The sequence below is a fragment of the Vulpes vulpes genome, chromosome 13, assembly GCF_048418805.1.
Source record: "Vulpes vulpes isolate BD-2025 chromosome 13, VulVul3, whole genome shotgun sequence".
Lineage (NCBI taxonomy): Eukaryota > Metazoa > Chordata > Mammalia > Carnivora > Canidae > Vulpes > Vulpes vulpes.
In genome coordinates this window covers 154,110,592-154,252,166 of record NC_132792.1, presented here as the reverse complement: position 1 = coordinate 154,252,166, position 141,575 = coordinate 154,110,592, and the positions used below count along the sequence as shown (strand labels likewise).

General features: G+C 44.4%; 5 protein-coding genes and 2 long non-coding RNA genes across 32 annotated transcripts; 5 read left to right on the top strand and 2 right to left on the bottom strand.

The window, feature by feature from the left end:
* Positions 1-23,866: 23,866 nt before the first annotated feature.
* Positions 23,867-35,870, bottom strand: C13H1orf116 (chromosome 13 C1orf116 homolog). Of its 3 annotated transcripts, none has more exons than XM_072733405.1 (4): positions 35,732-35,870; positions 30,674-30,856; positions 28,096-28,273; positions 23,867-26,524 (listed from the first exon to the last, which is right to left on the bottom strand). In XM_072733405.1, exons 2-4 carry the CDS (start codon positions 30,776-30,778, stop codon positions 25,107-25,109), a joined length of 1,701 nt encoding a protein of 566 aa, XP_072589506.1. In that variant the 5' UTR covers positions 30,779-30,856; positions 35,732-35,870; the 3' UTR covers positions 23,867-25,106. The 3 variants fall into 3 exon arrangements, with proteins under 3 accessions (XP_072589506.1, XP_072589505.1, XP_072589507.1); XM_072733404.1 differs by lacking the exon at positions 35,732-35,870 and adding an exon at positions 28,389-28,553 and having other exon boundaries at positions 30,674-30,812; XM_072733406.1 differs by lacking the exons at positions 30,674-30,856; positions 35,732-35,870 and adding an exon at positions 30,548-30,665.
* Positions 31,636-35,099, top strand: LOC140595018 (uncharacterized). The gene is made up of 2 exons (XR_011996413.1): positions 31,636-33,906; positions 34,438-35,099. It is a non-coding gene; the product is annotated as an uncharacterized lncRNA (long non-coding RNA).
* A 12,927-nt stretch (positions 35,871-48,797) lies between the features above and the next one.
* On the bottom strand, positions 48,798-57,985 carry YOD1 (YOD1 deubiquitinase). The gene is made up of 2 exons (XM_025987294.2): positions 57,022-57,985; positions 48,798-54,621 (listed from the first exon to the last, which is right to left on the bottom strand). The coding sequence occupies exons 1-2, from the start codon at positions 57,617-57,619 to the stop codon at positions 53,918-53,920; spliced, it is 1,302 nt and encodes a 433-aa protein (XP_025843079.2). The 5' UTR covers positions 57,620-57,985; the 3' UTR covers positions 48,798-53,917.
* On the top strand, positions 57,817-58,221 carry LOC112910978 (uncharacterized). Its single transcript, XR_011996412.1, has 2 exons — positions 57,817-57,946; positions 58,052-58,221. It is a non-coding gene; the product is annotated as an uncharacterized lncRNA (long non-coding RNA).
* A 948-nt stretch (positions 58,222-59,169) lies between these two features.
* Positions 59,170-84,585, top strand: PFKFB2 (6-phosphofructo-2-kinase/fructose-2,6-biphosphatase 2). Of its 23 annotated transcripts, none has more exons than XM_025987306.2 (17): positions 59,170-59,952; positions 60,536-60,671; positions 61,268-61,378; positions 66,818-66,943; positions 67,448-67,544; positions 67,977-68,043; positions 68,173-68,247; positions 68,609-68,665; positions 69,559-69,683; positions 71,675-71,882; positions 72,321-72,467; positions 73,103-73,207; positions 73,916-74,045; positions 74,801-74,863; positions 75,330-75,394; positions 76,055-76,234; positions 82,544-84,585. In XM_025987306.2, exons 3-17 carry the CDS (start codon positions 61,288-61,290, stop codon positions 82,574-82,576), a joined length of 1,569 nt encoding a protein of 522 aa, XP_025843091.1. In that variant the 5' UTR covers positions 59,170-59,952; positions 60,536-60,671; positions 61,268-61,287; the 3' UTR covers positions 82,577-84,585. The 23 variants fall into 23 exon arrangements, with proteins under 23 accessions (XP_025843091.1, XP_025843097.1, XP_025843095.1 ...); XM_025987310.2 differs by having other exon boundaries at positions 59,794-59,952; positions 61,268-61,375; XM_072733396.1 differs by having other exon boundaries at positions 59,817-59,952; positions 67,379-67,544.
* Positions 84,586-89,308: 4,723 nt separating this feature from the next.
* C4BPB (complement component 4 binding protein beta) lies at positions 89,309-101,101 on the top strand. Its single transcript, XM_025987304.2, has 6 exons — positions 89,309-89,731; positions 90,279-90,449; positions 91,968-92,144; positions 99,262-99,355; positions 100,342-100,468; positions 100,894-101,101. The coding sequence occupies exons 1-6, from the start codon at positions 89,674-89,676 to the stop codon at positions 101,032-101,034; spliced, it is 768 nt and encodes a 255-aa protein (XP_025843089.2). The 5' UTR covers positions 89,309-89,673; the 3' UTR covers positions 101,035-101,101.
* A 2,104-nt stretch (positions 101,102-103,205) lies between these two features.
* C4BPA (complement component 4 binding protein alpha) lies at positions 103,206-133,259 on the top strand. Of its 2 annotated transcripts, none has more exons than XM_072733385.1 (12): positions 103,206-103,315; positions 114,290-114,453; positions 115,442-115,627; positions 116,464-116,563; positions 119,979-120,064; positions 120,448-120,642; positions 122,332-122,514; positions 123,187-123,387; positions 128,187-128,372; positions 131,818-131,991; positions 132,181-132,356; positions 132,852-133,259. In XM_072733385.1, the coding sequence occupies exons 2-12, from the start codon at positions 114,294-114,296 to the stop codon at positions 133,023-133,025; spliced, it is 1,821 nt and encodes a 606-aa protein (XP_072589486.1). In that variant the 5' UTR covers positions 103,206-103,315; positions 114,290-114,293; the 3' UTR covers positions 133,026-133,259. The 2 variants fall into 2 exon arrangements, with proteins under 2 accessions (XP_072589486.1, XP_025843087.1); XM_025987302.2 differs by lacking the exon at positions 103,206-103,315 and adding an exon at positions 105,209-105,409.
* Positions 133,260-141,575: the final 8,316 nt, after the last annotated feature.

Genomic DNA, 141,575 nt, shown 5'->3' with positions numbered 1-141,575 from the left:
AGGCCTGAGGAAGCTTCGCTACTTGGGGCAGCATAACTGAGAGGGCCTGAGCCTCTGTCCCAGCCTGGACTGCGTTAGGGTTAGGGCCAGGGCCGGGAGGGAAACGGGGGTGGGAAACGTCACTGCTTCTGGAGATCTAGTGGAGGGGTCCTTGGGGCTTTGATGGCCGTCGATGAGTCCCTGGGCACGAAAGGTCATCGTTCTGATTGTCGTTACTGACGTCATTGATACTTTTTAAGCTGGTGTTATTTTTTGTTTTTGTTTTTGTTTTTGTTTTTTTGCTGGTGCTGTATTTTTGATCGGAGTTGGATTGGATTGCTCTGAGTCCCTTACATCGGTCTTCTTTCTCAGCCCAAGTGATGGGCCCCTCATTTCACGGTTGAAGAAACCCAAGCCCAGAGAAGTCGTGGCTACTTGCCCGGGTTGGAGACAGAGAGCGGAGGTCTAAAATCGCAGTTCCCCTGACCCTGCCAAAGGTCACTCCGATTTCTCCCCGCAGAGCAGAAGAACATTGGACACGGGGCCTTGGGAGAACCACCTGTGCCTGAGGCCTGGGAGCCGGGACTAAGCCCAAAGCACAGACCGTGGGTGCTTAGTGGGCAGAACCACGGGGACCAGAACCTTGTTCCTATTTCTACCTTCCCAACCGGGAACCTCCCTGTTAACCCGCCTCCAGAGCCGCCCAGCCCCCAGGAGAGATGGGGCCCTGCCCTGGGCTCAGGTTAGGTAAGCGGAGGCTGAGTCCTTGGCAGCCATCGGGAAAGGAAGGGGGGGAGCAGGGCCCTGGCCCTGCCCTGGCCTCCGCAGGGTGAGTGTGGGCGCAGGAATGCTTCGGGCCCTGAGCCAGGCCACGCTGGTCTTGGCCTTGCAGCAGCTCTGAACTGACAGGTTCAAACCAGTTTGTGGCTTAGCCCACACTTCGGAACAGAATGGGGTGGTGCTGGCAGTTCTTGGTTGGGTTTTTTCCCCCTACCCTAAACCAGGCTGTCCAGGAAGAGTAGGGATGAGACAAGAGGTGATGGTCGGGACAAATGTGCTTCAGGAAGGTGAGGGTGTTCGCTCAAGACCCTGAAGGCAGGTGGTTTTGTTTTGTTTTTTTTTTTTTTTTTAAGATTTTATTTATTTATTCATAGAGACAGAGAAAGAGAGAGAGAGAGAGAGGCAGAGACACAGGCAGAGGGAGAAGCAGGCTCCATGCAGGGAGCCCGATGCGGGACTCGATCTCCGGTCTCCAGGATCAGGCCCTGGGCTGAAGGCGACACCCCGAAGGCAGGTCTTAAACCCCCAGACCCTTCGGAGGGTTTATGGGCAGTGTCTCAGGCACTGGTGGCTCTTTCACTCCGTTCTGCTCTCCTGAATCCACTCTCACCCTTTTATCCGTTCCTCATACAGCTCCCAGAGTGAGCTTTCGAAGTGCAAACCTAGCCGCGTCACCTCCCCCCCGCCGGCCTGAGACTCCGGTGGCCCCCTCTCTGGCATCAAGTCCAAGTTCCTCAGCATGGCAATGGCAGCCAGGCTCTGCTCTAGAAATGCCCGCCTTCAGCCTCGCCTGGCCCCTCTCTCCTCACTGCTCACCAAGCGAAGCTCAAGTTCCCGGAGACAGCTATGTGCTTTCCTGCCTCAGGATCTTTGCACCTGCTGTTTCCACCGCCTGGAAGGCCCACGGTCTCCACCTCTTAGCCCATTTCCCTTTCTTTCCTGAAGTTTATAAGTAATACTTCAGACCCGAGCTCCTCATCTTCTTCAGAGAAGTCTCCGCCGATACTGTACCCTTCACAGTACAGGCCGTCCTCTTACACGCTCTAGAAATACTCCTAAAGACAATTGTCGCTAGGTATTAATGTCCATCTCATCCTTTGCTGGGCTGAACTGGATGTTCCATGAGGACAGGGACCCCATCCTGCTCACTGCTGTATCTTCAGCACCATCTGTGAGTGAGTCAGTCACACTCAACGTATTTAGGACCTAGTAGTCCGACTGGCTGGGCGTCTGCTATGCATCAAACATCATGCAAATTCAATTACGATCTTCATTTACATAATCCCCATGGACTCTAGGCTAAGGTTCGGGGCTCCAGAGATGAGGCTGAAATAGTATTAGATGAGCTTGTATGTATGTGGGCACCTGGGGGCTAAGTGGTTGAGCGTCTGCCTTCGGCTCAGGTCGTGAACTTAGGGTCTGGGGATCGAGTCCCGCATCGGGCTCCCCACGGGGAGCCTGTTTCTCCCTCTGCCTGTGTCTCTGCCTCTCTCTCTGTGTCTCTCGTGAATAAATAAATAAAATGAACTTAAAAAAAGAAAAAGAGATGAGCTTGTATGTGTCAAAAAGCAGAGGCCTGGCACATAGTAGATGCTCAATAAATATTAGTCAATGGACAAACCCATTTGAAAGAAGCAACCTTTTGTTGAAGAAGCTAAGTTATACATTTTTCAGCTGCAAGAGACAAGATGCCCTAAATCACATAGCTCGTAAGTGCCAGACCTGGGATTTGGACCCAGGCCTGGAGGCGCGAGTCCAGAGCTCGTCCCGTGTTCCCACTGGGCTCTGCTGGCCGGTGGGGAGCCAGAGAGGAGCGTGGCTTTGGTCTGCCCTAGAGGGACAGACGGTAAAGCCGATAAGGAAACGATACAGACGCAAGAGACAACCTGAAGACGTACTTGCCCCCACGATTTGGAACCGAGAAAACGGATGCAAACAGTAAATGAAACAAGAAATCAGAGAAGGGGGCAGCCCGAGTGGCTCAGAGGTTTAGCGCCGCCTTCGGCCCAGGGCCTGATCCTGGAGACCCAGGATCGAGTCCCACGTCGGGCTCCCTGCATGGAGCCTGCTTCTCCCTCTGCCTGCGTCTCTGCCTCTGTCTCTGTGTCTCTCATGAATAAGTAAATAAAGCCTTTAAATTAAAAAAAAAAAAAAATCAGAGAAGGGAGAGACCCACCTGGCAGCAGGTGACACCTGCAGAGGTGGAGACGCAGGAGAGGGCATGGTGGGGGGAGAGATGGCAGGAGGAAGGGCAGCGGGACAAGCCAGGAGGCCTGGAGGGGGAGGTAGCATCTGGAGCTGAGGGTCCTGGGTGGACACAGCGGCAGCTGGCTGCTCTGGCCATGGCAAGCCATTTGACACTTGTGATGCCACGAGCAGCCAGAGGCCATCAGCGTTCCAGAAAGATCCTCTGGGAGGGTCATGCCAGAAGAAGTTCAGCAGAGGGGAAGGAAGAAGAGGCAGGGAGGAGGGACGGTCAGAGGGAGGGGGGCAGAGAGGGCGCCTTTGCGGGTGCCCAGGAGGCCCTGCACGCGGAGGCTCGGATGGGCTTGCTGTTCCCCGTGTTTGGCAGACATGAAGTGGCTGCAGTGGAAGAGGTGAAGTAACTCCCCAGGTCCTTCGAGAAGAACCAGAGCTAGTGCTCGGGGAGGCAGGCCTCCTTTCCTCTGCGTCACAGGCCGGCGGGTGGCCTCTGACAGCCCAGTTCGGAGGCCTTCCCGGCAGGGTGGCCCCGGGCCGGCGGCTTTGGGTGTAGACAGACTTTCCTGAGCTACACTGAGGACGCCTGTCTGTCTGCGGCACCCGGGTCCCCGCGTGGTGGCAGGTCGGCTGCGAGGTCAGGGGCAGCGCCAGGCCCGGCCCGGGAGAAGTGTCCAGGGCAGAGCCACGTGGCCAGATGACTCAAAGGCGAGTCCCGGGAGACGCGCTTAGAGCGGGACAGACCACCTGGCCTGGGCGTCCGGGTGACCCACGGGGGTTCTAGTCCCAGAAGCAGCGCTCGGGGACCCTGGGTCACTGGCTGACTCTTTTTCCCCAACGGATGAGCTTCCTCATCTGTAAGATGTAGTCACAAATCCCAACCCCCTCGTCTGCTTTCGGGATCCAATGATCTTGTAACTGTGGGCACGTCTTGCTTGCTCCCTGAGGGATGCGGGGCTGGTGGACCGGATGGTTGTCGTCAGAGGTCGAGGTCGGGGCCCCGCCGGCCCTCTCTCAGCCGGTGCTCTCAACTGCTTTGTCACACACCATTTCTCCCCCTGATGTATCACTTCCCATCCATCGTTGCTCATTTACTCATCACCCACCCTACGTAAGCCACGGCACTGGGCAAGTATTGTTCCCGTCCTCTCACCGCCCTTCTTTTACTTTTCCTCTTGCTATTTGGCCGAGGAGGTAATCAGCTCAACCCACTGTGCTGTTGGTGAATAGTGAGTTACCTGCGCCCAAATATCGAGACATGTTAAAATGCTTCTTTTGCATTTTCTTCAGCCTGTCTCCCTACTCTGCTAAATCCCCCGTCTCTGGCACATTTGTGTTCTAAATTACAGGTATAGGGCAGCCTGGGTGGCTCAGCGGTTTAGCACCGCCTTCGGCCCAGGCCCCAAGAGGATCCTGGAGACCCGGGATCGAGTCCCATGTCGGGCTCCCCGCATGGAGCCTGCTTCTCCCTCTGCCTGTGTCTCTGCCTCTCTCTCTCTCTCTCATGAATAAATACATAAAATCTTTAAAAAAAAATAAATTACAGGTATAGAGCTCACCAGCCTCAGTTGCAGAATGAAGAGAACGCTGGTTACCTTGAAAACATCAGGCATTTTACGCGTGTGGATGAGGGGGCCTGGGATCGGCCAACACAAGGCCTCGCAAATGTATTTTTGACGGAAAATATACTGCAGGGGGGATAGGTCTTTTCACGTATTTGTGCCAGAGCCTCCAAAGGAAAATAAAATACCATTGTGTTGCTCAAGTGTACATAATTCTTACAAAGCAAAACTGCCATAAACTATCTGGATGCCCAGGATCCGTACCGTAGCCTAAGGAAAGGGTGCGCACAGGAGTCCGGGGGTGGCGGGGGGGGGGGTGTCTCGACGGGCGTGCTTGCTGTCATCTGTCTGTGCACATCTGCTCAGCCTGAACACCCTGGAGGTGCCAGGAAGCTGCGGCAGCGGGCTCCGTGGAAGATCAGGGTCAGAGAGGCCAGCCTGGGAGGATCCTGGTTTCAGACTCAGGCCTCCAATCCGGAGAGGCGCAGAGGGAGGAGGCAGAGAGGCTGAAACAGGGAGCAGGGATGGAGAGACAAGGAGCTGCAGCACCCACAAGAAAGGCCCAAGGGAGGCTCTAGAGGGACATGCCGCGGGACCCCACGAGGAGCGTTTTTGCTTGACTGAAAAGGAAGCCTGGCGCAGGGGGGCACCCTAGGCGCTCTGGACTTTGTCTCCTCACTCTAGCTCGGTCCGCATGGTCACCTTGTTCAGGATGTGCTCTGCTCCCTGAGGGCAGGGGTTGCAGAGAGGGCTGGGCGCCCCCAGATGTTTGGGCAGGTGGCCTCCCGTTACTCCTTAGGCCCGGAATGCATTCCCTTATTCACCCAACACATGCGCCCAACCGGGAGTTGGGAGAGCAGAGAAGAATGGACCCCGGTGTCCCCCCCACTCCCCCCGGCTCCCCTAGATTCTGTGATGAAGCCGGCTTCAGGAAGGGGTCTGAGCTGTGACGGCTCGCGTATTTTCTCCTTGGAGGGTTTTGCCTTTCTTACGCCTTCCTCATGTTTATAGTTTGCTAAAGGCAAAAGGCAACCTTATCTTGACATTATCCCATCTCCAGGGTCCCGTAAGTCTTCTTGGACATATAAAAATTCCTTGGAAACTTCCTTTATCTCTACCCCAAGATACATGTTGACAAGCATCCACCAAGCGTATGACCCACTGATAGACATCTGAAGGGGCTCATGACTGACGCTTTACTAGACAGTATAAATGACCTTTCCCTAACATCAGCTGGCCCCTCAAGGTCCTGGAAACCTTGCTTCCAAATTCCTTCGAGACTCAGGCTCTCCCTAACCCCCTCCCAACTTGAAGGTATACCGCCAGCCACCCCTCCCAACCCACTGCAGTGCTCTCTGCCCACGGGTCCTGTCCTCGTGTCTTATAAAACCACCGTTTTGCACCAAAGATGTCTCAAGAATTCATTCTTGGCGGTGAGCCCCGAACCCCAACATTTCTATATCAATAGCATCAGATCCCACGGGTTAAGGGCTCTGTCCCCAAGAGTCCCCCACTTCAGATGCTAATCACTAGGCCAGGTTGTCACCTGTGCGACTGACCCATCAACTGTTAAGTCAGAGGTTCTGACAATCCCCTCTTTGGGTTCGATGAATATGTTAGCACAGCCCACAGAACTCAGAGGAGCATTTTACTTCTTAGAGTACCAGTTTACTATCAAAAGATAAAACTCCAGAGCAGCCAGGTGTAGGAGATGCGTGCGGGGAAGGGCACAGAGCTTCCTTGTCCTCTCTGAGCATGCCACAACCTCCCACGTTCACCAACCCATTAGCTCTCCAAACCCCATCCTTTCCTGGGTTTTTTATGGAGGCCTCATTACATGGGCACCGTTTATTAATTCACTGGTGACCTGAAATCTCCAGCCCCTGTCTTCTCCCCAGAGCTGGGGGTGGGACTGCACAAGGTTAGGTCCCCAGGTAAACAGCGCCTATCCTCAGGTGACCAAGGACCAGTGGGCATTCCAAAAGTCACCTCACTGACATAACAAAACCCCTTTATTATTCTCACCGTTTAGGAAATTCCAAGGGTTTTAGGAGCTCTGCGTGAAGACTAGATATATATTTCTTATATATCACAATATCACAAGCCCCTAGTTCTTTCTCTCCACATCCTTGAAAAAGACCCAAATGGTCCCAACGAGGGCTGCTAATCTGTAAGCACACCCCATTCCGACCAGCTGTTCCTGAAACCAGCTGAACTTCCGCTCCCCCCACTCCTGCTGCAGCCTATAAAACATTCCACTCCCCTTCCCAAATTAGAAGTGAATAAAGGCTCATGCTAACGCTGTGCTGGAAGAGTTCATTACACACTGTACTCCTTGTGATAAAATGGCCCCATCTGGGGGGGGAGGGTCTTCTATTTACCCCAAGCAAAGGATGAGCAACATGGAGGGGGGAGGGGACAGGGACAGGAAAGGAAGCTCATTTGGCAGCTTGAGGAGGGATTTGGAAGCACATGTCAGGAAGGGTGAATGGGAAATAGTGAGGTGGGTGCAGCCTGCACCACTCCCAGCGGCTGGGCCCGGCAGGGCCCCTTGCAGGCTTTGCCCCCCCCCCCCATTGGGTCCACTAGGCTCCCAGCTCCCTGAGCCCCACCCCATCCCACTGTGCTTGCTCAGGACCTCAAGTTCCCAGCAGAGCCGCCCATCACCCATCTGCTGAGTTTGCTTCTCCACCTTTCGCCTTGGAAGAGTGATTGGCCAGGGAACTGGCACGTTGCAGAGGAGATGACCCTCTAGAGAGGCAGGCTCAGAGACTCCAGCTCGGGGACTGGTCTTGATCCCTGCATTGAGCTGTGGGCCTCCCAGGGCGGAGGCAAGTCCTGGTTCTCTCCACATGGCTGCTGGGAGTGAGGGCAGAATTCCTTGGAAGGGATGAACAGGATGACTACCAGGCCACGGTCCCACCTGCAGGGTCCACTCCTCGGCCACGGCCTCTGAAGGGACGAGGGGTTGCTCACTGACCACAGCATCCTGCTCCTGCTCCTCCGGAACACAGTCCAAGCTTATTTGCAGAGCTGAGGAGTCTGCCAAGGCCAAGGGTCTTATCAAAGGGCCTTTTGTCTCCTGAGCTAAACATTGGCTCATTGTTACCTCTCCTCCTGCCCCCTTCCGGAGGTGGGAGGCCGCCGAGCCTCCATCTGTGTGCGGCTCTGAACGCAGTGGTGCAGGAGAAAGAGAGCAGCCCCGGTCCCAGAGAGAGAGAGAACCCCGGCACTGGGGACAGGCCAACGTGATGTCAGCGCTCAGGGCTTCCTGTGCGGGGATGACAGGGATTCAGCTGAACGGCCGACCGCATGCCATTGTCTTCCTTCAGGATAAGGGATTCCTTACGTCTTTTCCTTCCTGCCTTCTAAACTCAAGCCCTGCAGAGAATTCTTTTCTGCTTGCTTCTCCTTCATCCTTTAAAGATGGAGCTCAACAGGGGCACCCCTTGGTGGCTCAGCCAGTTAAGCATCTATCTTTGGCTCAGGTCATGATCCCGGGGTCTTGGGATGAGCACCTCATTGGGCTCCCTGCTCAGCAGGGAGCCTGCTTCTCCCTCTCCTTCTGCAGCTTCCCCTGCTTATGCCTGCCCTCTCTGTGTCAAATAAATAAATCAGGAAAAAAAAAAAAAAAAGAAAAGAAAGAAAAGAAAAGAAAAAGATGGAGCTCAACATCCTTTGCTTCCAGTTACTCCCTTTGATGTAGCAACACTCTTCCACATCCCGTGAGCGGTTATGTACCTCACCTGAATTGTGCTCATTTGCCCTCTTTCTCTGGTGCTTTTCATCTGCATGTGTGGCTCTCACATTGGCAAGCTTTCTGAGGGCACAATCTACGTCTCCCCATTAGACTGGGAACCCCATTCTTTGTTACTCAAAGCCTGAAGACAAGAAATCATGTCCTTTAGATGTTTGTTAAGTTCTGATTCTAGCCTCGGCTCTCCCTGGACAGTGTTTGGAGGGTCTGTGTGGAAAGTCTGTCTCTACCTCTGTCTCTTGCTCTCTCTAGTCTGGACATACGGTGCATGTTATTTCATGTAGATCAATCATCCGCCCGTCAACAAGTTATGGCGATGACTATGGGAAGTGATACAAAATGAGTTCAGTTAGATCCCTCCAAGCCTCGAAGGCAATTGCAGGTTTCAGGAAGGGGTTAATCACCTCCTCTCCACCAGGGCACTCCCCGGACTCTCATTCCTGAGAAGTGAAAACTTCAGAAGGAACAATTTCCTCTGGCCAGTGTTCTGCTGTTCAGACCCCAGACTCCTTGGACACTGACACACCTAGGAAGGACCTTGGCCTGCCCAAATGGACGTCATGGACGCGAGCGCTCCAGTTAACTCCTTGTTCCAGGCCCTGCATTTTCTCCTAGATGCAAAACTCTGACATAGCCTCGATATTTCACGGAGCACTCCTACTTTCTGCCTTAATTGAAACATGCCTCCCCACCTTCTATCCCTCCCTCCCCTACATCAAGGGACTGGGATGGCCCTGGAAGGCAGTGTTAGTGTTCTGCTTATCCCAGACCACTTCCAGAAAATGCCTTTTCTGCCCTCTGAAGTACAGTGCCCACTGACAGCAGCTTCAAGCACCGTCAGGACTCCAGGGGGTGTGCACAGGTTCTGGCAACAAGCAAGGGTGGCAGCAAGAGCTGTGGATTTAGTGTAATCGAGTGGAAAACTGGGGCAGTTGTCTTTGCAGAACGATTGTTTTCTGCTAGGGTGTTTTCTACCTGGTAACTGGGTAATAGTGAGGGAGTGGGCCTCAGTCAGAGCACCAGGGTTGAGGACAACTGCGCACTCCCTCCACCTGGATCGACCCTCACCACCTTCCTTTCTCTGCACGCCCACACTTTCCTTAAGGATATGTGGGTACCTATGACGTCATTGGGGGCTTCCGAGTCACCACACATTCTTCTCTCTGTCATTATTCCAAATGCACTTTATTTCTCATCCCTGCCTACAATGGTTATTTTATACCTTTTCTCTTATCAAGTGCCTTCTCCTTTCCCAACTTCTCTTGCTACCAGGAGTTGACATTATTTTTTTTAAGATTTTATTTATTTATTTATTTATTTATTTATTTATTTATTTATTTATTTATGAGAGACACACAGAGAGAGATAGAGGCAGAGACACAGGCAGAGGGAGAAGCAAGCTCCAAGCAGGGAGCCCGACGTGGGACTCCATCCTGGGTCTCCAGGATCACACCCTGGGCTGAAGGCAGCACTAAACCGTTGAGCCACCAGGGCTGCCCAGGAGTTGACATTAAAAGGGAAAATATAAAAAATAATAAATAAATAAGTAAATACATACATACACACATATAAAAGGGAAAATATAATCCAATAAGAGGGAGCTCTGTCCATTTATTTCTCAATCTTTGCCCATAAAATTGGATGGGTTTGGTTTTTTGTGTTTTGTTGTTGGTGGTGTGTGTGGGGTTGTTTTGTTTTGTTTTGTTTTGTTTTGTTGTTTTACCTCTCTCCATGCTTTCCTTCTCTTGCCCTGACCTGGAAGAGAAGGTGCTGACCCTTACGCCAAGAAGAATTCATTCTTGTCCATTAGATTCAATCCCTTCTTTCCTTCAAGAACTTTGTTCTATAGTGATCACCTTTCCTATAGATTTTTAATTTCTTCCTCTGTTGACTCTGTCCTCCTAGCAAATGATCATGCTCAATTATTCTATCTCAAAGCAAAAACAAACCAAACAACGCTCCTTGACCCTGATGGCCTATTAATTCCCCTGGCTTCCTTCCACCTTTATAGCTAAGCTTAAGTCTATGCTGTCTCACTTCCATATACTCAGCTCTCAAGTTAGCTCTCCACACTCAACTCTCCACCAGAATTGCTTTTGCTGAGATCGTTGGTGACCGCCAAATTTCCAAATCCAATTTAAATGTTTTAGTTATTGTCATATTTGCTATATCTGGGCATTTATTTGATACTTTTGACCATGTCTCCCTCTAGAAACTGTTGGGTGTTTTTTTTTTTTTTTCTTTTTTTTTTTTTTTTTTTAGCTTTCAGAATCTCTCTCTCTCTCTCTCTCTCTCTCTCTTGCCTTTCAAAGAAAACCTTCCATATGTTTATTAAACAAACATTTGTCAAATGCTTGTTATGGGCCAAGAATTCTTCTACAAGATAGGCAAAGCCCCTGCTTTCACAGAGTTTACTTTTCGTTGAGTGTGAGGGAAAGAGAAAGCAAATAAAATAAGCAAACACATCAATAAGAAAATAGGAGATAGGGCAGCCGGCGTGGCTCAGCGGTTTAGCACTACCTTCAGCCCAGGGCCTGATCCTGGGGACCCGGGATTGAGTCCCACGTCGGGCTCCCTGCATGGAGCCTGCTTCTCCCTCTGCCTGTGTCTCTGCCTCTCTCTCTCTCTCTCTCTCTCTGTGTGTGTCTCTCATGAATAAATAAATAAAATCTTAAAAAGAAAAAAGAAAATAGGAGATAGCGGTGAGTGCCAGGCAGAACACTAAAGTGTGGTTTGATGAAGGAAAAGATTGAGGGCCGTCTTTAGATGGAGCATTAGCAAAGGCCTCTCTGAAGAGCTGAAATTTAAGACATGAAGGCTAAGAAGGAACCAGCTGTGTAAGGATGAGGAGAAGAGGATTCTAGCAGAAGGAACAGCCAAGGCAGAGTCCAGAATTGGGTCAAACTCGATGTGTTTGAAGAACATGCAGACATGTTCTGTAGAGAGCCCTGGGCCCAAGAGGATGAGCGACAAAGACTTAGAAGAAGCAGATAGCACCCAGAAAACAAGAGAAGGAAATATTGCAGAAAGAACGGAGTTGTCAGCTGTGTGAACACTGCTGGGAGATAGGAGGAAATGAAGGCAAGGAGGACCATGAGATCTGCCAACACAGGCATCACTGGTGACGTTGACAAGTGCAGTTTTGGGGGCATGGAGGAGACAGACGCTTCTCTGAAGGTGGTAGAGGAGTAAGTGATGGATGAGAAAGGGGAATCCAGGACTATTTCAAGGACCATTTCCAGAGGAAAAGCAGAGAGATTATAATCACATTTTATTGTCTTTTCCTCTCGCTAGAATATGAGCTCCTTTCTAATCTGGATTAGTTTTCCCAATATTGGGTAGAGGGCTGGAGCTCAGGAAATTGTAAAATGAATGAATGAGTGTACTGAAACCAGAGATCTTGATTCTATCCCCAGTTCTATTTTTTATAACTTCATGAACTCTCCCAAACTCATTTTCTTTCTATGTAAAACAAGAGTAATAATTCTACCTTTGCATAGATCACAGGGTTGTCTGGTGTTCAGATGAAATCATTTGTTTGTGGCAGCTCTGTAATGGCAGAGACAGTACTAGCCTTGCTGACAGGCAGATGCAAGTTCAAATCCATGTGTACTAATTATTAACTTATGAACTTGGGCAAGGTGAAGAGGCTCTCTGAGCCTCAGTTTCCTAACAGGAGGTTGTGTATAAATGTGTGGAGCTGTGGTGAGAATTAAATTGAGATATTGGAAGTGAGAATTTCTGATTCATAATGGGGGTTCAAGAAATATTAGGTGAAGAGGAAGGGAGGGGAGGAGGTCTTCACCCTTGGTGGGATCCCACCAGGGATGCCCAGTGCCTGGAGAAGAGCTGTAGTCCAAATGCTACTGAGCAGTCAAAGCCACAGATCTCTGCTTCCTTTGAGTGTGTAGACAGCAGCCGCCAGGCCAGCACCTCCATGCAGAACTGCTCTGGTCCTTCATCCCAGCACAGAGGAGTAAGAAGAGTTACTAACATCTGCATAGCACTGAGAAGACCTCCTGGTGCTTCCCTGTAAGTCTCTAAACAACTCTGTGAATCAAGAAGGTAGTAGAGATGTGATGCTAAGTGATGGAAGAATCAGGTCTTACAGCTCCATATTCTAGAACCTTTCCCTGCTTCCCCTCTTCCAAGACTGAAGGAGAAGAAATCAAAGGTTTGAGCTCCTAAGGAATGAGGAAGCCTTGCACATGGCCAACCTATGCTATCAGGAGCATGAGAAGGGAGATGGAGGGTTGGGGAGAGAGCTCACTGGAGGTGCATGGAAAGGATCACCAGCATGGGTGAGCAGGAAGCCAAAACCAGCCCCAAGCCTCCTATAGTTGACAGTCATTTCTTTGAGATGAACCCTAGGAAAAGAACTGGACCCAGAGATGGGGTGGACTTTCTGCCTCCCATGCAACTCATGTGCCCACCCAGAAGGTTCTTTCTTAACCATGTGCCCAATCTTCCTGGGCCCAAATTCCTTCCACGGAGTCACTTACCAGTTAAGCTCAACAGAGGAGATGATGCTTCCAGATGCTGTTAAAAGTGCATAGTCCTATCTTGATGTGACAGGCGATCAGAGCAGAGAGGCCACAGGAGCGGACGCCTAAGAGACCTTTCCCACTGGAATATCTCCTGCAGTTGGACAGTTTTCACCTCCTTGAAAAAAAAATGAAGAAGAAAGGACAATTTTAGGAAGTTTGTATAATAGCCAGAGTTCAAGGCCTGACACCACTTGTTAGCTGTGTGACTTGGGCAAGTCTCTTAACCTTTTTATGCCTCAGTTTTCCCCTCCACTGGGGCTGTCGTAAAGACTGAACAGGATAGTGTGAATGAAGTGCCTACCTCTGTGTCTTGTTTGCATTTAACTTCAGTACAAGTTGCTTAGCATTACAACTCTCAAGATGACCTCTAGGATCTGACTCCAGAGTCTACCCTTTTTACCCTGTTCTCTGCCACCTTTCAGGAACATGAGTGTGTTCCTGCGGAGTTAGGATGAAGTTCCTCATCTCTGGTTAGGAGTTTCTCAGTAAAGTCCCAGGCTCTGGGTGGAGACAATGTCCACACATTTGCTTCTCAAAGCCTGGCAACCAGGACCACTAGAACACCTGGTTACCTACCACCTTGCAATGATGAATGGGCATATCTAAAAGAATTTAAAGGGTGCACCTGAGACATGGTAAATCAGAATTGTCCCATCTTTGGTTTAACCTGTAGGAATTATGTGCCTTTGTGGCATGCTGCACCCAATACCACCGTGCATTCCTTTATTCATTGAGTGCATACTATGTGCTGGGTATACAATCATGACCAAAAAGAGAGGTAGTCTTTGGTCTTATGGGACTTAGTTTAATGAAGGAGCAGACATTAATGAAACAGTTATGAGCAAATGATTGTTGGGGATGAGAATGACTATTTCAATGAACTACAAGAGTGACTAAAGTTCCCAGAGAGGTAGGGGAGGCTGGAGGGACAGCCTGGGGCTGGAGTCCATGTTTAAAATTTTGGACTGCATCTTTTTTTTTTTTTTTTTTGGACTCTATCCAAAGAGCAGTGGGGAAGCCAGGTCATGACTGCTTCAGGTCTTTATTTTAAAAATGTTTTTTTCTTAAAAACTTGTTAATTTTAAATAATTCCAAACTTTAAAAAAGTTCCAAAAATAGTTCAAAGAGTTCCCACATACTCTTCAGCCAGCTTCTCCAAATGTTAGCATCTTATATAAGTACTGTGTGGAGGTTCCTCAAAGAGTTAAAAATAGACCTGCCCTACAACCCAGCAATTGCACTCTTGGGGATTTACCCCAAAGATTCAGATGCAGTGAAACGTCAGGACACCTGCACCCCGATGTTTCTATCAGCAATGGCCACAATAGCCAAACTGTGGAAGGAGCCTCGGTGTCCATCGAAAGATGAATGGATAAAGAAGCTGTGGTTTATGTATACAATGGAATATTCCTCAGCCATTAGAAACGACAAATACCCACCATTTGCTTCGACGTGGATGGAACTGGAGGGTATTATGCTGAGTGAAGTAAGTCAATCGGAGAAGGACAAACATTATATGTTCTCATTCATTTGGGGAATATAAATAATAGTGAAAGGGAATATAAGGGAAGGGAGAAGAAATGTGTGGGAAATATCAGAAAGGGAGACAGCACATAAAGACTCCTAACTCTGGGAAATGAACTAGGGGTGGTGGAAGGGGAGGAGGGCGGGGGTGGGGGTGAGTGGGTGACGGGCACTGAGGGGGGCTCTTGACGGGATGAGCACTGGGTGTTATTCTGTATGTTGGCAAATTGAACACCAATAAAAAATTAATTTATTTAAAAAAAAAACAAATCAGGGTGTCCTTTTCTAATGCAAGATCCAACCCAGAATCTTAGATGGCATGTATTTGTCACTTCTCTGTCTTCTCCAATGTGTGATGATTCCTCGGTCTGTCTTTCAATATCGTGGTGCTTTTCAAGAATCCTGGCTGTTTTTGTAGAATGTATCTCAGTTGGTATTTGATGCTTTCTCATGTTTAAGTTCAGGCTGCGCATTGCTGGGGCAAGAACCTTGTGACATTGTGTCCTCCTCCGTGCAGTGTAATGGGAGGCACTTGATATCAATACGCATCACAACTGGTGGTGATGTTCACTTGGATCACTGATTCAGCTTGTGTCTGCCAAGTGTTTTCATTGCAAAGTTACTGTTTTTCCCTTTTCAATGCACATGTAGGTTGCAGGCTACGCAAAAATCCCATTTCCCATCATAGTTTTTCCCACTAATTTTAGCATATAGTAATGATTTTTGCCTGCAACAATTATGGCCATGGTGTCTGCCGAATTGTAATTTTTCTATTTCCATTGTTCTTCAACATTTATTGATTGGAAATCTACTGTAACAAAGAGTTGTTTCTTAACTCCCATTTAATTACTTAGTCAATAACTTATTTATATTTATATCAGTATGGAATCACGTATATTTACTTTATTCTGTGAGTAATAGCCTATGGTTATCATTTCTTTTGTTGCTTAACTTACTCCATATTTGGCTACAGAGAGACCCTTTATATTGGCTCTTCTGTCCTTCTGACATGCTCCCCACCTTACTCTTGGCATCATAAAATGGTTGGGGCCCCTCTTGCTCTTTCTTTGTTCTCACCCTGGAGTTTTTTAAGGACCTCTGGACCCTTTTTTGGAATTATATTAAGAAGCCAAGATCAGGGTGCTAGACATGTTCATTGTGCCTGGGGTGTCATTGCTTCTAGACCCGCTCAATGAACAGAACTAGGAAATATATGTGGGAATATACACACACATCTCTAGCTTTGTCTATACTTACCTGTCTATATACACATTTATATATATATTTAAAGATTTATTTATTTATTTATTTGAGAGAGAGAGAGAGATGAGGGGGCAGTGGGAGAAGGGAGTGGGGAGCCTGTTGTGGAGATCTATCCATGACCCCAAGAGCACGACTGGAGCCAAAATCAAGAGTTGGACACTCAACCAACTGTACCATCCAGTGCCCCATCTACATATATATTAAAAATCATGAGTTCATACTGATACCTCCAATTCTAATCCGAAATCACAGGTCTTTCTTGTTTTCTTATTTATCGTCTCTTCTCCAATAGTGAGAAACCTAGTGCTTTCATCCATGATAAAGTTACTTATTTGCCCAATTTTGTAATTCACATAAATTCAGAATGCTAACCTGCAGGGGCACCTGGGTGGCTCAGTGGTAGGGCGTCTGCCTTTGGCTCAGGGAGTGATCCTGGGGTCCTGGGATCGATCCTGCATAGGGTTCCCTGCAGGGAGCCTGCTTCTCCCTCTGCCTATGTCTCTGCCTCTCTCTGTGTGTCTCTCATGAATAAATAAATAAAATCTTTAAAAAAAGAATGCTAACCCATATATGTGAAACACACCTTCATCAACTAGAATCTGTCTTTAGCCTTTGACAATACTGTGTGAACCGGACTAACACCATCTTGGACCCATGTGCCATGATGACTGCTTTGTGACCTGCAGCCTTCTCCACTACAGCCTCTGCTTCCACATTCTTCCCTTTTTGTCTAATCTTACCCTTAAGTACATCTTTGGGGCATAATATCTTTTATCTACTCCGAAGATACATTTCCTACCTGGTGGTCTACCAGCATGTACTCCCCAGGCTCTAGAGCTATAAAAACATGTCTTAAAGAACTGAGGTTGCAGAGACTTACGTGCTTTGGGTCTTGGAAACGCCCAAGACATGCTTCTGTCCCCACGGCTCCTTAATAAATCATTTCTCATCAAGGTGGATGTGTCAGCCGGTCTTGTAGCTCCTTGGGCCCTTGGAGGTGGTTTTGCATGTACCTCCCTTTTATGGAGCAATCCCATAGTCAAAGTACATTTTTTTCAAAGTTAGACTAGTTCTTTCCTTCCTCACTCCCTTCAGTGTGGTGTGACATTCATTTTTAATATAACTACATTTCTTTGCCATTGTTTGCATGTCATTTGGGATCCCTCCACCCTCTTCCTCCCAGCCCCCCCCCCCCCCCACATCCTGCTTACTTACTTATCATTTATATTTTTATTTCCTGGAGATATGAAACATTACCACAGTTCTAAAATCTGAGCTCTATAGGAAAGGTATCCTCCGAGAAGGACCGTCCTCGCCCTCCCTCCTACCTCGTTCCCCTTCCCTCTTTTCCCAACTTTTCCGCCCACCCTCTGTACGTAATCAGTCCCATTAGTTTTTGGTTTATCATTGCCTTATCTCTTCTTGCACAGATATGAAGGCACATGTGTATTTTCCTAGAACCTTTTACTCCTCCCATGAGAAGTAGTGGACTACAGATGCAAAGATAATTCTGGCTGCTGGGTGGAGAGGGGCCTGGAGGCGGGCTTGAGAGGAAGTAAAGGAAACAGCTAGAGAGTTGCCACCCAAGTCCAAGAGAGAGATGCGGGGGTGGGGGTGGGGGTAGGGGTGGGAGCCCGGTGCAGCTGTGGTGGCTGCAGAAAAGAAAGGAGGACAGGTTTGAATGTTTGGAGGTGACACGGCCCTGATTCGGTGACGGATTACCGAGGGCCAGGGAAAGGGCAGATGAGGTTTCTGCTTCTGGCTTAACTGATTGGATGGATGATAGTGTCACTCACTAAGATTCAGAGCATTGTAAAAGCATCAGATTTGGGTGGAAGCATCCCTACTTGGGTCTGTTTGGACATGTTGAATTTTTTTTTAAGATTTTATTTATTATTTAAAAAAAAAGAAAAAAAAAGATTTTATTTATTTATTCATGAGAGACACACAGAGAGAGGCAGAGACACAGGCAGAGAGAGAGAGAAGCAGGCTCCATGCAGGAAGCCCGACGTGGGACTCGATTCTGGGACCCCAGGGGGCTGAAGGCAGGTGTCCGACCGCTAAGCCACCCAGGCATCCCTGACATGTTGAATCTGAAGTGGAAACAGTAGGCACTTGAGGCAGAAAGCCCAGAGATGGGGTCTGAAGAGAAATGCCTTCAGGCTGTACAAATTCTGCCCTAGTTTTCTGGATACTTAAGTCAGAACATAAGAGCACAGCTGCTTAGGGGGTATGATCTGCACCCAATTCCAGTAAAGGGGGGGGAGGTCCTTACACTGCCAAGCAAGTGTGTGACACCAGTGACACTGCTACCTGGAGACACCATCAGATTCCACAGGCGGAGGGCTCAGTCCCGTAAGACTGCTCCCCACTTCAGATGCCAGTGTCAAGTCCAGCTGGGCATCTGTGCCTCTGACCAGCTGGCTATACAGGAGAAGCTTCCACGCCCCTGTCCTGGGTCTGATTAATTTGCTAGAACGGCTTGCAGAACTCGGGAAGCCCTTTTACTCACGAGATTACCAGCCTATTACAAGAGATATTAAAGGGTAGGAAGCACCATCCAGGTGAAGAGATACACAGGGCAAGGTCCTGAACACAGAGGCTTTACCCTTGTGATGGATGTGCCTTGGTTCACCAGCCTTGGACGCTTTCCAAACCCTGTCCTTTGGGGTTTTAAGGTGGTTTCATTACAAAGGACGGTTGATTAAATCACTGACCAATGGCAATTGAACTTCTCCTTCAGTCCCTTCCCCTCCCCAGAGGTGGGGATAGGGTGGGGGTGGAACTGGAAATTCCAACCTCTCATCTCTGGGTTGGTTCTCCTGGAACCAGCCCCCTTGGTAGGTGATCTAGGGGCTTTCCAAAAGTCACCTCATTAATATAACAAAAGATACCTTTATCTCCCTCATCAGAGAAATCCCAAGGGTTTTAAGAGCTCAGTGCCAGAGACAGGGACAGAAACGAAGACCAATGTGTTTCTTACTGCAGATCAAAATATTGCAGGCAGATATTGCAGTCCCACGCAGAAGAGGAAAACCTAAACCAAAGCCTTGGTAGTCACCCCAACCTCTCCTTGCAGGAGGCTGGCCGCTCAGGTCAGCGCACCTGCCAGAAGACTGTGCCTTCCCAGTGGGTGAGGTCAGAGGCACAGGGGAACCCCTCGTCCTCCAGGTGGAGGTGGGATGACAGAAGGTCGGGGCTGCCTTTGTGCCTGATTTCAAGTCACCCTAAAATGCGAATGATGTTGTATTTGAACCTACTTCAGCTAGATCAGATCCCCACAGCTCAAGACCTACCAGGGGCCTTGGCTATTACAGGGCAGGGCCCCTGCCCCAGGGATTGAGGTTGGGGGAGTCTAAACCTCTCCTCATATCCAAGCAGATGGACACAGCAGGGAGCAATCGAAAGGAAGCCCTTCGAATTCCTTAGGAAGTGTTTAGTGGGGGTCAGTATTGGTGTCGGATGAAGTAAGTCATCTTATGTTGTTGCCTCCTCCCTGTTTTCAGGCCTGAAGGTAAGGAGGTAGAGAACATTCCAGAGCTCATTTCGAGGAGATAGCCCTATCCGTGGATAAGAAATTTTTTGAGAAGCCTCTTGGAGCAGATGCTCAGATCATGAGGGGCTTTGAGTGAGGGTGGGTGGTGGGGGGAACTTCCTGGTTGACCTACAGGACACCAGGAAGGAACAAGAAGACGGAAAGTGTGGCATGGGAGGTGGAGGCAAGTGTGTGCCTTCTGTTAGTTCCCTTGACATCTCTTACCTCAATCTTTAGTTAAAAACTCAGAAAACAGCAAAAACCCTTGAAGTCCCTTGATTTCCCATGCAAATCAATTAAAGGCTCGGGCTTTGAGTCTTGCCTGGCGTGGGTCTGATTAACTTGGAGGGAGTGGAGACCGTGAGGATCAAATGGGGCAGCAGCACATGGAGTGGGAGGGCAGGCTCTGTGGGGAGGCCTTGGTACCGCACCCCCAGACAGAGAGAACACAGGGCCATGGGGAGGTTGGTTGTAGGTTCTGGAAATTGGAGAAGGGCTTTTGACTGTTCCAGGCTGAAGAATTCAAGTGTAGGCTAATATTAACCCCGTCCTCAAGGGCACCCACTGGCGTCTGAATTACATATGTATATGACACTAATATTAATAGATTCCATATTTTGAATAATATGCTAAATGTTTTTCATATATATTATCTCTGTTGGATTCTGTTTTCATAACAACTGCAACAAGTATTATTACTGCTTCTACAGGGTTCATTCCTATTAAAAGTTTGGTTTTTTTTAAATACTCTGTATTCGAACTGAATAACTATAGGATAACATATAGTTTCCTAAACTTCCCAAGGAAGTTGAAGGAATCAAAAATAAACTGAAGAGGAAATCAAGGTGCAGAGTACCTGGCAGCCTGACTCCTAAGTTTCCACTCTTAGTCAGTAAATGTTCTCAATCCTTTCCCCTCCTCTCTTGCATCTATCACCCACCCATCCACCCAATCACCCATCCACCCATCCTTCCACTCATCCATCCTTCCACCCATCCACCCACTCACCTATCCACCCATCCACCCACCTATCCACCCACTCACCTATCCACCCACCCACCCATCTACCCACTCATCCATCCACACATACATCTTTCCGACTATATCTATATCCACTTATAGATGTAATTCCTTTTTGATTGGGAAGTTGGATTAGATAATTGAAAACTTTTTTTCTAGGTCTTAGGTTCTATGAGGTATATTTTACCCTAGACTCTACTGTGATGTTTGGGAGAGTGTTTACCTTCCTAATTAAGTTGCTTGGATTCATTTTAACATATGTTTCAGAGCTGGCATGGATCTAGGAGATAGTCCAGTCCAAGCTCCCCATTTTACTTAGTCTAGTGACTCACTAAAGTCCATCTTGCCCAGAGCTTTGCCAGGGTTCCACTCTGCTTCAGATTATTTTGAACCCTGGATACATGGCAAGTGCTGAATAAGGACAAAGATCCATATAGGCAATGAGCAAGAGGGAATGGCAGCCTGGAATTAGAATGTCACATGTCACCTCACTTAAATGTCAAGGGTCATTGATGACAATGATGATGGTGGTGGTGGCAATGGTGATGATGGCAAGGTCTCCTGCAACTCACCAGGCCCTTATGACAGAAGGGATGTGGGGAGTCACCCAATACACCTTCTTGCTTCCTGCCAACTAATGCCTGATTCATTCCTGAAAGATGCCTACCTTATTTAGAAAATGCCCCAGAAAGCTTGAAACCTTTCCTAGTCTATCTCTTCCTGATTTGAACCATCATTCGTTCCTGCTATGTGTATTTTTTCTTCATTTTAAAAATGAATAACTATAGAACAGCATTATAGTTCACTGAACCACACAGCAAAAGGAAGTTGAAGAAAGGAAAAAAAAAAGTAAACTACAATGGTCACGGGCCACAAGACCTTGATGATAAATCAAAAGCTGGGTTTGGAAATAGAGAAGTTGGCTTCACTGAGACATAAACACTACATTCACACTGATCCCTTTCTTTTCCAATTCCAGGAATCCTGGCGTGGGTGAAGTTGAGTCACCTGGAGGGTGTGCCAAAGCCTCGTTGGTACTTTGTACTTTTTCTTGCAATAAGGTCTCTCCCATTTCCTCTCAGAACTGAAATTGGGTGAGCTCTTGGCTTCCAACCCTGTCTCCGTTTGGTCCCTTTGAGAAGGAAGAAATAAGGTGCAGAGGACAATACTATCATTTATTGAATACCTACACCATGTCAAGCACTGAGCTTTACACGTGTCACTTGTTTACCTCAATGATATTGAAAGGATGGTATGATCATCCCCATTTTACAGATAAAAACTCCAAGGTCCAGAAAGTTAGAGTCTCAACCCCAGGGTTCCAATATTGGTAAGTGACGGAGGTCAAATTAAGTCCAGATCTTCTTTTTTTTTTTTTTATTGTTAAATTTTATTTTATTTTTTAAAATATTTTTTAAAAAATTTTTAATTGGAGTTCAATTTGCCAACATATAGCATAACACCCAGTGCTCATCCCATCAAGTGCCCCCCTCAGTGCCCGTCACCCAGTCACCCCCACCTGCCCGCTCACCTCCCCTTCCACTGCTCCTTGTTCGTTTCCCAGAGTTAGGGGTCTCTCATGTTTTGTCTCCCTTTCTGATATTTCCCACTCATTTTTTCTCCTTTCCCTTTTATTCCCTTTCACTATTTTCTGTATTCTCCAAAAGAATGAGACCATATGATATTTGTCCTTCTCCAACTGACTTATTTCACTCAGCATAATCCCCTCCAGTCCCATCCACGTCGAAGCAAATGGTGGGTATTTGTCATTTCTAATGATTAAGCCCAGATCTACATGCTCTCTAGTCACTCACATGAGGAAAAGAGCATGGGAGCATTAGAGCCCCATTCCTCCTTAGATTCTGAAATGACCATGGTTTTTCCTGCCCATCCCACTGGTCTCCAACTCCTCCAGTCTGTGACCTTCTTGTTCTGACAGTATGGCCCTCCTCTTCCTGTACATATGATCATGGATCAGGGATGGAGAGGTTCACTTGCACACTTACACAAATTGTAAAGTCTTAACTCTTCACCTCCAGCTTTCGCTCATAACATCAAGTAGGGCCTGCTCTCCACTCCTTCACCTGCCCTTTCTTCCACGGAATTAACACCTACTTTTCCACACCTGTGCAAAGCCAGGTTGCAGGGCCGCCTCTGCCAGACTATGCCTCTCACTCTGGAGGGAGGCACCTGGAGGTGTCTGGGCCCATCTCCTGACTTCTGTGTAGGAGAGCGCTTGTCCTGGTCACACCACGTTGGAGTGCAGGACTCCCAGGGTAGCACATGAGTAGTGATTCAGAGAAGCAGCTGTCAACACAGGTAAGAGCGCAGAGCCCACTGTGCCAGGCTGAGGAGAAGCCAGCTTCAGTGTTTGGCAGATACTTTGTTCCCAGCAGCAGCAAGGCTGTAGCTGAGTTACAAGGCCAAGTGGAAGTAGAGTTGTCATTTGGATTTTTAACATCAAATGACCTTTACAAACTTCCATCCAAAATCTTTCAAAAGGGATAAAACAACAGTGACTCCACTCTCACCTCCACCCAGACAGTTCAGGCTGAGTGAAGAGCAATCCTACATGGATAAAAGAGGAGAGAGAAAACTCTGCGGGTGGGTGTAGCCTCACCTTGGGGATGGCAGGTGTCCCTAGGTGGATTCCCTTGCTCTTCTTCAAAATGATGACAGCTGGGTTCAGGTTTATTATCCTATTCTTGAATCCCAAAGACCTTCTGAAGAGCAAGACGTGCCCTCTGAAGGACGAGGACATGGGGAAGCCAGAAGGGAGTCGCCAGGGTAATGGGCATGTCACCAGATGAGGATGCAGAGCGGGAAGGCAAACTGTATGTGACTCTGTTTTCTTGGGGAGATATTACCTTTACCTGGGAGTGAGGGTTTAAGAGGCTAATTGTGGAAAAAAAAAAAAAAAAAGAGAGAGAGAGAGAGAGAGGCTAATTGTGCTGATTAGCCTTGTACTGATGCTCCCAAGCCTGACAGTCTAGGGAGCACCGAGTTTCCCTCTTAATCAGGGCAATTGAAGAAAATAAAGTGACCAATCCTAGGTTCTCTTGAAATGCACACACGAAGCAGTTCAAACAAACACAGCATGTGGCAAACCAGTCCTCCAGGAGGGCGCCTTCTCTCTTTGGGGGAGTCTGTAATAAGGAATGGCTTGGCCAGTTGTGGGAGTCCCTATCAGCTCTGACAGACCAGGCCCTTACCCAGGGCCAGGAAGGCACCAGGATTTTGGGTGTGTGTGTTTGAGACTGCGAACAGAAACTGTCACACCCACACCCCACATACCATGACTGGGTGGGGCCATCTGTTGTCTGTACCTTAATCTTTTCATCATTTTCAGAATCACTCTGCTTTGACAGTGCTGGGTCCCGAAGGACACAGCCCAGAATGGCTCAGCAGACCTAAAGGGCACCTTTCCGACCGCAGTCCCCTTTTGTCCGCCCCTCACATCTGGGGCTTCTGGGCTCCAACCACAGCCAAGAAGGATATTTCTTTCCTTAGGGGAAGCAGGGGTCATGTCTAGCTGTGTCTGATTTCCGAACTTGTGCCCACAAGCCTGTACCACCTACTCGTGTTACCCTCCTTTGGCATTTTGTCAAGTTGCACAATGTGGTCGGGGAATTGGAGTTCCTGGTGAGTTATTATATCGCTGCTTTCCAAAGACGTGGTAGGAAAAAAACAACACTCGACATGGTCTTGAACGACATTTAATCTCTGACGTTCCAGGAGACACTCGAGGATCGGGAAGGGCCTGAGAGTCGAGCCGTTGACGGTGACTGCTGAGCCTGAGGGTGCGTGTGGATGCACAGAGGCACCGCAGGAGGAGGCATCGTGCGGCGTGGCCTGAGAAGCCAGAGTCCCTGTTCTGCTCCTGAATGGCAGAGTGACCACAGGGGAGTCCCTTCCCCTCCCTAACAGTATGGGACAGGGTTGTCTCTTCTCTAGGACTCCCCCCAACCCCCAGCTCTGATATTCGGGGAATAGCAGAGAATGTACCGTGTTGCCTTCCCATAGAAATGGGCACGTCTACATGCAGAAGCCACGGCTTCCCTTTCCCCACGGCCTAGGCAGAGGCGGCCCCGAGTTCTTTGGTATTTATAGGGCCTCAGGGCTTAGACTCCCATCTCAGCGTGCCCGGGCCTGGGATCCCTCACGTCACGTGCAGGCTGAGATAGGGAGCAGGAGAGTCGGGGACCGCGGCACAGTTCACTCTTGGAGATCTGTCCGGCCCACGACAAGGATCCTCCCCACTGGACGGGTGCTGGGTGGTCACCTCTCCTGCCTTCCCAGGCCAACCGGACCTTGCCTGCTTCCAATCAGCTGACAGTTCTCGTCACAGGGATGTGTCCCACCCTTGGGCCAGGCGGGGAGAAGGCAGTGGGGCAGCAGATGAGACACCCACCCCTGCTGGCACCCCCGTCCAGAAGACCAGAGCGGAGAGAGGGATCCCCCAAGGCATGAGCCGGCCTCCTGCCCTGGGGGCATTCTGGGAGACCCGCATTTCACATGACCCTGACACACCCATCGTGTCGTCGGGCTTTTTATTCCTCGGGCTTAGCCGCCCATGTCTTCTCAGCTGTGGCTGGGCTGAATCCATGCTGCATGAGCAAGTCTCCAAGACGAGCACAACTGTGAGCGACGACTCGCTGCGTCCTATAAATAGCTTCAGTGATACACGCAGCCCGGAATACACACACGCACATGCATGCACACGCATGCACACGCAGGCTGTCTCGTGGAAATCATCTTCGGGATGATTCGGGCAGGCACTCGACAGCACAGCGCGCTGGGTATGAACGTCCGCGTATGCTCCGAGTCCCGTCTCCCCCCTTCGCCCCAGCGAGGGGAGCCCCCTGGAGAGAAGCCTGCTCGCCCGAGCTCTGAGCGGGAGGCCGGGAGGCCCGGGCCTCCTGGTCCTCGTGTGGCCGCGACTACTCCTTCAACAGGCCCAGCTTCTTCAGGGCTTCCCTTCTGTGCTCGTCAGGGACGCCTTTGGGGGAGATCTTGACACTGACGCAGGGGGGGCGAGGCAGCCTGTCGCGGCCCTGCCCTTGGAAGGACGAGCGCTTGGAGGCGCTGGGCTGCTGCAGCTCGGCCAGCTCGGCCACCCGGACCCCTGCGAAGTCCTTCCCGGTGCCCAGGGACGCCGGGCGGGGCCGTGTGTTCCGCAGGACGTTGGGAGACACCTTGCCCAAGAAGGAGTCTCTGCCCAGGGACGAGCTGGTTTGGGGGCTGGGGTCCTTCTCAGCCGGGAGGCGGCTGCCCAGGCCCACGCCCGAGCGCTCCAGGGTGTTGGACTTGAAGCTCATCTGTCTCAGGCCGGGGATGCTGCTCTCCTGGAGCGTCAGCGCCGGGTCGGGCCTCCGCTGGGTCAGGGGGCCGCCGGCCGCCGGGGCCTTAGGGATGGGGATGGGCCTGGATTTGGCAGCGGGCAGCGGCGGAGAGGCCTGGGCCGGGGCCTGGGCTGGGGCCGGGGTCGGGGCCGGGGTTGGGGCCGAGGTCAGAGCCGAGGTCGGGGCCGGGGTCGGGGCTGGGGCCGAGGTCAGAGCAGAGGTCGGGACCGGGGTCGGGGCTGGGGCCGGGGCCGAGGTAGGGGCCGAGGTCAGGGTCGGGGCCCGCGTGGGGGCAGGGCCCGGAGCCGCGCCAGCAGGTGCAGAGGCCTGGGGGCCAGGCCTGGGCCACGGGCCGGGGCAGCCGGTGCGGCCACTGAAGTGGGGTCCGGGCTGGTCCTGGTCCTGGGGTAACCCCAGCTTCTCCAGCGCCTCCCGGCGCGCCCTCCTCTGCTCCTGCAGCGAGGTGGCAGCAGGGCCCGAGTCTCCGGGGCCGCCGTCGGGGTGGCGGGACAGCCAGTTCTGGGGCTCGCCGTGGAGCCCGCTCCGACTGCTCTTCAGGACGATATTGGGGGGCAGCTTCCGGGGCTTGGGGGCCGGGAGCGGGGCCAGCCGGGCACTGGGGTCCACGCCCGCGGGGCTGGCAGCATCGTGGGCTCTTGCAGCCTGGGACCCCGGGGTGGGGGGAGGCGCGGGGCCGCCCTCCTGGGGCTCCTGCCACATGGCCTTTGTCGCCGGGGGGCTGAGGGCCCGCGGCCCCGGGTGGCTGTCGCGGGAGGCCCCGCCTGCCTGAGCCTCAGCACCTGGGCCCTCCGGCAGGTGCTCAGGCTCCCCGGGGCCGCTGGTGGGCCGGCTGCTCCTCCCGAGGTCCTGGCCGCTGCCGATGCGGATATTTCTGGGGAGGCTATAGGAGCCAGACCTGGGGCCCAGGCCCTGGGGCTCAGGCAGGCGGGGTGGCCCGGCCGGAGGCCCTCTCCTGGGCTCTGGGCCGCGGGGCGCGCTCCTCTCCGCTGGGTGTCCTGCAAGGGTCGGGAGAACAGGCACAGAAGAGTGGGTGCAGTGAGAACCCCCTGCCCAGGGCAGGCACATCCTTCCTGAGCTCCCACCTCGCCTTAACCGCGGGGTGTACGCTTTGCGGAGTCTCTGCTAAGGGGCCCCCTGTTGCCTGGATATCACTTACATGGACAGATGGACACTAGCAGACTCCCTACAACCAAGGATTAATTTTTCATGGCGGTTGGGGAAGGAGCAGCTGCACAGAACTCCCGTCCTGGCCTCGGGCTCCTCCCAGCCCTCTACAGAAACACGGGGGGGCGGGGGGGGGGACACGGACTCAGCACACCCACTAGCTATCCTGGGGAGCCCAGGTCACTGAGTCTTGGGGAAACTCTGAACACGAATAGCACCAACAGCTGACATGCTCTTGCTGTGACCAGACTTGCCTTCCTCCGCCTTCACTTTCTTTTCTTTTCTTTTCTTTTTTTTTTAATATTTTATTTATTTATTTTTCATGAGAGACACAGAGAGAAAAAGGCAGAGACACAGGCAGAGGGAGAAGCAGGCTCCATGCAGGGAGCCTGATGTGGGACTCGATCCCGGATCCCAGGATGACAGCCTGAGCCAAAGGCAGATGCTTAACCACTGAGCCACCCGGGTGTCCCCCCACCTTCACTTTCTATGAGCACCTGAATGGCTCTGTGATGGCCACAGCTGTCCCCACACTGGAGAGTGACATGGGCTCTTTCTTTCCAGCAAGCGAGGCAGGTGCCTCAGGCCCCCTGGGCCAGGGAATCAGTCTCAGGGAGCAGTGGCGTCCTCGTCCCCACTTACTGGCCTATGTCCATGGAGGGCCTAACACACTGTCGGGACTCCTGGGTGGCTCAGCGGTTGGGTGCCTGCCTTCCCTGCATGGAGCCTGCTTCTCCCTCTGCCTGTGTCCCTGCCTCTCTCTCTCTCTCAGTCTGTGTCTCTCATGAATAAATAAATAAATCTTTAAAAAAAAACACACACACATTGTCAATCAATGTTTGCTAAATGAATGAATAAATGGTCGTAGTCGCTATGTCAGCAGGCTGTCCTCAGGAGTCAAGTGCCCGCTCACTCTGGGACACATGATCCCACAGTCACAGCCACACGTGTGTACCATCCTGTCCCCCTTCTACTGAGCCTCAGTACCACGGGCTCTCCACACTCCGTCACAAGAGCCACGAGGCACCACCCACTGAGGCTAAGGGAGCCCTTCCCTCCTATCTCTTGCAGCCTCCTTCTCCTGGATCATCCAGATTAGCTCTCCAGAATCACTCAGTGTCCCCAGAGCAACACCCACCCCTCCCTGCCTCCCTCCCCCGCCTCTTGGTCAAGTCTCTTCAGGATGTCTCTGGGAGAGAGTGGGAGCTGGTCAAACCCTCCCAGGCCTCCGACAATTCACAGGCAGCCCGAGAAGCCGGCCTGTGAGCAGTCCCTCGTCCTCTCCCCAGGACAAGGCCTCATTCCAGCCGGGAGGGAGCGGGAGAGGAGGCCTGTTGCTCCCTCTCAGCCCAAGGCCCTGAGAGTGGAGGCTGCCCGGGCCTCTGGGTCGGGCCTCTCTTACCCTGGGGGGCAGGCTGGGCTGCAGGCGGCACTCGGGGGGCTCGGGGAGCTGCGTCTTGCTCAGACTCGTCGGTGGACAGCCCGCTGTCAGCCTCAGTGTCCAGTGAGCCGATGGTCTCCTCCAGGAAGAGCAGACACTCTTTCTCTTCAGCGGACAGGAAGTCGTAGCTGCTGTCACCCTGGAATGAGGTGTGGAGGACCGAGAGGATGAGGGACTGTGAGAGGGAGCTCCCCTGAAACTGGTGGGGCCCAGAACCACCCTGCGCCCTGAAGGAATGCTGAAGAGCTGGAAACCTTTCCAGGAGGCTTCTCCGCAAACTGTGCAAACTGTGCAGGTGTTGCCGCCTGAAACCGCAGGCCCGGACGGGGGCAGGGATGCGGGGCCGAGGGCCCACGAGCACCCATCGTGGGGCAGCCAGGTGGCAGTTGACCTTTCTTGGCTCAGTCCTGGGTGGAAGGCTGGGGGGAACAGATCAGAAGCGGTCCCAGGTTCTAATTCCAATTCCTCTGTATGAGGAATTGCCAAGCATTTCACGTTATATGTCTCCGATTTAGCTCTAAATTACACGGACAACAGAATGATTTGACCATAAACTTGAACGGTATGTTTTTAACTTTCAAAGTACTTTTGCATACGCAACTGGTATGTCAAGGACGGTATGAGGGACAAACAAGAAACTGTGGCCAACCACCGGCCGGCAGGCCAATGGGAACTGTGGTATGAGTAGCCACAGATAAATTTACTAAATAATGTACACTTGACTTTGCAACACATTCCATGCAGGATTTTTTCCTTTGTGTATTTGCTCTCTTGATGGCATTCGGCGCTGGCTAACATTCAAATAAGTGTGCATTTCTTAAGCAAATATTAACTTGAGGAGGGGAGGGCAGAGAAACTGGACGGGTGTGGGAGGAGGAGAGGGCAACATGGTGTGAAATATCAAGTAGATTTTAAAGTAAATAATTGTCATGATGAAAAAGCACAGAGGGATGTTTGGGAAAGAGTGTTATGGCCACTTCCAATGGTTACTGCTTGTGTCCTATGAGGCCAGCAAGATCCACAGAAGAGTCCCTCTCTAAAGTTGGAAGTTGAAGGGAAAACCAAAAAAGGCAAATGGAGATGTAAGAGATTTATTTGGCCTGAGTCCCTTCTTGGCATGTATCTCCACCTTCTTCCTAATATTTGAGATACTTCAGAGTTACATATTCTCCAGACCCACTCAGATGGCCTGGGAAGATTTCGAGACGGCCCTAAATATATCCTAGGAGATGGTTGTTGGAATAACCCTACCAGCTCCCCTGGCTCCTTAAGGAGCCACCTGTCTGTTGACAAGAGTGAAGATTCCATGTTTAAGGAAGCCTCAGACATACCCTTGGGAACCCTGAAGTCGATTCCAGGGGTTCCCTGAACAAAATCTTCTTTACTGCCCTTTTCTTCCTCAAGTAGCCAAGGATAAGCCAACCCTGACTTTCTCCTTTCTGGATGATGTACTCGGGAAACCTTTAATCCCCGTCACATTCTGTGTCCAGTAGTATGTAACTGCTCATATTGTTCTCAGCCTAATAGAAACAGGAAATTGTCTCTGTGGTCCCACCATCTCAGGTCAAGAAGAAATTATACCCAGGTTGCCTGCACTTTGGATTGTGTGTGTGTGTGTGTGTGTGTGTGTGTGTGTGTGTGTCCTGCTTTCTCTGCTCGATTTTTACATATTGTTGGCATTTGGTAGAGATTCTTATAATCCTTAAATTTCCAAGCACCTCCATAGGATATAAAGCAATAAAACATAAATTGTCAAGGCTTATTATGTATGTGACGAACACCAAGAACAAAGCAACGCTTACATCCGGATATAGGGCAGACCTACTCTTTCACACCAGCCTCACAGCAACTGAGACTTAAATTCTTTCCCAGAAACATTACAATTTACTTCACGCCACTCACAAACAGTTACACACGGTGACTTTGGAAGATTCTGAATCTCTGCTGGTAGACACGGGCTATTTCTTTTCTCTACAGAGGCATGTGCTAAGTGTTTGTCATTCACTCCCCCAGAACCCCATGAATTCCGTGTTTGCATTATCCCCACCTTAAAATTGAGGAGACGGAAGCTTACAGAAATTAAGTAATTTGCCCAAGGTCATCGGGCTTGTAGGTAGAGAAATTCAGACCTGCTTGGCTCCAGAACCCAGGCTCCTAATTACTCTGTCCCCTTTGATCTCTGCGAAAGGAATGCGGCCTGCTGCAGGGGACTTCAGGACTACAGGGCTCCAGGGATCTGCGATCCACCATCCATCCTAGTGCCACCAGGCCCCCAGATCGCTGGCCCTCACCCCCACCTCAACTTTGTCCCCAATGAATGAAAACTGGGAGCAAGTCTCATGGGTCCTACTGCTCTCAGGGGCCGTCCCACCCTCGTCTCTAGAAAACCAGGGTGACTCAGAGGCAGAAATACCAAGGGGTGTGATTCACTCTCTGATGAGGAAGATGAAAGCGGAGGAGCAGTGAGGCCGGGCCGGCGGGCAGGGCAGGGCAGGGCAGGAGCAGCGAGCAGGCCAGGCTGCGGACAGAGGGTACGTACAGATCCCGAGCGGGTGGCCGTGGTGCTCATGATGCTGTCGCAGCTGCCGACGCGGGTCCCGGGTTCCGAGCCAGGCCCCGCTGGCCACAGCTGGCTCTGGGGCATCGCCCGAAGCAAGTGCAGGGGCGGTGAAAGGGGCTCCCAGGGGGGAAGCGAAGGCAGTGGACAATGTCCCAAGCCGGCCTGAAAAGAGAAGAATCAAAGCCACGTGTGAGCCGGGCTGAGGCTCTCCGGCAAGGCGGCAGGGACACCAAGCAAGCAGGGGGCTGGCGGCAAGGGGCTGGCAGCGCCAGCACCCAAGGCCCGGCCTGGGGAAGGGCACAGAAGCGGGCTCACCCACATGCGGGGGGGTGGGGTGGGGGGCAGTGTAGGCAGGAAGGAAGGAGATTCCATCACTTCCCCAGTGGCCGTTGCTCTCGGAACCGGGGGCCTCCCCTACATGTCCTCGACTGCGAGCCATCAGGACAGAGGGGCTAGGAGCTTGGGTCCTGGAGGTAGTCAGATCTGGATTCAAGTCCCACTTCTGCCATCTACAGTTATGTGACCTGAGGCAAATTACGCCTGGACTCCGTTTTTTCTCATTAAAACAGGTTAACGTAGGATTGAAGGAGAACAGTTAGCACAGCTTAGTTGGTAGTAAACACTCACTTGATGAATAAGAGAAGAGCTGCTACTGTTCTCGTAATAAGAACAAGGCAAGATCCATCTAGGATCCACGTAAATCGAGGTAAGGCAACGAGAGTTTAGAAGAGGAGGGTTGGGGTTAAATGGGAGAGAAGGAACTCGGGGCCGTCAATAATAGCAGCTGCATAGGGTCGTCATGAGCATGGACTGAAATAGTGCACACAGAACACGTCGTGCAGTAACTGCTGGCTGCCGTCAGAGCCAACACCGTCCCCCTCCCACCCCCACCACAACTGCCACCAAGCGGCAACCTGAGCTAGGGGGCAGGCACAGGACCCCAGAGGCTGCCACAAACCCGGTCTCCCTCCTGTGCACCGCCCCCTGACACTGAGCTTATTTCCAGTGAGGTTCCCCAACCCTCGCCAAGTGAACAAGAGAAATGTGCTGTGTAACTTCCTCCCGGACTCCAACCCATAGGGGAAAACGGTTTCAACTTCGCTGTATCAATAGTGATAACAAAGGAAGGCAGTGCCATCTTCCTTCTGAAGATCTCAAGCTCTGGAAAGGCCAGAGGTGACTCTCCCATGTTAAAATGAAATCCCGGAACAGTTACGTTCAAAAGACGGTTGCAAGGTCCAGTTGAGAGTTTGGGGAGAGCTAGGATCAGAATCCAGTTTGTCTGATTCTGAATCCTACTTTTTCCTGTGACACCATGCTGGATTTTTGACTACCTTTTGACTACCCGATACTAGGTAAAATGTCCTAGGAAAAACGTGTTCTACTGGAGATCTTGGGACCTGGGGTTTGGATCCCAGGGAGGTTGTCCCTTTGGCCTCTGCCAATAACTGCTTCCAGGGCCAAGTCAGGTTTGGGCTGGGTGAGTCAGCCTGCCAACCCTGCAGAGCTGATAAGCACAAGGCCTCATGGGGCTCCTCTCCTGCTTTCAGGGAGGCCTGCAAGTGGGGCAGGTAGGGAGGAGCAGGACAATGAGGGGAAAAAGAGGAAAAAAATCCCAGTGAGCCAGACACATGGAGTTCATAAGGGTCCATAGAGACAGGACCAGAGGGGACAGAGATGCCAAAGAAGCCCAGAGAGAAATCAACTTCGGGCAAGACGGCTCATAAGGTTTCTTCCTAAGGCTACTTTCCCAATCTCCAGAACCCCAAAGAAACAGGAACATGAGAAGTCATGTGGATGGGGTTCAGTCACCTTAGCTATCCACCCCATTCATGACCATCTAGATTCAGAAGGTACTAACTCATCCTTGACATTCTGCAGGGCTGAGGCCATTACAACCAAAGAAACCCATTTCTCACAAGCCTAGGCACGCAGAAGGCACTCGAAAAATGCTAGACAAATAGCCCTGTCATCTGTTCTAGTAACTATTGAGTTAAGCTGTTGGAAGATCTCTATTTATTTATTTTTTTTTGGCTTCTACTCTATTACTATAAACTCTTAAGTATTTTACTGCCCTGAGAACAGGTGGCTCGGTGGCATTGGGGCCACGCTTCAGTTAAACTAACATTTCTGAGCCCCTGAGAGGCATGGGGCAAGCAACACTTGTGAGGCAAAGACACTGTTTCCAAGCAGTCAGTGTAAATCCAAGGGTCTACTTTTTTTATCTGTAAAATTATAGATAACTAATGGCAATAATTATCATTACCGTATTAATCATTGGGGCTAATATAATATTCTCTGTGAATGGGTGACCAGATGTTGCCTCTTTCTTTTCAAAGACAATTACTACCCTTGATCTTCCAAGGATGCTTCAGACTGTCCGGCGGCTTGTAGCCTCTCCTTCCTCCCAGGGCCACCTATCACACGCACATTTTGGAACTAAGGACAGCCTAAAGTAGCCAGGAGAGAGACGCGGTGTCAATAGCACTGCTTCAAAAACACACAGCGCGGTGAAGCCCCCAAAATGCCTTCAGATATGCTAATGAGATCTTCAGAATAGCCTGATAACAGGCAAGATGCGATACTTTCTTCTTTGACAGATGAGAAATCAGAGGCTCTTTCCCCTTCTCCCTCCCAAAGGGAAACGGGATGACATATAACGGCATAGACAGGGCTGCCTGTGGATCCCGGCCCCTCCGGAGATGCAAGAGGGTCTTGAACCTAAGGAAAGATCATTGGTCCCCCTGACTAAACACTAAGAGCTCTAAGGTCACCCTTCTACTTCACGCCTTAAACCCTCTAAATTACCTGATTCCACGTAATGCTTCCAGATCAGCTTTTTGCCCCCGCAAAAGGTATTTGCAGAGTAAACAAATGACACCAAATGCCACTGAAGACCCTGTCACCCACCAGACACTACATAATCACCGCAGAAGTGAACCTGAACCTGAAACCAAGGTCAAATGAGCCCTGAGGCACTTGTCTCCATGCCACATTTTCCGATCCAAAGAGTCAGAACCCCAAGAGTCTCTTCTCTTCGTCCCACCCTTGCACCCTTGCACCCTCCCTCCCCGCTCCGGCCTGACCTGGATGTTACATTTCCTTCCACCAACTTTACAACCTTGAAACTTGGGGGCTATTTCAGGGCAGCCATTGAGACCTGAGGTATTCCGACCTGATAAGAAGCCAGAGAAACAAGCAAAACACTCAAGGTGAGAGTTTGCTATCTTTGCACCCTTGACCTCTTGGAGGGGTTGGAGGGGAGGAGGAAGTGCGTTGTAGAATACACGCGCAGCCTATGGTCTGGGCCACCCGTGCAAAAGCACGTTAAATATTAACTACTCCACCGAAACCAGCCAAGTCTTGGAGGAGAGTAAATAAAGAGCATGTGGAGTGCTGGCAGGGGGGGTGGGGGGTGGGGGCTGCGCAGGCCTCCAGCCCCATTCCTGTTTGGCTTCTGTGTGCCTTCCAACCGGGCCCAAGGTCCCCTTGTCGCCCTCCCGCCGTGAACCCACCCCCGTATCTCCAACAGCTCAGCCCCTTCCCCCACCAGTCGAGGAGATTTCCTATTTCCCTCAGACCAAGTGTCTCTCCTCCCTGACTGTCCAGGCCTCGGGCTGGGGAGCATCCCAAGGAAGATGGCAGGGGGACTAACAGTTGCATGGGGACTATATGCTTCTCCACGAGCACAGGGTCAGGTTTCTGAGTGTGTTTAGTCAACGTTATCATCTCCTATTTCGCAGGTGGGTTGGAGGCAAGGGCAGGTGGAAACGTCTTCTGCACTTGTCTATGGAAGAGCTTTGTTCCATACACAGTTCTCTCATCACCACGAGCTCGCCATCTACGGCGGCCTCTGTCCGTGAGTCTGCCGGGCCGGTTCTGTGGTGTGGGCTTAGCTGAAACCAAGAGTTGGCCAGGACTGGCAACCCAACACATTTGCTCAGGGCTTGCGGGTGCCAGGCCCTTGGAGCCGGGCACCGCGCTGTCCCCACTTTGCTCCTTCCTGCAGCAGGAGGACAAGAGGTGAAGTGAGGGGTCAGAATGTGACCCCCCTGGATGCCACCCCCAGCCCAAGGTGGCTAATGGAGAACTGACCAGCTACTCTGAACTGACTTGGACATCTGGCTTCCCCGTGCAGGGAAACCTGCCACGCATACCGTCCGCTGGGACACCTGGAGGAAAACAAAGCAAAGCCACCACAGTGGTCTGCTCCTGCTCTCTAGGGACGGCCACACGGCTTTGCCCCGAGCCCGCCGAGAACTCCAACCACTCAGGTACCACTGGGAAAGATGAAGGTGGGTGAGGTCCCGCCACAGCGTAGCGAGCGGCTGCTTGCCAGTCTCTGTGACTAGTAGTTGGAACCTTAACTGGGTCGAATCCAAATAAACTCAACTTTGCAACTGGATTATCCATGGGTTTTCCAAAGATGAACTGGTAGTCTGAGTTGGGAGTCTTCCCAGCTTCACATGCCCTTACAAACAACCTAGCACAGCTCATCCTTTACACGCTTGTCCATACACAGCTCCATTATCACGGTACCATTATTGAACACACACACAACACTGCACCCTTTATTTAAGTAAAGATACACATTGAGTTGATAAACCACGAGACAATTTCCTGTGAGAAATGCAATGGAGAAACTAAGGCCCTCTCCTCCCCTGGGTGATCCCCCATTTTGAATCCCTGTACTCCCAACTCTTCCTTTCCAAAATCACAACTTCAATTGCTCAGAGAAGGAAATTTCCAAAACAAGCCAATTTTATTTTTCTGGTTGTCTGCAAAATAACGCTGATCCAACCAAAAGAGGCAGATGGGGAAAAAAAAATGCATCCCAGCCCTGGTCTCCACAAAAACATTCCAATCTCAAGAAGCTACCAGGCTACTCTGATCCGACTGGACTCAGAAGTTGAGGAGCAGAGAGGAAAGCCCCCTGGCTGGGATGTACAGGGCTCCCCACAGCCCTGTGGCTGACTTCCCACGAAGCACCCCCTTCTTGCTGCAGAATAAGCAATAGTTGGTTAGTGATTAACTCACCTTCACTGGATGAGGGGCTGAAGAGAGGAAGGAAATATCCTTTTATTTCAACGGGCAGAGACGGAGACAGAGACTGCTTCCCCTCCCTTCCACTGTTTTCTTCTTTTGACCTCCTCCAGACTTACCTGGACAGGTAAATGCTTCATCTGCGCTGCCCCACCCTACCCTGCCACTGACTCACAGCCAATCCCAGCCTTCCCTCCCTACTTCTCATTCCAGCTGTTTCTGGCAGGGAGGGCGTGGGAAGGGAAATGGGCAGGGCCGGGCTGCTCTCACGTAGCCAATCATCTCTTGCCGCCCCCCCCCCCCCTTTTTAGAGTGAATAAAGAGCCCTTAAACGGAAAAAAAAGAAAGAAGAAAGAAAGAAAGAAAGAAAGAAAGAAAGAAAGAAAGAAAGAAAGAAAGAAAGAAAGAAAGAAAGAAAGAAAGAAAGAAAGAAAGAAAGAAAGAAAGAAAGAAAGGAAGAAAGAAAGAAGGAAGGAAGGAAGGAAGGAAGGAAGGAAGGAAGGAAGGGAGGAAGGAAGGGAAATAGGAAGGCTGGAAGGAGAAGAGACGCGTTTGGGCTCAGACTGGAAGAGGAGAGTTGGCAGGAAGGGAATAGGTAAAAGATATTATTTTAAATTTTTGATATAAAGAAACAGGCAGTATGCTTTCCTTTGTGTCTGCTTGAAACTTGGTTTTCTATCTGGAATTGCCTTCCTTTCCTCAGAGATAAGTATTGCCCTGAATTCTCCAAGTTAAAATCCGCTGTGACCAGTTTTGTCAACAGCTTTTCTAGCTGTTCAGAAGCACTTTCACCCTCAAGCCTGGTCCTAGCAGCTCTTACTACCAGCACCTGCGCTCAGGACTGTTGGAGAAGGGGTCTGAGCCTGCTGGAGCTGAGCCACCCTTGGCCAATGCTCGGCAATGACCTTCTTAGCCTCATTTATTTGTGGGGGGTGTGGAACCATTTTCTCTCCCAAGAGGTCCCTGTCCTGATGAAAAAGTGACTGGGACAGTCTTGAAGGAGGGAACATGCCTGCTGTCATCTGGGTCTCCAGTCTCTTTTCGCTGCTCCAGGAGGTAGCGATGAATACGAAGACATAAAAACAAAATAAGCTTCCAACCAGTGTAGCAACCTGTCTCCTTCCATAGGCAGACTCTTTGCACCTGTTGTTAAAACAACCCGAAGAGAATTAGGGAGAAAGGTGTAGGTGGAAGAAATCTCTGCTTTCAGCAGGGGAGAAAAAAACCTCCCTCCAGGTATGGAGGCTACTTTTATCAGGACTTCTGCCTGGAAGCCGGTTTTTCCTGAATATAGGTTATCCCTGATACCAAAAGGTCAGGAAGCAAAATGAAAATCAAAGCACGTTAATAATCGCCAACATTTATTGAGCCCTTGCTATGTATTGAGTATTATGCGGTGTTAAGCATTTTGATGCATCATTTCATTTAAGTTTTATTTCAACTTCAAAGGGCAAGTACTATTAATATCCAAATTTTACAAGGACATGAAGTAACTTGGACAAGATCATGTAGCTAGGAGGTAGCGGAGCATGGTTTCCATTCAGGCAGTATGACATCAGGCTTGCCGTGCCCCGGTAGGATACCAGTCTCCCTCTATTTTGGAGAAATTCCCAAGCACACAATGTGAAACAGAGAGTTGGTAGGTCTAATTCTAACAGTTAGATTAATCCTTTCCCATCTCATTTCTGTCTTGTAGCTCTTCATGTCTCTGTTAACAAGATGACACATGGCTTTCATCTCTCCTCTTCCTGTGATCACAGTGGGTAGGAAATGAGAAGTGCAGTGACCCTGGGGTCAAGAAAGAGAAGAAATGGGGCAGGACTAGTGAGGAGGAAGCAGGAAGGAAGATGCCTGGGACAACCACGTATCCTATCAGCAGCATATGGGTAACGAATGCACTGAGCATTTAAGGCTGATGACCTCTCTTTGCGGTGTGTCACTCAAACATGTATGATGTCATAGTAGTAATGAAACAGGAAAGGCACCTCCGTATCAGCAGGTGTTCAGTGCTTACTAGTTACACCCATGGATGGAATCACTGAAGCTGATCCAGCTTTGTAGGTGTGCGATTTGAACATCTGCTAGAAAATTGAATTTGACTTATGAGCATTAACTTCAAAGACGGTAGTGGGCACAGCCTTGTTTGTGAACAAACACAGTTTCTCAGTTTATAATGACATATAGTTTAGCGGGGGGGGGGACGCCTGGGTGGCTCCGTTGGTTAAGCGTCTGCCTTCCGCTCAGGTCATGATCTCAGAGGTCCTGGGATGGAGCCCTGTGTCAGGCTCCCTGCTCAGCTTGTGCCCCCCGGGGCTTATGCTCTCCCCTCCCCCCTGCTTGTGTTCCCTCCTGCTCTCTCTCTCTCTCTCTCAAATAAATGAAGTCTTAAAAAAAAATAAATAAAATTAGTGTAATAAGAAAGGACTCTTGTCTTTTCACAAGTAGAAGGGACATAAACAAAACGATTGTTTTGTTCCTCTCTTTCCTTTTAGACATCTCTTATTGAAAGTCATGAAGTATTGCAGATACCCTGGCATAACAATCACCACGGCGCCAACATCCAGCTCAAGAAATAGAACATTACAGTTGAAGTTACCTACAAGCTTTGCCTCTCCCTTCTCTCCTACCTACTCAAAGCACACATATGCCCCTGCTGAAATGAGCCACCATCTTGAGTTTGGGGTTCTTCATTCTCCATAGCTTTACCTGTTTTACCTGGAATCTTTTTTACTTTGCTTTCTGTTTTATTTTTGCTTGGAAGAATGCCAAGTGTCTAAAGGTTCCAAGAACATTGGAAAGGAGGCCTGGACCAGGGGAAAGAGAGGCCTTCCAAAATCAGAAATACTTGAAAGACTAAGTAGCTCCACAGTTGATGTAGGTCATCTTTTGAGGAGCAAAGTGTCACTGCTTTTTGCATATGAATTCTTGTTTGTTGACCTGACTCTGAAAACTAATTACAGTCCAGTTCACCTGACTCATCTATGTCCTCCCCTCTTCATCCTGTATGCTGTTGTGGTGCAGTTATTTGCTCAACCGACAGAGGCACGTGTGTGGTTTCCTTCCTCAGTGGAGTCTCCTGTTGACTATGCCCAAGTCATTTCTCCTACACACGCACGCGCACACACACACACACACACACACAAAGTTCAAAACCAAAATGTACCACAATCATTGGTTAATCTTTCCTCTTTGGGTCCCTTATTAAGTTGAACTCTGCACAATAGCTGTAGACCTCCCTTCTAAGCATTCACGATACTTATTCATTCACATTATAGTCACATCCTGTCAGTGTCTTTCTTTTCCTTTTCCTCTCCGAAGGAAAAATGAAGTGACTTTGGAACATGCATTATCACCACCCTTAAGAAAATACAGGGTGAAAAAAATAAAAATAATAAAAATAAAAAATAAAAATAAAAAAAAAGAAAATACAGGGTGCCCACTATGTTTGTAGTATTGAGCGTGTGCTACGTCTGTTTTTCCAACATATTAGGGGAAAGAATACTACTTATTCCTCAAGTAGTAGCAAGAGAAAACAACCAGGGAAGGGTTCAGATGAGGGTGTCTATAGTCTGGCTATGCGCCATAGAATTGACAGGCCATATTAAGACATCAAATAGATCACCATGTTCTCACCAAAATGGTATGAGTGTTAAGCCTACAATAATTAGAGGAGAAGTACAGGGTGTAATTAAGTGGGTTTGGATGAAGAAATTCTGAAATTAATCATTAAGTCTTTCTTGGGAGTAGATTTTTTTCTTTCTTTTTTGAGATTAGTGTCTCTTTGGCCCACCTACCACGGAAATTTGGAGGATTCAGCAGTTCTTTGCCTTCCAGTGCTAATGAAAGTTTGAGGTCTGAGATCATCTATTAGGATTAGAGAGTTTTGTAAGTAATGCCAAATCTTAATATTCAAAATTGAGCTCATGTTGTCCCCCCCACCCCACCCCAAACATGTCCTCTCTCCCTTTTCCCCATGCCAGCTAATTGCATCACCGTATTCTCACCCAGACTCTGTGCTCCATAGCAATCCTCTCCTATCTCCTGTGAGATCGTTCCAGCTCTTCCTCCTCTCTATTCTGCTTCAGGACTGCACTAGTTACAGGGTCATGCATCACTGAAGATGTGAAGAGACTACAGGAAGGTCGTTTCACATCTTCCGTTTTATAGATGGATTTGTAGATAATCTTGTCCATCCTCTCAATATTTTAATGCATTTTCATAGCATTCAGGATTAAATTCAAAGTGCCTGTGTAACATAGAAAGACCTTCGTGAGCAGGCCCTACTTGCTTCTCCTCTCACATATTCAACCGTATTGTTTATTATAGTCACATCTAGTATTTCTGAAACTGCCATGCTTTCATGCTTCTCACCTTTGCACAAGCTGTACCCTCTGCTTGGACCCATTCCTATGATGCCCTCCTGGTTGTCTTATCCTTCCTCCAAGTTTCAACTCAAGTACCATCTTCTTTTTGGAATATGATGTTAGGTGCTGCTTCACTATGATCTCCTGACACGCCGTATACATCTCTGAATTTAACCCACTAGGATGTACCTGTCCTCTTTTTCCCTATAAAATTGGAATTCCTGAAGACCATCAGATATTTCTGAGTAATAACTCTTATATTATAGTAGTTCTATATTAATGCCAAAACTGATGATGAGCTCTGAATCTCCCTTTTCTCTGCATCCTCACCAACATCTGTCATTTCCTGTCACTTTTAGCCATTCTGACCAGTATGAGGTGGTTTTTATTATGGTTTTGATTTTCCTGATGCCAAGGGATGTGGAGCATTTTTTCATGTGTCTGTTGGCCACTTGTGTGTTTTCTTTGGAGACATGTCTGTTCATGTCTCCTGCCCATTTTTTGATTATATTATTCATGCTTCGGGTGTTGCGTTTGAGAAGTTCTTTATAGCTCTTGGATACTAGCCCTGTATCTGATAAGATATTTGCAGATATCTTCTCCCATTCTGTCAGTTGGCTTTTGGTTTTGTTGACTCTTTCCTTTGCAAAAGCTTTTTATCTTGATGAAGCCCCAATAATTCATTTTTGCCTTTGTTTGCCTTGCCTTTGGAAATGTGGCTTGCAAGAAGTTGCTGTGGCCAAGGTTACAGAGGTTGCTGCCTGTGTTCTCCTCTCGGATTTTTTTTTTCCTCTAGGATTTTGATGGATTTGTGTCTCACATTTAGGTCTTTCATTCACTTTGAGTCTATTTTTGTGTATGGTATAAGAAAATGGTCCAGTTTCATTCCTCTGCATGTGGCTGTCCAATTTTCTCAACACCATTTGTTGAAGAGACTGTCCTTTTTCCATTGGATATTCTTTCCTGCTTTGTCAAAAATTAGTTGACCATAGAGTTGAGGGTCCATTTCTGAGTTCTCTATCCTATTCCATTGATCTATGTGTCTGTTTCGGTGCCAGTACCATATTGCCTTGCTGATCACAGCTTTGTAATACAGCTTGAAGTCTGGAATTACGATGCCACCAGCTTTAGTTTTCTTTTTCTACATTTCTTTGGCTATTTGGAGTATTTTCTGGTACCATACACATTTTAGGATTCTTTGTTCCAGCTCTGTGCAAAATATTGGTGGTATTTTGATAAGGCTGGCACTGTATGTATAGATTGTTCTAAGTAGCAGAGACCTTTTTTTTAAAAAAATATTTTATTTAATTATTCATGAGAGATACACAGAGAGAGGCAAAGACATAGGCTGAGGGAGAAGCAGGGCAGAGGGAGAAGCAGGCTCCCTCCCTGTGGGGAGCCCGATGTGGGACTCAATCCTAGGACCCAGTGATCATGACCTGAGCCAAAGGCAGACACTTAATCACTGAGCCACCCAGGTGTGCCATAGCAGAGACATTTTAACAGTATTTTTTTTCCAGTCCATGAGCATGTGACATTTTTTCCATTTCTTTGTGTCTTCTGCAATTTCTTTCATGAGTGTTCTATAGTTTTCAGAGTACAGATCCTTTGTTTCTTTGGTTAATTCCTCGGTATCTTAGGTTTCGGGTGCAATTGCAAATGGGATTGACTCTTTAATTTCTCTTTCTTCAGTCTCATTGTTAGTGTATGGAAATCCAACTGATTTCTGTGCATTGATTTTATATCCTGCCACTTTACTGAATTCCTGTATGAGTTCCAGCTCAATTTTGGGATGGAGACTTTTGGGTTTTCCACGTAGAGAGAGTATCATGGCATCTGCAAAGAGTGAGAGTTTGACTTCTTCTTTGCTGATTCAGATGCCTTTTGTTTCTTCTTGTTGCTGATTGCTGAGGCTAGGAATTCTCGTACTATGTTTAACAGTGGTGAGAGTGGATATCCATGTTGTGTTCCTGATCTTAGGGGAAAAGCTCTCAGTTTCGCCCTGTTGAGAATGATATTTGCTGTGGGCTTTTCATATCTGGCTTTTATGATATTGAGGTATGTTCCCTCTATCCCTACCCGGTGAAGAATTTTAATCAAGAAAGTATGCTATACTTGTGAAATACTTTTTCTGCACATAGTGAGAGGATCATATGGTTTTGTTAATATAGTGTATCACATTGATTGATTTGCAGATATTAAGCTGCCCTTGCAGCCCAGGAATATTTCCCACTTGTCATGGTGAATAATCCTTTAATGTACTGTTGGATCCTATTGGCTAGTGTTTTGGTGAGAATTTTTGCATCTATGTTCATCAGGGATTTTGGTCCATTATTATTTTTGGTGGGGGGATCTTTGGTCTGGTTTTGGGATCAAGGTGTAATGTTGGCCTCACAGAAAGAGTTTGGAAGTTTTCCTTCCATTTCTATTTTTTGAAACAGCTTCAGAAGAATAGGTATTAATTCTTTAAATGTTTGGTAGAATTGTCCTGGGAATCCAACCGGCTCTGGACTGTTGTTTGTTGGGAGATTTTTGATGACTGCTTCAATTTCCTTCCTGATTATGGGTCTGTTCAGGTTTTCTGTTTCAGTTTTGGTAGTTTATAGGTTTCTGAAAATGTTTTCATTTCTTCCACATTGCCTGATTTGTTGGCATATGGTTATTCATAATATGTTCTTCAAATTGTATTTCTTTGGTGTTGGTTGTGATCTCTCCTCTTTCATTCAAGATTTTATTAATTTAATAAAAGTATTAATTTGATACTTTCTCTTTTCTTTTTGATAATTCTGACAAGGGGTTTATCGATCTTATTCTTTCAAAGAACCAGCTCCTAGTTTCGTTGATCTGCCCTAATGTTCTTTTGTTTTCTATTTCATTGATCTTTGCTCTAATCTTTATTAATTCTCTTCTGCTGGGTTTAGGCTTTATTTGCTGTTTTTTCTCCAGCTCCTTTAGGTGTAAGGTTAGGTTGTGTTGTTTGAGACCTTTCTTGTTTCTTGAGAAAGGTTTGTATTGCTGTATCCTTCCCTCTTAGGACCACCTTTGCTGCATTCCAAAGGTTTCGAACAGTTGTGCTTTCATTTTCATTTGTTTCTATAAATTTTTAAAATTCTTCTTTAATTTCTTGGTTGACCCATTTTCAAATGTATGAGACTTAAGTGCAGTATCTCTGGAGCTAAAATGTCTAATTTGGTTCTCTGCTTTTTCACATAAGTAAATGCTATTGACAGACAGGTGGGCTGTGAAATATACTATGTTTCCTTTTCCTTTTCTTTTATCTTTTTTTGTCCTTCCAGTCTTGCCCACTGTGCAGATCTCCTCTCAATACTTTCAAATATAGTAGTATACCATTAGGTTCATCCTGAACATTTTCCAGAGCATTGTGATTTACTTCTATCTGGATAGGTTGTTCTCTAGCCTGTTATATGGCTATCATTTTCATATCTGTCTCCATCATCCTCCTGGGAAAAATTCTTCTACTCTTTCTTTTGCTGGATTACCTGAATCTCATATCTTCCTCTTTCCTGAGTTATTTCTCTCAGTTTGGTAAAACACATTTTTCAGTAGTTTCCAGGGAAAGCGCGTAAATTCATACATGTTTGAAGTATTGATATTCTAGCCACTGATTTGACAGCCTCCTAGATCTCAATATCTTTGTTTTGCTACTAAGAGATTCCTTAAAATTATCTACAACTCTCTATTGTGTTTTCTTTCCGCTATTGTATTTTTAATTTCCAATAATTATTGTTTGTTCTCTGAATTTTTATTACACTTTCTCCAGTTCCATGGATGTTAAAATCTACTTTTATTACTTTAGGAACATATATGTAAACAGAATGTTAGTGTTTTTCTGCCTCTGTATCTCTGTTTTTTCCAAGTTACTTTTTTCCCCCATTTGTTTTGGCTTTTGTTTCTTGTTAAAAAACATCTATTCAGATGTCTGGTAATTCTTGACTATCCACTCAAATTTAAGAATTTGTCAGCAAAAAAAGTTTCCAGCATGGCTGGGGGTGGTTAACTTGGGGACTTTGCTATAGAGTGAACTCCTAGGGCTATTTGGGCTATTTGGTTGGGAAGTCTTTGATGCCAGTATCTTTAATCTTTTTTGATGGCCTGTTTGGAGTCCTCAGAGAAGAGTTTTCCACAATCCTGCCTAAAGGGCCTAATTCTGACAGCTGGCATTCTTGGAGCCTAGTGGCAGAGGCAGGTTATTATTCGCAGCATCTAGTGTATAAACATGACTTCATTCCCTTAGTTTTAGTACAGAGACCCTATTTTACCCTGTCCTGAGAGGGGATGTAATAAGCTCTTAGTTCTCTGAGTGGGAGAGAAGATCTTTTTCCCCATCTGTTTCCAGGGGTACTAATGCCACCAATTCTTGGATTTTTGAGGGGGGATCTTCATGGAAAAAGTAGAGTTGATGGCTTAGGATCAGCTTTTTCAAATCTGCTAGGTCCATTGATACTCATCCAACTGCTGGCTAGCTTCCAAAAATTTGTGGCTATTGTTTACCCCACCATTTCTTTGTCCTTCAGAGTTTATGCCTTTCAATGAATCTCATGGTCATTGTGAAGATTACATGAGATTATACATGAAAAAATGCTCACAGCATTGTTAGCACTGAACAAATGCTATCATAATTATTACCATCACCACTTCAATAGGGGACTGCACCAGCCTCCTCCTAACCGGTCCTCCACTTCCATTCTTGTCTCCTTCAATCCATTGTCCACAGAGCAGTTAAAAGGCCTTGGTGAAACATAAATCTCATGCCCTTCTTAATATGCTATAATGTCCTCCCAATTATCTTAGGATAACTTTAATTTTTTTTTTTTTTGAGAGAGAGAGAGAGAGAGAAAGCATGAGTTGGGGTGATGAGGGGGAGAGGGAGAGGGAGAGAATCTTAAGCAGGCTCCATAGCCAGCAGGGAGCCCAACATAGGGCTTGATCTCACAACCTGAGCCAAAATCAAGAGCTGGACACTTAACTGAGTCATGTAGACAACCCAGGATAATTTTATTCTTAAGTTATACATTGAATTCATTCATTCATAAGTTCATTTAAATACATAAGAACAACTACTATGTGTCCAGCACTTTGTTAGGTGCTGAGAATACAAGGGTAATAAAGGAGAACTGATCCCTGCCATTGTGGACAAACTATTTTGAGATACACATATAAAATGAACAAGCAAATAAAATATGGCAGGTATGTATTCAGTTAACTGCTTAATATAGCTTATCGATGATGCAAATCTGGATCCTTGCTCACTTCTAAAATTTCACCTAATGTCCCTCTTTTTCTGATTATCATACTATGGCCACACTGGCCTAGAAAATGTTTCTTCCTGCAATATCAGGTTTGCAAATACTACACCCCTTACCTGGAATGCTCTTCATACTCTTCAAATGACTATCTCCTATTCATGCTTCAGGTTTCAACTTAGTCACTTTCTCAAAAAGACTCCCCCACCATTATTCTCTTCATAGCACCTTCATTGCTATTTCTTTATAGCATTGTTTGTGTCCCCCAGTCCCCCAACCTGTCCAGCACCTAGGACAGTTCCTGAAATTTAGCATTCAAAAAAAGATTTTTTTTATTCATGAGAGACACATAGAGAGAGGCAGAGACACAGAGGGAGAAGCAGGCTCCATGCAGGGAGCCTGACGTGGGACTCAATCCCGGGTCTCCAGGATCAGGCCCTGGGCTGAAGGCAGCACTAAACCCCTGAGCTACGCAGGCTGCCCCAAAATATGCTTATTGAATAAATGACTATCCTTGTCAAATCCTACGGTATATGACAGTATACTTTACAATAAACACTCAAACGTGGGTTGTTAAACTGCTTAACAATATATCACAGATAAATTGACTTTTAGCCAATTCTGACTAAATCCAAGATCATTTTCTCAGTCTTCATTGTTATAGGTTAATAGTAAAATAAGGCTGGATCTAATAAGGTCACTTTGACAGAAGATCAACGTAATTCAGAGTCTGTTCTGTGGTTTTGTTGGTTTAAAATCTTGGTTTTATCAGTTTACTCCATTAATATTCAAGCTCCAAGAGAAGTAATTCAAGGCAAAACAATTCTTTTTTTTTTTTTTTAAGATTTTATTTATTTATGACAGACACAGAGAGAGAGAGAGAGGCAGACACATACATAGACAAAGGAAGAAGCAGGTTCCATGCAGGGAGCCCGATGCAGGACTCAATCCCGGGACTCCAGGATCACGGCCTGGGCCAAAGGCAGGTGCTAAACTGCTGAGCCACCCAGGGATCCCCAAGGCAACACAATTCCTAAGAGAAAAACTTATCAATTCCAATGCAAGAGTTAAGTCACAGTTGAAGGAAGTTTGGAAGTCTACTAGGTAGAATGTCCCATAGGCAATTAGGGGATGAATAATTTCATGAAATACTCATATAAGACTCTAAAAAATTATTAGTCCATAAGGGACACAATTTCTACTGATTTCAATATAAATATCCAACAGAATTGAAATGAATTGTGCTAGAAATATTCATGGTTACTTGAGAAACATGCTTCTTCCTTCCGGACTTTTTAAAATAAACACTGACAAATTCTTACTACCCTCCCCCCATTGATGACAGAAAATTAATATTGTTAAATCATTTACTTCATACCTGGTATTTCCAAGTTATTTCTCCTCCTCCTTCTTTTTTTAAATACCAATTTTATGGTAGCTGTTTCTTGATTGTCATGTGAAAGGTGTTGCTGAGGACTTTCATATCCTGTAACATTGGACTAGGTAATTCAAATAAACCTTCTTGCTGAAGTAGTGGGGGGCTAAAACTATAATGAAGAATTTGAAGAACTGCCAGGCTTGGAAAGGATAAGGATAGGTGTGGGGCACCCAACATTTGGGCCACTTTTCTTCTGAAGACATTTCTCTATTCCAGAATGGGTGACTGAGACCCTGAGTGGTGCTTCTGACAGCTTTACATAAGCAGGGAATCAGGGATTGGAGTCTGGAATCCCACCAATGCATGGGATCTACATCCTTGCTGTAGGTTGGGAACTCAAAAGAGCTGGAGGAGTGAGCATGAACTCTTTCAACACTAGCTGGATTGGACTTACTGTTGTGGTGATGTCTACATACTCTATGAGACAATTAAGGGATTATCAGGAATAATTTTGCCCAAATTTTGTATTTAACATCAGCATCCATTGACTTTGAGCCGAGTAAGCTTCCAACTTCAAAATCATAGCTTTCAACCTACTTCAATTATTCAGTTGTAGAGTTTGAGAACATGGCCACTTAAGTCACTGTGATACCTGCTCTGATGTCTGAAGATTCACTAATGAAGTCCATCTATTTGAATACAAAGAAATGCCATCAAGTAAGATCAGAAAACTCTTCTTGTACAGAAGGAATTTTAGAGGACAGAAAGGCAGAGAAGCAGCTGAGAGAGGTTGTCATGGAAGCAGAAATAGGACTTGTTCAGAGTTTGTTCCTCACAAATTCTTGACTTTTTTTCCCCCTTTAACTCACACATAGGGAAATCTTAAGTTTAGTAAGCTTTAGGGAAGTATATTCATGATACCCTGGCACTTGATTCCATCAGATAAATACCCTCAAAATCTATAAACACAACAGAGACAAAGGCAATCCACATTAGAACACATTTTTTTAAATAGGAAAAAGTAAGATGCCTACTTTTTTCTTGAACCTCTCATTTTTAGTCTCCGAGATAAAATAAGCATAGTATATACTACTGCTCAGTATGTAAGTCCTGCTCTGCAGCCTCTGCTGGATTACTAAGAGCACAAGTCACTCCCTTTGAAACACTGATGGGACAGGAAAGAGGAAAAAACAAAACAAAGAAAAATGGGTTTTCCTCTAGTGGAGACGTTCTTTTTGTAAGTGATCTATTTATTTCATAACTAGCTCTGGAAACAAAATTTTCAAGATGTCAGGGACCTTATGACTTGTAGCTCTTTTTCTCACAATGCAGGAGGCCATTTCATAATACTTGAATTTCAATGTGAAAGCATCCTTTTCTATTTGCATTAGGTTTTTATAAAAGGTAGATTTTATTTTGCAATATTCACCCCTAATTGGCCTGAGTTCTCTCCTCTAGAGCCTTAGGGAATAAATCTACTTCATCTTTCACATGTTTCCCAGAATGTGAAGATGTTACATCGACCTGAGACCTCTTCTCTCCTCCAGTTCCTTCAGCTATCATGACAATTGTGGTCAGACAAGTTGGAGGGAAAAGAGCTATAGTCCTGGCTCTTTAGTTTGTCATTGTCTTACATGTAAAACCTTTATCCGAATCCCCAATGCAATATGACTAAAGCAGTGTACATTAACACTATTGCTTCCTTTTTTCTGGTTTAACTATTAAAATGCAACCGCTTCTGCAGCCCACGTCACATCACCCTGTTGGGATAGAATTAGAGTTAAAATATAAGTGCTATTTCTTCATCAAATCAACTACAGGAAATTTGGAGTCAAGGAAGGAAAATTTCAAATGTCCTGTGGTGTCAAAAAAGAAACATTTTCATTTCTTCGGTCAAAGTCATTTAAGATTCCACCTACAGAGTGAGATTTGGCAGTTGTTGACACCCTAGTCAAAACAGTGGCCTATTAGCTTTTGGTGATAAATATGTAACCTGAGTGTGGTGGCTGTTCACTGGCCCTCTGTCCTCACCCCAAAATATGCTCAGACAACAGTATTTTCACTTCATTTATTCCTTCAAAACAAGTCACTTCATACAGCATTTGGTATTTAAAATCACAGACCTCATAAATAAAATCAATTCATCTTAATGACAATGGCAAAATCACATAAGAGTTGTACAAAATGAAGTAAGACATCTCCCAGGTAGCAGCAGTGCATTAACTTTGAAAAAAAAAAAAATGCTGGCAAAAAGACAAAAGAACGTTTTTAAAACAAGAAAACACTGTCCATCTTAATAAAGAAAAATATGCCAAGAAACAGACCTTCCTTCTGTTCTGCCCTTCCCAACTACTTTTACAAGTCATGTCCTAAGCTCTAAATTTGACAATCTGGGGTTTCCTTCTTGCTTCAGGAATCTCCACCTCTACTACATCAGTACAGGAAATAGAGGACTATTGTCATTCTCTATTCCTTTTGACAAACTTACACATATTTATTTTGCACCTTAAGCTGAATTCAATACTTTAAAGGGAAAAATTACTCTTTGCTATGGAAATTATATTTCCTGTAAACAGCTTGAGTCATGAATGGCACCAAGGTGGACTGGAAACCTGACAAGAATTAGGTGCCCTGGTCCTTTTAAGTAATTCATGGACTACAACTTACTGCATATCCTATACCAGCTCTAAAATCAGGCTCATGTAATCTTAGTAGAAATTCTAAAACTTTCTTAGGTTAACCTGTTACCTACAACTTAGCCAAATCCTATTTTCACATCCATAAGCGCCTTGACGTGGGTATTTTTAAAAGACAAGTATAAAAAGGCATCATAGCAAAATGCTTCTATTTGTGGTTTATACATTAATGACAAGCTTCTCAGTTATGGCCCTGCTACATTCTATGCCAAGAAAAGGGTGAGGAGGGTTAGGAGGACACAAAGGCATTGCTTGAAAAATTTTTTGAAAACTGTTATTCATGACTAAGGAATGTATCCATTTGAGGATCTCTTCTGGAGAGATGTATCCATTTGAGGATCTTTCTGTTTATCCCCTTTCCTCTTTAAACTAAAAGAGTAATCTCCTTTAAATTCATATGGACCAAGACCTAAATCAGCACCCCAGAACTCAGTATCAATGTAACAATTTCCTCAAAGCCAAATATTCAAAGCACTGTAAACAAAATGTCAGCTGATTTTCGGAAAAGAAAAAAAAAAAAAAAAACCCTTTCCCAAAATCAGGCAAGTTTTGTTGTCTAAGTTGAATTAGATGTGTTGAAATATTATAACTCTTAGTAAGAGAACATTGTTAGCTAATGAACTAGCTTATTCAAAATCAAGTGTTGCACTTTAGACTTAAAAATGATACTTTTAAAGCTAAAAAATCAGCTCCCTTAAAATAAGTTTGCTTAGAAATAAATGAAGAGTTTTAAGAATTTAATCTTTTCCAAGTTGGTATAGTCATCCTTGTGCTACAAGAACAAATTTGAATACTGCACTGCACAATGAATGATAACGAATAATCACATTACAGAAACAGGTAATTTTTGAATGCGAGGGCACAGAGCATGCTCCTAAGTTACTGAAATCAAGTTCCACTGTCATCAAAACACCAGAATGTTGTACCACTGGATACACTATACACTGATGGCAATTATTGATTAAGAAGAGCTGATTGTTAGCAGGTCAAGAATTATTTTTTAATGCCTTTAACAAGATCCCTGGAGAGGGCTAACATGTAAACTTTTACTTCATACTTTTTTAAAGTGCTGCAAATAATAACAAATGTGTGTCTCAACACATGAAAGAACATAAATCTTAATATATGAAAGTTTTCGGAAGGCCACCTGATCCATAAAGAAAACAATTATTCTGCTAATTTGCATACTCCTCATTCTAACTTTTTCAAAAAAGACATAGAAAAAACTATGTTTAGCTAGGGCAACTTGCAACATATGTTTTAATGCCTACACAGGATAGGAAGAATATGCTAGATAAGCAAGTTAGGCGTGGGCACTTAGGGGCATTTATAGTGAGATAACACATTAATGCGTTCCTGACTATGACTCTGCTGGGGCTTGAACTTTATGGAATAATCAACTGGCACGATTATATTAGTTTTTGCCAATAGGGTCAAGCTGACCAGCAGCCAAACTTTCAAGGGTACCCCTTGACTATGCTAATTTTCATTAATGCAAAATAATCAAGAAATCAACTAGGAATGATTAACTAAGAATGTACCACACTGATGGCCTTATATGGCTATCACATCACAAAATTCCCAGGGGTATTAATTTTAACCTCTGAAAACATTCTACCTAGAAGTGCATCTTCACTGCCATATACCAAATCTCTAAATCCAAAGAAGAGTTAAGGGAAAGAAAAAAATAAAAGAGGAGTGGGGGACAGGAAAGTGTAATTTTCCTTCACTCAGCCACTAATGTAAACTATCCTTATTTGAATTTAAAAAAATATTCTGGTATGGCACTCAAAAACGGAATAAATAGGGAGAAAGGTTTCATTCTGCTCAAGTGCAAATTTAAGAAAAAGTTTTGGATCCTGCTGCAAGTACTAAATCCATAGGCTTCCAAAATTCTGAAGATTAGAATTTACACACATTAATAAACTAATTTCAAGAGTTTCATAAGTGCAATTAAAAAAAATCTTTAGATTCTGTGAGGTTTATAAGCTTGAGTTTTAGAAAGAGCACAAGTTTAGGTTTTTTAATCTGCAGGAACTAAATCAAATTGCCTGCAAATAATGGATTTGGATTTTCCATTGGATTTTCCATGATCAGAACATTCAAGTCCTAGTGCTGAATTTCAGCAACTAATTAATTTAGAACTCATTACTGAGAGCCATTTGACTATCAGTGTCCAGTTGGTGAATGGACATCCTAGATAACAGGTAAAACTGAGTACGATCCCTGGAATATCTGACACTTGCTATAGAAGTATAAGCTTAAATATGCAAACAAAAACACTTAAAATGAAAAAGTTTACTTTTATAAAATATCATGTTCTATTTCTATTTGTTAAACTAATCCAATGTAGATAAAATATACTCAATTTTAAAGTGACAGAAATTTGTGTTGGAAAACATATCAATACATGCCTGGTACATTATAAATTACCTAATAAATATTTGTTGCATGAATAAACTTCTCTAAATTCCAGTAAGCAAATGTCAAGTTTGGCTCCTGAAGTACCTAAGACAGAAAGGCAAGCTTTATGAATAATGATGTGTAAAGCTCAATTTGATGTATGTTACCCCGTGGTATACTCTTAACTTCTAGTTTTAAGTGTAATTATTTTCGGGGGGAGGGGGTGGGGTGGGGTAGAATAAGGGATAGAAAAATCTTTAGACCAAGAAGACAGCCAGGTACAAAGAGATTTTCAAACACACTCATTTGTACATATTATGATTGCCAAATGTTATCGCAAGTTCACAAGTGCTATTTTTAAGGCTCAGTAAAATAGAAAATTAAACACTTTTAAGTTACACCAATCGGTAACTTATATCTCAAGCAGCTATTCACAAAATAGGTACTCAAGAAATGTCACCTAATGATTTCAAGCATACTTTGGGAATTCTTCCTTAAAGGAACTTGTTCACTGAATTGTTCACATGCTCCTTAATTTTATATGGCCACCTCCACCACGTGAAAGTGCTAAAAGTAAATCTCAATTTTAAAACATTTGCCAAGAAGATATGCTGAAAGAGCCAGAAGTGCTTTAAAGTATACCATTGGTTTTGTAAGTGAGATACTTCATCAAAAAATGAGACCAAGATAACAAAACTTCACAACACTAAGCCTCGTCACATTCTGTGAGATAATACATAACAAATTATAATTTAGCATCCCTGATCTTCAGAAGAATTACGAAAAGAGGTAGAAAACTTTTATCTGGAAGATCTCATGGTGGAGCTAATTTTAGAGGATGTGTCTTGCAGGTTAGCCCACCAAGCAAATGACTACACGTCTATTATTAGGAAGAAGCAGAATTCCAAAAGAGCTGTTAAATAAGGCAAGGATTTAAAAACTGTCGTTATTTTGGAAGTGAAATAAATTCATTCAACATTATTATCCCAACTACTTTAAAACTCTCCGAAAGTCAAAGTAAAAGATTGTAGATGAGCAAAGTGCTAATTTGCAGAAACATTAAATTACTCAAAAGCGCATCAGTGGCCAGATAAGGCTGGCATGAAAAAAGAATACTGTTTAGGTAAGCCAAAGGTCTCACAAAAACCAAGTCAGAGCACAGCATTATCACTTTAGCTGAAGACTGTTTTTTAGGAGTTGGACAAAAAGCTGAGAAAAGTTAATCCCTCCAGACAACTCTTTATGTAAAAAAGCAAAAACCAAGCACTCAAATTTCAAGAAACTTCAATTAAAAAATAAATACCCTGCTTAATTTAAAATTTTTATCCAACGTGACAATCATCAATAAATGAGTTGTGTTAAAACACGAGGCCGACGGTCTTTTAAAGCTTTAGTAAGCTGCTCAGGCACCTTTTCCCTCATACATTCTGCTTTATACACTAGAAATCCTAAATTGGGCACTATCAGTTCCTTAGGTAATATTCTTAAGGAACGCACTCATCCCTGTAAAAATTGCTTGCAATGTACTTATAACTGGTTAAGTACACATTTATAAAGTCTACCAAATTGCAATATAAAATCGGTTTTGACAATTCTGAGTGTCTTCATTTGAGGAATCAATTCATAATTTAGAAACAATATTAACTCAGGCAGAGTTTTTAAAAGGATTCAATTACGGAGACACTGTGGTTTATGTCCAGTGGCCTCATGTGAGGCCTTCCGCATTACTCAAAATACGAAGTTGTTTTCTTCTAACAGGTTAATGCTGCTGGGTGCCAGTTTACGGTACTAAGATTCAACTCCTCAGGTTACTGTCGGTAGGTAGCAAGGACCACCGCTTCTGTCACCCCAGCAGAGAAAGGGCATGGATGTATCACCACTGTAGACACACACCTGTAAACTTGCACACTAATTTTAATCTTAACAAGGAATTTCAGTGTCTTAGTGGTTTTAAGTTAAAAAGATGGTTCAAGCATTGTGTCCTTTGTTGTTTAAGGGTTACAAGTAGCTTATTGGAAAACCCAGAGCCTTCTGGATCTGTGAGGTAGTAGGCGGCAATCCTCATCATGCATAGATCACACTTCTCCAAAGTTGGTATGGCCTGTCTCCTTGGCATGGTCCCTTGCTTCTGCTTGTCCAGTTAATCCCTTCTGACATACCATGCACCTCAGGGTGAAGCGGTTTACATCAGTAAACTGTCTCTTTCTTCTGGCTTCATCTGCTAATTCCAGTGCTTGTACAAGAACAATATCATCATTAGAGGAGAAAATGGTCAGAGGCGGGGTGTCTGGGTCAGGGAAGTTCCGCTGAAGCGGATCATAGTGAATGCCATCATAAATAAGCAGGACCCTTTTGGTGTATCCTGCATCTTCCCCAAAACGGTCAATTCTTACTGTCTGTGTATCCACTACACATATTTCACATTGATAAAACTTAGACAGAATTGATATCTCAATAGCTCCTCCCCAAGTGTCATCCCTTTTGATCCAGTCACAGTACTCTTGATTCGTCTTTCCCAGTATTGCCTCGCTATAGAAGTCTGGATCGCTTGCTACAATCTGTGCTATGAGGCGTCTCATCTCAGGGGCGCAAGCAGGATTCAACACTCCTCCTTCCACGACATAGTACACACTGGTAAAGAGGCAAGAGTTGTCTGCTGGGACCACAGTTCTGCTAAGCACGGGCAAAGGTTCCCTGACGTAACTGGGAGCACCATGTTTTGTGAATGTAGGCGACTTTTTGGGCCTGGTTTGGTCTTCTTCCACAATCAGCATGTCGCCTGTTAGAAAATAAAACAAATCCAGAACTGCAGAGAAATCGCAGGTGAGATGGGTTGTTCACTAGACAAGTGTGCAAATTACACGCAGGAGGAGCTGAAGTAGGAAGAGCCTGGGTGACTAGGGAGAGAGAGCACGGCTCGGCAAACAGGCTCTGCAAACAAGCAGGCCAGGGACACTCGGGGTCCGCTCCATCTCCACAAAGATGAAAACAGAACAAAGAGAGAAACACTGGGGGCTGCGTTCCAGCTGAGGGAAGGAGCCCCCAGTTTTACGCTTTCGTATCGGCTTTAAAAAGACCTCTCCGACAACACAATTTCCTTACAGCTTCCTCTGCATCCTAAGAGCACAAGTCTTCCAAAAAAATGTGTTTACCCCAGACTAGACCACTGGGGGGGGGGGGGGGGGGTCCTCGTTCTTCTCTGAAAGTTAACATCTCTACCACGTTGGGGGGGGGGTGTGTGTGAGTGTTTACAAGGATCCTCCAGACAACAGCTGAAAAGCCTTCAATGCTCCATGTTGCTGGTCAGGTTTTAGTGATGGACAGAAACAACTGCGATGGTTTAGGATTTGAAAGGGCCTCCTGTGGACGTGTCAAAAGCATACTCCCAACTGAGCGTACCTGTGCAGCTACGTATATACGAACGTGACCGCAAAAACCAACCGGGGCAGCAAAAGTGAAAAGTCTCCTGCAGCCCTGGGACCTGCTAAGCTTCCTTCAGGGACAGAGGGGGAAAGAGCTACCGGGACCGAGGAAATAGACCTCATTTTACTTTATTAACTTATTATTATTACTTTTCAGACTTTTGTGGACACAGAAGGAAAGCAAAAGGAACGACATGTTTTCGAGGTAGGCTAGAAAGCTGGGGGGGGGGGGGGGCAGGGGTGGACTATGAGGCTCTGGGTTGTCCTATGGGTTGGGCTCACCCTCTCTCCTTCAACCCTATACAGAGTGGAGGAGTTGCCAGCCCTGGCCCCTGTCAGAGTCTTCTGCTCTTCAACTGATCCTTAGCCCCGTCCTCACCCCTCATCCTTACCCCCCGCTCCTCACCCCCCATCCTTAGCCCTGCTCCTCACCCCCAAACTTAGCCCCCGGTCCTCACCCCCCATCCTTAGCCCTGCTCCTCACCCCCCATCCTTAGCCCTGCTCCTCACCCCCATCCTTAGCCCTGGTCCTCACCCCCCCTCCTTAGCCCTGCTCCTCACCCCCCCTCCTTAGCCCTGCTCCTCACCCCCCCATCCTTAGCCCCCGGTCCTCACCCCCATCCTTAGCCCTGGTCCTCACCCCCCATCCTTAGCCCTGGTCCTCACCCCCCATCCTTAGCCCTGGTCCTCACCCCCCCTCCTTAGCCCTGCTCCTCACCCCCCCCATCCTTAGCCCCCGGTCCTCACCCCCATCCTTAGCCCTGGTCCTCACCCCCCCCCTTAGCCCTGCTCCTCACCCCCCCATCCTTAGCCCCCGGTCCTCACCCCCCCTCCTTAGCCCTGCTCCTCACCCCCCCCATCCTTAGCCCCCGGTCCTCACCCCCATCCTTAGCCCTGGTCCTCACCCCCCCCCCCTTAGCCCTGCTCCTCACCCCCCCATCCTTAGCCCCTGGTCCTCACCCCCCCTCCTTAGCCCTGCTCCTCACCCCCCCATCCTTAGCCCCCGGTCCTCACCCCCATCCTTAGCCCTGCTCCTCACCCCCCCATCCTTAGCCCCTGGTCCTCACCCCCCCTCCTTAGCCCTGCTCCTCACCCCCCCCATCCTTAGCCCCCGGTCCTCACCCCCATCCTTAGCCCTGGTCCTCACCCCCCATCCTTAGCCCTGGTCCTCACCCCCCCTCCTTAGCCCTGCTCCTCACCCCCCCCATCCTTAGCCCCCGGTCCTCACCCCCATCCTTAGCCCTGGTCCTCACCCCCCCCCCTTAGCCCTGCTCCTCACCCCCCCATCCTTAGCCCCCGGTCCTCACCCCCATCCTTAGCCCTGGTCCTCACCCCCCCATCCTTAGCCTCCGGTCCTCACCCCCATCCTTAGCCCTGGTCCTCACCCCCCCATCCTTAGCCCTGGTCTCCTCACCCCCCATCCTTAGCCCCCGGTCCTCACCCCCCATCCTTAGCCCCGTCCTCACCCCCATCCTTAGCCCCGTCCTCACCCCCCCATCCTGACCCCCTTCCCTCACCCCCATCCTCACCCTCCCATCCTTAAGCCCTGGTCCTCACCCCCCATCCTCAGCCCCGTCCTCACCCTCACCCCCCTTCCCGCTCCTCACCCCTCATCCTCAGCCCCGTCCTCCCCCTCGCCCCCCGCCCCCGCCTGGCCCGCGGTCCCCCCGCCTCTGCCGACCAGGATCTCTGTCCCCCGCGCACGCCCCTCTCCGTCCTCCCAGGGCTCTCCCCGGCCCCAGGCTCGCCCCCCTTACCGGACTGGATGGGCAGATCCCCTAGAACCGTGTCCTCGTCGCTGAGATCCAGGCCCTCGGGCGGGTACCCCACGAGGATCCGCTGACAGCCCGGCGCGATCCCGGTGATGGCGGCAATTTGGCCCTGGAGCTCCCGCACTCGGGTCCGGCTGGACAAGCCCTGCAACACATGGGTGCCATCCTTGGCCTTGCAGCGGAGCCGCCACATCGTGTGGGTCCAGCTCCGGGCAGCGGCGCGGCCAGCCCGGGTCCCGGCAGCAGGTGGGCAGACGCCGCCGGGGCAACCAGCCGCCCGGGGGACTCCAAAATGGCCACCCTTGGCCGGGCCAGACATCGCGAGAAACCGCCGGGGGCTACAGTTCTCGCGAGGGTTGGCTGCGGCTCGTGCCTCAGCCCTCGAAGAAGCGCGAACTCTCTTAAAGTGACAGGTCCCTCGGTGCCGCCGACCGCGCGCGAGCCCGAGGATGAAGACTTCGCTGTGTACGGACCAGGTGGCCTTGCTCCCTGCAGAGCGAGTGAGGTGCCCTCTTGCCTTGGCCGCATATATGCTCCAGGAAAGAGGGCGGAGGGAGGGGATCCTGAATCGGCACCTCGGCATGTGACCTTGCACTTGGTGAGGTCGGAAACTATTAAAGCGTGTGGCTTGCAAACGACACCTGGAGAGATCCGAGTCATGGGGCAGGACGCAGACGAACGCCAAGAATGGTCAGTGAGTCAGGGGCAATCAGGCGCTCGTGAGCGGGCCCGCGGCTGCAGCAAACCTTGACTCACCGAGGCCGAGGGAGCCGGACGACCGGCCCCGCCACCTGCAGGGCGCCGGGACTCGCACCCGGGCCCCGGCCACCCCAGAGAGCACTTGCTCCCTGCGGCGGCGGCCCTAAGAGCGGGAGCGAGGAGGACTGACCTGTGTCCGCGGCCGCCTCGGGTACCCCGAGTCCTCCCCGCATCGGGAGGCGGCGGGGGTGGGGTGGGGGCGGGACCCTTGGCTGTCACGGCCACGCGATAATGCAGGACGCGGTCACCTTTCCAGCGCGCGCCCCCAGCACCGAGGACCGCGCCCCACGAACGGCTGCTGGGCGGATGGAGGCGGCCGCGGCGCCCCCGAACCCTGAAGCTCCAAAGAGGAGATCCTGCCTGAGCTTTCTGAAGGATGAGTTTGATCCCCAGGTGAAGGAGGAATAAAGACCTCTCTGGATTCCTTCCTTTTCCAAGAAATACATAGTCTTTATTTACTTATTCATTTTTGCCTCTCTGGATTTCTTTCTTTTCCAAGAAATTCATAGTCCTTATTAATGATTAATTTTTTTAAATTTATCTTTGCCTCTCTGAATTCCTTCCTTTTCCAAGAAATCCATAGTCGTTATTTACTTATTTTTGCCTCTCTGGATTTCTTTCTTTTCCAAGAAATCCATAGTCCTTATTTATTCACTCATTCATTCATTCATTTTTGCCTCTCTGAATTTTTCTTTTCCAAGAAATCCATAGTCCTTATTTATTTTATTTATTTTTGCCTCTGAATTTCTTTCCTTTCCAAGAAATCCATAGTCCTTATTTATTCATTCATTCATTCATTTATTTTTGCCTCTCTGAATTTCTTTTCCAAGAAATCCATAGTCCTTATGTATTTATTTTTTATTTATTTTTGCCTCTCTGAATTTCTTTCTTTTCCAAGAAATCATAGTCCTTATTTATTCAGTCATTCATTTATTTTTGCCCCCCTGAATTTCTTTCTCTTCCAAGAAATCCATAGTCCTTATTTATTCACTCATTCATTCATTCATTCATTCATTTATTTTTGCCTCCCTGAATTTCTTTTCCAAGAAATCCATAGTCCGTCTTTATTTATTTTTGCCTCTCTGAATTTCTTTTCCAAGAAATCCATAGCATTTATTTATATATTGCTATATATATATATATTTATAAAATATATATAATTTATATATATAAATATATATTTATATATTATAAATAAATATATTTATTTATATATTTATTTTTGCCTCTCTGAGTTCCTTTCTTTTCCAAGAAATCCATAGTATATTTATATATATATATTTATTTATTTTGGCCTCTCTGGACTTCTTTCCCAAGAAATCCATAGTCCTTATTCATTTATTTTTGCCTCCCTGATTTTCTTTCTTTTCCAAGAAATCCCTAGTCCTTACTTATGCACGCACGCGCGCACGCCCCCGGGACCCGAAGCAGCGCACCTGCGTGCCCTGGGGTTTGGGCTCATCAACAGAATCCAGCATCATCAGAAAAGGCCTGGGGGCAGCTGAAAAGTGCACGCGACATTGCAAACTCCCCTGTCTACCCTACGAGCCGCCCCCCCCCCCACCTCTACGTTTTATGAAAGCTTTTTGCCTTTTCGGACACCTTTCGCGACCCCGCGTCCTTCTGCTGGTGTCTGCCGAAGCAGCCTCCCCATCTGGTGCTCGGAGCCGGCCGGCGCCGGGGGACCGCGGGAGGCTCCTGCTGGGGCAACCGGAGCGGCCCGGGGTCCGGCCTACGAGCGCACGCACGCGCCCCACGGCGCCGTCGGCTCCAGCACCTTCTCGAGTTTACGCTGCAGCTCACGGGCGTCCCGAGCCCCCCGGGGTTCAGGGAGGAAAGCGTTAACCCCGCAAGGCTTCCCCGGTGCTAACACGTCCCAGCCCCTCCCGACGTCTGTGCCGGCCACTCTCGCGAGAGGAAGCCCCCCCCGCCCATCTCCCGGGGGCGGGGCGTCGCCTTGGTTGGCCCCGCCCCCAGCCCTGGGAGTTGCCTAGCAACGACGCAACGCACCTCCCCGGTGCGGGGACGCCGGGGAGCTCGCGAGCTCCGGACTGCGCGGTTTCTCCTTCCACCTTCCGCGGCCGCCGTCCGCGGTTGCGATCGGAGCCCCGCCCCGGGGAGCCTGCGGGCGCCGGATTGGCGGATGAGCCTCTCCAGGTGAGGACCGACGCCAGGGTGGCGGAGCCTGGCCGGGGCACGTGATGTGCCGGCTTCCGTCCGCGGCGTCCCGGGGCCGGTGCGGGGGCCACTGCCGGGGGGAGCTGCGGAGGGCTCCGAGGGTGAGCGGCGGCCGCGCCGCAGGGCCCGGGGCGGGGCGGGGCGAGATGCCTCGCGGGGGAGGGGGCGGCGGCCGGTGCCCTGGCTCGGAGGGTTGGTGCGGTCGGCGGGAGAACCGTGCAGGGTGCTCGGAGCTGTAGGACCTTTGGTCCCCACGCGCTGCCTGTCTGGCTGCGGGGCGTGAGCACGAGGCTCGCCCACCCCAGCTGGGAGTCACATTCGGCAGGTGACCTTGGGGAAGTCATTTACCACCTCTTGGCTCCCCAGTGTTCCTTACAGACTCCGAGCCGAGGGGCAGGTGGGGAGAGGGTGCAGAGCAAGGGCTGGAGGGTGGGAACCCGGAGGAGAGATGGCGATGACGCGCCGGGGTGGTCACCGGGTCCGGTCACAGCTTTTCCATCAGGGACCGTGTTTGAGCTTTCCCCCACTTCTCCCGGTTTTTTTTTTTTTTTTTTTTTGGCAGGACCGAATCCTGCCCTTGGACTGCAATGACTGACTTCACAAGCACGAACTGGACCGATCTCTGCAGCCCATTCGCCCACCCTTGACTTCTTGACTCGTGCCGCTGTTCTTCCCAGCTCCGAAAACGAGAATCTGAGGTCAGGAAGGAATGTGGATGAGCCACTTCATTTGACTGAATTCCGTCTTTCAACCTGTACATTTTGGGCGAAAGTAGCAATGGTAGCCACCTATGCCTTGCGGAAGTATTATTAGGAGGATTGGAGGAGCCGATTTGTGTAAATGTAACTCCCAAGTCAGCATTAAAAGGGCAAGGTTCTAGTGCAACGGAGTTTACAGACGAAGAAACAGGGCTAAGGAGGACTTATCTAGGGGCATCGGAGCTATTAACCCAGAGCAAGAGGGCTGAACTTGATTCTTGGCCCAAGGTTCTTTTTTTTTTTTTAAACAACACCTTTTTAAAAAAATGTTTTTAAAGATTGTATTTATTTAGGAGAGACTATAGAGAGAGAGGCAGAGACACAGGCAGAGGGAGGAGCAGGCTCCACGCAGGCAGCCCGACGTGGGACTCCATCCAGGTCTCCAGGATCATGCCCTGGGCTGAAGGCAGGCTCTAAACTGCTGAGCCACCCAGGGATCCCCTTGGCCCAAGATTCTTTCACTGCTCTGCACCTGTCCTCTTCACTGACTCTCTTGAGGGATGTCTCCTTCCTTACATTCCTTTTGTCCCTTTCAGACATCTCCGGAAGTGCTGCCATGTCTGGGAGTATTGAATCTTCCTCGGAACAGAACAACAACAGCTATGAAACCAAAACCTCCAGTCTTCGAATGTCAGAGAAGAAATGTTGTGAGTCTGGGGAAACAGGAGGGGGGCTGCTCCCTCCCGGGATTTTTCTCTTTGGGCTATAGTTGTAATGGTAGATTTTGATACATGGTGGGAGAGAGAATTCTTTGACATGGGAACTTAAAACCCAAGTCTACCAGGGGAATTTCTTGTCTGAAATCAGTAGGCCCAGTGAAATGTCTGTCACTGGGGCCAGACGGCTGGTATATCCCCACATTTTCTTACTGCTTTCTCTAGCTGTCTCGTAGGGGGATCTGCACACTTGATTGATGTTGAAAGTTACCCACACAGAGATTAAGGCAGAGTGGCAGGTGCGGGGATTACTTAGGGCTGATACTGTTAACAGTTTCCTTTTATTTTGGGGCCATGTTTTGTGAGGGTGCTGCGCACTGCAGAAATTGCAGGTAAAAGCCAGTAGTAGTTAATTTTGACAGGCCTCAGGAGAGTCAGGTTCTGACATCTGACCTCTCACTGTGACTTGGGCACCCTGTTTTCCCACTGGGCTAGCCTTTGCACTTTGCAAGCTGCCTTTCCTGCAGGTTCATTCCTCTGAGGACAGGTTTCACTGAGACAGTTTCCATGCCAGTTCTATAAACAGAGACAGCAGGTGGGTTTGCATAGAAGTGAAACATCGTTTCTTCTCACTCTGCATCTGAGTTCCTAATCCTCATTTATAGACTGTATGGCCAAAAGGTCTTGCGCAACTGGTCCCTACAGTTTCTGGGGACCCTCCAGGAATGCTAACCCTTGCCCTTGCTTCCAGATGTACCTTTCCTTTGGAACTCTGTCAGTCCGTTCTCACGTCAGCGGTCCTGTATACAGCAAGTGGAAATAGCCGACCAGAATAAGACCTGGAAAATCAATCCTGTCATGATCAAATCTTTCCCCAGAGTCTCAACCTTGATGTCATGTCCTTGTTAGTCTCGTGATTGATGATGATAATCTGTTTTCATCTATCACTAATGAAGCTTGCTGGGCTTTGTGCTGCGACAGAGGCAGCTTGTTTGGATGTGATACTGGGGTTGGCACATCTGCACGATTAGGGGCTCCTTCCTCTACCAGGGCAGGAAGCCAGGTACTGAGTGCAAGACCCCATGAAAGAAAACTAGGATAGCATGATGTTTGAGTGCAGCCCTTGGAGTTGGACTGCCTGGGTTTGAATCCTTGTTTTACTCCTTTCTAGCTTCATGCCCTTGAACAAGTTGCTTATCCTCTCTGTGCCTTAGTATGCTTACTCATAAAATGGAGATACTAATAGTGCCTCCCCGAAGAGCAATGTGAGAACTAAATGAGTAAATATAAGTAAGCACTTAGAAGAGTGTTTATAGAGCAAAAGCGTATTATTTTTCATTGGTGACTTTTCGTTGCATATAAATTGAATCGTACTGTAAATGCTGTGCTGGGAGCTAACGATTTAAAAGAGCCCTATGAAGGATTAGATTTTCAGTAAAGGATGTTTTCTTCTCTAGACAATACTGTAACCCAGATTTGGGAGTTCTAAAGAGAGCTGCATTTGTGTTATTGGAACACTTGATTCAAAAGGTTATAGAGTGCAGGTGGCAACCTGGGCTGCACAGTGTCCAGCGTCAGCTTTATTCTCCACAGAAACCTGCTATGTGCCATTCAAACTCTTCTGCAGTTTTTCTGCCTTGAGGGCTCTTGATAGTCAAGGAGACAGTAATCCCAGGTCTCCCCTTTTGATCCTCTAGACCCTGATTCCTGCTCCGTGCTCTGATTTCTCCTCTCCAAACTCCATCCTCTTCGCCCCCACTAGAAGCATCTGGGTTGTCCTGACTCCACCATCATTCATTTACTCTCTCTCTTCTCCCCTCATGGGTTGGACTGCGAGACTGCTGCAGCCAAAGTCAAAGGAGAAAAAGGTGTTTATTTCCTTCTCTCCATCGCTTGCCTGGGTGTTGGAGCAGGCTCCCCTGACTGTGCTCACACCTAGCAATTGCTTTATTAATAGCTCAGCCGTTATCCCCTTGCTGCCAATTACACCTTGTTGGCTAACTTCACTCAGAGAAGGACTGGAGAAGGACTTCAGGGAGCCCAAACCTCCCAAAGGAGCGTTACTGGAACATCAGCGAGTAGTTGCTGGCAGAGGTTCCTTCAAAGTGCTCAGATAGACTGGTTTCAGGCACCTCAGGAATTAGGCAGGTGGGGGCAGGGGTGAGTGTATACATGCTTTTCTTTGTTTCTTTTATTCTGTGGGATTTTGAGTAGGTCCGAAACAGCTTCCCATGTGTACCTTTCCTCATTTACAAAAGCAAGACATGTTTGTGAAAAATTCAAACAAAACAGAAAGTAAAAAGTAAAAAAGTCTCCCACAATTTCTCCTGTCCTTAAGTTCGATTTTTCTGACATCTTCTGGTGTATCCTGTTAATGAAAATAGATTCACACTGCATATATTCTGTTCTGCTGCAATTTTCCTTTTTTTTTTTTTTGTTTCTTTAAAAAAAAAACAAAAACTTACTATATCATGGGGTTTTCCTTGTGTTTGTAAATCCAGATTTACCTCTCTGCATAGTATAGCATTATATGGATAGGCCAGCTTCCTTCCTTATGGACATTTGAATTGCCCTGTTTCCAGTGTCCCACCATCACAAACAGTGCTGCAGGGGAGCATCCTTGCACAGAAAGCTGCATGTTTGCACCAGCAACTTTTCCTATAGATGTAATAGGAGGAAAGACAATTGAAATGTTGAGCAATATTGCTAATCTATTCTCCTAAAAAGTTCTATATTGTTAGCTATTCGTAATATTTCAAAGTGCATGGATGGAAATCAGCATTGTCACCTAGAGCTGCAACGTTAACTTTCTCAGTGTTTAGCCACAGAACTTGGTTATTTCTTGCCTATCAGTCAAATAGTAGGAGATAATTATGCAGTTTTATGACATCTCATGAATGGAAAAAATACAAGTGAAACACATTTTAATCAGCTTGCATATTTCAAAAATACTGGGCCTGTTTAGAACAAATAGTGGAAGAAAGCCTTGTTCACCAAAAGGCTGGGAACCACTGACCTACTAGAGCACCCTTCAGGATTAGATTAGAGAGCATAGTCATGCTCACCACATGGCTCCCTTCGCCAGGTGCTGACAAGATCTGGTGGCCGGGGCTGATGGGGCAGTCACGAAACCAGGAGTCCGCTCAGAGCCCTGACCTTGACTTTCTGCTGTGGAATTGTGGGCCAAGCTCTTCACTTGCCTGGGTTTGTTTCTGTTTGTAGGAGGGAAGTTCCCAAGCCCTCAGTTCCTCTAAGTATGTTCGAGAGGCAGAGCCAGGTTTGAGAAAGTGAATTAAATCTTGTGTAAAGAAGGTAGGAGAGCGTTTCAGGCTTTCCATTATATGCCAAGAGGTAGGTTATATTGTCTCTGAAATGAATCAGCTTGAACTATCTACTGTTCAAATTAAGGTGGCAGTGGTTTTGTTTTGTAACAGGCAGGACAGAACGTTCCTAGTTTTGTCAACGTGGCAGTTTGAGATGGGAAGTGAGTTTTAGTTTTAGTTTTGTACTCTGAAAAATGAGAAGCCCGGACGTGGGAGGTGTGGTGCCTTGGGGAGTCCTTAGGGACCCCGGTTTTCTTTTGCTCTTTAGCATTCTCTGTTCAGTTAGGTAAACATGCAGCAGCTGGTCCAATGTTCAGCTTCAGAGCAGCTCCCGAGCATCAGTTCATTTTTAGCTTTAGGGGAGAGCAAGAGGACCTTTGGGGAGAAGTGCCTAATGGGCTGGGAGTTGTGGACAAAGCAGGCCCAGAAATGCAGGTAATGAGGCAGATCATGAGGGATTGAGCAGAGTGTGGTGCTGAGCTGGAGAAAGTGAAGATTCATGAGGACTGTACTGCTGACACCCGAGGCAGCCTTCCCCGGGCAGACCTATTGGGTCAGAGATCAGGGGTTCACATGAGCTGAGGCTGCAGGCTGATGTTTTCCTGCCTTCGTGCTCCCTGTTTGGACACGGATGAAAATCACTTACGTTGCTCTTTACCTGCTCTGGAGGAGTCCCTGCCCACGCCCAGGAAGTTTCCATGTGGGCCACGGGTGAAGGACCAAAGGCCAAGTCCTCTGACCCGGAGTCCGGGCATCCACTCCTCCCTCAGCACTGGGGCCACTCGTTGGTTTCTGGGTACTTGTTGCCCCACATCCCCAGGAAACGCTCTTCCTTCTGAGGTCAACTATAGGTCCTTCTCCCTGCTTCTCCAGTGAGATCTGTTGAAAATGACTTTCCCATGCAAGTACCTCAGCTTTACTGAATTGTTTCTTAGCTTCACAGGGTCACCTTGTCCCAGAGCAGAGAAGCAGCAGCAACCTGCAGGGCACCTTCCGGAAAGCAGTGCTGGGAAGTGGAAAGCGAAGGCCATTCTTTCTCCCTCCCATCCCTGGGCAGGGCCTCCCCTCACAGGAGCCCACAGAGCCTGAGTCCTCCTTACCCAACCTCAGGTTGGGTGCTGGCCCCAGGAAAGTGGGCAGCCGCAGTGGGGGCCCCTCCCCTCCCACCCCTCTGTGGCAGGATGGGCAGGGAGGAACCAGCCCCTGTTGAGCAAGCTGCGGAGGAGGCACAAGCTCTGGATTCTAATGCCAGCGCTTCCATGACTCATCCTGTAGCCTTAGGCAAGTCACTTGACCATCTAGGTTGCCCTGCCTGTCGAGTGAGCCGTACGTGAGCGTTCCCGAAATAAGTCTCGTAAGGAAGGATGGATGAGTGGCTGTTCCTGCTTCTAAATTTCTTGTTTTCATGTGGCCAACGAGGCCGACTGGCCATGATGCCCTTATAGGCTAGCTTTACTGTGAAGCTTCCTGAGGTCTACTCATAGACCTCAGGACACAGACCTTAGAACTTGCGTCAAGTAGGGTTTGCCACAGTCTGCATCCCACTATGGTTTAGAAATTCTGGCTTAAGCTTGTCTTAAGCACAAAGGCCAGAACGGCTTGAGACCAGGCCCTTTTTACAGTGGGCAAGCTAGTTCTTGCCCATGGCTCTGAAGGGATAGATGGGATCCTCAGGATAGAAACTCTGTTGGACCTATTGTAGGAGTCAGGCTGGCTCATCACTGGAGAATCTCCAGGCACAAGGCGTGCCTCCACAGCCCTATTGTTCTTGTGTTATTAGATATTTTCATGTTAAGGAAGGTGCCGTGGTTCTTAATCTTTCCATCTTTGCCACATTGGCCTCTCTTTCCACCTTAGGTACCTCTGTGGAGACTTTGTCCATGTCGGGAAGACATGTCTTGGTTGGGTACTTGGAAATTTATATGACCTTTTAGTTTTCTTTTAGGAGTTTGGTCTGATAGCTCTTCTATTTGCCATCCCAGTCCTCCCCCTGGCTTTACTGAGGTGTATGAAGATTAAACGAGGTTATGGTCTATAAGTTCCTAGCCCAGGGCACAAACCTTCCGCAGCCCCTAAGCCATTCAGTTCTGTTCTCTTTCCATTCTAGCGTGGGCATCTTATATGACCAACTCCCCAACTCTCATCGTTATGATTGGCTTGCCAGCCCGGGGCAAAACGTATGTGTCTAAGAAACTCACACGCTACCTCAACTGGATTGGGGTGCCCACCAAAGGTAGGTGCAGGTCATTTATTCCTTGGGAAGGGAAAGGACTAGTTCTTGGGCCTCGCAGGCCTTTGGGAGACTCACTCTCCTTGGCATCAGGGTTACAGGGTGCTCCTGGAAGAAATAGTAGTTGATTCCTGATTTACTAGATTTATTCCTTGTTTATAGACCTGTTTTCTCTTGGCCTGGGTGGACTGCCCTAGTTTTGAGGGCATGCCTTGGACGGTATAGGGCTTTACGTCCCTCTATATCATCTTGTCTAATCCTAGCAGTACTACTGTGAAATAGCCAAAGTGGCTGAGGAAATTGAAACTCAGACAGTTTAAGACTTGTTCAAGGTCTCATAAGCCTGAACTTGATTCTAACTTGACTCTTAAATCTGGTATTGTTCCCAAAGTACCATGGTGCTTTTTTTTTTCATTTCCTTGGCCACTCTGACGTTAGATCAAGAAGTCCCCTTTGGTGGGGCCATTGTATTGTTTCACTGCTGAAGGCTGTTGGTGTCATCTGCAGTGTTTAATCTTGGGGTATATCGACGTGAAGCAGTCAAGTCCTATAAGTCCTACGACTTCTTCCGACACGACAATGAGGAGGCCATGAAGATCCGCAAGTGAGTCTTCTTAGGCCTGACCTCCCAGCCAGCTCTTTCTCTGCCATCATAAGTCTGGATGTGGCAGGGCTTGGGTTTTCCTTTCACTAAATATTCAGTAATATCAGTGGGAATTTGAACTGGAAATTATTTGGTGGACAGGTCACGTTGGGCTTAGGTACGTAGAAGAACAGGCTCAGGGAGATGCATGTATGTTTGCAGAGTAAACCTATAGAGGGATACCTTATATGCATGGGGCAGGGGAAGGGGAAAGATCTAGGCTGGTCCAAAAACAGTGGGGAAGTTGAAAAGTCTAGTTAGGGGAAAATTTTGACCACAGGGAAAACCAGGAGGGAAGGCACGTGACTCCCCCAGCAGCCCAGTGGTTCGTTCTCTGGCTGTGCCTGAACTTACCTGGCACTACCCTCATGATGTCCTCTGTTCTGACGGCAGACAGTGTGCTTTGGTGGCGCTGGAAGATGTGAAGGCGTATCTTACTGAGGAGAACGGGCAGATTGCTGTAAGCCTTCCCTGCTTCTTCCCCATCTCGATCTCCATCCAAGAGATGGCACAGCCTCACGTTAGGTCTGCCTTGGTGGGATTGCAGTTCTCCTAGCCTACTCATCTACTTCGTGGCCTCTCTTCCCAGGTGTTCGATGCCACCAATACCACCAGGGAGAGGAGGGACATGATTTTGAGCTTTGCCAAGGAGAATTCCTTCAAGGTAGGATCTGGCTCCATGCTGGAGGAAAGGGATGAGTGGAGGTGGGGAGTCAGGAGGGATGTGCAGATCTGACTCTGGCGGGTGAGGACAGGATTGGCTATCCGCTTTGCTTCTCTTGGGGAATACCCCCACTCCTTGAGTGTTTTCTTTTAGGTGCTTTCTCAGCCCCTTAGCCTGTATGTCTGAGGCCCGGGGGATGTGGTAAGAGCTACTTCTGAATGAAGAGGCCTTGAAGGCCACGTCCATGAAAGAAAATCCTGGGGGCTGTGGTGGCTGCAGTGGGGCAGGCATGAATATAGGCTGTTAATGAACAGCCTGGGCATTTTTGGCTCATTTATCACCGCCTTCTCTCCCTGGCCAGGTATTCTTTGTGGAATCTGTCTGCGATGATCCTGATGTCATTGCTGCCAACATCCTGGTAGGTGACACCCCTTGCATACCATCTCCTGTCCTTTCTCCCTTGGGTTATGTTATGTGTGTGTTGGTGGGTGATGGGGGGAGAGTCTGCTGGGTAATGAAAGAAAGAAAGAGACCCGGTTAACAGTGCAGGGTGATCTTTTTGATCTTCCAGAGCACCATTTTAGACTTCCACGTTCTTCCCTTAGGGGAAGAAACTGAGACTTTGAGGAATAAAGGAAGAATGGGCTGTCGTTTGAAGCCAAGACTTAGACTGTAGGAGTTTTGGTTCTGTTTTCTGGGGACTAGCTGGATGCTGAGACCTGGGGATGTCTTCAGAGTAGATTAGTCTCTTCACTGTCTGTCAGGGCCACCATGCAGGAAAGTGCTCTGCCCACTGACTGTCAGTGCTCTATGCCCTGAGTGCCTCATGCCCTGTCCAGTCATGGTATAAACCAGTGCCCATCTGACAGGTTGTACTGTGCTATGTAGACCTGGTATCATGTAGTGCTCTCCTAGCAGTGTGGGAACTCGGACACGTCTAAGAAGAGGCATCTGGTCCAAGTCAGGCATGCCACATCATGCACCCTATTCAGAGTGACCGTACAGAGAAATTGAAATCCATTCTGTGTCCCTAGCAGGACCCATAAAGGGATTGGGGCCCAGGAGCAGTTTGAGCTGTGTGACTGTCTCAGTCCTTCAGCCAAGGGCAGGCACATGACTCCCAGTTGTCTTTCCTTTCTTGGTTGCCAGGGTCACAGGACAGGGAGGGGGTGCTTAGTAAACAAGGACTGCCAACGTGCCAGCAAAAGGGCCCTTCTATGGACTTCCTTCTCTTTATTTAGCATTGGCTGTTTGCAGGAGGGGTGTTAAGGGCACACCTCTGACCAGGCCCTACTCTCCCTATGATTCCAGGAGGTAAAGGTGTCGAGCCCGGACTACCCTGAAAGGAACAGGGAGAATGTGATGGAGGACTTCCTAAAGAGAATCGAGTGCTACAAAGTCACCTACCGACCCCTTGACCCAGACAACTATGACAAGTAAGGTTTGAGGCCACGGTTTGAAGGGCCTGAGGCAGGGGTCTCGCTTGAGAAAAGAGCCTTCCTCCCTCTGTCCGCATACTTTCTGCTGACCATCCAGGCCTGTAATGTTTCCATCATTCCAGAGAAACAAGGTATGGATTTGTGGCTTCTGTGTAGGTTGCATCTTACACTCGCACAGGGAAGTGTCTTCTATCGTCAGTTCTTCCTCTCTGTCCTCTAAAACAGGATTTCTCAGTCTCTGCACTGCTGACATTTTGAGCCAGCTAATTCTTTGTTACAGCCCTAGGGGGCCCTGTGCATTGTAGGATGTCCAGCAGCCTCCCTGGCCTCTGCTCACTAGCTGTCGGTAACACTCCCAACCCGCGACGACCCAAGATGTTTTCAGGTGTTGCCATGTGTCCCTGGGGAGCAAAATCAGTAGTTCGGATCTAGGGTGTTGTAGAGATGCGTCATCAGCTTTCGATCAATTTTAAAGTTTATTGTGTGTATGTGTATGTATTTATACTCTACATATATATACTATATACTACATATATACACACACGTTATAGCGTAACATACGTTAGTGTAGAAGTAGGCATATTATGCTTGGAATAGTAACAGTAAAAATGTATGTTTATGTAAAATGTACTGTACAAATAAATATATATACACAATGTTATGTATAATTGCACATGATACAAATGTAAGTAAAAATGTAACGAACATATAAATGTTATATATAAAATGTGTGTATGTATGTACAGATACGTGTGTATGTATATACGCACACATATGTATATAAAGTATGTAAAGTCCTTTTTTTTTAAGATCTTTTTTTTTTTTTTTAATTTTTATTTACTTATGATAGTCACAGAGAGAGAGAGAGAGGCAGAGGCATAGGCGGAGGGAGAAGCAGGCTCCATGCACCGGGAGCCCGATGTGGGATTCGATCCCGGGTCTCCAGGATCGCGCCCTGGGCCAAAGGCAGGCGCTAAACCGCTGCGCCACCGAGGGAAAGTCCTTAAGAACACGCCTGGCTCATCAGAAATGTCTGATGGGGTGCCAGCCATTATTAATGTGGTAGTGTCTGTTGGCAACACAGCCCTCAGTGTGGGTTAACTTGGTGTGTGTGAGATGTAAGAGCCGTAGTAAAATGACAAATCCATGTTGAAGATGGTGAGAAAAGCGTGCATAGTCCTCTGTTCCGGTGTGTTAGTGGTCTGCTCAATGTTTTGAGTCTTTTTAAGTTCCTTCAAGTCGATTGCCCAGAATGTTAGTATTGGGAGGTGTTCCTTCCTACAGAGGTTAAAACCATTGCTCTAGAAATGGTGTAATAGTATATTCTTCTACATTGAAGCCCTATGTAGGAAAACATTCTAGAACAGTGTGTGTAGGTTTATAGATAGTATTTCTGATGGTAGCGTTTGGGTGATTTTTGTTTGCATCATTCCACCTTTTTTTGAAAGTTTTTTTTGGAATATGCATTTATTATTTTTACAGTGAGAGAAATTGTCTGATGATGCAACCACTGCGGAAGTACCTCTGAGAGAGGCTTGATTAGGTGGATGCAGGGGATGTGTAGAGATCTCTAAGATTCTGCAGAGATCTTGCCTGCCTGTGATGCTGTCCCCGGGCCGGGTCTTGACTGCCTCACATGGGGGTTGTGCTTCTCACCAAACTTTAGGGTTAGCAAAATTGTGAGGTCACCTAGCCTAGCTCTTGAGGGAAAGCCTGGATTCTTCATATCATACTTACCTACACTACATGGCATACCATAGGCACTGAAGGAATGGTAGGTTGGCCAGAAGTTTGGGACATCTTACCTCCTCGGGTCTGAGGTGTAATCCGTCTCTTACTGCTTGGTTCCTTACATGGGGGTCAACTCTGACAGGAGAGGAGAAAGAGGGGCCTTGAGCCCACAAGTCATTGTGGGAATCCTTCCCTTCCTGCTGTTCTCCTCAAATTATCAATCTCACGGGTTCTCTCTTTCTCCTGCTCTGTCCCAGGGATCTTTCTTTCATCAAGGTGATAAACGTGGGCCAGCGATTTTTAGTGAACAGAGTCCAGGACTACATCCAGAGCAAGATCGTCTACTACCTCATGAATATCCACGTGCAGCCTCGTACCATTTACCTTTGCCGGCATGGAGAGAGCGAATTCAATCTCTTGGGGAAGATTGGGGGTGACTCTGGCCTCTCGGCTCGGGGAAAACAGGTGAGATGTTCAGCAGTAGGCTGGATTTCCCAGGCTTAGAGTTGGAGGAAGGGCGTGGTGGAGGTCATCTCTCTTATCCCCCCATTGGGGCTTAGATGGTAGTTTCAGATGGTCAAGCAAATGCTGAAGACCTCTTCTCATCCACTCATTCTGGCTGTGTTGTAATATGGTAACTTGGGAACCACTTCTGCTGTTAATTCAACCGTCAGTTATTTATTGGGCACGACTTGTATGCTTAGCACAGTACAGGATGCTCCAGTGGAAGTTCATTTCCTCTTGGGTTTATCATAACTGTGTAGTACTTTTTGGATTTTGATCGTGGTCCTACATATCATCCTTTATAGGCCGAGTTAGCAATTGTGAGTGTGTGTGTGTGCACACACATGCACACGCACGCACCCGTTTCTCTCCTTTGAAAATTTCTATCTCCAACCTCAGTTTGCCCAGGCTTTAAAGAAGTTTCTGGAGGAACAGGAGATAGCAGACCTCAAAGTGTGGACGAGCCAGCTAAAGAGGACTATCCAGACCGCTGAATCCCTGGGTGTGACCTATGAGCAGTGGAAGATTCTGAACGAGATCGATGCTGTGAGTAGGAACTCTGATGGCTACAAAGCCAGTAAGAGTCTCATATTCCAGCAAGAGCCCTCAGAAGTCATGATATGGGCGGTTTGATCTAGAAGACTAGAACTACCAGGTAGCACCTGTGCCAGTGACGGCCCCAAACCATTCTGTGACCTAGGCCCCCTGGCACCTGGGGAGAATGCAGCTCCATTTGGTTCCCTTGTATTTTTTTCTCTTGGGAAGAAGAAATAGCTGACAACTCACTTTTTAAATTTCTGCTTAGAAAACTCCTTTCCAATTTTTGGCTTCCCCGTCCTTGAACACAAAAGCAGGCATTTCTTTTTCTTTTCTTCCTCTGTACTCTTAACGCCTTCTGCAAGAATTTTCTTGCCCCTTCAGTTTCTTCTCCTCCCCTGCTTCCTGATCCCTTTATCCTGCTGACTTTTCTCGGACCTTTAACTTCTCTGAAGAGTCCGAGCAAGTGGCAGCATAAGCTGGAGATGCCACGTCCTCTGTGCAGTGGCCCTCCTCCTGCTAGTCCCAACCGCCCAGGCAAGGACCTGGCACGGTGCCTGGTGCGCAGTAAGAAGCTGGATTCCTCAGTTCGGGTGGGCCGCGGGGGCTGGCCTCCCTCCTGCAGCCTGTGTGGCTCCCTGCAGGGCGTGTGCGAGGAGATGACCTATGCACAGATTGAGAAGCAGTACCCGGACGAGTTCGCTCTTCGAGATCAAGAGAAATACCTGTATCGGTACCCTGGTGGGGAGGTGAGGTTTCTCCTCATGTGGGGCGACTGCTTTAACTTGGGGGAAGGATCGGGTGGGAGGTGGGGGGTCTAGAAAGTTTAGTCAAGGCATCGTGTAGTTTCGTCCTCTGGCCTTTGGGTCACATTTAATTCAGCTTAGACAGTCCAATGTCTCTCCAGGGAAGAGAGTGCCAGGATGTCTTCTGTGTTGATTAGTTGTAGAATCAACATCTTTTTTTTTTTTTTTTTTACTTTTTTTTTCTTCATTGCACTCCCTAGGTCCCACCCCCACCCAAGCAGGCATAGGCTCGAGTAAATATATGGGGGATGAATGATTTCCCTGTCACCTTTTGTGTTTGAGGCTGTTGGCTGGCCTGAGCGACTTCATAGCTAGAGCCAATGGGAGAGGTTCTGGAAACCCCTAGGAGCCTCTCCTTGCCTCACGCGCTGCCTGTTCGTCTGGGGGAAGGAAATATAAGACACAGGCTGAATTCACATTTCCTCGTTTTGACCTGTAGTTTTCTTGACCTGACTGTTACTCTTGAGAGGTCTGAGTATTCTCAAGGGATCCCAGGGCTGGGGGAGTTAGCCGGCGACTCGAAGTCGCTGAATCTCCAGCAGGAAAGCCCGCTGGGGAAGGAGAAGTGGCCTCTTGACTCTGGAGCCAGCCACCGCCTTGGCTGCCAGCCTGAGCCTGGCCTTCTACCAGTCTGCCTCACTTCCCCCACAGTCCTACCAGGACCTGGTACAGCGGCTGGAGCCCGTCATCATGGAGCTGGAGCGCCAGGGCAACGTCCTCGTCATCTCCCACCAGGCTGTCATGCGCTGCCTGCTGGCCTACTTCTTGGACAAGGGTGCAGGTGACATTTGAGGAAAGGGCCAGGGGACACATTTATGGGGAGGGGCCTGGATTCAGGATGGCACCAGGATCCCGGGCAACCGAACCTCCCCCTCTTCTACTCAAATTGGAGTGCATTCTTCTGGCAGCAGTGTGGGGCTCCCAGCAGCCACTGCGCCAACTACTTGCTGAATTTACTCCTTTGGTACAAAAGCCCCCAGTGGAGAGTGGCTGCTCCTGGAGCTCCTTCATCCAGCTTGGCTAAAGGGCCGGCGTCAAGCTGACTCTCTTGGCAGAATCAGAAAAGTGGTTGAATATTCCCGGCTGGTTGTTTGGCTGTAAGGAGGGCCATGTCTTAGAAGCATCTTCATCCTTTGGATGCAGCACAGGATAGTTTCTGGATAGAGCTGTAAGGAAGTTGCTGACTTTTCTGCCCCTGCCCCTTCCCTTCCTCCTCTATCTGAGCTGCTGGGAAGCCCGAGGATTGGGCCTTCGGGACACCCAGGGGGCCACAGTCTGCGCTTCCACCGGGTCCTGGCTTCTGCACTTGTTCCTGTTCTGCCGCATGGAAAAATCTAAAATGGACGGATGTTAGCCTCTCAGTAGCTTGGGCAGCTTCTTGGTGGCCATCCTGATCATTGTCTGGGGTTTAGGGGTGGAGTTGTACAACCCGGGGTCAAGGTAAAGACAACCCCGCAAGCTCCTTAGATTTCCCCAGCGACTTGACCTTACGACGCGGTACTGAGAGACTTCTCTCCCCTGCCTTTCTGCTTCCAGATGAGCTACCGTACTTGAGGTGCCCTCTCCATACCATCTTCAAACTTACTCCTGTGGCCTACGGTAACCATAAGCTTGGCGGCTGCTGGGCGGGGGGTGGGGGAATTGCAGCAAGTCAGGCTGTTTGAATCTTCTCTAGAAGCCTGTCATCACCCCTGTGTACCAGAGGAATTGCTTCAGTACCTTCCATTTTTGAAAGGATGTATGGGGGGCGCCTGGGTGGCTCGGTCGGTGAGGCGTCTGACTTCGTCTCGGGTCATGATCCCGGGGGCCTGGAATCCCACTGCGTGTCGGGCTCTGCGCCTAGCCAGGACTGCTGCTCCCTCTGCCCGTCCCCCTTCTGTGTGAGAGCTCACGTGTGCGTGTGCGTGTCCTGTCTCTAATAAGTGAATAAAATCTTTTAGAAAAGGGATGTGTATGTGTGTTTGGGAATATATACATTCTTACGTGGTATGTTTCTCACACTGAAACTAAGGAATAGTTCTTGGAGCTTTTTTCCTGAAGGCCTTTCTCCTTCTTGTTTCCCCAGGATGCAAAGTGGAAACAATTAAACTCAACGTGGAGGCTGTGAACACTCACCGCGACAAGCCAGCCGTAAGTATTTTCCCACAGATGATCGTGCAGGCTCCCTGCCACCTTGAGTCTTTGAACCTTTGGCGTCACGAGACTGGGGTTTTGTTCACGTACAAAAGGAAGACACATCCAGAACTCATGTCCTATGTAGTCTGCTTACTTCCAAAAGGAAGAGATGTTGGAATTAATGGCTTTTTAAATTAGTACCTCTTTCATGAGTTTTAACTTCGAAAGTTGGCTCCTGGAAATCCAGTTAGGTATGGCAAGTGTTTGGCTGAAACACAGGGGCAGATTCCCCCCGCCCCCCCCCCCCCCCCCCCCCCCCCCGCCCGGAGTGCTCCCTTTAGAAAGTAGGATCCAGAGGAGCCTGTAAGGTGGGGTCAGGAGGTATAGGGTTTGTTCCTAGGTGTGTCCTGATAATTTGTGTGATCTTAAATAAGCCCCTTCCTTCCATGGGCCCTCCTTCCTCCTCTGGAGTAATACTCAAGGAGCTGCTCCTTCTACAACCCTTTAGTGTCCTGGGACTTAGCGATAAGGCCATGGCCCATGTCTTATGAGAGACTCTCTCTGCAGAGGAGCAGGAGTGGAGAAAACTGTTGTGGTTACAAGCATTATTTAACCTTTATGAGTGAGCTTTTGGCTTGGCTTTCATTTGTGTGGTGTCCCTCCATTTCCAATCAGAACAACTTCCCCAAGAACCAAACCCCTGTAAGGATGAGAAGGAACAGCTTTACGCCTCTGTCCAGTTCGAATACAATAAGGCGTCCAAGAAATTACAGTGTTGGGAGCCGGCCCCTCAAGCCCCTCAGCCCTCTCCGTGCCCTGGACACGCAAGAAGGGGCCGACCAGCCGAAGACCCAAGTCAGCATTCCGGTGGTGTAACCGTGTGTCCCCTCCAGGCTTGGCCTCCTGCCCTTGTCACTAAGCACCAAGGAGTCATTTAACTTCCAGCCCCTACCCCCAGTGCTCCACCACGGATCTTAACACAGAACGTGAGCTCACGTGTTTCCAGACCAATCTTAGCTGTTCTCCAGTGTGAAACATGTCCCTGCCCAGGGGCCATTTGACCAGTGGGTATTTCAGGACACGTCCTCATTTGGGGTGGTCTGGAGAAGGAGGAAAAGGGATACGCTCCCCTGGGTGCTTAGCATAGCTGGGTCTGAGGTTAAGCCTGCCCCGTAGACTTGGTTCTTGTCCCTGGTGTCTAAACCCCTAACGTCCTTGTGTTGGTAAAGTGGGGGGTGGGACGGAGGGGGACGCAGAAGCCCATTTTTCCTTCACCTTTGTCTCTTCGAGGTGTGCTCTACTCACAGCCCTTACTTGCCTGCTTTGTCCCCCCCCTCGCTCACCTCCCCTTTGGATTGTCCGGTGTGGTGCATGGCATTGTCGTCGTGGTGTCTGTGGAGCAGGGGAGGGGTGGCGAGAGAGAAGTCTAGGCTCTGTTGATGCTCTCGGCAGGGGGCCTCAATGGATCCAGACTGGGGGAGCTTTTTTTTTTTTCCCTCTCCTTTCCTCTCAAGCCAGGTCCTGAAAGGGTCAGTCTAGGCTGTAGAACATCCACAGATGCTCTGGAGCCTGCAAGTGGACATAGGGTGAGAGTACGTGCCTCCTTTGGTGAGAACCAGTCCTGAATCTACGAGGCCCTGGGGGGAGTTGGCTCTGAGTGTGTGCAAAATGTCTTGGTTGGTATTTTTCACTTCAAAAGCCAGGCATAGGTTGTTTTGGCAGCTGTAGAGTGAGGTTTAGGGGAAGAGGACATTCTCTAGCTCTTGCAGGTCTCTTGTAGGGCAGCCATGTCTTTTTTTTCCAGTGGCTTCCAGCTTTGCCATCCACAGCAACTTTCCTGCCGAGGCCAGTGACCTCTGGGGCTGTGTAGGACAGAGTTAGGTTAAAGAGTCACCAGTGATGCTGGCATTGCTCAAGGCAGACAGCAGGGAAGAGGTCACTAGAGCTTATTTTCCTGTAATTTTCAACACTCCACTTTAGATTAAAAAAATTTTGCATGAGCAATGTTGTTGTTGTTTTCTCCTAAGTCTGGGAGAGGCCTGATGATGAACTTAATCTTCTCACGGGTGTATTCTTTCTTCCATCTTAATGTCCCGGAGTCTTTGGGACCCTGAGGGGTCTAGCTCTGAGTTGTCTGGAATTGCCTATTTGCTTCTGTCATTTTATTTTCTCCGCAGGGTTAAACAGGAAATGTTTAGAGCAGGGGATTCTTAGCTCCTTGGTGGCCCTCCAATTGTGCATATAAAACATGAATATATGTGCAGTCTTCTGAGAGGGAAGTCCTGATTTCTCATGAGATTTTTATAAGTGATGGGATGAATCCACACCTTAAAGTTATCAATTTGTCATTCAGAGGAAACCGGCAAGAGCAAGTGAGCTTTAGGCCAAGGGTGTTTTTGTTTGCTAATAGAAGACCTTTTGTCATGGTTCTCATCTAGGAGCATTCATTCGAATCCTCTTTAGAATTTTTTTTTTAAAGATTTATTTATTTATGATAGACATAGAGAGAGAGGCAGAGACACAGGCAGAGGGATTTGCAGGCTCCATGCAGGGAACCTGATGCGCGGGGCTCGATCCTGGGACTCCAGGATCGCGCTCTGGGCCAAAGGCAGGTGCTAAACCGCTGCGCCATCCAGGGATTCCCCCCCCCCCCCTTTAGAATTTTTGAAACATGTACGTGCTCTGGTCCACTTTAGACTTCACACAAATTCAGAATCTCTGGGGTTGGGGTCTGGCTATGTATGCGTTGAAATAACTTCGCTGAAGATTCCGATTCATACTCGAGTTCCACTTTAGCTGTGGGGAGAATAGTTCCTTGGCCAGAGCATCAACCTAGAATTCTGAATTCTCCTTGGCTCTCAAAGGGCAATTCCCTGGAGTTAGACGTGAGAGCAGATCACAGTGTTACATGAAGTGACCCCCTTGAGGGCAGGCTGCTGTGTTTGAGAGGGTTGCTCTAGGTTCTAGTCCCATCTTTAACCCTTTGCGCTGCAGGGTGATGTGATTCACACAACCACTGTGTGAATAAATGCCCTTGGGTCATAGCTGGGAATTTTCAGTGCTCTGGATAAAGGCACAGAGATAAAACCTGTAGGATGGTAAAGGTTATCATCACAAGCAGCCGACTTGTGACCTAGAGTCCTTTATTCTTACATCCCGAGTAGGACATCACAGTTTTTCCAAAAAGGTTGCACGCCTAGCTTCTGCCCCCCGTTGCATCTAAGCTGCCGTACAGCTTTGCCGTTACATTCCGTGTACATAGGGTCTTCATGAGGGCTTCGGGCTGGGTGGGAGGCAGTGATGATGGTAGAGGACAGGGAAATGGAAGAGAAGGTTCTTGCCCTGAAGAAGGTTATTTCGAAGACAGGTTATATGACTATAACAGATGAACATTTGTGAAAGAGCAACACCTTGAGTCTGTAAGTGTGGACATCAAAGTGGAGTTTAGATTACTTCTGGCTTTTCTCTTGTCCTGTGAGACTAAAGGGGGGTAGGAGGTGAGAATCCTCCTCCCGCAGGTGGGGATGAGATGTGATCTAGGCAGAAGGTGGGGCACTTTTACAAGCCCTGGTGGAACCAGAGTGGCCGGCAGCACCCTTAGGCCAAATGGTTATTCATTCAAGTTTTTTTTTTTTCCTGCTGTGCACTAAGAACAATTCAGAGCTAATGAATGACAAGCAGGAGCATTTTGATCCAAAGACTTTGGATCTGAGCTGTGCATACTCTTAGAGGAGAATTCTCTGGCGCACAAGCCTTATGTTACCCTTTTTGTGAACCCCAGCATGAGACGCAGGTTGCCAGGATGTTCTCTGTGGCCCTCAGCCTGCTCCTCGTATCTCCACCCTCCCGCATGCTAGTTTGCTTCCCCCAAAGGGAGAGCCCGAGGTGACACAAGAAATTAAGACACCAGAGACGGTAGTGAGGCTCTCGGCACCCTTCAGGTTTTAGAGCAAGATCCCTCCAGAGAAGTTTGAGCAGCAAGAAGCCAGTAGAATAGAGTGGAACAGAGCTCTTGCTCCACATTTCAGAGACACTCTGCTTCCTGCCCTTTCTCTCCTCTTCTTCCTTTCTTACTGGAACATGTGTTAGTTGTATCTACACGTTACCGTAATCATGTCTAGATCACGGATCGTACAAAGAAAGGAGGTGTCCCAGAGCACCTTTTGCTGAGGCTTTCGGTTTCATTGTGGGAGAAATAAGGGAAGGCTTTAGCCTGTTTAAATTATTTAATCTAGTAAATGGGGAAAGGAAAATCCCTGTATATTTTATTTTCTTGTTTGGAAGCTGAATGATGAATTTCGTGACAGACTTGAAAGAGGAATCTGAAGAGAATTGGGGAACTAGCTTCTCTTTGTCTCTTAACCCTCAAATTAGAATTTAGTTCTTATTAATCTGTATTGCCTTTGGTTTGGTTTGGTTTTGATAAGGAGAGTGTTTTACATTTAGCCCCAAAGTAGAGTAAGAAAATCTTTTAAGAACATTGCATTGTGCTGTTGGGTCTGTCCTGTCTTATTGTCTCAGGGTTGGTTGGTTGGTTGTTCCCCCCCCCCCCCACAAGAATTTAGAGTTAGGAATACAACGTGTCTGTATTCCCAGGCTGAATGGATGAGTGTTTCCTGTGAGGTTCTGGGTGCTCCTCTTTGTAACCCACAAACGGATCTACAGAGGCACCAGCATTCTCAAGAAACTTGACATAACTGTGGAAATAAATCCATCTTACGGTTTTTCTCTGAGTAGGAGGTCTAGGTTCTGGAGAAACCCATTGGTGCTTGGGGTAGCCAAAGGACAGGGGGAAGAAAGTCTAATGATTGAGGGACTGTATCTGGGTTATACAGTCTTACGGATGGACATTCCATTGTGTTGAGTTCAGAAGCCATGTTGTGTTTGTTTTCCAGAAATTTGACCAATTTACCCAGGTTTCCTAGCATACATTTTGACTTGGTCATGTTTTAAAAATTTTAATTTTAAAAATATCTAACAGTTGAGCCAGGTTGCAGCATTGGCAGGATGGATCTCTGACTTCCCAGGAATCTAATTTAGACGCCTGGTGTCTAGAAGACTGTATCTGGCGATAACAATATGCTGGCTGACTGGCTGACGGACTCCAGTAGGTTTCTTGTCATCCAACAGTCTGTTTGCTAATTGTACCCGTTAGTAGCAGATGCGTATTACTAGAATTCTGTGTCTGTCGCATGTGTCCTTCAACAAAAGGACGTAAACACTTCACATGTTTTTTCAGGGGGAAGTTCTGTACACTATGATTTTAAATAGACATTTCATTTAGAGTAGCAGCCAAATTCTCATAATTTTGTAGCAAACGAAGATTGAACATCACTTGTGTATAATGCTTTGTGAACTCAGCGAAGGAGATGCCTGCTCAAAGCCTGAAATTGTTACCTCTGCCTGCATTCATTCCACTCATTCACCCACTTGTAGGCACGACTTGCCTTTCACCAGCGGCTGCTGACCCTGCTGTGTCCTCAGCTTCCCTGTCCCGGGATACAGCAGTGGATAATGCTGTTGTTTTCTGTCTCCCGTGCATCTGGCTCTTACTCTAATAAATAAAAATGCAAAGGAAATTTTACATTTAAAAATGGATTTTAAGAGGTGGCAAAAGTATTCTTTCCAATCAGCCTTTCACTGGGGACCTAGGACCAATATCTATCAACTCAATGTTTTTGTATCTGAATTGTTTGTGTACATTTCTTTTTTATTGTGTTGAAATTACAAAATCCACTCGTCTGATATGGTGATGGTTTTACTGTGGCAAAAGCAAAGGACTGATCACCAGCTGTGCCCCTTGGAGGGAATAGGAAATGGTTGAAGGGAACGGACTGAATTGGGAACTCACGTACTAGAGTTATCCTGTGGATTTTCTAGGCACAGCTCTGGTGAAACAGTAATGTGAGTCCTTACCAGCATTCTGATTTAATGTGGTGACATGATATCAAAATATGCACTCAGATCCACAGAAGGTGTGTATAACTATATTTGAAATGTGCTTTTGTGTGTATGTGTGTGTGTGTGTGTGTGTGTATAGAACGGGTAAATAAAATTGTTGAGTAACTTGAACCTATCAGAAGGCTTCTGGGTTTTTTGTTTTGTATTTTGAGTTGTGTTCTCCATCCACTCCTCCACCTCCCAAACTGTGCTGCTGCTGCTCCATGATTGAGGTCAGACTCCTGAAAGCCAGTTGGCAGCATGACTGGATTCCTTGGTGTGGGCATGGCTCTCTTCCACCACCTTCTGGGAAGGATGGGTAGGACATTATGGAAGGCACGTGAACTCCGGTAGAAGCTGTGTATACGTTTCTGGCACCTCTTCAAGAATTAAGAAAAAATTGCCTTTGCCTACACTGTACTATGACTCCCGTTAGCAACACGTAACTCATTATTGTAAAGAAAAAAACGTGGAGATCTCTTAGAATTTAGTGGGCCGCCCCTTCTAGAACATGACCTGCCTGTTTCTAAAGACCTTGCAGTCAACAGAATGAAATGGCATTAAACTTCTGGGACAGGAAATACAGGTGGAAGTGTGTCACCGCCTCGCGCCTCATTCCCTGTTAGCCTCAGGAGGAGCAGGAACTCATTAGCCATGCAGACCCTGTCATCGGAATCTTCATCTTCATAGGCTTATTACCCAGTGATTCACATGCAAATTTAACACTTGGGATTCACTGCTCTAGGGGGAAGAGCTCCTCACAAAACGTTCAGCCCCAGCTTCTGGGAAGAAGCTGATTTCTGCTCTGACGGATTTCGGAAGGGACCGTAGAGAGCCTCCTCAGAAGCCGAGGAGCCTCTGACTGCAGTGCCATTTGTCACCATGGTCTTTTGGTTGATAGCAGCCTCCATGCTCTCCTTTTTACCACAGGGCTTCCCACAGCTTCTGCCTCCTATCTTGGGTATATAGCTTATGGTCTAGGTCTGGAAGGAGTGCCTGGTCCAACAAGGCCGCAAAGGTTGGTTTCTCAGGGAAAGAAGCCCCTGACTGTGCTGTCGGAGTTTGGTAAAGGGTCAAGGGGAGCACAACAGAGGGTCCATGCATGTGTGTGGACGTGGGGTCATGGGCAGTGGGGGGCCAGTGCAAAGGAGGGGAGGGGAGGGATTCTTGTGTTTTGTCCTTTGTCGGTGTGGGGTTAACAGCTCTGTCTCTCTTCCCCTCTAGCTCCCAGGCGGAAACTGGGTTGGCCGTGCTTAGGCCCTCACTCCCCTTCAGCGTCCCTCACCCCGCTTTGCCGATGATGACGACGTGAAGGCCGAGGCCAGACCTCTCTGAGATCTACTACTGCAGAGCCTGGGGATGCCAGCTCCATGGGGGCTCCATCAGGAAGTTAAGCTGGGATTGGACATTCAGGGCCACCAAAATGAGGCCTGGAAAAACATTACATGTCTTCCCCTCGGGCCTAATGGGAATGTCTGTTACACAGGAAGACTTGACTTCCCTTTGCCTCAAAACATCCAACAGCCTGAGCCGATGAGTTTGTATTATCTCTGCTGGGGTGTGAGCCCAGTTGGCCAGTCTTGTTCTGTTTCTGAATTTCACTTCCCACCTGCGATTGTATCCCTGGCTGCCTATTCTTTTCTGAAATGTGAACGCGCCTCTTGAGATGTGTTTCCAAGGGGAGGGCTGCACTGCCGCAAGCCTGTTCTGTGCTGTGAGAGCTGGTCTCTGCATCCCTTCCAGGCTAGCGGGCGCGCGCACGACGGATGCATGCTAGCAGTCCCTTTTTTGTCACATTGGAAACGACACAAACTCACCAGGTGAATAGCGGGTATCTGAGAAATTCAGTCCCTGAATTGTCTCTTCTGCGGTGATGGAAGAACAGTCTCGGTCAGCCTTCTTGTCATTAGAGAGATTTTTCCTTGTTCCAGGCCCCATAAGGGTAGGATCATGACCGCGAGGCTCCCCAGAACGAGTACCCATCGTCAAAGTTCCTGTTTCAGAAGTAGCTACATCCAGTATTTTCTACTGGATGCTGTGTCCCCTCATAGCTACAGAGGGCTAGGTCATCCTCCACCAGTTGGGAATGAGGGCTGGAGAGAAAGGTAGGGTGCCGTTGACATTACCTGAAGAATGAAAGAGGGTTCCTTGGGAGTTCTTGCTTCACAACGGGTGCAGGGGGACATGACTTCCTGTGGGGTCTGTCACTATGATGTCTCTAAGAAAGCAGCTGGTTCTGATGCCTGCCTCCTAGCTAATTGTCACTATTAGGTCTGCTGGTCTTTTAAGCAGACCTCTTATGTAGGTGTCTTATGCTGGGGGAGCAGGGGAGAGCCAAGTCCTTGATACATCCATCATTTGGTTTCCTGTGAAGTTAAGCCAGGTAGTTCTCTAGAGCAATGTGATTCTCTGTCAATGTGATTTAAATATGTCACTACTCCAAAGGAGGGTATGGAAGCTCCAAAGGATAAATATAAGCAAAATCCTTTTTTTTTTTTTTTTAAGAATAGTAAGTTTTTAGCTTTCTAAATAATTTTTTCCTTTCATGCAGATACCCACTTGCTGGGCAAGAGGGTAAGTAAAGAGAAAGGTAATGAAATGCAGCTTTTCATGGTTCTTTTATACTGTGGATGATACAGGGCTCTGTTACCTAAGATGTGATGAGCTGGGCTGCAGGCAGTTCAGCATCCAGCAACCAGGAGCTTATTTTATACGCACAAAGCTGCCTTCAGAAAGGCTCCTGACTCTGCTCTGTAGCAGGGGCTTTTCATCTGGCCGCTCGTAGCGTGCGGTACTGTGACGATTTTGTTCTTGTGATGCAGGTTTCTTTCTGCATCTGAACGCAATGTCTGTTGATAATCAGATAATGTTTTTATTTAGCTATTTATTCATCCATGTGAGATACTTTTAAGTCCTGTAGTAGTGTCTGCATGTATGTTGATCGGAATGTTAGATAATTGGTGTTGTCTGTTTTTCGGTAGAAATTTAGGGAGGTTGAGATTTTAAGTCTGATGTCCATAGTATTACCTTAAATTAAATTTCCAGGGTCTAGGTACCTGCCTTCTGAAAAGGATGACAACCATGGTAGGGCACAGTGGATTTCTTTTGAATATTTTACTTTCTCATTGATTTTTATTATAAGTATCAGCCAAGAGATGCATTTCTCTGGTGAGAAGTTTATTTCCTGGATAAATAAAATCATGCTAAAATACGTCAGTAATATGTATTGCTTTGTAATAAGAAATAAAAGTTATTTTTAATTTAAAGATGTAATTACTTTTTGAAATCACAAAATAGGATAGCATTTGGTGCATTAAACACACAAAATGTTAATAACATTGTGCAAAGTGTCTTTGAAACTAGTTTCTTTAAAGTGATTCTCAAATTTTTAGATCATATATATATATTTCAAGCTAGTGTTTGAACTGGTGATTCCTGCCTTTATCAAGTTACATTAGCATTTCAAAATGATAAGAGTGAGATCATTATTGCCATGTAATTACTGACATTCTGGAGCTTTTAAAAATTTATTTAACAAATATTTAATGACCACCTATTGGTTGCCATGCACTGAGTAAAACCCAGTCCCCGTCCTCTGACCTTGGAAAGCTCTCCAAGCACTATTGCGAGTGTTATCTGACCCAGCGGTCAAGCCATCATTCGTAGAAGGATAAGCATGTCTGGGATCATTCTTATTTCACGTAGGTGAATGAACGCCTCCGTTAAGTGACTTACCTCAACACTGATGGATTTTTTTTGTCAAATCCCATACTCAGAACAGGGTAAATGGTAAGATGTAAAACAGTGAGGGTCCAACAAACCTATAACTACTATTTTTAAATGTAGCTAGAATTTTAATCGAGACACCAGAATTAGGATATGACTCAGAAAGTCTCCAGTGTTGGGTGATGGTCATTATTTGCCTTATTTCTGTAGCCTTAATTATTTCCTCATGTCATCAGCCTCTCCAGGATCTTACTGAGGACTTTGTGAGGAGACAAGCCTCACTAGCTTGGCCTGGTCAGTGACAACCCCACAGGCATGTCCCATGGCAGTCCAGCAGTCGCCCATCACCATGCTTTTCAGCCTTGAAGTATCCACACCATCCAACCTATATTCATTGTCTTGAGCTCATCTGAGAATTTGACAAAAGCTAAGGCCTCTCCGAAAAGATAGATGCATATAAGTTCTGCGTACAGTGAAGCGGGAGTCATGACCTCAGGGTAGCAAAGCAGGAACTAGATGATAATGTACACACATACACACACACATACACCATCCCTTTCTTTGACATTAAAAAAAAAAACTCTTTTAAGCAGAGGGGAAGAATATGTGGGATTCTGAAATGCTTACTTGTTTAAAATTGGACATTGTAGGCTATTGAGGAATTTGAATGGATTATAACAGGATAGAATCACTAACCAGCGGGGGAAGTCTGCGGGGGGGAGGGATATTTTCTCCACAACCTCGAGGCACTGAGCACGTATGTTCTTGTCAAGCCAGTGCCACACTGTTCCAGTCACCACAGGTGGAACACCTCACTTGCGGGCTCCCTTCCGAATGCCCGAGGGCACCGAGATTCCCTCCTGGTGGTGTGCTGTGCAGTACCTTCCCTGTGAAAACTCAGTTGGCTCCAAGAGACAAGCTGCTCTTGGCAGTTGAGTAATTCCACCAGCACGGGAACCCTTGGGAAGAGCCTTCCAGAGCTTATAGGGCCTCGCCTCAAAACCGGCAGTGCCTTCCCCAGGCGTCTGGCCCACTTTCAGGGAATAGCTTCTTTATCCCTTTGGATTTTCTTTGTTAGTGATCCTCTTTCCTCATCGTTCACATTCAGTTTTCATTTGCCAGAGTGTCTCCTCTTCTGCCCGTTGCCTTTTCAGAATTTGTGTGTGGAGAGGGAGACAGTCTGTGGGCACAATGTAAGAAAGCCTATTACACTATTTCCTGAGTTTCAACTCCTGGGTCCTTTTGCTCAAACCGTGGTAGACCTTCCTTTTGCTTGCATTGGTCAGTGATTCAGATCAGCAAGTGAAGGTGCTGGCAAACCCAGAAGAGCAGCAGCTTTTATGTGACAGGTTACTCTGGCCTCACTGAGGTGTGGAGAGGAGTGGCCCCGGACTGGAACGCTGCTTCCTCAGTCACCAGGACCTTCCGTCCTGCAGTCCTTCTATCCCATCACGTCGACCCATCGTCCACAAAATGCACTGGGAGCCTACCCCCTCGCAGAGCGTAGCTATCCAAGCACCAGAAAGGGGCCTCAAGGCCACACTAACTTCAGGCCCTGGTGCACGTCGGTCTTGACTCACCATCACAGCTCACACCACACAGTGTCTCACGAACAATTAGAGCTTTTAGACCTTTATATGCATTTTAGTCTCATGTAGTCTGCGGAAAGGCTACTTTCCTGGCCCAGCTTGTTCCTGGTGAGGCATTCAAGAAACACCAGCTCAATACATTAAAAAAATAGTTGGAGAAGCATTTTCAATCTTTTCTGAATTATCTTGCCCAAGACCAAAGGGAATCCAATTGTAACATCCTAGAGACTTCTTAAAGTCCTCTTTTCCCAATTCTCTTGAAATCTCACACACACACACACACACTGCAAGGCCCCCCCACTCTACTGCCAGCCTAGGCACCGCTGACTTCCCTGCTCACTCCCGCGTCTCTTCCACCAATCGCGGTCTCCTCACTCCTTGGACGAGCAAGCCGACGGGTCAGTACAGCTTCTGTGTTTGGTGTGTTACCTCAGTTCTCCAGAAAACAACCTGGATGAGATCAAATTGCCGTTAATGTCCAAAGGGCTAGAGGGGTTTATGAGTCCTCATTTAGTAATTTTTCTAAGCTTGGACACTCATAATAAAATATATAATCCTAAAATCCCTTATAGGCAATCCCCAAATCCACAAAGCTTTGAAAGCAAAGTTTTCTCCCATTTTATTTAACAGGAAAATCTGACCTAACCGTTGTGAGGATATTTATAGTCTCTGTATATCTCACTTAAAGATTATTACATTTCATAGAAAAATATTACTAAGATAATATTATGAATCATATAGTACCTTTCTAAGGCCCTAATTGGAATCTGAAATGAATTGAGGTGAAGAATTATTGGCAGTTACTTCCTGTAAGAATGCTCTATTTTATTAGGAATTGAGGAATTTCTCAGCGATGAAAGAATACCTAATTTTAAGAGTAAACAAAATTTTCTTTCACTATTTTTTAAATCATTTATTTTACAGACATACACATTTGCATGCAGGGGAACTTATATGCCTCAAGAAGTAGAATATGTGATGTGTTAAGCAAAATTACTCAAAACCTGACAAAAGAGACAAAAAGAAATCACTGGAGAAATTTTTCAGTGGGTTACTGAGTATTGTTTTGTAGACCCTCCCTGGGATTATTGATTTCATGGGGGGAGGTAATTTTTATTGACTTTCTATTAATTAGTCTTTTTTTAAAAGATTTTATTTATTCATGAGACATACAGAGAGAGGCAGGGACACAGGCAGAGGGAGAAGCAGGCTCCCTGTGGGAAGCCTGATGCGGAACTCGATCTCAGGACCTTGGGATCACATCCCGAGCCAAAGGCAGATGCTCAACCACTGAGTCACCCAGGCGCCCTAATTAGTCGTTTTTACAACTCCAGAAGACTAGAGGTTAATTTGTAGGAAATAGATGGGAATACAAATGATTCTTTCTGAAAGCAACGCAAAGGATTCCTAATAATGAGGCCAGTGAATTTTGTCCAGTAGAAATTCAATTAATTTCCATCTCCAATGAGAAAAGCTCATTCCAAATATTACAGTTTGTTACCATGTATGCTATTAACCAGTTTGCCATCGATTAGGAAAGTCACCTCAGAAGGCCTTTGCCTTGAATACGTAAATCTCCGTTCCTCGCATTCTCTGAATTAGTTGTAGCATCTTCAAGGTTTTCTCATGAAGGAGTTGAATAAAATCTTTGACATGAATTCATTTTATATTTATAGGCACGTCATGTTGTTTACTCTTTCGAGAACTATACTTAAAAAGGTGTCTGCACATAGGAACTCATAGAGTTGTTGAGTGAGGATAAGCTATGGAAACCCCATAAAGGGCAGTGCACAGCAAATGATAGATTATCAGTATGGATTTGAGCGGCTCTGGGAGAGTTTCTGTATGACGACTGTGCTCTATTTATTGGTCCCCTGTTGCTCTTATTTACCTAGCAGACAATTCTGCTTTGCATTATGGAGTGCTGAGGAAGGAAAGGCACATGGGACACAATCCTTGTCCTAGAGTTAACAGCCTCACGTGGGAAAAAGACATGAGCAAATCATCATAAGTAATGGTAATGGGCAGAGAGGAGAAAAACAGTTAAGACCTTACTGTGTCCTTAATGCTTTATACTCATTATGATGCTTTATATTAGTTCATTACAACCTAAAATCGTGGAGGAACTTTTACCCCAGTTTCATAACCGGAGCAAGGACAACCAGCTGATCGCTGTAACAGTCATGAATAAGAACGCAGGAGCCCCCAAACAATTTCACATGTTTTCATTCCTGAAACCAAGGTTTTTTCCCTCATCTCCCTCTTAGTTCATTTGGTTGACCCTGGACTCAGGCTCGAGCCTGAGGCCCAAAGCCCCGCAGAATGGGAACCCTGGTGCAGGCCTGGCAAATGAGGACCAGGTGTTGCTGTAGGGCTTTGGAGTTTTTCTCAGGTTGGGACATTATCAGGGTGGGCTCCTTGCTGGGAAGCCTCGGATCTGGAAGATCCAAGATCAGGTAAGGTTAGTTAACTTCCTTGAGCCTTCCAGGCTGCAGTGATCAGTGATCAGTGCTGCTTGTAGACAACCTGGCATTTGAGGGCCCGGGGGGACGTGGCACTCAGAGCTGTGTTGCTCTCCTGAAAGCACTGGACATCGGCCTGCCCTCCTCCACCTGCAGAGCTGAAGGGAGTTGCAGAAGCTGGACTGGAAACGATAGCAAATATTGACAGAAGCGAGGGTCAGGGTAACACCCTCTGGCCAAGTCGGCTGCGGAGGGATAAGCCTGCAGATCCAAAGGAACTGGTCAGCTGGATTTGCACAATGGACCCTGGCAAGTTCTAAAACTGAGTTTTAAAACTGGCAGCTCGTCAAGCCACCAGAATCCCTCCCTGTACTAACTTCCTCATAGCTGTTCTTATTTTCTGTTGTAGGATTTTTTTTTTTTAAATTCTTTCCAGGGAAGAGAAATCAGGACAACCTCTTAACCTCTTCCCTGGAAAGGAGGTATCGCAGGCAGTGTTAGAAGATCTGCTTTGATCCGAACCAGGTGTTGGCTGGTTTGGGTTAATCCCAGCCTGGCTCAAGCAACCCATCACGAAATGTTTTTTCGGTTCATGTGCTATCTCGTGGTTGTGTGGCTGATTCCTGCCTCAGATGGTGCGTATGCCTGATTAAGATTGGTTTACAAGGCACTTGCTACCAGTTTGGGGGGGTATGAGGCATTCTGTCTTAGGGTTTTTAATGAAACTTAAATTTCTGAAATGCATTTCCTTTGTTGAAAAATCTCATTACTTGGCCTAATGCTCTGTACTCAGTAGGAGCTTAGTAAAATTTAATGATGATTCTGCTCTATGAAGTGGGTGGTTAACTGTTTACTTTCCCTTTCTGTTCTGGGGGCAAAGAGTACCAATTTCAGAATCTTGAGAGATCTGTTGTAACCCCCCAAGACTGCTCCTTAGAAAGGGGACTGTTTCTTTAGGGGGTAGATGACCTATGGCTGAATTTGAGTGAATCCTATTAGCCTTTCGAAAACACAACTTTGGGAATTATCGGGAAGGGAGGCATGTGGGTAGACCTGGACGTGGAAGAGGACAAGGAATCAGAAGCCGTACTCCTGCACGAAGACCCTTGGATGGCAATCTGGGGGGCCTCCTCCCGGCATGGGGTATGTCAGGTGAATCCCTTATCTTTTTCCTTCCCACAGAGAGCTGTTCAGAACTTCCTCCAGTGGAAAATAGCATATTCGTTGCAGAGGAGTCAGAAGGACAAATTCAGGGAATTTATGTCTGTATCAAGGGCTACCACCTGGTCGGAAAGAAAACCTTTTTTTGCAATGCCTCTCTGGAGTGGAACGCCCCCGTTCCCACATGTCAATGTAAGTTTGAGCTTTCTGTTTCTTCGTACAGCTTTTCGTCCCACTCGATGCTTTCACATCCCACTTCCAGGAGGCCATGTTCAAACTTTATAAGACAAAAATTCTCAATTTCTAGGAATTCATTTTTAAAGCACTCTAGGGTGGAATGTCTTCTCTGAGAAGCTATATGATCAGCTCTTGCTCAGTACTGATGCAATTAACTAATTAATTGATGGAATGAATAGACACTATCAACCTTGCAGGAAGAAAAGAATTTCTTCCATGTATTAAAACAACTTTTGGGGGGGCTATCATTTGTTTAGTATCATACGCCTTTAAAATGTTTATGTTATAAGAAATTTTAAGCATACAAAAGATGGAAGAGTAAAATCAATTCATATTACTTATGACTTACCTTCAACAATTATCCACCTATAACCAATCTTTTCTACAATCCTATTTTGCATTATTATTTTTTTAAGATTTTATTTATTTATTCATGAGACACACAGAGAGAGAGGAAGAGACACAGGCAGAAGGAGAAGCAGGCCCCATGCAGGGAGCCCAGTGTGGGACTTGATCCCAGGACCTCGGGATCACGCCCTGAGCCAAAGGCAGAGCCACTCAGGCGTCCCCACTATTATTATTATTATTTTGAGGTAAATATGTCATAGTCTATTTCATCCATTATATAACTTTTGAACCGATAAAAATTCATGTTCTCAATATACAAATGTGATAACTGAGATCCAAGTGATTTGCTCAAGTATAGAAAACTCACTTGTGAAGTCTGTAGAGACAGAACCACTGGTCGATATCCTCGTTATTATTACTATTTTTAGGACTAGCTGGGTTCGTTCTCCCTTACACTTAAAGCACATCAATATGTCTGTCCTTTACTTGTATAACCAAATTCATCTCTCTCTGCATTCTCTCCTGTTTTTTCACCTGGGAAAAGCAAAACGAAACAAAGGACTGGATGACAAACATTTGATTGGATGAAGGGAAAGGGAACACTTGCCTCAGACATAGGGTGCAGAATTTTCAGCAGTGCTTGACAGGAGGATGAACACACTATTGATCATTTCCAGTTATATGCTTAATTAATTTCTTTTAGCAAGTTCAAGTACCAACTGCCAACTGTCACCCTAGTGCATGACTGGAGACCTTTCCAGTCTCTCTTATACCAACCTAGTCTTTCATCTGGCATTGACATGGTTTAGTGCCATGTACAAGTGCAGTTTGTAGTCCCTATGAAAAAATGCAGTTTTGGGGCACCTGGGCAGCTCAGTGGTTGAGCATCTACCTTCAGCTCAGAGCGTGATCTGGGGGTTCCAGGATCAAGTCCCACATTGGCTCCTCTGCTTCTCCCTCTGCCTGTGTCTCTGCCTCTCTCTGTGTGTCTCTCATGAATAAATTAATAAAAATTTTTTTCTTAAGTGCAGTTTTAGTTCTGATTTCTATTTTCTCAGTGAGGTCTGAGGAGGTCTAGCCTTTGCAGTGGTGTCCTTCCAGATCCCTTCCTTTTTTCTCCTTTAGTGGGCCACTGTCCTGTCCCTGTGCTGGTGAATGGTACCTCCAGTTTCCTGGGTCCTGTGAATGTGGGTGACAAAATCACTTTTGAGTGCAATGAGCACTACATCCTCAAGGGCAGCAGTTGGAGTCAGTGCCTGGACAACCACACCTGGATGCCTCCCTTGCCTACCTGCAAAAGCAGTAAGTATGAGAGAAACAAGTGCAAATCCAAAGGTACCAATTAGATACCAATTAGATATCTTTTTTTTTTTTGTACCTGGGAAGGCTTGGGAACTAGGAAGCAACCAAGAAACAAGTGGAGTTCACAGAGCCAAGGGCCACCTCAAACAATGTGTTTCAGTGAAAAGAATAGCTTCCAAACAGTAAATTCTTTTTCTACCCCTCTCAAGTAGGATTCAGATCCCACCCACTAAGTCCAAAACAAGGTTAGTTTGAGGCATTTGACTTTTTTTTTTTTAATTTCACAATACTGACTTAAAGTTCTTATTTGAAGAATACACAAAAACAGGAGGAAAGGATCATAACTCATCCATTGCAAAGTTATATAAAATAAGAGTTGAAAGTACTTCCTTCTGGGATGCCTGGGTGGCTGAGAGGTTGAATGGTTCAGCGTCTGCCTTCGGCTCAGGTCGTGAACTTAGGGTCTGGGGATCGAGTCCCGCATCGGGCTCCCCACAGGGAGCCTGCTTCTCCCTCTGCCTGTGTCTCTGCCTCTCTCTCTGTGTCTCTCATGAATAAATAAATATAATCTTTAAGAAAAAATATAAAAACAAAGCACCTCCTTCTAACATGGTAATTCACAGCTTTCAGAGGTACTTAGTTGGATGTGTTTGTTTCATGACTTTTGTGTTTGTGCAGACATTTTAATAAAAGCATACTCACACATATCTATACACATATACACCTACAAAAATGGGACTTTATGTATTTTTTTAATTGCTTTTTTGGTGTAACATTATACATGGGAACCATTTTCAGATCAGTATATGTTGCTCTATCCCCTGTCTGTTTTTTCTTAAGATTGTATTTATTTATTAATGAGAGACACAGAGAGGCAGAGACCTAGGCAGAGGGAGAAGCAAGCTCCATGCAGGAAGCCCAAAGTGGGACTCGATCCCAGGAGACTCCAGGATCATGCCCTGAACCGAAGGCAGATATGCAACCTCTGAGCCACCCAAGCATCCCTTTATCTTCTGCTTTTATTTATTTATTTTTTAATATTAATTCGAGAGAGACAGAGCATGAGCAGAGAGAAAGAGAAGCAGACTTCCTGCTGGGCAGGAAGCTTGATATGTCACTGGATCCCAAGACCCTGGGATCATGACCTGAGCCAAAGGCAGATGCTTAACTGACTGAGCCATCCCAGGTACCCTTATATTCTACTTTTAAATAATAATATGGATATGCCATAATTGATGAACATTTATTCTATTTCTGTATTTTTGCTATTTCAATGCTGAAATGATTGCTATATATTTGTATACATATACATATATCTTTATATCTAGCTCTTATTTCTGTAGTCTAGATTCCTAGAATGATCAATGGGTCACAGGGTATACTTACTTGCCAAATATATTTAAAAGATCCAGAAATTTTGCCAAAAAACTTTATTCTTGAACAAAAATAAATATTGAAAAATCAATAGTATTACTTGCTAATAATAATTATGAGATGAATACTGAAATGTAAAATAATTTCATTCATGAGACCTATTTGAAAATTTACTGAAGGACATAAAATAAGATTTAAATAAAAGAAAATGCATTCCATGATCCTGGATGGATAGTTTACATATTACAATGTAATTCTGACCAGAATTTCAAATTTAAAAATATAAAATAAAAAATTAAGTTTAAAATCTCATTTGGAAAGGTACCTACCTAACATTACAGATTTATTTATTTAAAGACTTAATTTTTTAGAGCAGTTTTAGGTTTATAATAAAACTGAAGGGAAGATACAGAGATTTCCTATATAATCCCTACCCCCACACATGCACATTATTGATCATTCACCAGAATCGTACTTTTTTTTAATTGTTTACCAAAGATGAGCCAGTGTTGACACATCATGATCACCCTAAGTCTATAGTTACCTAAGGACTCACTCTTGGTGTTGTACATTCAGTGGGTTTGGACAGATGCATAATGACACATATTTACCATTATAATATCATGCAGATTTTTTTTGCTGCCCTGAAAATCCTCTGTGCTGTTTATTCATCTCTCTACTCACCCCACCCCTTTCAACCACTGATCTTCTTATTGTTTCCATAGTTTTGCCTTTTACAGATGTCATATATTTGGAATCATACAGTATGTAGCCTTTTCAGATTGGCTTTTTCTACTTAGTAATATGCATTTAAGATTCCTCCATGTCTTTTCATAGCTTAATAGCTCATTTTCTTTTATTAAATAATATCCTATTTCTGGATGTATCACAGCTTATTGATCCACTCATCTTCTAAAGAACATCTAGGTTGCTTCCAAAGTTTGGCAATTATGAACAAAGCTGCTATAGATGTAGCAGGTGCAGGTTTTTGTGGGGACAAAAGTTTTCAACTCCTTTGGATAAGTACCAAGGAGTGCAATTGTTGGATTTTAGTGTATTTAGCTTTGTGAGAAATCACCCAACTGTCTTACAAAGTGGTTATATCATTTTACATCCCCACCAGAGGATGAGAGGTCTTGTTGCTCTACATCCTTGTCAGCATTTGGTGTCATCAGTGTCTGAGATCTTGGCCATTCTCATAGATGTGTAGTGGTATCCCATTGTTGCTTTAATTTGCATTTCCTGATGATATGCGCTAATTTTCCATCTGTGTCTCTTCTTTGGTGAGGTGTCTGTAAAGGTCGTTGGCCTATTTTTTAATCAGGTTATCTTCTTGTTGAGTTTTAAGAGTTCTTTGTATGCTTTGGATAACAGTCCTTTATTTGATTTGTCTTTTGCAATTATTTTCTCCCAGCCTGTGGCTTATCTTCTCATTCTCTTGATATGTCATCCATAGCACTGAAGTGTTAAGTTTTAATGAATTGCAGCTGATCCATTATTTCATGGATGATGTCTTTACTGCTGTATCTAAAAAGGCACCACTATACTTAAGGTCATATAAGTCTTCTCCTACATTATCTTCTAGATGCTTCATATTTTTATATCTTACAGTCAGGCCTATGATCCATTTTGAGTTAATTTTTGTGAAGGATATAAAATTTATATCTCAGTTCACTTTTTTGCCTGTGGATGTTCAGTTGTACCAGCACGATTTGTTAAAAAAAAACTATCTTTGCTTTATTATATTGCCTCTGCTCCTTTAAAGATCAATTGACACTATTTATGTGCGTCTATTTCTGGGTTTTCTATTCCATTTCATTGATTTGTTTGTTTATTCTTTCACCAATACCACACTGTCTTGATTATTGTAGCTTTATGTAAGTTTTGAAGTCAGGTAGCTTTAATTCCCTAACTTTGTCCTACATTTTAAATATTGTATTGGCTATTCTGGTTTTTTTGCCTCCTTTATAAAACTATCATATAAACCTTTAGTATATATTCCTAAAATAATTTGGTGGAATTTTGATTAATATTGCATTGAAAATTTAGTATAGATCATATTGGGAAGAGCTGACATCGTCACAGTATTGAGTCTTCCTAACCATGAACATGGAATACCTCTGCATCTATTTACTTCTTCTTGTTTGATTTCATTCATCAGAATTTTATAGTTTTTCTCTAATAGACCTTGTATTTTTATTTATACGTAAGTATTTAATTTTTCATGGTTGCTAATGTAAATGGTATTATATTTTTAATTTTAAGTTCCACTTGCTCATTGTTGATATATAAGAAAATAATTGAGCTCTGTATATTAAACTTGTATCCTGCAATTTTGACATAATAAGTTATTAGTTTCATGAGTTTTTTTGGCCAATTCTTTGGGATTTTCTCCATAAAGAATCATGTAATCTGTGAAAAACACAGTTTTATATCTCCTTCCCAATATGTATACCTTCTATTTTCCTTTCTTATTGCACTAGCAAGGACTTTCAATATGATTGTTTGAAGGTATAGTGAGAGGAAACATTTTACAAATTTATTATTTGGAAAACGATGAGTAATATATATATTTGGCTAGATAAAAGGGGAGGAAACACTTTATCAGATGATAAAATGTAAAACAAAATTACTATAAGTGAAAGAGCATTAAAATGGCAAATTATAGATGCTATAATTCATATATCACTAAAACAACTAAGTAATGACACAGAAAAGTAGAACAGTTTATTTTAAATTAGTGGGAAAAGTCTGTATTCAATGATAATGGGATAATTATCTATTTAGAAAAAACAAAATTAGGGATCCATGGGTGGCTCAGTGGTTTAGCGCCTGCCTTCTGCCCAGGGTGTGATTCTGGAGTCCTGGGATCAAGTCCCACATCTGGCACCCTGCATGGAGCCTGCTTCTCCCTCTGCCTGTGTCTCTGCCTCTCTCTCTCTCTCTCTCTCTCTCTGTGTGTGTGTGTCTCTCATGAATAAAGAAAATCTTTAAAAAAAAAAAAAAGAAAAGAAAAAACAAAATTAGAACTCTACTTATGTCATATTAAAAATTAATTCCAAATGGGTTTAAATGTATAACTGAAAAAGGAAAATTATTGAAGAAAATATGAAAATTTATTATCTTGGATTGGAGAAGGTTTTTTTTTTAAAGATTTATTTATTTATGACAGACACACAGAGAGAGAGAGGCAGAGACACAGGCAGAGAGAGAAGCAGGCATCATACAGAGAGCCCGACATGGGACTCGATCCAGGGTCTCCAGGATCACGCCCTGGGCCAAAGGCAGGCACCGAACCGCTGAGCCACCCAGGGATCCCAGAGAAGGTTTTCCTAAGAAGTAACAAAACCCCTGAAGTCCTAAAGGAAGAAAATGGACAGATTTAAATGAATTTTTTAAATCAAAACTTTTATCTATTCAAAGACATCATAAAAACTAAAAGATAATAGGCTTAGAGAAAATATTTGCAAAATATTTGATGGCTAAGAAGTTAGTGTTTTTAATATACAAACCCCCCCCCCCCCAAAATCTGTGATAAATAGGCAACCTAATAGAAAAATGGCAGATTTTAAGGATAGATAATTCCAAGATAAGCCCCAAATAGCATTTATATTCCTCAAATTTATGGAAGGACAGTGAATGTAACTAATAATTACAGAAATGAATATTAAGATTAGATACACATGTTTTACTGATCAGGTTGACAAATAATTTAAAAATTTGATTTGATCTAACATCATTCAGGATACGAGGGACTAGCCACTTAGGTCAGAGAAAGAGATATCACTCTGTGGATGTATTTTGGCAGTAGCTATTAAAACAGTAGATAGGCAGTTTATTTTATTTTTTATTTTTATTTTTTGGCAGTTTAAAAGCACAAACTAGAGCTAACTTCTTTTAATGAGTTTGTGGTTACTTAAAACATGCATATATGCTACATGAAGTTAAACTACAAGCATATAACATTATCATTAGCTGGACCTAAGCTTGAAGTATTTGTTTCTCAAAGATCTTTTCTCTTTTACTCTCTTTAATTTAATACATTCTATCCTAGCTCTAAAGTACAGGATTTCTGTCTTTTTATGTTAGTTCATTGCCCAATTTTAGGGGAAGCTTGTTGGGTCCCTGACTAAGGCAAATCCTTTTCTGCTTAGACCCAAGATCTGTATCATCTCTTTCAGTTCACAACTATATTCTTCAAAGTCACCAGTAGAGCCCTGTATAAACTGGGATGCCTATGATCAATTCACTGAAATTCTTTTCCTTTCCTCTATACAGCTTTTGAACTCAGTTTCTTATCCTTTAAAAATTATTTATTAACTGTTCAAAGAAAGCATCTGTGTTGTGGAAAAAATACAGAAAATAAAAGAAACATTTAATTATCTATAAGCCTACTATCCAGAAATAATAGAATACTTTGATATGTAATTTTCAGGCTTTTTTTTTCCTGTTCATATATGTTTATGCATATTGTGTATTTTTTACAGAAATAGTATTCTATGCTATTATAATTACATTTTTATTTGTATGCATTATTATACACAGTATCCTATACTATGTACTATACTAATGCATACTCTTTTATGCTTTGCTGTTTTTACCCAAGTATTTGTTTTGAAGGCATTTGTTTCTATAGATATATACATACCTAATTATTCTTAATTTATCCTTTAATCTTGATCACCATGTTTAGACTCATAATGTCAGAGCTCAAAGGGACTTTAGAGGTATTACTATTTAAACTGCTCATCGAGGCACCTAGGTGGCTCAGCAGTTGAGCTTCTGCCTTTGGCTAAGGTCATGATCCCGGGGTCCTGAGATCCGGTGAGGAGACTGCTTCTGTCTCTGCCTGTGTCTCTGTGTCTCTCATGAATAAATTAAAAAAATCTTTTTAAAAATAAATAAACTGCTCATCTTACAGGTTAGGAAGGAAGCCAAGAAGGATGAAATGGTGGTTAGTGGAAGAACCAGAACTGAAATTCACAACATCTAATACTTTGTTCAACTCTCTTTATACACTCCCCTTCTTTCCTCCCAGCTGTATTCTCCTTGTTTCTGAAGCTCTCATATTGCACAATTCTGTCCTACAGAGAATGTCAGCTTCCATTTGAACTTGCGCCATTTATCTCCCAATTTAGGGAGTTAACTTTTCCCACCTCTACCTCTGATTTGAATTTTTTTCTTTTCCTTTCTTTCTTTCTTTCTTTCTTTCTTCCTTCCTTCCTTCCTTTCTTTCTTTCTTTCTTTCTTTCTTTCTTTCTTTCTTTCTTTCTTTCTTTCTTTCTTCTTTCTTTCTTTTTTAGAAGATTTTATTTATTTGTTTATGAGAGACACAGACAGAGAGGCAGAGACACAGGCAGAGGGAGAAGCAGGCTCCCTGCGGGGACCCCGATGGGGACTGGATCCCAGGACTCCAGGATCACACCCTGGGCCGAAGGCAGACGCTCAACCGCTGAGCCACCCAGGGATCCCCTGAATTTTTTTTTTCTTGTTCACTGACAATCTCTACAACTTAAACTTCCTTTCCTCAAGCTCATGCCAATGAAAAAGTACTCTTAAACTGTTAATGACTCAGAGGATAAGCCGGGGGAAGGAGTCTTTCCAATGGAAAAACATGATTTTGACCAGAAGGAAATGAATGGAGAATGTGTCCCCAGATCCCACATGGACGACAGTTACACTTAGGGGGTACTCTTAATTGAGTACAACCCATGACTGTCACTCCTGTACTCCTGTTTCTCAGGAAACTGTGGCCCTCCTGAGAATCCAGCTCATGGCTATTTTGAAGGGAGAAATTTCAGCTCAGGATCTACCATTACTTATCACTGTGAAGACGGGTAAGTGTATGCAGCCTTTCAAATGCAGGATCTTGCCCATTGACTGCTAGCATTGTTTTGGCGAATGACCCAGTCCATCTCACCTAATGCCCTGATTTCCTACTGCCTCTGGTATCGGAGCTCATTCTGATTTTGAGAGCTGCTTTAGCCCATTGCTAGCTCTCCTCAATCTCTAGAAGACAGACTGATCCTCTTATTTATCCTAGAGAAGATATTTAAAATGTATGTTTTTCTAAATAATCTCAGAACAAAAACTCAAAGAAATATAGAACATATGGAACTGCAGAAAGAGAATGATTTATTGTTCCATCCTGCCCCACCCCGATCTAGTTTCCCGTTTGTAGTTACTTGAATTAAAAAAAAAAAATCCTTTAAAGAAAAGGAAAGATTTAGAGAATGATTTATAGAGCTTTAATACATCTTAATTAAAGGCTAATTTTAATTTAGACTACCCAGTCACCCACCTTACAGATCTATTCTTTCCTTGGCTTCAAGTCTTATTCAGGGTCATGTCTCCTTATTAGCATTTCAATTTCATTATATACTTCTAGTGGACTTTGCAGTCAACTTTTATGTTTTTCTGATTAAAAGCTGTAACTCCTTCATAAAATTTATTTGAGGGCTATCTCTAGCTTCCCAATCCCTTTGAGTATAGATAGCAGATGCTTTTATAAGTTACTGAATGATGACAAGCTTTTTCCCTCACGCTCTCCACCCAACAACTGTTGTAAACACACACATTCAGAATCTCACTCCTCCATGTTTTATAGATTGAACTGGCACTTGGGTCCTGTCCACCCCCAAGGAGAATAGTTTTAGTTGATTACTGTTTTGTAATACTGAGAGAACTTAAGCATGCATTAAGGGTCGGGGGTGGATGCTATCACAGTAGGAAATAATGAAATACAACTACACAAAACCAGCCTTAGTTGCCCAGTTCAGAAGGTGAGAAGGCTAAATTCATTGCCCTTCTGATTTCTGTTCAGATACCACTTAGTGGGCACACAGGACCAACAGTGCATTGATGGGGAGTGGAACAGTGCACTTCCAGTCTGTAAATTGATCCAAGAAACTCCCAAACCGACTCCACAGACTGAGTGTGAGAAGACAATTGTAAGTAGTAGGCTTTTGTCTGTCTTATTCACAGTTGTACCCCTAGAGCCTAGCATCATTTCTGGCACATGCTCAGTAAATAACTGTTCATTGTGGGATGTTTTTGAAGGGCCGTTAGAAGGGGGCTCATGACTTGTGTGTATTGCTGTGAAAAGTCTAAAATTCTTCTAGGATCCAAAAACCACTGAACAGATAAATTTCCATTGAAATTCCCTCTTTTATTTATATTTATTACTGCGATAATCATAAGTATATAAAAGCCAGCAAATTTAAATGATTCATCATGTTGAAGACTCCGATTTGTCTTTAAGCTAGCCTGGTTCTGAGCCCCCAGTCACGGGCCTAAGCACTACTCATTAGCTTCAGACCATCCAGCTGGATCTCAGTTATTACATTTTAACTTAATTTTTTTTTCTTTTCTTCAGTTTGCCTTTCAGAAAGACATAGAATATTGCAAAGCCATAGAAGACTTTATACAAAGACTAAAGGAAAATGGCTTAACAATGGAGGAGCTAAAACATTCTCTGGAAATAAAGAAAGCTGCGTTGGTGGCCAAAATGTCCTGACATTGTAGCTGAGCAGACTGGGTAATAGAAATGCATCTACGAATAAATTTTCCTCTTGGTTCTAAAACTATTTTCAATTTTTTTTCTCATTAGATTGGAAAGCAACTTCATAGTAACAACGTGTGTGTGTGTGTATGTGTGTGTTGTTCTCACAATGTGGAAAGATCAAGTATGGTGGTTGTCTGTTTAAGACCAGAATTAGCAGCACATTGATGGGGAGTGAAGGGTCTAATTTCCTGTCTGTAAGGAGAATGGGAAGCTCAAATCACAGCTAAGGATATGCCTCATATTTTAATGAGACACAAATGATGAGGCAAAAAATAACTTCAAATTAACCAAAACTTATGAAGCAAAAATTAACCTCTCAATTTGGGAAAATAGATTCAGGATAGTTATATCCTTAAAATGATCTGTTGAGACAAAAGTAGAATTAGGACCTAAACTCTCTTCTGAGTCTCCCCTATATCCTGTTTAAGGAACAAGTTCCTAAATCTTCTGCAGTAATACTGCTTACCACCTTTGGATGAAACCCAGCCCTGCAAGGTAAATTTGAGATGGTGAAATATAAGTGAATATATTTTCTTCTCTTTTTAGAGGGCAGAAGAAGCAAGAATCCTGAAGTAGCGTAGGTTTTCCTATCAGGATGCCATATTGAGATGATATGACAAGCTTCTCCCATCTCTCACTCTGACCTCTACCAAACCACATAGGAAATTTGGATGAAATACAAACAAAATATGGAAGAGAACTTGAAATAATGGACTGTCCCTAGATGAAGTTATGAAGAAGAATAAGAAATAGTAATAAGAAATTCTCAAGTAGGGACACCTGGGTGGCTCAGCAGTTGAGGGTGTCTGTCTTCAGCTCAGGGCATGACCCCCCAAGAGTCCCAGGGTCAAGCCCCCCACCCCCCCAGGCCAAATTGGGCTCCCAGCAGGGAGCCTACTTTTCCCTCTGCCTATGTCTCTGCCTCTGTGTGTGTGTGTCTCTCATGAGTAAATAAATAAAATCTTAAAAAAAAAAGAAAAAAGAAAAAAGAAACTCTCAAGTAGCCCACAGTCTAAGACACAAGACAGGTATACACATATCATTAATTCAGGATGGTTCGAATAAAATTAACACTTTTTACAGAACAGTGTGCTAAGGGAACTCAGCTTTGAAGAGGAGGAGGCAGGAAAATTGTTAAGGAGGGTCAGTTATTGGGCCTTTAAAAGTAAGTAGGATTAAGAGACAAAGATTAGTGCAAAGGATATTACAAGTGAGATGCAGTAAGAGCATCATAAAGAGTCATAAGCTTTTGAACCAAGTAAATCTACTCCTCAGATTATTATTTTTAGTTTGAAGCTAGTCATTCTATCATTGTATATATTTTCTGTACTGGGAGACCTTGTGAACATTTGAAATGTCCAATCTTAGGAAAATTTTTAGTATATTATGGTACATCAAATGTAATGCAACCTTTTACAAGTTACTTATGAACAGAAAATCTTAAAAATATAATTCTAAGTAAAAGTAGAATACAGAATAATAAGAACTTATGATTGCACTTCTATAAAATCTTTCTTCTTGTAAAGACCAGACAATAACAGGCACAGATGAAAACCATTGTCTTAGGATGATGAAACTCCAGGTATTTATTCTCTTAAAATTCTTTAATGTTTTAAGTTGAGTTTTTAATAATAATTAAAAAAAAAAAAAAACGTGCAGAGAGGCAAGGGAGATGGAGCGTGTTTAGGGAATGGGACATGGCCTAAGTTGGCCTGGATAAAGCATGAAGTGATGAGTAAGAAGGCTGGACAGACACATTAAGGCCAGTTTCTGGAGGCTTTTGAAGGGCATGTTCGAGAATTTAAACTTTATTTGGTACGCAGTGAGAAGAGATTGAAGACATCTAAGAAAGGAAGTGATAAGCACCAAACACAGACTTGGCTCACAACAGTATGTAGTACCTACCTGTAGAAGTAGGAAAAGAATAGAGAGAAAGGAACCATTTTAAGGGCTACTGCAGTAGTCCATGCAGGAGACAATGATAATCTGAGCAGCAGAAACAGAGAATATGTGAGGGACATTGGAAAATCAAATAAAACAACTTAACTCATCAAACATTGGAGGATGAGGGAGAGGAAGGGTTTAAAGGTGAATTTGAAATTCCATTCCCGGAAGTCCAAATTACTGTTGGGGTCAGAAGGTGAAGCATCTTTCTGGGCAGGAAATGAGAAGTTCCCCTTTGGATGTGTGGCATGTAAGGTGCTTCTAAGGTGTCCGATGGGCAACAAACACAGTAAGTCTGCATTAAGGAGAGTGATCAGAGATACAGAGGTGGTCATGGGGTAGTTCTCTTATAAGGAATAAGGCCATGACGGCAGGTACGATAAAGGTAATGAACAGAAATATTTTTGAAAAGAAGAACCTGGGACATATCTATATGTAGGGATGAGAAAGAACAAGAAGAGGTAAGAACAACTAAGCATTTTGTAAAAGAGGTGAATCAGAAAAATTCATGAAAATGGAAATCAAAGGAGAAGAGTTTCAGAAAGGAGATTATCAGCAGGGCTGATAAGAAATCAGGAGATAAGAAATTAAGAGCATGCCTGAAAGAGGTGTGTCCCTAAGCGAGGGAAGAAGCCAGAATGGGAGGCCACAACAGGAGGGGCGGAAGGAGGGGGATTAAGGAGAAAGTAAGCAGGAAACTCAGGAGACCTAAGAACTTAATTATCTCATGACGGAGCAAAAATGGAATTTGAGGTTTTGGCAAGATTTAGGGAATATTTCAGGATGAAAGATGCATTGAAAATAAGAAAAGAACAAAGAGAGCTCTTCTGAAGCAAGAGTGACTAAGAGGCGGCACCTGAGTGGCTCAGTCGGTTAAGGGTCTGCCTTTGGCTCAAGTCTTGATCCTGGGTTCCTGGGATCCAGTCCCGTATCCGGCTCCCTGCTCAGCGGGGAGTCTGCTTCTCCTTCTCCCTCTGCCCCTCCTCCTCCTGCTCTCTCTCTCTCCCTCTCCTTCTCATTCTCTTTCTCAAATAAAATCTTAAAAAAAAAAAAAAAAAAAAAACTAAGAAATGTGAGGTGATTAGAAGCTACTGTAGAATGATTGTTTAGTGGACTAGGAGGCAAGATCACCAGCTGAGAGGAAAACCGATGGGTGACCTGGAGAGAAAAATGTGGAACAGTCACTGTGGAAAGGAAAGCAAAGCACTCTGTAGATTTGGGAAATGGTATTTCGAAGACTCAACTTTAAAGGTGGTATTTCCTTCAATTTAGCTCTCAAGATTTGGCATAATCTGGAATCCTCCTCTATACTCATTCTCGGCAAATCAGCAAATCAGCCTCACCTTGTGACTTGGCCCATGTTCTCTTTACCTTCTCATTTTTATCTCATAATTTTGCTACTTTTCATTCAAAGCCCAGCTAAAATCTCGTATCTCTGTCAAAGCTTGTGAGATGCTTCAACTCTGCTCTTTTCTGAGACCCTTACGAGACTTCTGGTATTTCTGACAGAAAAAGTGAAGTTTTCGGGAAAAATTCCCCTTTAATAGCCTTCTCCCGAGCACACAAACCTTGACTTTGAGGAATAATACCTTAATTAGATAAATGTCAGAGTTTGAGGTTCTTCCTAGATCTGAATGATCACAAACAGCGCTCCATGACAGATCAACTTCTGGAAGTCATTTGGTGTCTGACAAATGTAGTAGTTAATGAACATGTATTGAATACTGATTATATTCCAGGCAACTGGGCACATTGCAGAAATTGGGTAAATTTGTTAAACTCCCCCACCATTGTGCTTTCTTGGGGTGGAATGAAGACCAACAAGGGCAAAGTCATCAGTCACTGAGCCCCAGGAAGGCCTGCTGGACCTAGCATCATGGAAAGTGGATCAAAGTGGACCTAGTCTCAACCCTACAGTACCCAAGTTTTCTAGGCTAGCTGCATTGCAACATATATGTCTACCTTGTATTTATGAAAAGAAAAAAGAATCTTGGCATCAAATTCTTATTGCCTTTCCATTTAGGGGAAATGCTTGGCAGAGAAGAAAACAAATGATTGCAACATGTTATCAAGAATAAGGGTTAGTGCCCAGAAAAGGAGATTAGGTAAATACCAGTGCTTTATTTCTGTTGTTAATCATTCACTGGGCCAGTAGAAAGTCTCTGCCCATCCATTACAACTTAGCCATCCCTGATCAGCCAATCACATGCCTGGAATTCAGGGACTTTGTGGTGGTGCAATTACCAGCTAGCTTCAGGGGACTCTGGTAAACTCTGATCTGGGGAGGAACTAAAATTATTAGAGATCCAGACCGTTTTTTCCCTGGAGAAACGACCCAAGGCCCCACAATAGAGTCTTCTACTTCTTCTTCAGCTACCTGCAGGTCAGTGGGTTACTTGGGGTACCTTGAGGAAAAGGCCGGTGTGTTTGGCCTTTTAAGGAGGACAAGATTAGAAAGATAAGACAAACACTTGGAGGGTATTTTCAGCTGAAATCTTTTCAGGAGTACTGCATTAGTGGATTATATGACTTGAAAAGTACTTCTAATCCATTTGAGCCTCATTTTTTAAATTATAAATGGGGAATAATAATGCATACTAATAAACTAAAGCAGAAAGGACGTGAAAGGTGACTCTCGCTATTGTATCTAAAAGTCAAGAGTGTTGGTTCATTGATTCTTTACCATCACTCCACACAGGAGTTGAGGCAGGAGGTAAAGCAGACTTTCCAAAGGGTTTCACAGAAGACCTGGTTTGTATAGGCTACAGCCTAAAAATTGATGCAATGCCCTTTGAGATTTTATTAACCCCCCTCACATCTTCTCCACCATCAACAGCAAAGATCTTTTGATTTGGTAATAAGAAGGATGTTGGTCAGCCTCCAGTTAGCTTTCTGAAGCTAGAAGCCTTAGTTGTTCTCACCTCCTTTCTCTTCCTCACTTCTCTGAATTCAGCAATGTTGATTACTCTTCTTTCTTGAAGTTTCCTTCTCCCTTGATGGGGCAAGACACAGTACTATTCTTGTTCTTATTTTTGACTCCTCAACCACTCTTAGCTGATTCCTATTCTGTCTCTCTAAATACAGTATTACAAAGAGAATGAAAAATAGAATATCTAGAATGAGCAGAAGCATCAGAGAAGGTTTGGCATAAGTGTAGTGATACACTTGAATATAATATGACCACACAAGGAAGAAGCTGATAGATAAAGAGATTCCAGTGTGTAAGCAAGTTCTTTCTGGGATCTAGAAGTGATGTGATTGAGTGTGCAGCTATAAGAAAGGAGCTGAGACTGGAGGAAAAATATTACCCTTTCCAAAGGTAGGCAAGCTTTTTTCCTTTTTTTTTTTTTAAAGATCTTATTTATTTGAGAGAGAGATAGCAAGAGAGAACATGAACAGGAGGGAGAGGGAGAAGCAAACTCCCCTGTTGAGAAGGGAGCCCAACCTCAGGGCTCGATCCCAGGACCCTGGGATCATGACCTGAGCTGAAGCTGCTACTGCTACTCATAACTGACTGAGCCACCCAGGCATCCCTGGAGGTATGTAAGCTTTAGAGTGTAGACAAAATAAATACATGGACTTAAAAAAGTAATCTTTAATGGAAGGAGAAAGTTGGGGGCTGAGGATTTTTCCAGTGCCTCTCAAATTGTGCTGCACTGTGCAAGCCATCAGAGACCTGCCATGTTGGCTATAACTCTTGAGTTGGTTTCACTTCTTTTTTTTTTTTTTCTTTATTTATCTATGATAGTCATCACAGAGAGAGAGAGAGAGGCAGAGACACAGGCAGAAGGAGAAGCAGGCTCCATGCACCGGGAACCTGACGTGGGATTCGATCCTGGGTCTCCAGGATCGCGCCCTGGGCCAAAGGCAGGCGCTAAACCGCTGCGCCACCCAGGGATCCCCTGGTTTCACTTCTATAGGAATTTAAAAGGTGAAGATGTCATCAAAATATTAGGGCATTTGCCTGGGAAGTCTAAGCTTTTCAGTGGGCAGCTAATAGCATTCCAGACTTTGTATGGAATGGAAAGATGATCTAAGTTTACTGTCATCGTTTGAGAGTTGAGAAACTAAGACCCACGGAGCTGACACAGCTTCTTCAAGATCATAGAATTAAACTGTAGTGTGACTGGGGCTCCAATTCGGGTCTCCTTAACTCTCAAGTCCTAGTCTCCATCCCCATCCTCTGTGGTTTGGTGAATCCTGTGCAGGTTCTACTGACGGACCACAGGCATCGTGATGGTGAACTGCGGATGCCACCCCTGGCCCACTGAGCCACCACACAACCGGAGAACTAGTGAGGGAAGTGGGATCACTGTATTATTTATCTCTCCAAAATTTATGAAACACTTCATAGACATTATTCCACTTGGTCTTCAGTAAGGCAGTTAGTCATTCTTACTCTGAAGATAAAACTATATTGAGTTTTATTTATTTCACATTTATTGGATGACTATTATAGTTACAGTATCAGGTCAGCAAATTAAGAAGTTGAATTAACATCTTCATGTCTTCATGGGACCCGCAATCTATTTTAGGAAGTAAGTGAATAGTGAATAGAAACAATACAATGTGGTATTACGATTAAGGTATCAGGGAAATACTAGAGGAGCATAGAAGCGGCTCATATTTCTCGACGGGTTTGGACAACTCTTCATTAAGGAGGTGACATTTGATCTGGACAGTGAATCAAGAGCATCCGTGCACAAGAGATGTTATATGCAAATGCTTGTAAGAGTTAAAAAAAATCCAAGATGGGGCAGTTGGGTGGCTCAATCCATTAAGCATCTGTCTTCAGCTCAGGTCATGATCCCAGGGTCCTGAGATCCAGCCCCAGTGTTAAGCTCCCTGCTCCATGACAAGTCTGCTTCTCCCTCTCCCTCTGCCTGCTGCTTTGCCTACTTGTGCTCTCTCGCATGCATTCTTTCTCATAAATAAATAAATAAATAAATAAATAAATAAATAAATAAATAAAATCTTTAAAGAATCCAGAATGTGTTTGAGAAAGATAGAAACCTTCACGAAGTTAAGGCACAGTGTTTCAAGTGAGTAGAAGCAGAGGAAGGTTGGGAGAGGTATGGAAACCTAGTGAATCTGGGACCATTGCAGTTTTTAAGTAAATTGCTTTTTTGGAATCAGCCTACAAGCTGGTTTACAAATGTTTAGGGGCTTTAGTAGTGGTCTAGGGTGGGTGAAGGAAATTATAAGTACATAAATCCAGACTATGGAAGGGGGGTGGGTGTAGGAAAGAGTGCAGATTCTAGTGCTGCTATGGCCAACGTAATGGGACTTGGAGACTGAACATGGGGGGCAGGGGTGGGCAAGAGAGAGGAGGCCAGGATGGCTCAGGTTTCTAGTCCAGGAGGCTGGATGGAGATGATTACCTTAGCCCAGACAGAAAACACAGAGGTCAAGTGTGTTGGAGAGAAGATAGTGGGTCTCCTTTGGGATACATTGGATTCAAGGTGCATGGGAGATACAAATGATACAGTTAGAAAACTGATGTAAACCTTGGGAATTATACCTTAAACGTAAAAAAAAATAAAAAAAGGATTGTGCTTAAATAAGAAATTCAACAATCAGTTGCCAGGGGTTGGGGGTAGGGAATAGGGAGAGCTTGGTAAAAGGATACAAATTTTCATCTGTAAGATAAGAGGTTCTGAGGATCTAATGTAAAACATGGTGACTATATTTGATGACACTGTACTGTATAATTAAAATTTGCTAAGAGAGTAGAACTTAAATGTTTTTTTGTTTTGTTTTGTTTTGTTTTTTTTATTTATGATAGTCACAGAGAGAGAGAGAGAGGCAGAGACACAGGCGGAGGGAGAAGCAGGCTCCATGCACCGGGAGCCTGATATGGGATTCGATCCTGGGTCTCCAGGATCGCGCCCTGGGCCAAAGGCAGGCGCCAAACCACTGCGCCACCCAGGGATCCCTAGAACTTAAATGTTATCACAAAAAAAAAAAAAGATAAATATTGAGGTGATGGACATGTTCATTGACAAAATGGGTGGCTGAAAGGGAGGCAGTCCTTTCACTAGGTGTACCTGTGTCAAATCACCATGATATACACTTTAAATATCTCACAGTTTAGGCACTTATACCTCAATAAAGCTGATATTTTAAAAAAGAAATCTAACAAGATGCCCGAGTAGCTCAGCTAGTTAAGCATCAGACTCTTGATTTAAGCTCAGCTCCTCATCTCATGGTCTTGGGCTTAAGCCCCGAGTCTAGTCTGCCTGAGATTCTCTTTCTCCCTCTCCATCTACCCCTCCTCCTACTCAAACGGCTCACTCACTAAATGAGTAAATAACTAAACAAATAAAATCTTTTAAAGAAAGAGAGAAGTCCAACAAAGAGAAAAGTTTGAGTTTACTTTCAGAATTACAAGTGAAAATTGTAATAATTTATTTCTGGATTTGCAAAAAACACTCACAGGTATTGTCACACTCAAAAACAGAAATGTAACTTAAATATTATCCCAGACAAAAAAGTAATTTGTGAAGATAACCAGTTAGAATGATAGACTTTTCTGGAGTCTATAATCGAAATGTTTTGTTCAAGTGGCAGAGCAATGATCTCTAAAGTCCCGAAATAATATTTGCAAGGTCATCGTTTTGATGAGGATGTCTTCTTTTGGGCAGCTACAGGGGAAGACAAAATAGCTTCTCCTTACTTTGCTGGGATTTCTTTCACTGATTTTTTAGAAATGTTCACTATTTCAAAGCTAAACACTGGAATTCCAGTTGCTAGTGACAAGATCAATGGAGGTGGGCCCAAAGACTCAAAATTTATGTATGGGACTGAATAGCGCCAAGTAAGATTTTTATTAACAATTGAGTTTATGAAGCCTGTAAGTTTTTGCACTTATAGAAGACAGCTGGGTCCAGAGGTCTGTGAGTGATTCACGGGTGATGGTCAATGTCGTGGGACTACGTGAGTTCCTCTCAGGAAGACAGTGAAAACTGGGGGAAGAAGAAGCCCCAGGACAGGCCCCTGTGGGCTCCAGAGTCTCTGCTTTGCAGGTGGCCCTGCGTGTCACCATCGCCAAAGGCCACGGTGAAGACCGAACTGATGGCTTCTGGCCCAAGTCCAGTGGGCTTTCCTCTGCACTGGAGTTTAATTGAAGTACCTGGTGATGCAGCCAAATGTCATTGTAATTTTCATCACTAATTTTTTAAATTTTATTTTTATTTATGAGAGAGAGAGAGAGAGACCAGGCACGGGGAGCAGCAGAGGGAGATAGGCAAGCAGACTGCACTGAGCACAGAGCCCGACTCTGGGCTCAATCTCAAGACCCTGAGATCATGACCTGAGCCAAAATCAAGAGTCAGAGGCTGACTGAGCCACCCAGGTGCCCCATACATACATCATTTTGATGATGATGTTTTGACTTCAGGTGGGGTTGGCACGTGGTCCCAATCCCTTCACTTTCTTCTCTGACATTTCTTTTGAATGTTTTCTGTGTGCCATCTGTGCACCGAGCCAAGGTGGCTCTCAGCAGTTCTGAGAGATGTGTATATTCCTCATTCCTATTTTATAAAGGAGGAAATTGAAGCTTAGTGGAGCGGAGTATCCTGCCCAGCGACACCCGGTTCCCATCTGCTGGAGCCAGGATTCAATCCACATAGCCTGGATCTGACTCCAGAGTCCATGCCTCATGGTCTGGCCACATACTGTCCTCTTGTGTCTCCAGCACTGTGTCTGTGGCCTCAGCGTGAGGCCAAGTGACATGAATTCCTCAGCGCAATGGAGGGTCTGTATGGATGGCTGCCTTTTCTCCTCTTTCATAACCTGTGGAGGGAGGAGAACTAGTTTTTGCCCATTCCTTCCCTCCTCACTGTCCTCTGGTGAATGACAGAGGATTTGATGGCTTCAGCTTAAGGATGGGGAAGAGCTTAGAGTAAAATCACTGGGGTCTTTTCTCATGAAGATACAGGTGTGCCTTGCTTATTAAAGTCAGTTAAAATCTGACCTTGACAAAACAAATGCTGTTAAGAGTAACTATGGATGAGGAACAGTATTATTGTTCTTCAAAGCATTTTATCGCTAGGTGCTTTTGAATGTAACTTCAACAGACATGGATTGAGCACCCTAACTGTGGGAGGCAGGGTGCTAGGTACTAGGTGGGGCAGAGGCAAGTAGGAACCCACCTCTGACTTCAAGGACCTTATGGCCTAGAGTTGAAGACAGACTTCAGATGTCAGTGATAGGCCACAGCTGAACAAAAATGATAAACACCGAGTTGTAATTAGAATATGAAGGCTGGCCAGGAGGAAAGGAGGAATCACCGGAGAAAAGACGGGCAGAACGAGTAGGAACTGGAGAGGGAAGAAGGACAAGAGGGCAGGTGATATGGGCAGGGGTGCGTTACAGGAAAATGTTTGGGACTATGAGAGCTCCAGGTTGTCCAGCACAGCCAAACCCTGGGGGCTCATACCACACAACTGAAAAGCTCCTTGCCAGAAGCCAGTTGTGTGAATGCCAACTCCTGAAGGATCAGTTCACTGAGATCAATTTGCTAAGTTCATCAGATGATCAATTTACTGAACATCATTTTAAATACTCATTTTGAGTCTACTCAATGATTATAAATATATTCTCTTCGAACACAGCTAATGAATATGTTCTTTGTAGCAGCATTTTAAGTATTTCTTTTCAATTCTTATAAGTAAGGATGTAGTCTTATGGCTATATTTTTATAAATATGATCAGGAGTATATTATACTGAGTATATGAGTATATACACTCATTTTCCTGAGTATATACAATGTATATGCTTCTATTGTGAACATAAGAACTGCAACAATTCATATGGGCAATTTGCACTTTATACTATCAACCTCTTGAGTTTTTACAGTCAAATTCTATGATGTCAATATATTGGTATTTTTATTTAATTTTGGTTTTCTTCATTTTTAAAAAATTAAAAAGTTTCCAGCTTATTTTGAAATTTTAAAAAAATACATGGTATATTTTTGGTATATTTTTATATTGCTATATTTTTATTATTCTCTATTTTTTAGTGGTATATTTTTAAATCTCTCCAAATTCACTGAAATTCAGCAACCATACCAACTCTCTGAACTCATAAAAAAAGGAAAGAAACTCATTTCTATAGGTTTTACAATTCATAACAGTTTTCATTGGATGGGAGAAATTTATATTTTGCAAATGTCATGGATGATTTAATGGACTGGGTTTCACTACCTGGAACTACCCTTACCCCCACCTGTCTTCCATCTCATCTGGATTGTTAAGGCAAGAGGAAGAGAGTCCAGAGGTTGGGAGAGGAGAAAGGGGCAAAGAAAAAAGAAAGGAGGTGTGTCAGGGCCCCAAATTCTGATCCTGGCTCCTAACACCTCTTTAGACCACATTAAGGTGTTCAGTACAAATTCTGTAAACATATTTCAGTAAGCGAATGCATTTGGCAAGTGGATCATCAGGTTGAACTTCTTTTTTGGTGGAATTGTCCTAGTGGCCGCCTCCAGAGTTCAGGGGCCAGAGTGTCTGTCAAGGTAGACTGACAGTCTTTGGAAGAATAGCTTTAGCAGAACTGAATTTTCGAAAGGTAAGACCAAATGAGTCATTACTCATTGAAGAAGTTAGGCCCACCCCTATGGTATGAAGAGTCATTAGAAACTTGTCTCTTCCTGTAAAATGTGGGACGGAAGCATCTTTGAGGGAAATTTTGAAGGCCCTCAAAAGATTCATGCATCCTATGAATTGTGAACACATGGGGCATACAGAATCGCCTGGTTCTAACAGGTATCAGAATAAACAATGAAATTCAGTATTTCTTTGGGAGTTAACTTTGAATATTCTTTTAAGGACAAGGACTCTTTCTAATGTAAATTTAAGATAGATTGTTTTTCCCAAAGGGAACAGGAGTGGCAGTGAAAAGGAGTCTTCGTGATTCTTTAAAAGAAGTCTTTACCTGGATGAAACTGGAGGGTATTATGCTGATTGAAATAAGTCAATCAGAGAAGGACAAACATCCTATGGTCTCATTCATTTGGGGAATATAAAAAATAGTGAAAGGGAATAAAGGGGAAAAGAGAAAAAATGAGTGGGAAATATCAGAAAGGGAGACAGAACATGAGAGACTCCTAACTCTGGGAAACGAACTGGGGGGGTCGAAGGGGGGTGGGTGGGGGTGACTGGGTGACGGGCACTGAGGGGGGCACTTGATGGGATGAGCACTGGGTGTTATTCTATATGTTGGCAAATTGAACACCAATAAAAAATAAATTTATATATTAAAAAAGTTTCTATAAAATAAAAAATTAAAAAATTAAAAAATAAAGAAGTCTTTAAATTTTCCGATCAAATATGAAAGTACAATTTGTCATAAATATTTTTCTTTCTCTTTATACAGCTGCATGTATAACTACACATACATATATTCGTATCTCTCCATAAACCATTCTCTTAAAACTGCAAATTGCATGAATGTCTATTGCCTCTGTCGACAGTTGTCATGAGGAACTCTCAGTACTCTAAAGATTTGACTCCTTTTCTCTATCTCATCATTTTCTTGCCTTTTGTGATTATTTTGTCTTCTATTTGTTCCCTCTTCTCCACCTCCTCTGCCATTTTCTTGGTCAGACCATCTCTGCGGCTCACCTGGACAATTGCAATAGCCTTCTTCCTCAACCGTCCAGGTTCTTCTCTTTGTTTACTGTGGTCTATCAGGTACACATCTGCCACAATGATCTTTTTAAAGTGCAATCATGAGTCCTTTCTTAGCTTAAAAGCAAACAAAGGGATGCCTGGGTGGCTCAGTGGTTGAGCATCTGCCTTTGGCTCAGGTCCTGGTTCCAGGATCCTGGGATCAAGTCCCCCTTGGGCTCCCCACAGGGACCCTGCTTCTCCATCTGCCTGTGTCTCTGCCTCTCTCTGTGTATCTCTCATGAATAAATAAACAAAATCTTAAAAACCCAAAGGGAAAACAAAATCCAAAATGAAAAACAGTGGTTCTTTATTCCCTAAAGGGTAGCATCTATAAATTCCTAAACCTGCCTCTTGTGTCCCATTCAGACACATCTATAAGCTGTTCCTTCTTAGCAACCACCTCCCCATCTCTTCTCTGAGCCAAGGCTGACACCCCCTGCCTTGTGTTGGAACATTTATGTGCACGTGCTTCCTTCTACTCTAGGCCATGATTTCCTTGAAGATGTGGACTGTCCCCATAGTATTTATTCTCATGCTTTATGACAACTAGGAATCAATGACTACTGATTAAACTGAGTTCTTTTGGCAGAAAAATGTGGGGGAATCATCAGGTCAAGCACCTCAGAGCTCCAAATGGGATCCTTCACAGAAATGAGAAAATGGCAGCTCGGCCCTTGTCTAGGCTATGGAAAGTCTCTGATCCAACTCTGTTCCAAATGACCTTGGTTGCTGCTCTATTGGCTACTGTTCTTGGTGAGTAATAATAGAGAGATAAGTTCAGATCAGCAACAAACATTCAAGATCATCCACCCATTTGCTTTTAAGATGAACAGATGATTAAGCTTTTGGTAAAAAGCCACCTTCAGCAACAAGAGGTTTATTTCACCAGGAATTTGGAATTTGGCATTTAAGGAGATTTGGAATTATTTGGGATATAGAGAGACAATTTGTTTTATCCACAAAAGGGATAGTTGTCTAGACTAGAATACCCTCTAGCATTTCTAGAATGCCCCCTAGCATTTCTCCTCCAGGAGTTTCCAAAACAATTTGTCTCCCAACCATCACTTAAAACAAGTGTGTGGGATCTATCAGCCCAACTGAACAATTTTCACTGCCTCTAGGTCTATCCAGAATAGAGAGGAGAAATAAGTAAAGACTTCTCCTAGGTCTCCTGTGAGGTAATTTAGTCCCCTATTTAATTCTTGCAAGGAAAGCTGAATTAAAATTTTTATGTTTCCAGGACTCCATGCGTCTTCCTTTGCATCATTCAACATCCAACATATACAAAAAGATGCAGATTAAAAATGTGGTTTTTATCCATCTCCCAGCCACCTAGTTTCCCTTTCCCAAGACAACCAATCTTACATAATTTTATTATTGATTAAATAATGTTTCTGCTGAGGAAAATTGTAGGAACTACAGGCTTTGTCCAGCTATCTCTGGGTCAGCAGATAGAAGGAATCTGATGGGTAGAAAGTCTGCCATCCTTTAGATAAATTATCTCATTTACAGTAGAAAGGGAATGAAACATTTCTGCCTTTCATCATTATCATTTATCAGCAAATGGACATTAGTGATCACTCACCGGATCCGTTGAACAATGGGGACAATAGGAGTTGTTATTTTTCTTAATTAGAGGAGAAAAGCATGGCCCTTGATCTAAAAATCATACTACTGAAACATTAGGATGCTGTGTTTCAAGCCATAACTGCTGGCTCTCTTTGTCCTTTTCACTCTCCAGGAGATTGTGGCCCTCCACCAAATTTACTCTTTGCTTTTCCAATGACAACTGTGGCAAATGAGACACACTTCAACTCTGGAGCTACCGTGAAATACACCTGCCGTCCCGGCTACGGTAGGGTTAGTTATAAAACTTCGACTCTTACCTGTCGGGATGACACATGGAACTACTCTGAATTCTGTACCAGTAAGTAGGAACATTTATTTTTCTTACCTATACTTTTCCTTTCTTTGCAAAGTTGTCTCAGGAATTAAGAGAATGACCAGATGAGAATCTTTGATCACTAAGAAACCATCGTTGTTAAGTCACTGATTTCAAGGTACATACATGTGCTGCTTTTTGGAAAAGCATAAACAAAAAACCAAATAAAGCAGAAATTACGAATTACCCAGTTGCAGTGAAAAAGAAGCTTATCCTTTACAGTGTAACTCACTAAACACTTCCTTCTGAGATGAACTACAAATTGAATTTTAATATTTTGAGACCCAGATTCATGCTCTCCAAAGTTACAAAAAGTTATGTAGCTAGAGAGAGGCAGTGTGGTTTCCAAAGAAACTTCACCCAAAACATCTGCTATGTTTGAGAGAAGATTCTGTGATTCACTTATAGTTGAGAATAAATTCCGTAATGTTCTCCCAACAGTGAGGGTATTTACACTTTGTGTTGTCCCTTTTGTGACCAAGGACATGCATGCCTCAATATGAAGTACGTACCACAGATCCAGAATGGAGCGTAGCTCCCTGAACAGTGACCAACTGTCCTGGACCACAGACTCCATTACCACAGAGTTTTAACTGTTTTTCACTGTTGGTGAAATGTACCAGAAAAACATGAGATCAAATTTTGTAATCGTTTATCCTCCAAAGTAAAAATTCAGTGAGTCGGGATCAGACATAAATTTGGATCTCAACCTCCAGATCTTTCTGGAAGCCTCTTTCAAAGCTAATCACTCGGTCTTCTTTTCTAATGCCTTATCTGTGAGTACTCGGAATCACTAATTATCATTTTAATTTTTCTGTCAGAGAAACGATGCAAAAACCCAGGAGAATTACAAAATGGGCAAGTGATAGCTAAGCCAGATCACTTGTTTGGATCACACTTGGAATTCGTTTGTTCAGAAGGGTGAGTGTGAAGCCGTCTAGATACAATGCTTTTAAATTAATTTTTCATAAATAGCTCATATTTTTCAAAAGTAAAAATGATGTAAAACCATATACACTGAGAATTCTCACTTCTACTCTCTTGCCATCCACCCCATTCTTTCATGTCCTTATACAGGGATCCACTTTTATTGGTTTCTTATGTATCTTTCTGGTGTTTGCTTTTACAAATGCAAGCTAAAAATTAGTACGTTTTTATTTTACACCTCTCCAATGACAAGTGTAGTTTTGAATCTTGCTTTATTTTTGACTCATCAATATGCATAGGACATCGTATCGCATTTGTGCATAGAAGTACCGCACTGATTTGCCTTTACAGCTTCATAGAATGTTATCCTGTGATGTGTCGCGGATTAATAATCTGATGGATCCAAAGATGTTTCCAATGTTTTGCTATTCTGATCGGTGCTCTGATACATCATTTTGTACATATATAATTTTGCACAGATGTAGTTATATCAGTAGGGTAAATTTCTAGAGTGGGTTTTCTGGGTCAATGAGTACACATATTTGAAAATTTGAAATATTTTTGCCAAATTGCTCTCCTTAGAGGTTACAATGGTTTACACAGTATGTAAACGTCTGTCTCTTCATAAACTTTTCAACTGTGTTGTCAATCTTTTGAAAATGTGAAATTTTTAAAAATTTTCCAATTTAAGAGGTAAAAATGAAATCTTATGGTATAGTGTCAAGGTATAGTTCTCTTATTATGAGTGAGGTTGAGCAAATTTTTTGTGTGTTCAAGAGATATCTGTATTAATTTTTGAACTATTTGGCATATCCTTTGCCTATTTTTTCAATTAATTTCATGAGATTTTTATTAATTTCTAGGATAGATACATACATGCATGAACATATATATATATATGCATATTAGGGTTTAGAACTTGTTTCTGTTAGGAGCTGAGTATATTATTTTTCTTTTGACTTGGCTATTGATACATTTTTTCTTTTCAGGGAAAAATTGTTTTATGCTTCGAATTTATAAAATTCTCTTTTTAAAATGGCTTCTGGTTTTTAGGTCTTTATTCATTTATTTATTTTTTCATAAAGATTTTGTTTATTTATTCATGAGAGACACAGAGAGAGAGAGGCAAAGACACAGGCAGAGGGAGAAGCAGGCTCCATGCAGGGAGCCCGATGTGGGACTCCATCCCAGGATTCCAGGATCATGCCTTGAACCAAAGGCAGATGCTCAACTGCTGAGCCACCCAGGTGTCCCTTAGGTCTTCATGTAAAAGCCCTTCTCCAGTGCAGGATTTTAAACTATTTGCCTAGAATTCTTCTGCTATTTTTATGTTTCCACATTTTTTTAATGTTTAAAGCTTTGATCCATTTGGAGTCAATATATAATTTACAGTGTAAGGTAAATATCCTAGGCTATATTTTTCCATATGACTTTCACATTATCTCAAAAGTCCATCTTCAGTTCACTGATTTGAAGAAGCTTTTTAATATTATACTAAATTCTCAAATGTATCTTGTATGTTTCTGCATATATTCTATTCAATGCCATTATTTTTGTCTACATACTCATATACACATTTCAGTGACCTACTATAAAGGCTTTATAATATGTTTTAATAGCCAATTTGAGTACTCCACCTTATTGCTTTTTAAAAATTTTCCTGACAGTACTTGTTTATTTTTCTATATAAAGTTTAAAGTTAGGCATATTTTAAAATCAGTGCTGGATTAGTGTTTAACTTAATTTTTGAAGAACAGATTTTTTTTTTTTTTTTTTTTTTTTTTTACGTTGAATCTCCCTGGACAAGAATAGGATAGTATAAGGAAGGGAAAACTTTTCCTCTATGCTCTTAGGGTCTCTGACTGGGCTTGAGAATTAAATTGACATAAAGCAGATTAGCAGAAGAAAAGCACACAAATTTTATTTTTGATGTACATGGGAACCTTCATGAAAACTAAGACCCAAAAAGTGGTTAGGTCACAGTCTTTATATAGTAGATTGAACCAAAAGTAGCAATTGTGGAAAAGGAACAAAAATCCGTGGGAGGGCTACAGGAAGATAAGAGTTATTTTGACGAGGTCTATTTGTACAGATTTCTCTTGGCTTCACCTCCCCATCTCTGGTGATAAGATTATTCTTTTCCTCCTGTATAGGGAGAGCATCGTTCACATGAGAGTTTTATCTACGGAATTCAGGAAGAAAAGGGGAAGTCAGGGTGCCCTTCCTTTGTGTATTTTATGTGCCTTCACTCAAAATGATCTTTAGTAATTTTAGTTTTTTTGACACAGGCCATTGAGTTCAATACTTGTTGCTATGTACTGCTATTTTCTTTTTTTTTTTTTTTTTTGTACTGCTATTTTCAAATGTAGATTAAGTATTATTTTACTTCGCTAAGGCTTACTTGAAATACATTTTAAAATAGCTGTTTTGTTCTGTTTTGTGTTCCTTCTTCAGGTTCTCCAACTAAGTATATGCTGATTGTCCTTTGCTTGTCATCTGCGTTTAACATTTTCCTCTAACGTTGTTTCCCTTTGTTTGGTTTTCTCACATGAATCCTTATTTATCTCTTACTGTGTATGGCTCCCCAGATGGAAAGTGAGACGATTCAGAAGGGAAGTGCTGTTGGAATGCTGAAGTGTTCCTACTGGAATAACCGGAAACCATACTTTCCCTTGGTTTCCTGGGTAGTTTAGAAAACTTAGATTTTTAAGAAATTTCAAGATAAAAAAAATGCTTGATTCTCACTGTCTTGTATCTTATTAAAAGGTTCATTTTTCTTTAAGTTATTACTAAATAAATCCCAGGGGCTCTAGTTTGCTGAAGATAGTATTCAATCATAGTGTACATTTATTCCTTGATGATTATCATTTTAAAACATACAGACAAAGCTCTTTCTGTTACCATGATACACAGAGGGCAGTAAAACAAACTGAAGAAGGCTTAGAATTTGCCAAGAGGCATAAAAATGGGGATCGTGAATGGGGGAGTTAAGGGTATATTGGAGAAGGTGAGATCTGGAAGTCAGAAGGAGGCTGCATGTCAGAGGGCCTGAGGGTTTGGGGCTGGTAATCTGGCTGGTACTGTCATTTAAACAAAATTGTGGAACACATTCAAATGAGTCTTTTACCCAACATTGTGCTGGTTGAGCTCTGGATGAGCTCCATGCATAATATATAGCTGCTCCCCAATAACAGATTCCAGAATACAAGAGGGAATGAACACACACACACAGCTCATTGCAATGATGAAGTTTTAGTTGTATGGAAGGCTCAATGGCAAATGTTCTCTGGAAAACATTCTTTCTTCCTTTTTACTATTGAATAATCTGTTTATTTGTTCAGACCCTTTTATCCAACTTAATTTAGGGTAAGAAGAATTTCATTAAAATCTTCAATACTATCTCATTCAGATATATTTTAATTGGCCCAACTACTAGTTATTGTGAGATCCAAGATAAAGGAGTTGATTGGAGTGATCCTCTCCCACTATGTATAAGTAAGTAAAGGCTTTTTCTGACTTAACTGTAAACCTAAGCCATGTTAGAAAATAAAACTCTAGTGCATCTTTGTTGCTTCTTGTACCCTCTGTTAGAATTTTCAGGGGATTCCCAGGTGGCTCAGTATGCTCAGTAGTTTAGCACCTGCCTTTGGCCCAGGGCGTGATCCTGGAGTCTTGGGATTGAGTCTCCATCAGCCTCCCTGCATGGAGCTTGCTTCTCCCTCTGCCTCCATCTCTCTCTCTGTCTCTCTCTCTGTCTCTCTCTCTCTCTTATGAATAAATAAATAAAAATTTTAAAACAAAAAGAACTTTCATCATGAATGCTAGATGCCACGATAGATACTAGGTGCCCTGATTATTTCTTCTTCACTCACCCCCAGTTGCTAAATGTGAGCCGCCTCCAAACATCGACAATGGGAAGCACAGTGGTGGAGATGAAGATTTCTACACATATGGCTCGTCTGTCACCTACAGATGTGACCCCAACTTCTCAATGTTAGGCAAAGCCTCCATTTCTTGCATGGTGGAAAATAAAACAATAGGTGTCTGGAGCCCAGGTCCTCCTATTTGTAAAAGTAAGTCCGAGTGATGAATTTTGGTTTGAACTGTTTGTTTAAAAGAAAAAGGTAGGTAAATTTGTTGGGAGAAAGGGAATGATTCCAAGATGAATTATTGCTGCAACACAGTCATTTATTTGCTCAACCGATATTTGTGTATGATGTACTGGTGTGCAGTAACAAACAGCACCAATATCTCATTGGCTTTGCAAAGTACAAGTTGATTTTCATTCATATGGAGTCTGCTGCTCATCCAGGGCCAGCTGTAGTCTAGAAGTTAATTTAGTGAGAAGTTTAGCAATCCAGGTTACTTTGATCTTGTGGTTTTTCCACATCAAAACGTGCTTTCAAAATCTGTTCAGTAGGTGAAGAGAGAAAAGTAAATTATGCCCTGGCTCCCTAAAAGAGCTTTGGTCTGAAGTGAACACCTATCACTTTATAGCCTTTTGTTCCAAACTAATAATGTGTAGACCCTACCTTGAGGAAACTGAGGAATATTGCCTTTTGTCTGTTCAGGGAGAGGAAGTGGGAATATTGGTTAGTGGTTATAATGTCCATCTCAAGTGCTTATAGGACAAGGCCAATGGTAATTAAATTAGAAGCTCTATTGTGTATTGTTAGTTGGCTAATATGAGGCATCTTCCTTTGCTCCTAAGTGCCTACGGGATATCCCTTACAATTCTGATTCACCACAGAACACGATCAAATCAGGGGATGAAAAAACATGATACTGCAAATGATTCAAAATGCCAGGAGTCCAGACAGCAAGGGGTGGAAATGGCAGAGACCGAAATAGGAAGTTAGCAGAGGCAGGTTACGAAGGGCCTCATGTGTCACTCTGAGGAGTTCGGAGCAAAGGTGAACATTGAAAGGCTTTAACCAGGGAAGTAAATGTGTTGCGTTGCAGAAAGACAAGTCTGACTACAGAATGGACAACGATTCAAAGTGGGACAAAATTCAACACAGAGACACTTGTTGCAACCATCTAGCCAAGTAGCGAAGGTAGCTTCAATCCTAGCCATGACGAATCAGGGTGGCAGGACTGATATGGTAGCTGGTGGGCAGTTGGTTCTTTGTGAGAGCACCGATTGCTGATGCCTGGCTGCCTCCTCCTCATGACCACCATACCATTACCATGGGCCACTGTCCCATACTGAAATCATGCAGAAAAGTAGGCCACCATAAGCGGAGGATTTGAGGACTTTGAGGGATGTGTTTCTTCTAGGTTATATATGGCAAGTTTTCCTTGAGTAAGCTGGAGTTATTCACAATTGTATCATAACAGAACCAATATGAGGGGGCCTCATTTTACTGCGGCTTTTAAAAGCTGGAATTAAAAAATAAAATAAAATAAAATAAAAGCTGGAATTATGTTTGCTTTAAAATGTTTTCCTTGTGGATACCTGGATGGCTCAGCAGTTGAGCATCCGCCTTTGGCTCAGGTTGTGATCCTGGGATCCTGAGATCGAGTTTCCATCGGAGTCCCCGCAAGAAGCCTCCTTTTCCTTCTGCCTGTGTCTCAGGCTCTCTGTGTCTTTCATGAATAAATAAATAAAATCTTAAAAAAAAAAGTTTTCCTTGTATCTACCTGACATATACTGTTTGAGGCTTTTGTGTTATAGTTGAAACTGGATTAGCAATAGCAAGTACCATTCTTATTGCCCTTTCTCTTTTACAACCCACTTCTCTTTTCTTGTGATTCTTTAGAAATCATCTGTTCTAGGCCAGAGGTTAGAAATGGAAAAATAATCTCTGGAGTTAGACCCACCTATAATTACCAAAACAACATGGTATTTGAGTGCAATGAAGGTTATATTCTCAAGGGAAGCAAGTTAATCTATTGTGGAGAAGATGGTGAATGGAATCCTCCTCCTCCCACTTGTGAGCTCAGTAAGTATGGACCATGAAGGAATTTCAATGTTTGGCATCCAAATGACCCAGAAATGTTGGTGGGGGCATACTTGCGTGCCTAAATTCACGTGAACCACAGTAAAAAATTTAAATTTAGAACAGTAATTGGGTTTATTTTTTCTAGTTGTTGGAAAAAAGAAAGGTTACGGTACACTGGGCAAGGACTTACATAATATCACAAAAGGCTCCCGTATACAGTTGTACAGATTGTGAACACTCCAACCCTAAAGGGAGACATCAGCATTGTAGACATTGTGGATTAGTGTATTTATTTCAATAATTTTCTTGCAATTAGTAGGAAACTGTTTTGTTCTAACAAAATCATTACATTATGATAATTGACTTGAAAGATAAATAGCAAAGTGACTGTGGGGGAGATGCCTTTTTCTAACTTCCACAAAAATATTATATGGACTAGCTATGATTCTGACACTCTGCAACTATAAACCATGTGGATCATTAAAAACTATGTTAATAGTGATAATGATAACTTGGTGCTAGTTTGTTTTTTGATGTGGCTGCTGCATCAGCCATGGCAAGAGGGTGGCTGCACGATGAACACAGCATCCTGTGATAGGACGGGCTTGGTGATGATCACTGTTGCATCCTCAGTAACAACGTCTTTTCCCTTTGTTTTTCCTTTACGAGCAGATAGTTGTCCTGAGTTACCAAACATCCCAAATGCCTACTGGGAAAGACAGAACTCGTTCTTGTCAAAAAAACAGCAAATGTTTAGTATTGGAACGACATTGAGCTACAGGTGCCATTTTGGCTATGAACCTGCTTCAGATGGTCCTACAACTCTGACCTGTCAGAAAAATTTGACTTGGACCCCACACATAGAATGTAAGGGTGAGTCTCTGTTTCTTCAATCTTTTTGTATATCAAGTGCCCAGCATAGACTTTTTTTTTCTTAAAATGGATGCAATTTTATCTTTTGAGATAAATTCAGCATTATTATAATTCAACAGAAGAGCAAAGTATTATTGTCAGAAAGGATCATGAAAGTCTTGGAGGAGCTGAGAAACGATAGATAACCTTTCCTTATCCCATTTCAAAATCAAATGAGACATGGATACACAGAAGGAACACAGAAGCGAACCATTGTGCAGATTGAGTATTAGCTTCATCACTGGTGAAAGTAGCATGGAGAATACTGCTCAAGAATGACCAGAGCCAGACCTCCATCATGACCTTTTACTCCCCAGTGTAGACTTTGGGGTGCTTAATAGAAGGAAAGTCTGTGAAACAGCCATGAATTCAATCAGCTGCAAAGTAACTTTGTGTCTCATGTCTTTGAGCTATGGGACTGCGGGCTGCAGGAGCTGGGTCTTGTGACCTGCCTCTAGAAGACAGACCCTGGCCCCTGACCCCTGATCCCTGACCCAGTACTCCTGCCTCAGAAGGATAAAAAGGAGACTTTCTTCAATCTCAAGATGTCTTTTCTCTTTTTGAGAGAATGTGTGAGGGGCTGAAAGACAGGCAGATGCAATTTTATGGGCTTCAGTGGAATTGATGACAGAGGGAGAAAATGTTTCCTTCCATACACCAGAATCTTGCCATTTTAGAGGTGAAGACACAGAGGCCCAGGATATAGAGAACTTTGGTCTGCAGATTGGAACTTGAAAAGTGTATAAAATGAACAATTAATGAAAAACAGTAGTTTAGATCAACCCATTGGAAGACCTTTCATTTCACAGTAGGACTTAAGGCTTAATTGCAGTTATTTAGACTCATTTGGGGGGCAATAAACTGAAAAGTTTTAACAAAATTACTGAATTAAAATATATTTAACAATGATTGCCACCACTTAAATAACAAAGTATTAATAAGTGCAAGCCTTTGAGGATTCTCCTTAATGAATACAAAATAGCGACTTGTAATTATACCCTATTTTTTCTATATAAATGAATATTTATTTATACATGCTTAAAAACCTACTTCTTTTTTTCTCCATCGTTTCCTTTTCTTCTTTCTTATTACTGAGGTGTAGTTGACATGCAATGTTATATTACTTTCAAGTGTACAACAGAATTCAACAATTCTGGGCATTACTTAGCGCTCATCACAAGAAGTAAAGTCACTATCTGCCATTTGTTATTACAATATTACCGACTATATTCTCTATATTCTTCTGTACTTTTCATCTCCATGACTTGTTTATTTTATAAGTAAAAGTTTGTACCTCTTAATTGCCATCACTTTTTTTTTTTTTTTTTTGCCATCACCTTTTTCACTCATCCTCCAGTCTCCTCTCTGGCAATCACCAGTTGTTCTCTTGTTCTCTGCATTTAAAAGCCTGTCTGTCTATTTGTTTTGTTTGTTTGTTTTTTAGATTTTACATATAAGTGAAATCATATGGTATTTGTCATTCTCTGTCTGATTTGTCGTTCTTTGTCATGGGCCTTCTAGGCCTATCCATGTGTCACAAATGGCAAGATTTCATTTTTTTTTTTACTGAGTAATATTCAATTATCTACATCTTCTTGATCTGCTATCAATGGACACTTGGGTTGCCGCATATCTTGGTTACGCCAATTTACATTCCAACTGGGAGTGCACAAGGATTCCCTTTCCACTGCATCCTCACCAAATACATGCTATTTCTTATCTTTTCATCTTTAGCCATTCTGACAGATGTGAGGTGATATCTTATGGTGGTTTTGATTTGCATTTCTCTGATGGTGAGTGATGCTGAGCGTCTTTTCACGTGTCTGTTGGCTATCTGTATGTCTTCTTTAGATGTCTATTCAGGTTCTCTGCCCATTCTTTAGTCAGATTATTTGATTTTTCAGTGTTGAGTTTGATAAGTTCTTTGCATATTTTGGATATTTACCCTTTATAGAATATATTGTCTACAGATATCTTCCCCCATTCAGTAGGTTGCCTTTTTGTTTTGTTAATGGTTTTCTACACTGTGCAAAAGTGTTTCACTTTGGTGTAATCCCAATAGTTTATTTTTGCTTTAAGGAGACAGATCCATAAAGATGTTGCTGATGCTAGCGTCCAAGAGATTAATGCCTATGTTTTCTTTTTGGAGTTTTATGGTTTCAGGTCTCACATTTAGGTTTTTAGTCCATTCTGGGTTTACTTTTGTGTGTGGTGTAAGGGAGTGGTCCAATTTCATTCTTTTGCACGTATCTGTCTAGTTTTCTCAATACCATTTATTGAACAGACTGTGTTTTCCCATTGTATATTCTTGCCCCCTTTGCTATAGATTACTTGCCTCTATAAGCATGCCCTTTACTCCCCAGTGTAGTTCCAATTTTGGAACTCTCTATTGTGTTCTATTGATCCGTGTGTCTATTTTTGTGCTAGTACCATACTGTTTTCATTACTATAGTTTTGTGGTGTGTCTTAAAATCTGAGATTGTGATACGTCCAGATTTGTTCTTTCTAAGGATTGCTTTGGCTGTTAGAAGTCTTTATGGTTCCATATAAATTTTGGGATTACTTGTTCTAGTTCTGTGAAAAAATGCTATTGGTATCTTTATAGGGATTACATTAAATGTATAGATTGTTTTAGGTAGTATGGACATTTTAATTATAGTAATTCTTCCAAACTATCAGCATAGTATATCACTCCTTCTTTGTGTTGTCATCTTCCGTTTCTTTCATCAGTATCTTATAGTTTTCAGAGTAGAGGTCTTTCACTTCCTTGGTTAAATTTATTCCTGAGTATTTTATTCTTTTTGGTACAATTATAAATGGAATTTTCTTAATTTTTCTTTCTGCTACTTTGTTGTTAGTATATAGAAACACAATATATTTTTATATATTAATTTTATATCCTGCAACAGTTCTGAATTTATTAGTTCTAATAGTTTTTTTGGTGAAGTCTTTAGGGTTTTCTATATATAGTATCATGTCATCTGCTAATAGTGACAACTGTACTTCTTCTTACCAGTTTGAATCCCTTTTATTTCTTTCTCTTGTATGATTGCTACAGCCAGGACTTGCAGTATTGTGTTGAATAAAAGTGACAAGAGTGGGCACCTTTGTCTTGTTTCTGATCCTGGAGGAAAAGGTTTCTGATCTTGGAGGAAAAGCTTTTCACCACTGAGTATGATGTTAGTTATGAGTTTTTCATATGTGGAAAAGGTTTCTGATCTTGGAGGAAAAGCTTTTCACCACTGAGTATGATGTTAGCTATGAGTTTTTCATATGTGGCCTTTGTTATGTTGAGGTATGTAGAGAATCTACACCCACTTTGTTGAGACATTTTGTTATGAATGGATGTTGTATTTTGTCAAGTACTTTTTCTGCATCTTTCGAAATGATTGTTATGTTTTTTAAAATTTTTCCTCTTGTTAATTTGATGTATCACATTCATTGATTTGCAAATATTGAACCATACTTCCATCCCTGGTATACATCCCCCTTGATCATGCTGAATGGTCCCTTTAAAGTATTGTTACATTTGATTTGCTAATATTTTGTTGGGGATTTTTGCATCTTTGTTCATCAGGAGTATTGCCTGCAGTTTTCGTTTTTGTGGTGTCTTTGTCCGGTTTTAGTATCAAGGTAATACTGACCTTGTAGAATGAATTTAGAAGTTTTCCTTCCTCTTCTATTTTTGCAACAGTTTGAAAAAAATAACTATTAACTTTTCTTTGAATGTTTGATAGAATTCACTTGTGAATGGTGAAGTCATTTGGCCCTGGAACTTTGTTTGTTGGGAATTTAAAAACCTACTTTAAAATTATATTTATTTTAGAAACTATAGTTTTATTGATTTAATTATTTAATAAAGGATATTTTTTAACCACTTAAAAAGCAGAAGTGAAATGGTTATTTGTCCTAGGTATCAGAAAATCTGATTCAGTGTGGATTTGGATTCATGACTTAAATATTTAAAAGTATCTTCTACAGTATTACATATACACTAATGTTATAATTTAGAAAACATGAATATTGGGTATTTTATTGTAATTCACAAATAAATGAGTGGTAATAATATTTGCATATGCACAAAAGACCCCTATTATATATAGTGCTAGTCAAGCTCCTTATGTGAATAGGGCATTTTAATCTGCTCTGATACTTTCTCTTACATCAAGCAATATCAAGTTTCTACCTGAAAATATTTTTACTAATGAATAAAAAATATCTTCATAGCAGTTCTTATTGCATTAAAAATGAAATTTGAGTTGCTATTTCTCTTATATTCAGCATCAAAAAAAGTAAAATCCTGGTCATTTGCAATAATTTAAATTTATTTTTGTGCATTAGCTGTCAGGTGGATATAAGCTTTCAAGGACATTTTTCCTCCCGTGACTGAGGAAGTATAAGGTATTAAGAAAGGTTAATAATGATGTAAACCTAATGAAGCCATAACCAATGGATGATGTTATTTGTCATTGCATTTGAATAATTCTGAAAATTTACATTTTCATGCAAGTTTCTTTCAATGTCTCATTTTGGAGGCTCCCAGTGAAATTATTTAGCTGGAGGGAAGTGACTGGGTTGGAATACCTTAGCAATCAGGGACAGTGAAAGCAGACCCAAAGTGTCTCAGGTCTCCTTTTCTGTTTCCCAAATCTCTCTTCAGTGGTGAAATCTTCAAAAGGCAGAAATGAGCTTATTATTATCCATAGGAGCTTCGTTGCAGTGATTTTACTAACCATTAGCCTCACTTTTTATTTTTTTAGAGATATGTTGCCCAGTACCAAAGCTGGAGAATGGTGAAATCGTTAGATCAAGAACTAGTTCTAGGAATAACTGTACTTATTTCCTTGGAGACACCATTTTATACAAGTGTTATAAGAAATATCAACCTGAATCTAGATGCCAAGGAGATGGCACGTGGAATCCCAAAACACCAACATGTGATGAAAGTAAGAGCTTATGGAATTTTATGTTATTTTTTTCTTTTCTTTTCTTCTTTTTAAATTTAAATTCAAGTTGGTTAACATAGAATGTATTGTTAGTTCTGGGGTAGGGTTTAGTGATTCATCAGTTGCATATAGCACCCAGCACTCATTCCATCAAGTGCCCTCTTTAGTGTCCATCACCCAGTTATCCCATCCCCCCATTCCTGCTCCCCTCCAGTAACCCTCAGTTTGTTCCATGTTTCTTCATATCAAAGTGATGGAGATTGTTAAGGGAAGGCTTCAAATTAGGTAAAAAGAATTTGTATACCCTGAATGATTTTTGGAGTGGATAAATTTGTTAGAAAGCATTGCCCACCCCCCTGGTCCAAATTTCTACCCCCTCCCCTTCTCATTATTTATTCCCATTCTCTTGACCTTGCTGCTTTTCTTTTCTTTCCTGGATCAGGAAAAATAGGCCACATCAAATAGATCAGCTGAACTTTTCCATGATTGCCTTCTGTTTCTTGGTATTTATTGTCTTCTCTTCTTTCTGTCCATACGCCTAAATCTATGGCTGAAGACCCACTCACATTTCTTCGAACCCATTTTTCTAAACTTGCTTCCTGTCTTCCTCAAACTTCCTTCCTTCTGCTACCTCTAAGTCCTCCTTCAGATGATCCCCATTGTGAGGTACCTATCCCTCACCAAGAGTACCCTCTCCCATTGTTTTTCCATGGCTCTATTTCTTGATGACCAAGAACAATTACCCCTGCTGAATAGCAATGCTTTTTCTTCTTGCCTTGTGTGTAGGTAGGAGCCCAAAGGAGATCTAAAGTGGTTCAAGATACTGTGTTCTGAAAGATACGGCCAAGTCATATTGTAAAGTCTCATCACCATTAAATATTGCCCTTCAACCCGCACTTCAGCTGTGCCTTTATCAGGCCATTCCAATGTCCAACAGGTCTACAGGTTCTGGGTGATGTAGTCTGTAATGTGAGTAGTACATTCCATGGCCATCGTCTCAGTACCACACCGCTTTTGCTGTGAGTAGATCTTCTAGTCCCACATAGTATAATTCTATGCCAATTATTTAAGCACTCTAACCTTCAGATAACAGTGCCGACTGAAGTCCCACAAGCAGAAAAGGCAAACCCGTACCTAGAATACTTGTCTATTTCTGTCAAGATAAATATTTGTCCCTTTCAGGCAGAAGGGGTCCAATACAGTCAACTAGCTACCAAGTGGCTTTGTGGTTATCTCAAGGGCTGGTATCATATTAGGGGTATGTGGCTTAGCTTTGTGGCTGGTTAGAAGATTCAGTGACAGCCGTGGTAAATGGGAGTCCATGTTGTTGTGCCCATGCTTGTTCTTCATCCATACCACTGCTTTGCTCCTCTTCTTCTTGTGACATCACTGGTCAAGTACAGAATGTACTGCCTCGATAGTCTAGAAAGTTCTACATGATGTTATACAAGCTTTTTTGTGGTGTGATGTGCACATCCCATTAGTTTGGATGGGATAGCCTAGCAAGCCCTGAGTCCTGGACCTCTAAAGACTGTACTGATATGGCAACCCTTGAATTCTTATCTTCTATATTCTGGAGCATCATTATGGGAGTTGGAAAAACTCAGTCTTCCCCTTCACTTCCCATGTTTTTCTTATGTGTCTCTTTTACTACTCACACAGAATACTCAACATTTCTGGTGATTAAATGGTTGAGGGTTGTTTTTTTTTTTAAGATTTTACTTATTTATTCATGAGAGGCACAGAGAGAGAGGCTGAGACACAGGCAGAAGGAGAAGCAGGCTTCCTGTGAGGATCCTGATGCAGGAGTCAATCCTAGGACCCCAGGATCACAACCTGAGCCAAAGATAGACGCTCAACCACAGAGGTCCCCAGGTGCCCTGAGGGGTTTTTTTTTCTTCTCACAACAAAGAATTCTCTACAACACCATGTGGGTGTGCTATAATTTAACTCAATTCCAGCACTATCTACCTGGACATAGTGTCAGATCCCACAGGTTAAAGGCTCAGTCTCATGAAACTGCCCCCCACTATAGATGCCAATTATGGGTAGTATGTCCCCAGGTTATTACCAAAGTCTGTTCAACTTGGCTAAAATTGGAGGTTCCTATGACTCCCTTCTTGAATTCCATTAATTTGCTAGAGTGGCTCACAAAACTGAGGGAAATATTTACCATTTTATTAAAGGATATAATGAAGGATACAAATGAAAAGATGCATAGGGTAAATTTTAAGAGGGTCCCAAGCACAGGAGCCTCTGTCCCTGTGGATTTGGGGTGTATCCCCCACCAGTACATGGATGTGCTCACTCACCTGGCAGCTCTCTGATCAATAGGGAGATTTTAGGAAGGTTTGCTCACTATAGGCCTGATCAATTATTAACACTATTTCCAAATTCTCTCCCCTCTTTGGAGAGGAGAGAAGGCCTGAAAAATTCTAAGGTTCTAAGCTTTTCATCATGACTTGGTCTTTCTGGTGACTAGCACTAATCCAGGAGCCACTAAGCATTGCCTCAAAAGAACAAAAGATGTTCTTAGTGTTCTCAGCACCTAGAAATTTACAAGAGTTTATTTTAGGAGGTTTGCACCAGGAACCTGGACAGATTTTATAGAATTAACGTGATGCCATTGATATACTGGATCAATGTAGATGTACAGATAACTGTAGTATTTTCAGACTCTATCATGACAAGGGCAAGTGAGTTATCGTACCCCAGAGCTAAAACTACAAATGTGTGATTTGATCCTTCTGTGTGTATGCAAATTGTTTCTGGCCCTCTTTTCTGATAGGGATGAAAAGAAGGCATCTGCTAGACCAGTGGCCCCCATCTACCTACAGATACAAAAAAATCTACTCTAACAAAGATACCATATCTGAAACAAGAACTAAAATGTTGTTGAGTTTTCAATAGTCTACTGTAATTCTCAAAATCTTAATTTTCTTGTAGACTGATTGGGGAATTAAGTGGCAATATGATGGGAAAGCAGCTTAGTTCTTTAAGAATGGCACCAAATTCCTCCATTTCATCTGCCACCTTGGTATATGATGTATTTTATTTTTTTTTTTAACATACTGTCTTTGCTTCAAGGGGGTTGGATAAGGACAGTATCAGTGGTTTCTCCTTGACTTCTTGGATATGACAGGTCTTACCCCATAGGTCAAGAACTCAGTGTGGGGGTTGAACAAAGTAGTAATTTTTTTCCATTCTCATCATATTTTTGAAGATGTTAGAGATGACCACCAAGTGGCCTAATGGTGGGGCCATGGTGGTTCCTCAGCCTGAGGCTTACAGGAGGGTAGCACAGGTCTTGGTTTTGGCTGAATGATCCTATGGATAGAGAAGATGACAGGACAGAATGAAGCCTTCTAAAACACACAGATTCTGGGATGTCATTTTTTATATTCTACAAGCTCATGCTCTCTCACTTTTATCTCTCACCATCAAGGTTGTGATTATCCTCCTTTTCTTCCCCACGGATATCATGAACGAGTAAATGGATTCAATGTATTCAAGAACGAAGAAGTGATATATAAATGTTACGAAGGATACACTTTGGTTGGGGAGCCTAGACTGTCTTGTAGTCACTCACGCTGGTCACCTGCAGTCCCTCAATGTAAAGGTAACTCCAGCTCCCTTTTCAGTCAGGTGGTGGAAGTATCACAAAAGCACAGTAACATTTGATTTGATTTGGTTTGGTTTATTTGAAATCATTACTATGTGCAGATAGTCAATTCTTATAATCCTAGCCTGTTGTCATGTCTTTTTTTCTTAGATTCACATATTGCTTAAAACCATGTTTCCATTGTAGCTCTGTGTCTGAAACCAGAAATAGCCCACGCAACGCTGTCCATGGATAAGAATCAGTATATTCAATCCGAAAATGTCACCATCCAGTGTGACTCTAAGTATAAGTTGGTTGGTCCCCAAAGTATTACTTGCTTAGAGAGCAGAACCTGGTACCCCGAGATGCCCAAGTGTGAATGGGTAAGTGGCACAATTCAAAAAAATCTCCTGTGCTATCCAACCCTAAAAATGAGGCCTCCCCCCAAGCACTGTCCCAGCCAGCAATGGTGAGATCTGACTTGTCGGGAGTCATCTGAATCCTTCAAAGGAACTCCCTTTTTTCTTGAAGCCCTGTGGTCAGGTGGGAGTGATGAGTATTCCTCTCTCACTGGAAAATAAGGAAAAGCTGAGCCCCTCTGGTCTCAGATGCCTGGGAGTACTGAGTCCTAACTTGACTCTTTCTAGACTATTTAATAGATTGTGTTCCATTTCTGGATGGTCTCAGACACAGCCTCTCAGAACAGGTCCCTATCCCTCTGGAGAGAATGGTGATGGGACCTGCTCACCAGGCAGTCCTGGGCTTGGTCTTGACCCTGGGCCTGTAGTCCTGTCATTGTCAGAAGATCCCCCCAACCCTGCTCCTTCTTGATCTGGAGAGAAGCCACTCAATCCCACTCACACCTACATCTCTTTTAGGTGGTCCCTGAAGGCTGTGAACATATCCTCAAAGGCAGAAAGACGATGCAGTGTCTCCCCAACCCAGAGGATGTGAAAATGGCCCTGGAGATATATAAATTGTCTTTGGAGATTGAACTACTGGAACTACAGAGAGACAGGGCAAAGGAATCGACTGCACAGTCACCAGTCTGATTTCCCTCAAAAGAGGGAGAAAAATGTGCTGCCTTCTATACAATACAGACCACTTTGGGTTTCCAACTCTCCTGTCCCCTTTGCACCACCATTCAAGGCAATAAATGTCTAGAAAGAATCACTTGTTCACATCTATGCTTTGTGACTGTAAACTTATTAATTATCTTGTAGTTCATGCTTTTGCTTCTGGACACAAAGTGCACATGCTTTTCCAAGTAAAATTTATGGGTCAGAGATGATTTTGTTTTTGTGGTCATTAGAACTCTGTCCTTAATGAGGTCCCCACACAAAGCCATTACATAAAGCTAAAACATTTCCTTTCCTGTAAGGGCCTTGGACACGGACGTGGGCTCCCAGCAAAGCATTTCCCCGATTGCCTCCCTGCACACTTCCACAGGTGCAGATCCTGAGATTTGAGATTAAATGTCAACACCCTCCCTAATCCTGTTCCATTCTCCCCATTTGAAGGGAGTCATGCCCTTTACCAAACCCCATGCACTCACCCTCTGCCTCACTAATGCTACCTCTCAACTTCTGCCTCACAGGGGAGGGATTCATGTTTGTGTCTGGGCCTCCTTACTCCACTTTGAGAAACAAACTCTTGAAAGCCTGATGGATGAGGCCCACATGGTGGCCCCTGTGTGTTCCCAGCTCCTCCATCTTATCTGGTCCCCATTCTCCTTAATGGAAAAGTCAAACAGCCTGAGCAAGTATCCCACTCATGAGGAGCAACCCCCATCTGTATAGCTGGATACCTATATATCTTGGGGTATCCTGGAGACTCTTGTTCCTTCTACTCACCACCTCCTCCAGGGCTTACCTCCTCTGAAATCTCTCATTCATGTCCCCATTCCTTCGGTTGTCTCTTCTCTCTTTGTACACACACCTCTAGGGAGGAATGTTGGCCTCTTTTTGTTTTAGTTTCACCAACTATACTCTGCAGAGAGTATACAAGTGAAGGAAGGAGCTTTTTGGGGGGTGATTATTTGGTTAGTTAACAGGGTTCGACAATGCCAACCGTGCTCTGAGAGCACGTGGGACACGGTTCTGAGTAGTCTTTCCAAGGCTGAGGACCTGAGGCATTTGGCTACCAGTTCCCTCCTCTCGTTGGTGAAGACTTGCTCCAACAGCTTGGATTGCCAACACTGTGGGCCCCCGGAACAGGCTCCTGTGGACAGGGATCGCCATCTGGTGCAGAGACCCTGGTATCCCAGGGCCCGATGGCACTGCCTGCTGTAGCCTCCAGGGCAGGGACATGGACAGAGCTCTGCTGGCCTCTACCACAGTTGCCTCTTCTCTCTGGCTCTCCTCTGACATCTCTCCTGGCCTGTCTCTCTCTCTACGCAGACCTCTCCCATGATCAGACCTTTGTATTATGTGCTCTTAATTGGCTCCAAACAGAATTCTCTTCACTTTCTTAGAGAGTCATTCAACTTTCCATCTCCCATTGGACCCTGGGCTTACAGATGTATCTTTTGTTATCTGCTGCCTCATAAATCAAACATGTCCTAAGCCTGCCTGAAAAATACCTTGAGTAAAATTTACAAATAAGTTAAAAATCCATTATGACAAAGAGTGAGTTTTCCTTGCTGGTTTGGGGCAAGAGGATGTCCCATGGGCCCCTGGGGTGCCTCAGCCATTTTCTCAAGAGGAGGAAATCTGCTACTTGTTGTTTAAATTCGTATGCATTTTAAATATCATTTTCCACTTTATTTCCTGAAAACCAGGGTTGTAGGTGAGGCTAAGGAGGCACAGAAAAGCCTTCTCAGAGAATTTATAAAAGAGGAATTTGTTCTGTCTGATGCTCAGTGATGCTTGGAGGAAGAGGAAGGGAAGGAGACTGAATAATTTTATACCAAATATTAAAAATAAATTTTAGAACATACAGAAAAATCATTGCCTTTTCTTTACCATGGCGGTAGGGGGGGCAGCTGTATCACATTAAAAAACAAAAACACAAGCAAAACTGGATTGCCAGTGTAGTTTCATGTTAGCAGGAGCTATTTTATTGTAAGCCAAGGAAACTGAACCAGATGCCCATTTTATTTTTATTTTATTTTATCTTATTTTATTTTTTATTTTACATATCACTCTTTATTTTGACAGCATCACTAGAAGTTCCCACTAACAAAGTAGTTGCCCATATTGTATATGTCAGGCATGGATTTAAGCTCCTTACACATTTTTTCTCAGTTAATCCTGGTGATGATCCCAAAAGGTTAGAATTATTAGTCCCCTGAATCCACTGAGGGAGCCGAGGCTCAGGAGGTTAGTGAGATGCACCACAAAAGGTGGATGGGAAGGACATGAGTGGGATAATCTGTTTCTCCCCCCTCTCCCCCCGCCCCGGGTGGGGGCACTCACAGTTGATGCCCTTGTTTCTGGCTTTAGAACTGCCTGCACATGGACAAACGGTCCTGAATCTTTGCATTCACCCTCCTCGGCCTTACTGAGCAGCCGCTGCAGAGTGGGGGCTCTTTGCTCTGTCCTCCAGCCTGCATCTGGTTGGGTGCGTGGAGAATCTGCCCCCTATCCTGGCCATCTTCTTGGACCCTCATCTCCACAGCCTCATGTACTTCTTCCTCAGCGACATGTCTCTTCTTGGTATCTTTTGTATCTTTTTTACCACTTCCACCATCCCCAAGATACTGGAGAGCCACGTGTGTGGCCACGCCACCGACAGATGTCCATTTTATGTATCCAGCTTCCTGCAGTGGTGCTTTCTATGTACTTCCAAGGTCTGCATAGCCTGGAAAAAAGAGGAGGTTAACCAGTTCCTTAGGGTTAGATATGAGTAACTATCTGTTTCATTTACTTGCTCTCACTAATTTTCACTTATCATCTCCCACGAGCCAGCGTGACTAAACCCTCCCCACCTCCCTCTTGTTGCCGCCAAGCATCTCCCAGAAGTCTTCAATCATTAAATAATAATTTTTAAAGCCACCGATTTTCTCCTTTAGGTGCTTTTCGAACTCATTTTATGTCTTAAACAAAGTATTTCACTGTTCATTTACATTAGAATAAACTTTCTTCTAGAATAGTAGTTTTCTACTTCATTTACATTAGAATAAACTTTTTCGAGGATAGAATGGAAACTTTGTATTTTGTGTTGTGTCATACTTCATTCTGCTTGTAAAAACTCATTCTTGAGTTCATCGAGTGTTAGATAATTAGAAAATTGATATTTTAAATGCGTTATATATTCAGGATACTTGAATACTTGATGGATAGCTATATATGTGCTCAAAATGTTTGTGTGAATATTTCAGAAATTGAGTGGAGCGCTGAGACAGAGAAGGGAAGGGAGCCAATAAGAGGTGCATTGTCAAGCCACCCACCTCTGGATGAACTGAATCCATGGGGAAACTATGAAGGGATGTCGCATATCTGAGAGCTATCCCGCTCAAAGGGCAAGGGAGCTAGGGTATTGATACAGTGATTTCTATGGATATTAAGGATATTAAGGTCTGCTACTGGGAAGTTTTAATTACCTGGTATTTTTGACCTGCTCTCATGTTGTCAGAATAACCTTCAATAGTTCTTGAAAAAGCCTGGACAAGCAAAGCAGATACTAACTTCTAGAAGTTGTCCAGAGTGTGCCAAAGCTGTAGAGCCCTAGTGATATCAACAGGAACTTGACAGTGTCTGCTACACACTTCAGTATGAGCAGGTGCTCTCACATCTGTAATACTCACCTTCCTGCTCTGTTTTTGCTTCTTGGATTCACGTTTGCTTCTTTCTTGGCTTATTTCCTCTCTTTACTAGAGAACTTCCTCAACGAGCTGCCTAGGAAATGGTCCCTAGAAAGTAAAATACTGAGCTTTTGCATATTTGAAACTGTCTTTATTTGAATAATCGGTTGATAAGTTCATTGAGTGTAGAAAACTGGTTAAAAACAGTTTTCTTTTAGGACTTTTCAAGAGTATCTACTTTGTATAGTAGTTTCCAATATCGCAACTGAAAAGTCAGAAGCCATTTTTATTATAGAGTGTACAGGATTTTTTTTTCTCTTTCTCTCTTTTCCTCCATAAGGAAACTCATTCTTTATTTCTGAGAAATTTTCTTTGTACAGTTTTTTCAGTAATTTTCTCTTCTCTAGTGTTTCTCTTTCTTTATGGATATCCTACATGTTGGATCTCTTTGTCAAGCCTATAATTTTTAAATTTTTTCTTCCTGTTTCCTATACCTTCATCTCTGTTTTGCCCCTCTCCCAGGTTCTTTGGGAATATTTCCTTGTCTCTGTATTTTAATTGTTTTATCAATTTTATAAAATGTTCACAAGCTATGAATACATGGACTACTCATAGATATTATAGAATATTGCTAATAGTGTCCTTGGAAGTTCCAGTCTTAGCAAACTTCTGTTATTGATGATTCTATATTATATGTTCATTCTTATGTCCACATAAGATGATTTAAGTTCTATGTATATGAGGAGACTAGACAGTAAGCTATTCTTTTCTTTTGAGGAGCTATGGCAGAGACTGCTAATTGTTTCCTGGTATCCATTTTCTGGATTTACCTCCTTTAAGTAATAGAACTACTCTCACTCCTTTAAATGTCAGCAGTGCACATGATCCTTTGGAATAATTTCCTAGTCATTTTCTTAAAAAGAAAGCTGCTTACTTTGTCTTTCACTCTGAAATGCCTACAGGGTGCTGGTGAGTAAGCTTGTACCGTGCTAATGAGGATAATGCCCCAGGGGATGTTAGAGTGACAGGGAAGCAGGGGCCTCATCCCCAGATGACCTCCTTGAACAGAGTGGCTGATCACCCTGAATATGTCTCTGCCTCTAGATTGTTGCATAAGAGAGATATAAACCTCTGCCTTTCTTTTTAGCAACTTAACTTAGACCCTAACACATTCAGAGGATCCCCCAAATATCAGTGTTTATTGGTATCTTCTCTGTTGCTGTTTAGTTTCTTACAAAAAAGATCTCCAGTTTCCTGCCTGCTTCTTTATTAACTAGAATTTTTTGCATGTAAAATGGTATTACTACATCTCTGCTTCTCCGTAAACCTCTTGGCCTGTTTTTTTTGTTTTTTAAAGATTTTATTTATTTATTCATGACAGACACATAGAGAAAGGCAGAGACACAGGCAAAGGGAGAAATAGGCTCCCTGCAGGGAACCCAAAGGCGGACTCTATCCTGGGACTCTGGGATCATGACTTGACCCCTAAGCCATAGGCAGAGGCTCCATCACTGAGCCACCCAGGTGTCCCACCTTGGCCTGTTTCTAATGCAACATTACTTTGACCCTGTCAGCATTGATAGGCTTTACTATCCTTCTTGAAGTGACTTCTCCCATGCATAGAAAGTATCTTGGGGAGAATGAAGTTGGTAAATCAGACACTTTCAGATGAAAATTTATATATGACAAAAAAGAATATATGAATGGAGACTATGGATTGAGCTGCTATTTTCTTTACTCCTTTCTTATTTTTAAGATTTATTTATTTTAGAGATAGAAGGGAGAGTGTGCAAGCAGGGCGGGGTGGGGGGCAGAAGAAGAGGGAGAAAGAATCTTAAGCAGACTCCCCGTTGAGTGTGGGCCCAGCACTAGGCTCCATCTCAGGACACTGAGATCCACTGAGATTGACTCACTGAAATCAATAAAGAGATGCTTAATGACTGATTCATCTAGGTGCCCTGAGCTGCTGTTTTCTAATGAGGGATGCAAATGGTCAGAAAAGGAACAGTGTTTTCTAAAAATTTATCCAATTCAAAAATGGTCCTGTGAATAGCTCCTAATTCTCTATTCCCATTGTTTTAGCAGCTCATCAACTGTCTGATACTGATATTTTTAGGCTTAAAAATAACATTGTCAAAAAAAATAACATCATTCACTATAAATACTTATAATTAACAAATAATGCATATTTATATAACTGAACATTTTTCTTGCTAAAGAGTTTTCTTAAGTAGTTTTTCTTTCCTCTGTGTTTAAAACTCAGTACCCAGTAGAAACAATAATTTCAAAAAGAGTTAGAATATATCGGTTTATAGTAGATATGCATAATTTAAATTGCTAAAATAAAAATGAAAAATCAAAATTATGAAAGAGATTCCTAGTTGTAAGGGAAAATCATTCAGTGTTTCAGTATTAAATATCATTTGTAAATTTTTTTACATGGATTTTCTTACTTTGATAGCTCTCTTTCCAAAGGTCAGAGAACTAATGTGAGTGTCCTACAAACTACTACAAACTATATCCACTTAAGAGCCACAGAAATGACTGCCCTGTGGGCCCATAAACCCAATGGATCATTGTGAGATAAACATGAACTAGGGATCCTTTCATTGCCTGGCTCCTGTAGCTCCTATTTTAACTGGGGTCATGGAGATACTTTTTGTTCCCAGGCATTACAGACAGCTCAGATCCAACAAGTTCTCTAAAATATCCTAGTACACAATTACTAGAGTAAATCACTGAAGTTTCCTTTGAGAAAGGATTGGAGAAATACTCTATATGTACTTCCTATGGTGTTACATGGTCCTTCCCCATAGGGATCTGTCCTTACTTTAAGCCTGAGGATGGGGGGAGAAAATTGCCAAGTTAAAAAAAAAAATACTTGGGCAAGAGATCACGACTTTTATTGGAATGGCTTATCTCAGTCTTTAGATCATTCATTCTTGGCCTTTTTTGATCATGCAATACCTATGTTGGCAGACCTTTACCCTATGGAACATCATATTCTATTAACCTTCTTCAGAGATTCCTACAGGTCAGGATGTCCTCTCTCCTGGCTGTCTCCCAACCCTGCTGCCTTACATGCCTTATTCTGAAGCAGGCACTCATTCTGGGGGTCAGTACTTGCATAGCCCTGAGAATGAGTGTCTTCTTTGATTTTGCATCTTAGGCACATTCTTGCATCACTTAGTCCTGGCCCTTCAGTATTTTTCACCTAGTCTGCTTCTGAAGCTAAAGTGCTATTACTTAGTCCTGCTATTCTTGGGTTCTATAATCCCCACTGCTATTAGGCAGCCACATTTGATAATAGCATCTCTTGCCAAAAATGCAGCCTACAGATAGGTAGCCAGAATATACTTGCTCTGTAATATTGGTCCCTGCCATTGGTGCATTCTTTATTGTCCTGGTAAATGGTACATCCATTTGGTACCTGGTAAATGGTACATCCTAGGGTTCTCATAAAGAAAATAGCTGTCACGTCTTCTGGTTTTAGAGTACTTAAAAAAAAAATCATTCTTTTTTTATTTTTTATTTTTTGTCTGAGAGAGAGAGAGAGAGAGCACAAGCAGGAGGAGGAAGAGCAGACTTCCCACTGAGTAGGGAGCCCATCTCAGGGCTTGATCCCAGAGCTTGGGATTATGACCTGAGCCAAAGGCAGACACTTAACTGAATGAGCCACTGGTGCCCCTAACATAGATCATTCTTATGTCTGTGAGTCTTTAATCATTTTCTACTTAGTTTGCCTCAGCAGTTCTGGCATCTTTATATCATTTTTTACCATTATTTTCCTTAAGCTTCCAAAAGCATCCTAGAAGCACACAACAACTGACTCCCAGGGCACTTGCACTGCTATCTTGTGTTGTGGAACAGTGTCTCCATCCTGACAAACTCTCTCTTATAGAGCTTTATGATCCCCTCCTAGGCATACCCTACCGAGTCTTAACACATGCTACTTTGGTCTCACCAATCCTGCATATGATTCCTCTCCTCTCTTAGCAGACTCAGCAGGTCCCCAGTCAGTTCATACCAAGATTTGATTTCAGCTATTGGTCTGATGTCTGGAGGTGAGACGGTGGCAGATCTTGAGGAGAGTAGTTATGATCTCATAAGATATCCGATGTATTTGATTCCTTTGCATGGTCTTCAAGCAGCAGGAGCACTCTCTTACAACAAGGGAAAGTGGGCCAATCATATAAGCTCTTTGGGCTTAGGGAAACCTGGAGTTCAAGGCTCTGTGGTGCATCTACCCAGATATCCTAATGCCAAGTCTAGAGACACCACTCCTTCCATTAGGGTCTTGACTTTTAGTAGAGACTTGCCAAGGCTAAGAATTTATTTTTTTACTGAAGTTTTACTATTGTTTTAAGATTATATCTTGTCCCTAGCTCGTAGCATAATTAGTCTCTAGGCAAGCTAAGATAAGAAATTTATTTAAATACTAGCTGGGAGGGGGGTGAACTCCTGGATTTCACACTTGGATTTGAATTGTGATTGATTGCCTTGAACTTTCATTTTAAGCTAAGGGGTGCTGAGCTTGCATTGACAGTACTCAGCCACTCAATTTCACAACTCTTTTTCACAATCCTATTTCCACTGCAATTCTCAAATGTCAGAGATATTTCACTAGCCAATGCATCTTTTCCCATCTATATTTCATGACAGTTTACCAGGTGAAAATGTTCATAGTTGCAACGCCACAGTAAGACTATGGATACTTTACCTCTCACTAGCGATGGAGTCTTGATTGTCATTTGGCTGGTGGGTGATCCCATTCTAGAATCTCATTCTTAGAGTTTGCTTTTTAAATCCATTTGTGGCATCACCTGTCTTCAGTGAGTTTCTCTAGAAGGGATTCACA

Bases quoted from the DNA above. Each gene is read 5' to 3' on its own strand.
- C13H1orf116 (XM_072733404.1), bottom strand. From the start codon at position 28,499: ATGGGTGCTCGTGGGCCCTCGGCCCCGCATCCCTGCCCCCGTCCGGGC. The intron at 28,274-28,388 runs GTTTCCAGCTCT...ACCTCATTCCAG, and splicing joins CGGAGAAGCCTCCTGGAAAG to GGTGACAGCAGCTACGACTT. The intron at 26,525-28,095 runs GTAAGAGAGGCC...CGACCCTTGCAG, and splicing joins AGCCCAGCCTGCCCCCCAGG to GACACCCAGCGGAGAGGAGC.
- YOD1 (XM_025987294.2), bottom strand. From the start codon at position 57,619: ATGCCGAGGTGCCGATTCAGGATCCCCTCCCTCCGCCCTCTTTCCTGG. The intron at 54,622-57,021 runs GTAAGGGGGGCG...ATTTTCTAACAG, and splicing joins GGATCTGCCCATCCAGTCCG to GCGACATGCTGATTGTGGAA.
- PFKFB2 (XM_025987306.2), top strand. From the start codon at position 61,288: ATGTCTGGGAGTATTGAATCTTCCTCGGAACAGAACAACAACAGCTAT. The intron at 69,684-71,674 runs GTAAGGTTTGAG...GCTCTGTCCCAG, and splicing joins GACCCAGACAACTATGACAA to GGATCTTTCTTTCATCAAGG. The intron at 71,883-72,320 runs GTGAGATGTTCA...CTCCAACCTCAG, and splicing joins TCTCGGCTCGGGGAAAACAG to TTTGCCCAGGCTTTAAAGAA.
- C4BPB (XM_025987304.2), top strand. From the start codon at position 89,674: ATGTTTTTTCGGTTCATGTGCTATCTCGTGGTTGTGTGGCTGATTCCT. The intron at 89,732-90,278 runs GTGCGTATGCCT...TCCTTCCCACAG, and splicing joins GCTGATTCCTGCCTCAGATG to AGAGCTGTTCAGAACTTCCT. The intron at 92,145-99,261 runs GTAAGTATGAGA...CCTGTTTCTCAG, and splicing joins CTTGCCTACCTGCAAAAGCA to GAAACTGTGGCCCTCCTGAG.
- C4BPA (XM_072733385.1), top strand. From the start codon at position 114,294: ATGTGGGGGAATCATCAGGTCAAGCACCTCAGAGCTCCAAATGGGATC. The intron at 115,628-116,463 runs GTAAGTAGGAAC...TTTTTCTGTCAG, and splicing joins CTACTCTGAATTCTGTACCA to AGAAACGATGCAAAAACCCA. The intron at 123,388-128,186 runs GTGAGTCTCTGT...TTATTTTTTTAG, and splicing joins CCCACACATAGAATGTAAGG to AGATATGTTGCCCAGTACCA.